The 137,677-nt window shown below is 32.5% G+C and overlaps 1 protein-coding gene and 1 long non-coding RNA gene across 2 annotated transcripts; both read right to left on the bottom strand.

The window, feature by feature from the left end:
* Window positions 1-17,019: 17,019 nt before the first annotated feature.
* LOC114340749 (probable peroxisomal acyl-coenzyme A oxidase 1) lies at window positions 17,020-108,659 on the bottom strand. The gene is made up of 11 exons (XM_050663595.1): window positions 108,546-108,659; window positions 108,132-108,295; window positions 90,766-90,925; window positions 47,166-47,334; window positions 43,808-43,931; window positions 42,987-43,231; window positions 41,739-41,899; window positions 39,252-39,414; window positions 33,711-34,045; window positions 24,653-24,911; window positions 17,020-24,175 (listed from the first exon to the last, which is right to left on the bottom strand). The coding sequence occupies exons 2-11, from the start codon at window positions 108,256-108,258 to the stop codon at window positions 23,915-23,917; spliced, it is 2,004 nt and encodes a 667-aa protein (XP_050519552.1). The 5' UTR covers window positions 108,259-108,295; window positions 108,546-108,659; the 3' UTR covers window positions 17,020-23,914.
* Window positions 108,660-114,515: 5,856 nt separating this feature from the next.
* Window positions 114,516-117,188, bottom strand: LOC126893464 (uncharacterized). The gene is made up of 3 exons (XR_007701188.1): window positions 116,707-117,188; window positions 116,454-116,648; window positions 114,516-114,672 (listed from the first exon to the last, which is right to left on the bottom strand). It is a non-coding gene; the product is annotated as an uncharacterized LOC126893464 (long non-coding RNA).
* Between the last annotated feature and the right edge of the window lie 20,489 nt (window positions 117,189-137,677).

Genomic DNA, 137,677 nt, shown 5'->3' with positions numbered 1-137,677 from the left:
TGCTGACTTTTATTCATTTATTATTTGACTACTGATTTTTAGTACATTTTTGCAATTTTTTATGATCTTAATATTTGCTATCGTAAATATACCTATCAAAATAAATATACGATATAACAAATATACGCTATATGCATAATACATTTAAATTATTATTCTAACTACTTATTTACAAGGGTTAATATAACGTTATTTATTTTTGAATTTTTATTACTACTGCAATTTTTACATATTTTTACCATATATTGACGTATTATTTTATCTCTATATTTTTTTACTATATATCTATATACTACATATCTATATACACCGTAAGACTATCGAATTTATATTTTCGCTAAGAAGTGCAGAAGCTGAAAAAAAAAATTATGTATAAATGAGTAGCAACAAAGTTACTTGGGAAGATTTTGTCAAAATAGTTGAGGAAATTGCACAAGAAATAGACAGGCAAAGCAGAAGAGTCTTAAAGAAAAAAGTTCCGAAATCTAAGGACATAAAGGAAGAAGTAACGACACAGCTAATTAAAGCTTATAACAAGTTCACACAATTGACTAGGAAAAACTGGGAAGCACTTTCGGACAAGCAAAGGGAATCGTGCAACAAATATTTTGGGAAAATCAGAGACAAAGTTATACGATCATTTCAAGCAGTAAATGTGAGAACAGTGGTTCCAAGTTCAATACATCAACCAATCGACAAGGAAGTTGAAGAGGAACAAAGCGATGAGGAAATAGAAGAAGGAAAAAGCGACGAGGAAGGAGAAGAAGAAATAATTAACGACGAAATAAAAGAGAAAAAAGGTGACATAAAACAAGATATAACAATATTAAACATGGCTTTGACAATCAATGAATTTTTGAATATCGCAAGCAAGATATTGCCCAACGAGTTCGATGGAAGCGCAGGGAAATTACAACCATTTTTAGACGCATTAGAACTACTTGGAAAATTGGCAGAAGGTCATGAAGACACAGCTGTAACGCTAATAAAAACGCGACTCACCAATAAGGCTAGGAACCTAATAACCACAGAAGATACAATTCCACGGATAGCTGAAGTACTAAAGAAAGAATTAAAAGGTGATAATCCGAAGAATTTAATAGCCAAATTAGCAAAAAAAAGGCAAGGGCATAGAGATGCAGCAGTGTACGCATCTGAAGTGGAAGAGTTAGCAGAACAATTAAAAGTAGCATACATAGCGGAAGGAATGCCACTTGACTTAGCAAAGAAATATACGACGGAAGCAGTAGTAACAACAATGAAACGAAACGCTAATTCAGAGAAAGCTAAGCTAATACTGGAAGCAGGTAACTTTACATCACCGCAGGAAGTAGTATCTAAATTTTTGTCGATCGATACGACTGAAGAAAATGCACAAGGAAGAGTCTTAAATTATAGGACAAACTACGAGAATAGGAGAGGACAGCAGCAATACAGAAGAGGATACCATAACAAATATGACAGAGGAAGAAGAAATAACTTCGGACAACGGAACGAAGGAGAAGCAACGGACAATCAACGAAATTATTCGAACAGAGGATACAGACAATTTAACAATCAAACATACAGAGGAAACCAGAGAGGCGGACGTAACAGGAACGTAAGGTTACTAGAAATAGAGGACAGTCAAGAAGAGCAAGAAAACCAGCAGTTGGGGTTTTGAATGAACAAGAAGTTGGAAGCACACAGGCAGAAATAAAATATAACATTTACAACTTCGACCTAAACCTAACGAACTTTGTACGAATGAAAACAGGAATTCTTGAAAAAACAAGCACTTTTATCATAGACACAGGAGCTGACATTTCAATACTAAAATGTTCACAAGATTTTATGAAGGAACAGGTGAAACCAAACACAAAGGCGAAAATAAAAGGAGTCACTAAAGGAGAGTTGCAAACAATGGGAGAAGTTGAGACAACACTCGAAGTAAAAGGAACTCGATTCGAACACATCTTTCAATTGGTAGAACCTAACTTTCCAATTCCAACAGACGGAATCATTGGGAGAGACTTTATTTCTAACTTTCAATGTATACTAGATTACGCAAACCTTAAAATGCACGTTAAAGAGGACAACGATTGTTACATTAGTACGAAAATTCTGGATAATATAGACAATGACACCATAATAATACCGCCTAGATGTGAAATTTACAGAATAGTAAAAATTTTTCAAACGTTAAAGAAAGACAGGATAGTGGAACAGCAAGAAATACAACCAGGAATATTCATAGCAAGAGCAATTATTTCAAGTAATAATCCATACATCAAAATTTTGAACACAACGTACGAAACAGTAAATGTAGACGCAAGCACAATCAGGACGTTGGATATTAAACTATTCAATATATATATATAGGCTAGTCAACGACAGCAAAGACAGAAAAAAAGAATTACGAGAATCACTGAAATTAGACATACCAGAATACATACGAGACAACTTAGTATCGTTATGCGAGGAATATTCGGACATATTCGCCCTAAGGCATGATATGTTAACCTGTAACAATTTCTACGAACAAAAACTAAGAGTTAAAGACCAAACTCCGGTATATATCAAGAATTATAGGACAACTCATGCGCAAACAGAGGAATTAAATCGACAAGTACAAAACCTAAGAGACCAAGGAATCATAGAACCATCTACATCCGAGTACAACAGTCCAGTAGTACTGGTACCGAAAAAAGCTATAGATGGAGGAAAAGCATGGAGATTATGCATAGATTTTAGACAACTGAACAAGAAGATAGTTACAGACAAATTTCCATTACCAAGAATAGATTCGATATTAGATCAACTAGGAAGAGCAAAATGGTTTTCAGTTATAGACTTAATGTCAGGCTTTCACCAGATACCATTAGAAAAATCATCGAGAAAATACACATCGTTCAGCACAGAAAATGGAGCATTTCAATTTACCAGATTACCTTTTGGATTAAATGTAAGCCCAAATAGCTTTTCAAGAATGATGTCAATAGCATTTTCAGGATTAACACCAGACAAAGCATTTCTTTACATGGACGATAACGTAGTAATTGGAATATCCGAAAAACATCACTTAGACAACCTGAAAAAGACATTCGAGACATGTCGAAAATTCAATTTGAAACTTAACCCAGGAAAATGTCAATTCTTTAGAAGGGAAGTAACATATTTAGGACATGATCTTTCTCAAGAGGGAGTATCACCAGACAAAGCGAAGTATGCAGTAATTGAACAATATCCGACACCTCAGACAGCGGAAGAAACAAAGAGATTTGTAGCATTTTGCAACTATTACAGACGTTTTATTAAAAATTTTGCGGAAATATGCAGACCACTCAACAAATTATCGAGGAAAGGAGTAGAATTTTCGTGGACCGAGGAGTGTGAAAAAGCATTCAAAAAGCTTAAAGCATCTCTGACGAAACCACCAATTTTAAAATATCCTGATTTCAACAAACAGTTTATCTTAACAACAGACGCATCCAATGAGAGTTGTTCAGCAATCCTAAGTCAAGATTATAACGGAATTGACCTACCTATAGCATATGCATCAAGAAGTTTTAGTAAAGGGGAATGTAATAAACCTATAATCGTTAAGGAATTACTAGCGATTCATTGGGGAATTAATTATTTTAAATGTTATCTATATGGAGCACCAACATTCAAAGTAAAAACAGACCATAAACCTTTGACACACCTATTTGCAATGAAAGAACCAACCTCAAAACTCACGAGGATCAGATTAGACCTAGAAGAATATGACTTCGAAATAGAGTATATAACAGGGAAAAGTAACTACGCAGACAGTCTTTCAAGAATAACATTGCATCAACTAAAAAACCTATACATAGACAACGCCCATATACTAGCTATAACAAGAGCTCAAGCAAAAGAAAAGGAGAAAGAAGCAAGACAAACAAAGGCTGAAAGTGAACTCGCACTACAGCCAGAAGCCACCAAACAGACAGTAAGGAAGGTACTAAATAATTTAGAGGCGCATAGACTACCAATTTTGTCCTTTGGAGCAGAACTAATCTCACCAAGACTGAGCATTAGGGCCAAAAACAAAATAAAATGCAGCAAAAGCATAGCCACAGGATTGAATCATTTCGATTTAAACCAAGCGTTGGTACAGCTTGATAAGCTGGCGGTAGAGAATGCAGTACGTAAAGTAAAAATATACGTAAATGATATTATTTTTAAAATGTGCACAATTGATGAATTTATTAAAGAAGGAAATAAAAAATTGAAGAATATAGAAATATACATATGTGAAGTACCAGAAACAATAAAAGATGACAAAGAAAAACACAGATTAATAGAAGAATACCATAATCACCCGATGTTCGGAGGACACGTAGGGAATAACAGACTAATTAAGAAGCTAAAAGCAAGATTCCGATGGAAAAATTTGGAAAAAGACGTAAGAAAATACGTAAAACAATGCCACAAATGTCAAATTAACAAACCGAAAAGAACACATGTCGAAGAGTTCGTGATATCGGACACATCTTCCAAACCATGGGACATAGTATACATAGATACAATAGGTCCATTCACGAGAAGTAATGAAGGTAATAAATACTGTATCACAATGTTGTGCGAACTGACAAAATACGCGGTCAGCATACCAGTGTGCAATAAAGAAGCAGAGACAATAGCAAGAGGAATCTTTGATCATTTCATACCAACATACGGACTCATGAAGCAAATAAGAACAGACCAAGGCACAGAGTATAAGAACGAAGTAATGCAGGAATTAACAAAGCTATTAAAAATAGAACACAACTTTTCAACGGCATACCACCCACAGTCCATTGGAAGTTGTGAAAAACTACACAGAACGTTGAACGAGTACGTAAGAGCATTCATAGACGAAGACAGAGAAAATTGGGATGTGTGTTGCAGAATGTTCACATACTGCTACAATACAACCCCTAACGCGTATCATGGATACACACCGTTCGAACTGTTATATGGCAGGAAGGTTAATCTACCGGAAGACCTTACACAGGAGATTCAACCATGTTACAATATAGATGCCTACTACAATGAGTTACGATACAAACTACAAAGCGCACACGAGAGAGCCAGAACCTTCTTATTAAAACACAAAAAAAGAGCGGCAAGAAAAGAATAAGCTCACAGCAACACCACAACACTTTAAAATAGGAGACCTAGTCCTTGTAAAAAGGGAAGAGAATGGTAAGTTTGATAGTCTTTATGTAGGTCCTTTCAAGATAACAGAAGTAAATAACGTTAATTGTAAAATTAGAATAGAAAACAATAAAATCAAGGAAATACATAAGAATAGATTATATGCTTACAATCCGAAAACACAGTGAGTGACAAGTGTTACGAAACAATGTTGTTAAACGAACATTTTATATTATTTATGTATTTGCGTAGGCTTAGGAAGTTTGTATATAAAATAAATTTTTTGTATTGATTACAACACAGTATGGGTTGGTAGCACGACTTGCAAATTTCCCTCCCCGTAGTCGGAAAATTCCTAAAAAGGGAAGGTGTACAAGAATTCATCTGTACTCAGTAGATATATCTTAAAAACACCCTGTAATTATCTACGATAATTACTTTCAGTTATTTATGTCATCATAACAATATTACAACCTTCATTCTATTATATAAATATTGTTAGCCAAGATCACGATTCACTAATAATTGCAGAGTCAATTATAAACACTTTTCATGGTCGATGCTGAATAGGCATTTCTAAATATATAAACAGCAAAACTATAACAAGGGAATTCTTTATTATTATATTAGACATTCGTCATTCTATTTTGGTGATCAGACGTAATATTTCCACATTAAAGATAGTGTCTCTTTCTACACGAGATGTTCTTTGGGTGCGGTGCTACCAGCTTATACTCATGTGAGTGTAAATAAACCAACTCAACAAGTAAAAGCGTATCACTTATTCCACCCCTCGGATAAGGGATAACCACCCTCACCGGGAGAAGATAGCCTTAGTGCCCAGGGCTGTCATACCGAGCTCTTTATTTTATTTAGACCAATCAGCATCTAACGGTCAAGATATAGCAAATTTATTTAAGAAGTTCTTTCAAACTGTTTACTTGCCTAATAATGGTCAGCTCCGGGTGCCCTGCTACCCTGAGGGTAGCAATGTAAGTACATGTATTAGACCTGCTGCGATATCCATAATTGAAATTTTTGACAGTATAAGTGATCTTCCCAATAAGCTGTCAGCTGGTCCTGATGGTGTGCCTAATTATCTTTTGAAAAAGTGTGTCTGTACTCTAGTCATACCTTTGCATTTACTGTTTAACAGGTCTTTAGCGACATCTATGTTTCCGGCTGCTTAGAAGGAGAGCTACGTTATACCTGTATATAAAAATGGGCAAAAGGATAACATTGAAAATTATCGCAGCATATGCATTCAGTCTGCAATACCCAAGCTTTTTGACAGCCTGGTGGCCAAGCAGCTTTCTTGGTTGTGTAACGGATTAATTTCCGATTCGCAGCATGGTTTTCGCATAAAAAGGTCTGCTGCGACGAACTTGGTCGAGTATCAGTCTGACTTATTGTGTCAAATGGAGGATCGTAAACAAATAGATGCCATATACACGGATTTTTCGAAAGCGTTTGATCGTGTTGATCACCAAATACTCTTGGAAAAGCTGGTGTCTGTGGGTTTTGATGTTAACTTTGTCGAGTGGATTAAGAACTCCTCATCGGGGCGTACTCAACGAGTGAAGATTGGTAGCTATTTATCTGACATTATTACAGTAAGTTCCGGAGTTGCTCAGGGTGGCCATACTTCTCCGCTTCTATTTAGCATCTTTGTTAATGATATAAATAATTGCTTTTTGAATAGTAAATGCTTAATGCTAGCTGATGATCTGAAATTCTGGAGACCAGTGGATGGTTTGTTGGACCAGGCGTTGTTGCAGGAGGATCTTGATAGACTGCAGGAGTGGTGTGTTCGAAACAAACTTTTCTTGAATGCCAGGAAATGCTGTTTTATAAGCTTCTTTCGGAAAGTCAGTAGAATTGAAACAGATTACATCATTAATAATCAGCCACTTGAATATGTATCTTCCGTTAGGGATTTGGGTGTTGTTTTGGATGAGAAGCTTTCTTTTGTGGAGCATATAAATGCTGTATCTGTGAAGGCAGCTAAACTTTTGGGATTTGTTACAAGAAATTGCAAATTCTTCTCTATTGAATCTACTAGGCTTGTTTACTGTAGCTTAGTAAGGTCCCTCTTGGAGTACAGTTCTGTGGTTTGGTCACCCTATTTCCAGACTCATATTGATACTATCGAGAGAATACAACATAGATTCTTGAGATCATGTGCTTACTATACACAAACTATCATTGTCAATCACGATTATTCTTTTCTTGAACAACAGTTGTCCCTACCTCCACTTAAGGTACGCCGTGACATAGCAGGTGCTGTTTTCATTTTTAGGATCATAAATGGACTTATAGATTCTCCCAATCTTTTAAGTCAGATTAATTTTAATGTTCCTTATCAAGCTCTCCGTTACCATAATATGTTTAAAATACCTTTCCATAGAACATTGTATGGCGTTCACAACCCACTTGATAGGTATATGGGATTGTTAAATAATTACGAACTTGATTTATTTAATATAACTCTAAATCAATTAAAAAGATCTCTTGCTCTGTGATGTTATTTTTATACTCTTAAGTGTTATGTTTGTATGTTGTATATTTTTTTGTAGTCAATATTTATGTTATATATTAATTTTCGTGACATATGAAATTTTTCAGTGTTTTTATACTTTTCTAATTCTCTTTTTTTTTAGATTAATTAAGTCATATTTAACACATTGAATTTATTATTACCTTTTGGAAATGTATTAATATTTAACTGTAATTTTTCTGTTAATGGGGTTATCCCGTATAATAAATAAATAAATAAATAAATTTGTATAGTCTTATAAATTGTACAGATTATAGTCATATAGATAATACATAAATCATTTTTTGTTCGATTATAGCGCCATCTATCAACAACTAGAATAAATGTTATAAATGACTTTAAGCACGGACGTACCTTTTTTTCTGTCACTTCCAACTTAATGCGTTAGAAAGAAATCGAAAAACTGTGACGCACTGAAAGATGCCTGTGAGAAGAAGATTAATGAGCATATTAAGAAAACTTATCCAAGTCTTTCTAAACCATACTGGGAGCATGGAGCAAGCCTACCTGGAACAATGTTTAAGCAGAGTTATATGAATAATACAACAGGAACCAGCCTTTAGTTAACCAGTTATATAACAACGAGAAGGAACCGGCCTATTACACTCTGATAATGGGAAATTTTAACGGCAAACTCGGAAGGAAAAAAGACGAACAAAAAGTGGCAATCGGAGATTTTGGAATTGGAGTAAGAAACGAAAGAGGCGAAATGCTTACTAATTTTCTGTTGCAACAAACAAATAGTTCAAGATGCAACTGTACTCAATAAACTACCAGTTGGAAGCGATTACAGGCCAGTAAGAGCCAAAGTAACGATAAACAAAAAAGACACAAAAAAGAGAGTAAAAAACATTTGCAAACGTATAGTTTGGAATCCAACAAAGCAGCCAGAAACATACATAAAAAATATAGTCAACAGATATAGACATAGAATACGAAATATAGTAATAATCCCAAACCTCTGAGTATCGACGATCACAAGAAATTAATAACAGACTAGGTTAAAAACGCGCAATTCAAATTATGCAAGAAAAATGACCAAAAAAAGCGAAAAGATTAGCGAAGATACGAAATCTAATAGAAATACGACGAAACTTAAACAAGAAAGAGAAGGGAAGTAAAGAAGAATATAGAGAACTTCTTCTTCTTCTTTCTCATAATCTTTAATGCCCTTCAGGGCGTCGGATGTCGGGTTCCGCCTTTTATCCATTTCTTCCAAATGCTTCTATTGGTGGCCAGGTTCTTCATATCCCTCATACTGATGTGTCTCCTTTCACCTATATCCTGGATCTGGTCCATCCATGTCTTCCTCGGCCTTCCCTTTTTTCTTTTGTTTCCCATTTTGGCTTCATGTACCTTCTTTGTAAGACTTTCTTGCTCCATTCGTTGTATGTTTGTTTTCCAAACAGCTTAATTGTTTGTTTTCGATCTTCTTCATTATCGGTTCTTGTTCCAGCTCTCTTCTTATATCTTCGTTTCTGAATCTATCAAACTTCGTAACTCCGGCTATTCTTCTCATGTATTTCATCTCGGTCACGTTTATCATTGATTCATGTTTCTTTTGGACAATCCATGTTTCCGCCCCATATGTCATTATCGGATTTACTATGCTGTTATATACTCTGAGTTTAGTTTTGTTGTTTATTTCTGACTTTCCAAAAACTGTATTGTTTAAAGAGTAATACACGTTAGTTGCCTTCTTCAGTTTATTTCTTATTGCCAAGTCCGTTTTCCCATCATCTGTTATTATATTTCCCAAATATTCAAAAGTAGATACGTGTTCTAATACTTGTTCCCTTACTATTATATTAGTATTCCTTTCTCTTTTCTCATCTTCATTTATTATCATAAGTTTTGTTTTGTTGAGATTCATTTCCATTTTTAATTTCTGTATCTCTTTTTGCCAAATATCTATTAGTTTCTGCATTTTCTCTACTGTGTCTGTGATTAAAACTATGTCATCAGCATATAGAAGGGAGTTGATCTTTATTACATTTAGGTTTTTATATCCTACTATATATTGAAGGTTTCTTGTTTGATCTTTGGTATTTTTGATTAAAGTTATCCATGACTATTATAAACAAGAGGGGGCTTAGTCCATCTCCTTGTTTAATTCCCTTATCCTATTTAAAAGTGCTTCCATTTATTTGTACTTGGCCTTCTACTTCCATATACAGGGTGATTGATTAGTAGAGTAAAGCTAAATAGCTCCGCTATAGTAATGATAGCAATAAAAGTTAATAACAAAAATTTTAGCCACCTTTGAGCTTCACATTACAAAATTAGTTAGAATGTTACAGGGTGTTCGATAACATAGTGGCAGACCAAACTTATGTTTTTTTAAATGGAACAACCTATATTTTATTTTAAATTCGAAATTCTGTTAACTACTCCATCACAAAAATATAAAGGTTTGTTATGTTATACAGGGTATTTACAAAGTTATAACCAATTTTATATGAAAATCGTAACAAGTTCAACTCCCTGTATAAATAAAAATAAGCAAAACAACAATGGTTTATTAATGCCATATTTTTTAACGTATTGTCAAAATTTTCAAGAGTGGTCGATATTGCTAATTTTCTTTATATCAAATACAGGGTGAGTCAAAACGCAAGTACATTATTTTCTCAGTAATTTTAAATGGAACACCCTGTATTTTATATCACTATTGAAAAGTACCATTACCGCACTTTAATTTTTAGATAACATTCCCTATGTCTAAATTTCTTAGTTTTCGAGATATTTTCATTTTTCAATGGACCAGTAGCGTGGCCACCTAAATCACCAGAATTTAATAAACTGGACTGATTATTTTTTTTGGGGTTACGTTAATAATGAAGTTTATAAAATACCTCCAACAACAAGGGATGAGATGAAAAATAGAATACAAAGTGTATTTCGATGTGTTAATTTACAAATGTTCCGTAGTGTAAGTAGCTCATTCAATGATCGTTTTTAGGCGTACATAAATGTGTAATTTTGAACACCTTATGTAATTAAATATTAAAAATATTTTATTAAAAGTAGCTTCTAATTTTTTCAAACATGTTTTTTTGCAAAATGTATTACTGATAAATTATGTTTCGTTCTTTATTTGTTACATTGTTACATTTACATACAAAAGTAGTGTTTAATTGTCTTCACAAAATATTGTATTTTGTGTTTGTGTATTTTTTTGTAAAATTTATTACTAATTTTCTTTGTTTATTTGTTGGATTTACATAAAAAGATAGTTTTTAATTGTTTCAAAAATGTTGCATGTAGTGGTTGTGGTTTTGTTTGTAAAATGTATTACAAATAAACTATTTTTATTTCTTTATTTGCTGCAGTGTTACATTGATTACCGGATTGATAATCGGTAATCTTCAATTGTCAATTCAGTCATGGCTTACTTAAAATTTAGATAAATTTAAACACCTAAAATAATTTGCTCTGAAAAATGAAAATAACTCGAAAACTAATCAATTTGGGCATAGGGAATGTTATATAAAAATTAAAGTACGTTAATGTTACTTTTCAATAATGATATAAAATACAGGGTGTTCCATTTAACATTACTGAGAAAATAATGTACTTGCGTTTTGACTCACCCTGTATTTGATATAAAGAAAATTAGCAATATCAATAATTCTTAAAAATTTTGACAATAAATAAAAAAATATGGCGTTAATAAACCATTGCTGTTGTGGTTATTTTTATTTATACAGGGAGTTGAACTTGTTACGATTTTCATACAAAATTGGTTATAACTTTGTAAATACCCTGTATAACATTACAAACCTTTATATTTTTGTGATGGAGAAGTTAACAGGATTTCGAATATAAAATAAAATTTAGGGTGTTCTATTTAAAAAAACATAAGTTAGGTCTGCCACTGTGTTATCGAACACCCTGTAACATTCTAACTAATTTTGTAATGTGAAGCTCAAAGGTGGCTAAAATTTTTGTTATTAACTTTTATTGCTATCTATTACTATAGCGGAGCTATTGAGCTTTACCCTACTAATCAATCACCCTGTATATAGATTTTATGACTTTTATCATCTTCTTTGGTATATTATAGCTTTCCAATATTTCCCACATTATTTCTCTGTTTATCGTATCAAATGCCGCCTTCAGATCAACGAACATGAGAAATAGTTCATTCCCTTTACGGCATTGTCTCTATATTATATTCCTTATAATGTAGACGTTATCGTTTGTTTGACGGTTTGATCTGAATGCAGCCTGTTCGTCTTCCAATTGTCTCTCTATCACTGATCTTAGACGCTTCTCTATAATTCTTGTGTATACTTTGAAGGCGACCGATGATAAACATCTCTCTATAATTCTCGCATTCATTATATTGTCCTTTTTTGTATATTGGTAGAACTACGTTTTTCTTCCGGTCATGTGGGATTTTCTCTGTACTCCATGCTTCCTTGCATATCTGTAATAGCCAGTCCTCTCCTTTTTCACCCATCCATTTTATCATTTCTGGATCTATTTGGTCCCCTCCTGTCGCTTTTCCAAGTTTAATATTGTTTATAGCTTCTTCCAGTCCTTCCTTCCTTATACTCTCTGGTTCCTCTTCCTCTTCCAGTTCTGTTCTACTTCTTCCTGCTTCATTTATTTCTACTTCTACTATTTCTGTAGTCTCTATTTTCAATTGGTTATTTTTATCTTTGATTCCATACTGTTTTCTACCTTTTTTCACTCTTAAACCCTTTATACGATTCCAGAATTTTCTGTTATCTGTTTTGTAATTTGCTTCCAATTCTTTTCCGAATTCTTCCCAGCTCAGCTTTTTCGCTTCCCTTACTGCTATCTTTGTTCTATTACGTTTCTCTATGTATTCTGCTTTGTTATTTTCATCTCTACATTTTTGATATTTTTTCCAGGCTTGCTTCTTTTCCTTTATTTTTTTTATTTCTTGACTCCACCATTCTGTTCTTTTATATTTATTTATTGACTTTTTTCCACAAATTTTCTCTGCTGTTTTATATAGTGTGTCTGTTGGTACTTTCCATCTTTCTTCCATATCCAATTGGTCTCTTTCCAGCTCTATTCTTTGCAATTCCTCATATATTTCTTGTTTATAATCATTTTTCTCTTTCTCTTTTTTCAGCCTCTTAATATTTATCTTAGTGTATGACTTATCGACTATATATTGCTTTTTCTTTGTAGTCATTTCGGCTACGAGTAGCTTGTGTTGAGTGTTTAGTTCTGCAAATTTTTCTGTTTTTATATTTTTGATAATATCCATTTCTGCAGGAATCACGATGTAATCTATTAGACTTTTAGCATTTCTTTCCTGTGCTTCAAAAGTGTATCTGTCCTCCATATTTTGATACCAGAATGTATTTCCAATTTTTAAGTCGTTATTTACACAAAATTGTATCATCTTCTTATCATTTCTGTTCTCAGCTTTTTCTCCATACCCCCAAGGCTTCCAAGTCCCTTGTTGATGTCATTTCTAACTCTAGCATTCCAGTCTCCCATAATAATTATATTCTCCGTCTAGTTTTATACTTACAGTAATTATTCTAGAGTTTATTTCTTGGTATTTTACGACCCTTCTACTCAGATCATCCTTGATTATAAAGCCGACTCCCTCTTTTGCTCTTTCCATTTCTTGTACACCTGAGTAGTAGAACTTGTAACCATCGCCACATCTCATATTTCCTCTTCCCTTTTTCTTCATTTCGCTCAGGCCTAGGATGTCAATGCCGTATGTTTTCATTTCCTCTGTCAATTCGAATTCTTTACCATAAAGACTTGTGATATTCCAAGTACCTATTATTATTGTTTCCTTTCCATTATTTTCGTTGTCCTTTTCCATTTGCGTTGTCTTTTTTACAAGTATCTTTGCAGTTTTTCGTGCCTGTGTTTTCAGTTTTTTGAGTTATATGCTCCTCCTTCTGCTGTTCTTATTGCTTTTGATATCTGCTGTATTTCGTTTCCTGGGGATCCTTCACTCGCTTTTCTCCCTTTTGTTTTTATAGAGAATATAATTTTATATAGAGAACTTAATAAAAGAATTTGCAGAAATTAGGAAAGATATAAGACGATAATACTACTGTAATTTCTCAAGCAGTAGAAGAAAAAAAAAAATAAGAAGGTTTGAAGATAATAAAAAGAGAACTCACTGAAAAGAATGAAATATACGAGCTGAGAAACAAAGTCGGAAAGTCAACAACAGATAAACATTTTGAAAATAACTAGACTTTTATAATTACCTCTATATCAGCTAAAGACCATAAAACAATTTCCCGACAAAAGTAAGGACTCTCATAAATCAGGGATCTGAAGTACTTAGCTTCTTCAAAAAAATTGATACTCTCATTTTTCATAGAATGCCTACTGGATTTCTACTGCATTTTGGCAAAATGTTAAAAACAATCAAAATGTTAAATTGTTGATTAAATTTTTTGAAGAACTGCAGCCTTTGTTCAACTGCTTTTCCCTCATTAAGTCGTAAAAACTCTAAAAACCTAGATTTACTCCAAAAAAATTTATAGCATAATTTTTCATGGACTATAGCCTTTGATTTTCCACTGAATTCTGGAAAAATGTTAAAATCATCAAAAATTGTAAATTCTTTATACACAATATTAAACCACTAATTTTTCTTGCCTTTGTTCAACTGCTTTTCACTTGATAAATCGTACAAACTCTAAAAAACCTAGATTTTCTTCGAACAATTTTGTACCAAATTTTTGTATGGACCTATTTGATGTCCTGCTGTATTTTGGGCAAATTTTAAGAACATTATAAATAGTAATTTCCAAACAGATATATTTACTACAAAACTTTTTTTTTAAAATGTGTCATTTTTAGTTCTTACATTTTTATTTTTTACTAATAGTCGTTGGTTGTTATTTCATGTCAATATTAATTTGTCTATTTACGATTAGATATGAGTATCTTATTTTGATATTTTTTCCATTATATCTCTCCGCCATAGCCTTGTTTCTAATTTCTTTCTGGATAATTCTTTCTTCTTTTGAAATATTATGTATACAGGGTGTCCAGAAACTCTACCGACAAACGAAGACAGGAGATTCCTCAGATAATTTTAAGATAATTTAACCCAATTCACCTAGTCCGAAAATGCTTCCTAAGGGAGCTAGAGCTCTTTGAAGATGGCGTCATGTAATTAGTTTTTCTTAAATACCTCCAGAACGCTTCTATTTAGAAAAACGAAAATTGGTATACATATTTACTTTCCAGAAATGAATCGATTCCATCCATTGCGAATTTCTAGTACAACTCATAGGCGTCCGTTTTGGGTAGGGCAACGGTTATTTTATCGCCTAACTTTTTTGTCTTTAATTTTTAAGCATTTTTGACTCCGAATTATTTAATTGTGAGTTATTCTAGTACTAAAAGGTACTCTTAGTTTAAGTCGATAGGATACACCGTTTGCTAGAAAAATCGATTTGAAAATTTTTCGTTCCTTGAATTAAAAAAAAGATACAAAAAAAACTATTTAGTAAGATGAAAACTGGTACATTTATTTATATTCCAGAGATTAATCGATTTCATTAATGGCGAATTTCTAGTACCGGTCATAGGCGTCCGTTTTGGGTAGGTCAACAGTTATTTTATAGCATACCTTTATTGTCTTTAATTTTTAAGTATTTTTGACACTAGATTATTCAATTATGAGATATTCGAGTACTAAAAGTTACTCTTGCTTTAAGTTGGTAAAATACATCGGTTTTTTTTTAACTTTTTTTTTCAAATTCCCAAAACTAAAAACTTTCAAATCGATTTTTCTAGAAAACGGTGTATCGTATCGACTTAAAGTAAGAGTACCTTTTAGTACTAGAATACCTCACAATTTAATAATCCAGTGCTAAAATGCTTAAAAGTTGAAGACAAAAACAAAAAAGTTATGCGATAAAATAACCGTTGCCCTACCCAAAACGTACGCCTATGACCGGTACTAGAAATTCGCAATGGATGGAATCGATTCATTTCAGGAAAGTAAATATGTATACCAATTTTCGTTTTGCTAAATAGAAGAGTTCTGGACGTATTTAAGAAAAACTAATTACATGGCGCCATCTTCAAAGAGCTCTAGCTCCCTTAGGAAGCATTTTCGGACTAGGTGAATTGGGTTAAATTGTCATAAAATTATCTGAGGAATCTCCTGTCTTCGTTTGTCGGTAGAGTTTCTGGACACCCTGTATATATAGGGTGAGTTTTTAGCGTGACATTGGTGATTGGTCGATAATTCCATTATGGTACAGAATATCAAAAAAAAGTTATTAAAAAATGTAGGAAATGGCTTGGTAAATATACCGAATTATACAGGGTGTTCAATTTTCACATGTCAAAAATATTATTATGTTTTTTACTCTGCTTAATCTCTTATTAAAACCCTTAACTTTAAATAAATCTCAAGCCAGCCCTGTTCAATAGTACCATTTTATCCCTCCTATTTCTTACCCTCTCTCCTCACCCTTACAGATAGGCAATATTTGGACAATTTGCGATTGAGAATTTTCTCTCCTCTCCTACACCGGCCAAAGGGCGAACCTCTCTCTCGTACCTCTCGACACGTGAAGGTGCAACCTCTCTCTCTCTTCTCTACGATTTTTCGACGAATCAAGTCGGTACCGCTCATCTCTTGACGGTTCAGCTTTTCTTTTGGGCTGAAACGAACAATAGCAATACGTGCACGAACAGTAATTCCAACCATAAATAATCAAACTACGTACAGCTGTGCCACAGCCGCCATATTGAATAATTTTTGACATGTCATTTGAACATCCAATCAGAACAAAGTTATAATGCGCATGCGCCGGGATCATAGGTTTTAACATATAAAAATTCACCCTCATATCGCCGGTAAAGAAGTATAACTTCAAAAATTGTATGCTTGTTTTACCACGTAATTATTAATCAGCCTTTAGAATTACCTAAGCTTGGAGAATATAATTGTCTAAATTTTTACTAAATAACGTTTTTGGATATTCTGTACCATAATAGAATTCTCGACAAATATCACCTAAAAACTCAACCTGTAGATTCATTCGTGCGTTTATTATTTAATTTATTCTTCATTATTTCAGTTTTGTTATTCAGAGTAAATCTATACTAAAATCACAATAAAAATGCACTAGAAATAAACAAACCAAGACTCGTTGAATGTTACGAGGAGCACTCCTGAATCATAATTTATAATACATATATAAACTTTGTAAATCATGATTCGGGATTCCACATTCAACGTGTCTTGGTTTTTTTTATTTCTAGTGCATCTTTATTGTGATTGTAGTATAATTATAATTATTGTGTTGGTATGGTATGGAAGAATAAAGAAATTTAACATCAAAATATTTATTTTGTAGCAACAACGGATATATAAAACGCATTTTCATTTTAACATAAACGCTTAAACATACATCAACTTTAAAAATATGTGCAAGCCCAGAGTACATTTCTCTTTTTAATAATATTCCATCAAAAAAAACTTTCGACATTAACTAACAAACAAAATGTTCAAGACGGCAAATTAAAGCAGGTCTTCAAGAAAGGCTTTTTGGATACCTAATAATTGTTTAAATATCTCAAAAGCCACAAAGCCACATTTGAATGACCAGCTAATATGAAATCAACATTATTTTCTTTAAAGTTAGTTACCAATGATGAAAATCAAATTCGATTAGACGTACAAAATAATAAAAACCAAATAACTACATTATTCAATAAAGAACTTTATATAATCCATGTTGCATTTAAAAAATGAATCAAAGAACGAATTTCACGTAACCGTGATCGGGACCTCCATCTTCAAAGGCTGCTAGACCGACACTGTGCAATGCAGCAAGGTGAAAGTAGAGGAATAATAGAGAGGGAGAGTTGATTGTAAGGCAGTGTTATCAGATTTCTCCCTATACGTTGCACTCTTTCTCAGCGGTATAGGGAACCTTCTTTCTTACGAATGACCTTTGTATTCTGTCTTGAAGTTCACTGTAGGTCCTAAAATTTTGATGTTCACATTTTCGTATAGAGTTGCCGTTTTGTTTTCGGACTTTTCAGTGTGCGTCGGCCACTAAGTACTACGTTAACAGATTTTCATTAAATTTTTCGGTGACCATTTCGGTCACCAAGTAATTTCTTCTAATACTTCTGGATTTTTCTCATTTTAATTAACATTTAATTTAATTATGCCACTAGCAGTAGTTGCTACAAGGTTTTCATGCATCGGTTTCTCAATTGTTATCAGTTTTTTCCTATCTGTAACTTTTATCGACGGTGTTTGAAATCCCATAAATTAATTTGGTTGTGTGAATAGTTCGAAATCATGTCCCTTTTACCCATGTCGACACCCGTGTCCCTTTCTACCACTGTATCGAAAGTTTACATATCGCGGTGGCGACGTTCGGGGTACCACTCGAAACCAGAAATTCTTTCCCCATGCGATAAGGAAGATAGACTCCTTCAGACCTCGAGTGTATACACACACGCGAAATAGTGTTGGTTTCGCCGTTGATGTTTTGATTGTAAGTTTTTACCTAAATTGAATTACCTTTTATATATTATTATCCCTTTATTGTTTTTTTGAATTGTTGAGCAACCAATTTAAATTTGTGTGTATTATATTGCGCTTGTGGAGAACTACCATTTTCTCTCAACAATAGGCCATCGAAGGTATAGTTGATTAGTAGGTATTGTAATTAGTGTCTGTTGATTTTTTTTTAAATTTATTAATAGTCTCGTTCAATACCTGCTATTAGTAAACATACAGACGGGAATGCTTTAGGTGATATTAAGTCTTATTGTTGCTAGCTTCAGAAACGGTCCTAACAATAGAAATACTTAAGTTTAACCCTTAGTCTCCCGACGGTACTTTTAAGTACCACCAAATTTGGGTACCCTTATATCCCAAGTGTTAAAGTAGATTTTGTTTAAGAATGTTCTGTTAAATATCGTTTATTAGTTATAAGCTGATATTTAATAGTTCAAATGTTATTCAAACGATTTCGTGTTAAATACACAATAAAATTTATAGGTACTCTAAACGATCGTTGGAAAAAACTATGCTTTGAGCTTATTTTAAAAAGTTATGATCGAAAAAATAAGGCGGACTTAAATTAAGATTTGAAATTAAGACTTAAATTAAGTACCGTCGGGAAGTAACTGTCAAAAAATCTAGAAGTGATGGGAGACTAAGGGTTAAGGTTGCTGTCAAACACAACGTAACAATTTCCAAAAAACTGAGTTTCTGCCAGAGACATGTTACGGATAGACTTGGCTAGGGATATGCCACTCAATGCATCGAGGTGTAATGTCGACATAGGATTGAGTGGTCTAGCCATCTTTGTCAGTCACATGCGCGGGATCGCTTGGTTAAGGTACTAGTACACTTTAGAAGACCAAAAATAAGCATTTTTTCAAGATTTTTTTTCTCAGAACTCTTATTAAAAATAAACATAAAACTTTTTACGTATTAATATCTAATTCTTAGAGAATACAAAACAAATAGCTTTTTTCATTTGTGCACGTAAACTTATATTGTAGAGGGCGCAAAAGTCGAGGCCTCGAAAAAAGTAGTTCCGATGGCGGATAGTTAATCTCAGGATTGGGATCTCTGAAACAAAAAGATTGTACTGCATTTGAAAAAGGAAGGTCTCTTACGTGACAATTTACCACCGTTAGTGCCAAATTGCGAAAAAAATGTAACGGAAATTTGAAAAAAATTTGTGAAAAAATCACCCGTTTTTTTTCAGTTTTTCGTGGTTAAAAAATATTTATTTTTTATTTTTTGGTCAAATTGTGGTAAATTGTCACGTAAGAAACCTTCCTTTTTCAAATACAGTACTATTTTTTTGTTTCAGATATCCCAATCCCGAGATTAACTGTCCGCCATCATTTTTCGAGGCCTTGACTTTTTCGCCCTCTATAATATTAATGCACGTGCGTAAGGGGACCTTTGGCGGCAATGGCCGCCGAAGGATGTTTTATGTAGAATGAAAAATTTATTTGAAGTTATCTAAATAATCCCCAAAGAAAAGTTAATTTTTAGTTATAATTCGTGAAAGTGAAGTAGTTTAGTGTTGTCTGTTATAGTTATTGTAGTAAAATTATGGCAATTTATCTTTATTAAGGAAGAATTATTTTCGAGCATGGTTGCTAATGTGTTTGTTCTTAGTTAAATGGAATAATGGATATTTGAAGAAAAGTTATATATATTATTATTTGTAAGGATAAAAACGTAGGTTGTGCATTGCTTCGAGCAAGACTCGCATAACCTACATGAAATGTGCTGGCAGATGCAGTTGCATGCAAGCCAAAAAAACGAAGAAGAAGAAGAAGAAGAAGCACGTGCATAAATGGAAAAAGATATATTTTTTATACTCTCTAAGAGTTAGATATTAATATGTAAAAAGTTTTGTGTTCATTTTTAATAAAGCTTCTGAGAAAAAAATTCTTGAAAAAAATTATTATTTTTGGTCTTCTAAAGTGTACTAGTACCTTAAAAGAGATAGATAGACCACCGATCGACTATTTCCATGTTTTTCCGCGTTACTCTTTTTTGGTGAGTATGCCGAGTCTACGCTTAATATGTCAATGGTTTCTGCAATACAAAATTTTTCTATAAATTTTATTTTATTGAAAATATGATGTACATAAGTCAAAATAATTCTAAACTTATTGTTAGGGCATTTCCAAGTTTCGTTATACTGTGATGACGTAGAAACGCCTTTGATGACATGTAATAAACTTTAAAGGAAATAACATCTTCACATGTATTATGCCAGCACCCCCTTTATAAGTTATGCTTTAGTTTACAGTGGTGCCAGCTTATATACAACAAGTTATTTGTATTTTAAGCTCCATACAATTGTAAGAAATCAAATCTAACTTTTTCTTATATGTTTACAAAAAGAAATTTACTCGGGGTAACAACGCACAAACAAAAAGTTATTTTAAATATAAAATTCATCTAAAATTTGAAATTTTTGGTTTTTATTAAAAATCTCAAAATTTATTATTATACAGGAGTACATAGGAGATGGCGATTGGCTAATGGTGAAGTTAATTATTTTTAAAATTGTTGCTTCTCTGACCCTCCAATATTTAAATTATAACGTTGTTTACAAAGTTATGTTTTAGTTATGAAACAGTTGCGAACGTACTTAATACTTAATTAGAATTCATACTTTTTAATTTCTTGAAAAATCTGTCCTAAATCATAATATGGTGGAAATTTTAAGAATAAATGAGTTAGTTTGTTTCAATAATTTGAAGAGGTTTCGAATTGAAAACCTTCAATTGTAGAGAGCAAATCTTCCTTCACCAATAACCGGCATTCTATCAATAACATAATTGAAAAATATAAATTATCACATATACCGTGTTCTCATGCTGTATTTTGTGTTAATTTTTAGAAAAATTGGCATAGACACACTAGAGAGACAAATTGTAAATACTCTATACATTTAACCCTTAACTGGTTCGGCGTCGCCTCATAAATAAATGATCTTTTTCGGAAAACAAAACTTCCCTAGATTTCTAGTTCTACCCATTCCATCTTCTTGTGAATCATGATAAGATGGCGATAGAATTTTATAATTGGCAACAATGGTTAAGACATCTGCTGAATATTGTTTTAAAAGTAGATCTCAATCGACTTGTTATTGATGTGTTGTTAGAGAAGGTAAGGGAGAGAGAGAGAGAGCTCATTGGTCAGCGCTATTTACGGATATCGTATTAGTGGAAGAGAGGAAAGAAATGTTGGAAGATTGGTTAATCACTAATACGAGAAGATGTACATAATGCTAAATTGTTTAATGGGAAAAATAATATGCAGCCACTAATACGAACATGTATAATGATGAAAGCCTATACTGCAGTAGTAATCAATTCTAGAATAAAATTTAAAATTACATTATGCAGAAATGAAAGTGGTTCATGCAACAATCTTCAATTTCAGAATTTATTCTCAGTTTTACTATTGTCTCTTCTCTGCTTTATTCCGTATTTCTTAACGTATTCATTCACTTTTCCACAATCTATTCTCGTTATAGTTTCTCTTGATCTTGTTTATTATAATAAACCAAAACTTCGTTGTTGTTACAGTTAGTTTTAATATTATAATTTCTTATTGTCCAATTATGTTCCCGATTTAGTTCTTCTTGATGTTATTAGTACTTGCCAATAGGAAATTTATTGGTAGGTACAAATAGGTCTATATAAGGCAAAAGCTATTAACTATAATCAGGAACGGATTAGGGAAAGAGTCAGGGTGACTGCAGTCTCAAAAATGGTCTAAGAACAAAGATTGCAATGGAATGGTCACGTTAGACGTAGAAAAGAAAACTATGTGGTAAGAAGGATAGAATTATCAAATGTTAGAAGTTATCAGAACAGAGGTAGAGACGTTGACAGTTGACTTTGACAGTGGCAGTCGCCGTTGGACGATTTACTTTAAGGTTGTATGACACTATGCATTTTCTTGTATTATTTCTGATATCGTTTCTGATATGTCAAAAAGATGCATAGTGTCATACACAGATAGAAGAAACGATATCAGAAACGATACAAGAATTTGTGTCAGACACAGATTCTTGTACAAGAACTGCGCCAATTTCTGCGCAAAGAGCAGAAACGTAAAAGCTGCTGGTAAAACATCTAAATGTCATAATGGCGGCTGAAAATGGGATCATATGATTTATGTCTTGATGAATTTATTTGTGTTTTTGTAGGTATTATTTATAAATCTTTTATTGATACTTAATATATGGACTACTGTTCTACTAATAACACCATATATTTAGCTCTTAGTAAAGCTCAAACTATAACTGTTGCTTTCATTGTTTTGCATTTTTTAATAGAGGAAAACACAATAGTTCCTAATTTGGATCAAACTGAAGATAATTCTAATGCAAATATTTTAGCAGAAATATCAAAACAAAATAAAAACACAAATAATCAACCTCAAACAGTCAACGTGAAAATTCTGGTCAACATTAAAATGTTAAATTTATAAGCTTTTATAAGTTTATAAATTTTATAAAATCCTTAAAATCAGCTGTAGACGCAGTACAACCATACCAATGTAACGTGACACAGGGTAGCAAACAAAATGTCGACCAATTACGTGCCGAATTACATACAATTTTCGATACAAGAACTTGCATAGTGTCATACAGGGCACAAATGTACGTACAAGAAACGATACAAGAAAATGTATATAACTTTCTAATATCAGAAACGATATTAGAAATGATACAAGAAATGAATAGTGTCATACAGCCTTTACACATTTTTGATGGACCAGTTAAAGTTAAGGGTTAAATTGGTTTATCATTCAATTTAACAATTCTAGAAAAACCAAGAAGTTAAAAGTCATAAAATAATCTAAAATACCTACTTTCACCAAAAAATAATTCTCAATCTAGGACGGTATAAAAAAATCACATTGGCATTAACTAGAACTACTAAAAGTATCAATATAGCATATTGGTCCCTGTATATATAATAAAATTGTTTAGAAACTTTTGAAAAAGCTTTGTGATCATTTACACCAATCATTAATTTGATCCTAAATAAAATTATCGACATTTTTCGATTGATTTGATAAAAAATTCAATTACATGTAAAAGTCTTGGTTTGGAAAATATTGTAACATAACGTGTGATCCAAAATTATTGTCACCATAGGTGGCTCTGAACGACAGAGATAGCTATATAGTGCATGTATATTATTAATTCAGATATACTTTCCAGTTTACATCAACTTTGACAGATACTTGTCAGTGTACGTACGTCAATTTAAAAACACTATAAATGAACATAAAAAGTAGCAGAGGAAGCAAAATTTTAACTTTATACGAATTAAAAGGTCTTGAGATTGGGTATCTTTTCAACGTGTTTTCAATCTTTATTCTTTGTTTGCAAAAGTGATCATAACAACACTGAATATAGCCGCAGTTGGCCGTGACGTCACACTCCGGAGGTCTTTCAGATTAAAACAAGACATACGTAATTTTTTGCACGGATAGCTTTGATCCCAATAATTGTGGATCGCTCGTTAGTATAATTACTAAATACCTAACCAGAAAAATGTACAAAACTTTATTCGATTGGTTGAAATCAATATATTAAAAACATTTAAGTAGTCTTAAGATATATCAATAATATGTAAATTAATGCAGGTTTGTGAAACTGATCCAAAGTCTGTCAAAATTTTCTTTACCTAGATAGACATGAATTAAAGTTGTGCTTTCATGAATGGTTTCAAGTACTCCTTGAAAGACTTGTTGACCGGTTCAGCATTGAGTGGACTCTTTTGAGCCTCCTCGAGTAACCTTTCGTAAACATTACCATCATAGGAACCTAAAGCTGATGCTAAAACTTCATCCCTAAAGTCAAAGCTGTCTACTATACCAACGGCGTTTGGTCTTATGAGGGTTAGTAATTCTTCTAGCCATGTTTGCAGAGCGTCTATGTCTCTTCCTTGTACTTCGGTGAACTGTAAAAGCAGATATGAAAATTAAGAATTTTATTGACAAATTATAGTGGCTTGGACTAAACTATAGTACCATCGACAGAGAGAGTCACAAATCAAGATGTTTTGCTGAAGATGGGGAAGAAATGAGACGTCAGAAAAAACCATACAAACGAGAAAACTGGAATATCTAGGCCACATAATGAGAGGAGAAGGGTAATCCCTGCTAAGACTCATACTCCAAGGGAAAAATCTGGGGAAAGAGAAATATGGGACGTAGGAGGATTTCCTGGTTGCGAAATTTAAGGGAGCTTTGTTGTTCAGACCTGCAGCCAACAAAGTTAAGATTGCTGTGGTGGTAGCCAACCTCCTTAGTATTATAACATTCTGCTAAAAATTAAAAAAAAAATTTAAACTTTTTTTCTGTTTCAAAAATTATGCGATACTTTTTGTGATTAGATAGATTAGATTAGATTGTGTAGATAATTTTTGACAACTTACTTTTAGAATGTCACCAGTGCACCTCAAGATAGTGTCCACCGCATACAGTTGAAGCAGCTGATCTAAAACTGTCATAAGCTCTGTTGAAACCCTTTGTTTTAACTTCTGAATTGTCGCTAAATATATTTCCACTATAAGAGTTCGTCCATGTAATTCGGCAGCTTGAACCAATTCGATGGATGTATTATTCCATGCATCTTCGTAAGCCATTCCTTTCCTCACTCTTTCGTTGATTCGTCGATTTGCTAGCTCGATTTTACTAATAAGAAAAACATAATAAATGACTTAACGTGAAGTAGAACACTCCCTGGTGTATATAGTTGGTATAATATTTTAATAAACAAATTAAAATTTTAAAAATCCAAAAGGATTACGATCAAAACGTTTTCGGACTTATCAGTCCATCATCAGTGAACTCCCTGTCCTTGCAAAATAGCAATAGATCATTGACAGACTAAACGTGGTTCAATGCAGACCTAATTACAAAAAAAATATATTAACGTAGAGCAGTACAGCGCCATGTTGTTGGAAGTATTTGATAATTTTTGCTGTGTAGTTAGAACATTTAACCTAACCAGTGTTTGACATTGTGGCTATTTTGCAAGGACAGGGAGTTCACTGATGATTGACTGATAAGTCCGAAAATGTTTTGAACGTAATCCTTTTGGATTTTTTTAAATTTTAGTTTTTTTTACAAAAATATTATACCAACTACACCAGGGAGTGTTTTACTTCACGTTAAGTTATTTAACTAGATGGTATACAGCCAACTTTCCGGAATTATCCTGTTTTATTTATTTAAAAGCATAATAAGTTTTTATTAATATACGCCTGTTCAACTGAAACTCATCTTTGGTCAGGTTAGTCTTGGAAGTAAATGTAATCACTCAACTTATATTCTGCAATGTTAGCTATATTAGACTGTGATTTAAATGATTTAAAGTGACTTAAATACCTGTATCAGAAAGACCACGAGGAAGCCCCAAAATCAGATGGGAGAACCAAATAGTCGAGGACCTTAAGAAGATAGGAGTCAGAGAATGGGTAACCAAAAGCAAAAACAGGACCTAATGGAGAAAAATTGTAGAAGATTCCAAGTCACACAACCAACAGTAAAACCAAAATGTTGTAACACGCCTATGGATAACAAAGGCAAAAAAAAAATAGGTAACACGACAAATTAAACAAACATAAAAATATCTATACTTGGTGCTACATAACTTTTCGGAGTACCTCGGTAGCTCTAAGTCTTCAGAGATCTAGGGGTGTGGATTCTTAATATATTTTAAATATAATAGAAACTCAAATGCTCGGGGGCGCCATTGGATAAAAAAAATGAAAGACGAAGCTTACATAAAACTTCAAACAAAATAATTAAAGTAATAAGTTAATAAAAATATATAGTTATCATAAGATACAAACATAATATTTACATAAATATAAATATAACATGACTTACCATAGTGCTCTCAGTTGAATATCATTTTTGACCAAGAGAAAGGGATCAGATAATAATTATTATCAATCAAAAACATTATTGCAAAATGAATAAAATTTTTATTAAAATTAAAATAAAAATAGAAAATGATTGATCTTTTGCAGATGTACAATATTAAAGATCCTGTTTACAAAAACGATTAAAAAGTTTACAAACAATACCTTGTTATAAAGTCCTGTCCTTATTCTTCACGTTGTGAATGTCCAAAGCACTACTTTTCACTGAATTTAAATAAAAAGTGAAAAAAGGTTGTTTCCATGAAAAGTTTCAGCAAAACTAAATAAATAAACTTCCAAATGATTCTGCTCCTATTGACTTTTAAATAACTTTTGAGGTATCTAGGATTATCTTTAGCACTTAATCCATAACTGCTTACAAAAAGAAACTTAGGTAGTGTAGTATACACTAAAATAAACTGGCTCTTTGCCTAACAGCGGCATTTGGCTTGTGACTAGGAAGTCAGGAAAGGAGAACACTTTCTAACACTACATAGGTACTGGTTCTAATAATCTACATTTTCAGAAACTTAAAAAAAAAATTGATTAAGAACTACGTCAGAACTTAATCTTCGAACTTAACTTTTTCAGAAAACCGCCAATGCGGCTTCTGCCGAGGCTCAGCCAACCTCTCTACTTGAATGCCCAAACTTGAATCCTTAATCTCACAACTTGAATGAATCCCCTCCAAAAACGATTCCTTCCAAAAACTCACTCCATTTCTCTCATTCTACCCTACTCATCCAATCAACCAATAAGAAAAAAGTTCAATCCTTCCTTCTTTCATCATTGACTAATAAAAAAATAACTACGCTTCCTACACTTATTATCGACCAATAGGGAAAATCAAAATATATTCTAAGCCCAACCTACTTGGAAGGGAAACATCAAAAAGCATCTCGCAAAGTCAGCAAACCTCTCTCCGTTCTAACATTCTCAAAAAAAATATTGCTGAGTCCACAATCCTACACCTGTACTTTCTGATACTGATATTAGCACGTTTTGTGTATATAATTTCCAAGATTCGTGGAGCCAGTCGATCATTAACTACAATGTAACTCCTTTTTACATCACAAACTGAATGAACGAGAAATTAAACACAGGAAATCGAATGTAGATATCACTACAAAATAATATAACGTCTTTCTTTTAACCAAACGGATAAACTACAATTCCATATTCAATTATTATCACGTTTTTTCGGTACAGAAATAATAAATTCCTTACATTCGTTCTTATGTCTACAGGGTGAGACAAAAATATGTAACAATGACATTTACGATTTTTGGTTTCTGGGTGAGCCTAAATAATTGAGTTCTTTTGAACCGTTTGAATGTTAATACGGACTGATTCCCCGCGACAAATGAATCGGAAGAACCCAAAAAGGGTGGCAAACATTCCGCTAGGAGTGTAGATGTCATGATGAAAGTGACTTAAATGACGTTTGTTTTTAACAATGCGTTCAAATATAATGAGCGTGTGGTCATTCAATTTTAGTGTGCTGAAGGTTTGAAACCATTGCATGAAAGTAGTACACGGAAAGGCATGTTTTGCTTATCAACTGTCAATTAATAGTGTCGAAAATTTAAGACTGGAAAACATAAGATGACTGATAAGTCGCATTTACGTGCATTGAGTAATGCATCAACAGATAGGAATGTGGCATGTGTGGAAGACTTGATTAGAGAAAATTATCGATTTCTATCAGAGGAAATTCAAAAAATTTTGGTGTGAGTATAGGATCTATCGATCAATAGTTGTGACGACGAATATAGGTGTCGTTATTATCTTAAAAAGGTCAAACCGGCAAACAGGTGTATGTTCTCAAAGAAATTGAAAGTGTGTAAAAAAACTTTTAATAATCAGCTAAGTACTTTCAGCACATAACGTGCCATCATCAGAGCTTCCTAAAAGGACATTTAAGATAAGAGATTTTTTATAAACAAAAGATTGAAAAAACTTACGTCCTCTTATAAATCCTTCATAGAAGAGTAATTGTTAAAACTCACATGATAAATCATGGATACTGGGCAAAAGCCACAGATATTGGGTATAAAACCCTTAAAATTAAAAGTTATCACATCTAAATTCTTTTTTTATTTTAAAATTACAACATGGCTGCGTCAAACCGTTGTGAGTTCACGTGAACAGCTGAGCGCTGTCATTCATTCAAATGATAAAGAAGGAACCACTAATTTATGCGCCCTCTATATTGGTATGTAAATAAAAATTAATTAAATTGAAAATGGCTAAAAGGCCATGTGTTGGTTAAATTAATTCTAAGTGAAGATACTAAATTTTTTTTTTTTTTTTTAAAGTTAAATTTTCAAAATTACAAATATTAATATTGAAGTGAAATGTTAATGTGTACGTAAGTTATCAAAATTTCTTTTAAAAAACAAACCGTTATGGTTTGACCAAGTGTAGAAAAGAAGTTAGATGAAAACAAACCAAGGAGAAGTCTCATTTGTCAAGTTCAGAGTTCAAAAGCTGTTATTTTATAAAATTAACAAATTTACCAAAAGATTAAGTCAAATCTCAAATATTCTACTTATGTGTAATCAATGAAAGAAAACTCAAGAATACCGAAAAAGTAATGTTCAAAATACCTACAGCAATTGTTGGGTATACTGTATACTAAACCAAAATTATTAAAGAAATTTCTTAAAGATAGGATCAAATTTACAATTTAATTGAATCTGAGTGTTAACACAGTTTTGAGGATTTCTTTTCATTTCTCTACTTATTTCTAGATCTTCTAGTAGATTCATTTTAGTATAGTTATTATTTGGTATGCTATGTAGGATCCTACTGTCTCTTTGGGGACTAAAGCTGTGTTTCGATGCATGCAAATGATGACCAAAACTAGATTTATCGATCTTTGAAAGATGTTCTTTAATACGTGTATCCAACGGTCGCATCGTTCTACCCACGTAGGTCACAGGGCAGTCACCACATGACAATTTATATATGCCACTTTTAGAAGTTTTTTTAATTCTGTCTTTAGTATGAGAAAAAATAGACCTGATGTTTTCTTTACATTTAAATGAGAGTTTTAAGTTAGGAATGTTATTTAAGATTTTGGCTATATTGTCTGAAGGATAACCTATGTATGATATAGATCTATACATAACTTCTGAATTGGAATTGTCAGGAGTAGCATTATAAGCTAGAGATCTATTCCTTTTATTCCTTAATTTGTTGAGTATGTTGTCAACCAAAGTAGGGGAGTAACCATTACTATATGCAAGTTGTTTAATAATATCTAATTCCGAAGTAAAATTTGTGTCTGATAATGGTAAGCTAAGTAAACGGTGGATATAGCAATAAAAAGATGCCATCTTCTGTTGAAAAGGATGATTAGAAGATCTAGGGATAGTGTGGTCAGTCTGAGTTGGTTTTCTAAAGACTGAAAAACTTAATTTGTTCTCTATTCTAGTCAATGTTAGGTCTAGAAAATTAATAGAATTGTTAGACTCTGTTTCTAAAGTGAATGTTATGGCTGGATGTAAATTATTGAGTGAAACTAGAATAGTTTCTGCATCAGAGGAATTTCCATCTATAATAGCTAACACATCATCCACATATCTGAACCAATACAAGATTTTTTGTAAAGGATTATGAACTGAAGAATGATTGTCAAAGATATTACACTCAAGGTTATTTAAGAACAAATCTGCTAGTACAGGTGATAAGGGATTTCCCATTGCAAGGCCTTGTGCCTGTCTATAAATAATATTGTTAATCTTTATGTGTAGATAAGGTAGCTTTTAAGTTGGTAACTAATTTATTTAAAGGACTTCTATCTAAAACGTCAAAGTTGTTATTTCTTAAAAATTCTTCCGTTTTTTGAATGTAATCACTATGATGCATGATAATAAGGCAGTTACCTTTATCAGCTTTAGTAACGATAAGGTTATTACTATTCAATTTGGTAGATATTTGTCTAATCAGATGTAGTTGTTTAAAACATTTGATTAGACAAATACATCATACGTTTAAAACTACATCTGATTAGACAAATATCTACCAAATTGAATAGTAATAACCTTATCGTTACTAAAGCTGATAAAGGTAACTGCCTTATTATCATGCATCATAGTGATTACATTCAAAAAACGGAAGAATTTTTAAGAAATAACAACTTTGACGTTTTAGATAGAAGTCCTTTAAATAAATTAGTTACCAACTTAAAAGCTACCTTATCTACACATAAAGATTTCCTTCTAGTACATAAGATGAAAGAAAAAACCTTCATTTTGTCAAATCCTCAAATACCTAGACTATATGGTTTGCCAAAGATTCATAAACCTAATGTTCCTATAAGACCAGTGGTTAGTTTTTATAACACTCCAGTTGTTGCATTGTCTAAATTCATTAATACTATTTTACAATCTTCAATATCTTTGCAACCTAATTATTCTGTTAAAAATTCTACTGATCTAGTAAATAAATTGTCAGTTTTAAATTTACCTAGAGACTTCTTTCTAGTTTCTTTCGATGTAAGTAATTTGTTTACGAACGTACCAAGAGACTAAACCATTCCTATAGTGGAGAATTTACTTATTAAAAGTAACACTAATAGAGGTACAATTTCCCACATGTTGGGTTTACTTAAATTATGTTTGTCACAAGATTTCTTTTCTTTTAACAATATTATTTATAGACAGGCACAAGGCCTTGCAATGGGAAATCCCTTATCACCTGTACTAGCAGATTTGTTCTTAAATAACCTTGAGTGTAATATCTTTGACAATCATTCTTCAGTTCATAATCCTTTACAAAAAATCTTGTATTGGTTCAGATATGTGGATGATGTGTTAGCTATTATAGATGGAAATTCCTCTGATGCAGAAAATATTCTAGTTTCACTCAATAATTTACATCCAGCCATAACATTCACTTTAGAAACAGAGTCTAACAATTCTATTAATTTTCTAGACCTAACATTGACTAGAATAGAGAACAAATTAAGTTTTTCAGTCTTTAGAAAACCAACTCAGACTGACCACACTATCCCTAGATCTTCTAATCATCCTTTTCAACAGAAGATGGCATCTTTTTATTGCTATATCCACCGTTTACTTAGCTTACCATTATCAGACACAAATTTTACTTCGGAATTAGATATTATTAAACAACTTGCATATAGTAATGGTTACTCCCCTACTTTGGTTGACAACATACTCAACAAATTAAGGAATAAAAGGAATAGATCTCTAGCTTATAATGCTACTCCTGACAATTCCAATTCAGAAGTTATGTATAGATCTATATCATACATAGGTTATCCTTCAGACAATATAGCCAAAATCTTAAATAACATTCCTAACTTAAAACTCTCATTTAAATGTAAAGAAAACATCAGGTCTATTTTTTCTCATACTAAAGACAGAATTAAAAAAACTTCTAAAAGTGGCATATATAAATTGTCATGTGGTGACTGCCCTGTGACCTACGTGGGTAGAACGATGCGACCGTTGGATACACGTATTAAAGAACATCTTTCAAAGATCGATAAATCTAGTTTTGGTCATCATTTGCATGCATCGAAACACAGCTTTAGTCCCCAAAGAGACAGTAGGATCCTACATAGCATACCAAATAATAACTATACTAAAATGAATCTACTAGAAGATCTAGAAATAAGTAGAGAAATGAAAAGAAATCCTCAAAACTGTGTTAACACTCAGATTCAATTAAATTGTAAATTTGATCCTATCTTTAAGAAATTTCTTTAATAATTTTGGTTTAGTATACAGTATACCCAACAATTGCTGTAGGTATTTTGAACATTACTTTTTCGGTATTCTTGAGTTTTCTTTCATTGATTACACATAAGTAGAATATTTGAGATTTGACTTAATCTTTTGGTAAATTTGTTAATTTTATAAAATAACAGCTTTTGAACTCTGAACTTGACAAATGAGACTTCTCCTTGGTTTGTTTTCATCTAACTTCTTTTCTACACTTGGTCAAACCATAACGGTTTGTTTTTTAAAAGAAATTTTGATAACTTACGTACACATTAACATTTCACTTCAATATTAATATTTGTAATTTTGAAAATTTAACTTTAAAAAAAAAAAAATTTAGTATCTTCACTTAGAATTAATTTAACCAACACATGGCCTTTTAGCCATTTTCAATTTAATTAATTTTTATTTACATACCAATATAGAGGGCGCATAAATTAGTGGTTCCTTCTTTATCATTTGAATGAATGACAGCGCTCAGCTGTTCACGTGAACTCACAACGGTTTGACGCAGCCATGTTGTAATTTTAAAATAAAAAAAGAATTTAGATGTGATAACTTTTAATTTTAAGGGTTTTATACCCAATATCTGTGGCTTTTGCCCAGTATCCATGATTTATCATGTGAGTTTTAACAATTACTCTTCTATGAAGGATTTATAAGAGGACGTAAGTTTTTTCAATCTTTTGTTTATAAAAAATCTCTTATCTTAAATGTCCTTTTAGGAAGCTCTGATGATGGCACGTTATGTGCTGAAAGTACTTAGCTGATTATTAAAAGTTTTTTTACACACTTTCAATTTCTTTGAGAACATACACCTGTTTGCCGGTTTGACCTTTTTTAGAAGTGTGTACAAGTCATACAGTCTGTTTCAATTAAGTTATTATCTTATATTATCTTTCCATCAAGCAATATGACGATAACGTCCAAAAAAGCTCTTACATTGTGCAATTATCGTTCACAATGATCGACCTCGTGTTGCCAAAGTAATGAAGAAAAATTTACGAAAGAGATAGAGGATATTTGAGTATCCATCCTATAGTACCGATTTATGACCATGTGATTTTCATATCTTTGGTCCACCGAAAAATGTTTTAAGTCGAACGAAGAAGTACAAAATGCCGTAAAAGCTATAGCAACAGCCATAAGAATTCTGTAAGTAGGGTATACATCGGTTGGTGAAACAATGGGACAGATACTTTCATTGTAGTGGTAATCATGGGTAGATATATTTACCAATAAATTTTTTCTGAACCAAAAATAAGTTTCAATTGAACAAGCCTCTTATAATTTAGGGGATTAAATGCTAAGGGGTAGAAGTGACAAAATATTGTAAATTGAGTTAAGTGCACAAAATAATACTAGATAGTACTAAAAATTTAGTGGCAAAGAGATACAGGTGAATTAAACTACTGGTGGCGATATATCGCAGGTTCTAGTTTGACTACTTACGAAATATTTAAAAAGAATTTTCGGTAAAGTATGATATTCGATATTAAAAAGTGACAAAGTATTAAGTGGCAAAGGGAAACAAGTGCAAAATTTGAAGCAAAGGGGTACAAGTGCGAACGCTTTTTCAAAATTTCAAATATTTTGAATGAAAATAAATACTAACTTTATAAAAGCTTTTACAATTAGATAAATAAAATGTATAAAATTAATTCAAAATAAGTCCATAAGTGATTAACTCGCTGTAGAATTTACTATGTAAATTTAACTTTGACTTCGTTTTTCTCAATTAAAGCATTTTATCACTTGTACCCCTTAGCATCTAATCCCCTCAATTCAAGTAGTCAAGTAAGACTTACCCTGCTGCAGTTTTTTGCAAAGCACTAATAATCCAATTTACTGATTTCTGGAAAGGCAATTTGTTGTTTAGAGCATGTAACAAATATTTGCAGCTAGGTAATGACTGGAGGCTTTGAGGGTTTTGCCAGCATTTTATGAGGAATCTAGCAGTTTGCAGAAGAAGTACTGTGTTTTCTCCTTCATAAGTACACATCGCCGTAACTAATCCATAGGTAGAAGGTAAATTTGAAGCTGTCATGTATCCATGCCCTCCACATGACAGTCTGAGTATTTCAATACCTCGAGCAGCATCTGCTGTAGCTACTGCCTTCAACACACAGGCAGCTGCATGTAACTGAAAATAAAAATTTACATTAACCATTTTATTTAATGGGAATAAACTACAATTTTAATTAAAAATACGTTATTTGTGATGTTTCGATATCCACCTAGATCACAATTGCTGATGACTAGTGTGACCAACTCCAATTCAGTCGAATTCGGGACAAGGCTGAAAAAATATATCTAAAATCCGGGACTTTTCAATGAAAATCGGGCCATTTTTTTAAATGTAGAATTTTAATATCATTTTATTGATTATTTAAGATTTTTATGTTGACCATGATATTTTTGATGGGGTTAAGCCACAATTATTGGTTGTAATGATAATTACATTCTTGTTAGTTTTTGACATTTCGACTTCCAATCAGGAAATCGTTCTCAAGAAAGTAAAAATTTGAAAATCAACCGATGTTGGATTTCCATGTAAATACATATCACCTTAGGTTAATATAAAAATGTAATTATCAGTAGTAATTGCACAAGAGCTCTAAAATTATCGAATTTTTGCCGAGTGACACTTTGGCAGTTTTAATTTCACGACCCGAAGGGGAGTGAAATTATGTCAAAGTGGCATGAGGAAAACAATTCGATAATAATTTTAGAGATCGAGTGCAATTTGCCGCGATTATTTCATGAATAAAACTGTTAAAAACCAAAATTTTATTGTAATTTATTTATGTAAGTACAAATTACTACAGTTAAACACATAGTTGTTATAAATAATTGACGGTTGAAAGTCATTACTTTTATAACTTTTAAAACAGTAATTGTCATTAATGTCACTGAATGTATTTTTTCGTAGCAACGAAGGGCATCTGACGTAATATACTTGACGACGGGATATTATCAGTAGTAATTGCACAAGCGCTCTAAAATTCTATATTAATTTTAGAGATCGAGTGCAATTTGTTGCGATTATTTCATGAATAAAACTGTTCAAAACCAAAATTTTATTGTAATTATTTATGTAAGTACAAATTAATACTGTTAAACACACAGTTGATATAAAATATTTTACGGTTGAAAGTCATCACTTTTATAACTTTTAAAACATTAATTGCCATTAATGTCACTGAATGTATTTTTTCGTAGCAACGAAGGGCATCTGACGTAATATACTTGACGACGGGATATTATCAAAAATTATCACCTTAACTTGCACTTCTGTAGCTTTCTATTGGTCAGAATCTCCTATGAATGAAATAATCATTACAACTAATTGTGGCTTAATCCCATCAAAAATATAATTATTGTCTTTTCAGAAGACGATAATTAAAATACAGAAACGAAAAAAGTCCACTAATACTGGTATTAGTATTACACTCTATTACACTTATTTGATGTGGATTCTTAGAAGAATAACGTATTAAAAATTTCAAAATAGAATTTTACCAAATAGTTGAAAATTCGGATGGCCCGAAAGCCTTGTCCTGGACGCCGGGACACGACTTCGTAATTCGGGCCATGTCCCGGATTTTTCGGGCTAGTTGGTCACACTACTGATGACTAATCATGGTATGGTAATTACGGTGTGGTATGGTAGAATTAAGAGTAGGAGCTTTGAGATGATACGTCTTCTCGATACTGCAATATGGACTTGAAAGCTGGACATTGAAGCAAAAACACATAAATAAACTACAGTCATGTCCTGGAATAAGATTATGAGATTAAGATTTTTATAAGTATCAGAAGATGAAATAATATTAAATAATGTCCAATATTGAACTGGGTCAAGATCGTGTAATATTAACTAACATTTGCATTCATTGTTTATTTAAATATTAAGTGTACGAATCCCTGAGTCACGGGTGCTGAAGAAGCAGCCCTTACTTTGTAACAATAACACAATAACACACTTTGATTATTGAAACGAATATAATTAAAAGATCAGAATAAACTTGGTGTTCGTCGAGGTAAGCTGTTTCATTCTCCCTTAACTACTTAACATTGAAAAGAACCTGAAGTATTACCACTCTTAGCTCCCAAGGTGACGTATACATAACAGTTATATTCTCTCTCTTCAGTCCTGACCCCCCGGAGGGAGTGTAGTGGTCGACGTGATGTCGTGTATTGTCCGTCTCCAAAAGATCTCTGTCTCTGGTCATTTCTTTTAACTCATGCATAGGTCTTTTGCATATTCCTGTAATTTGATCGATCCATCTTGTTGGGGATCTTCCTCGTGATCTTCGGCCTTCCACCTTTCCTTGTATAATGAGTCTTTCCATCTTTTCTGTGTTGGCTCTCATAACATGTCCAAAGTATTTTAATTGTTGGAGATGGACTTTACCGGAGAGTCGTGGGCTAACTTTTAGCTCTCTTAAAATCGAATTATTTGTTCTATGGTCGGTCCAAGGAATTCGTAGCATTCGTCTCCAACAGAACATTTCAGTGGCGTCTATCTTTCTTCTTTCCGAATTTCTCAGGGTCCAAGATTCACATCCGTAGGTCAGTATTGGGAATATTAAGCAGTTGATCAACCTCATCTTTAACGCTCTTGAAATTTGACAGTCCTTCCATATTGTGGTCATTTTCGCTGTGACGACTTTTGCTAGATCACATCTACGATTTATTTCTTCTTGTCGTGACCCTGTGTTTGTGATTAATGATCCCAGATATAAGTATGAGCTCACAACCTCAAATCGATCAATTGTGGTTATATGTGGATGATTGTTATGTAGTCTATCCACTATAATGATCTTTGTCTTTGATATGTTTAATTGCAGACCAAATATTTGACTTTCGTTTTCAACCAGTCGTATAAGATCAATCAGCTCTGCTTGACTATTTGCAAGAAGGGCTGGGCTGCGTCATCTAAGAAACGTAGGTTGTTTATTTTATGACCATTTATTGAGATGAGATATAAAGTGCTCTTCTCATAATATGCTCTCCATATATATTGAATAATTGTGTAGATAGTATACATCCCTGTCTTACACCCTGTTCTGGATGAAATTCGTTTGAAAGTGTGTCAAGCACTTTAACTGATCCAGTAGTGTGTTCGTATAGTTCAGTTATAAGCGAAATAAGGTGTTGAGGTACGCCTACTTCTTTTAGTATTCGCCATAAGTGTCTCCACTTGACCCTGTCGAACTCCTTAAAATAATCTATAAAGCATATGTACAGTGGAATATTGAATTCCGTAGATTTTTCGATGATCTGTCTTATATTCAACAGGTGTTCTCTAGTACCTCTACCTTTGGTAAATCCAGTTTGCTCTTGTGGAATTTCTCTTTGAAGGAATGTTTTTTGTCTCTCATTGATTTGTAGCATTATTTTACTGGCATGTGATATAAGAGAAATAGTTCTATAATTGTCGCATTTATATATACCAGTTATATTAGAGTCATTTGAAATGTGATGTTACAGAAGGATGCTTAGAATAGCATGGACACAGAAGAAAACGAACACGGAAGTATTTCGTGAAATGGGCAAAGATTGCGAAATAATAAACACAATAAAAATAAGAAAGTTGCAATATCTGGTACACGTAATGAGGGGACAGCGATATGAAATGCTAATGCTGATAATTATTCAGGGAAAGATAAAAGGCGGAAGTAGTATAGGAAGAATGAGAGTGCCATGGTTGAAGAATTTAAGGGACTGGTTTAAATGCAATTCAATAGAACTCTTCAAGAGCAGCGGTAGATAGAGTAAAGGTAGTGATGATGATATCCAACCTCCGATTAGGAGACGACACTTAAAGAAGAAGAATCATGGTATGCCTTGTTCTAAAAAATGGATCCATTTAAGATCCAAATTCAAGAATTCAGTGAAACACGTACCATAGAAATTGAAAATATGGCGGACAAATAATTGATTATGCAAAATAAACATAAACTAAAAGAATTGACGGAATGAAAGAATCTTCATCAATAGTTTAACATTTCATACTACACTCAGGAAACAGAAAACATTTAAGGGTATCAAAAGGGAAGAAAAAAATGGGGTGAAAATGGGCTCAGGAAAATTGCAATAGATGGAAAGATCTGAAAATGGAACAACAGCAAACAAGCACTAGAATCCATGAAGCCAAAAAAAATATTATAGAAAATCTATTAGTAGTAAGTACAAAGTTTCAGAACAAAAACATCCAGAAAGGCATCTAGCTAGCACCAAATGGAAAGTACTCAAACCAAATAGACCACATCCGCCTACAGAGCATGAAAAAATGAAGATTGCCGAAGCTACAGTAATGGAGAGTAAACATTTCTTAGGGATTGTAAAAACGAATGAAAAGCCTGGGACAAAAAAAGGAAAAACATGTAAGAACCAGTTGTTTAGGACCAGAAGTGTAAGAGAGAGCTATAAGAAAGGGAAAAGATATCAAAATACATAGAAGTGTAGAAATAAAAAAATTATTGAAAAGGAGCTAATTAGAAAATAACATGGAAGAGACTGGTTGTCAGTAAAACGCCAATACAACCAAGTGGTAACAGCTTATGGTGAACAACTGGAGAGAGCTAACAGTATAACTATATTAGCATCCAAAAATAAGAGTAATCCATATCGATTTAATTTTTAAAAGTCTTAAACAAATATTATTTACATGTATTGTTTACATTACGTAAGTGGGTGACATTGGTTCTGCAATGTAGGCCACTCGTTTTGAAAACACCGAAGTCAGCAATTATGTTACTATTAGTAATTCACGGTCACATTCGGGTATAGTCAATCATAACAAAACAATCACGATTTATTTATAGATACGGAGAAAGTAAAGAAGAGATTTTTATTCATTATTCAGACATCGACATGGTTAGATCAGAGACGTTGTCCACCAACTAGTTACTGTCGTATTTAGTGTTATAAATAAATATATTCTGATAAATAGTGTTTAAACAAATCAACCCCATCATCGGGGGTAACAACCCCCAGGACCAACATATGGCGTTCCTGCATAACTGGGACGTGAGCAAAGAAATTAGAATACTTATAGAGAAGGCCAGAGCTGCATTATTTAAGATGAAGAAACTATTATGTGGAAACAATATTACTTCGAGTCCGACAATTAGATTAAAGAGATGTTGTGTTATCTACTCTTTTGTATGGTGTCGAAGGTTGGACTTTAACGGATATATTTCCCAAGAAACTGGAAGCCTATGCAATCTGGGCGTATAGGAGAATCCTACGAATAAGTTGGGAAGATAGAGGTCGCAAGGAAATTGTTTTGCATCGGATGCGAAAAGTTACAGAAGTCGCCAGAACAGATGTACACTTACCTCTGGTAAATTTTCAAGTTGACCAGTCTCGAGTTCACCGGTAACATTGTTGTAGGTATCCCATAACCAGGTAGCGGCGTATTGGAAGGAAAAACAGGCAGATAACTGAGGGAACAGTTTATTCTGCTGAGTAAGGTAATCCATAATTTGCGGCTCAGGTTCACTAAAAATAAAAACCAAATATGTAAGTGCATTTCTTAACATATTTAATTTGGATATAAAGTCTGTTTTAGACTATACCTTTTTTTGTTAACAGAAAATGGTATATCAAAAATTTACATGAAATTATTGTATACAATATTAATAGAAGAAGTTTTGTGTATTACATTGTCACATTTTCATATTAGAATATGTTATGTGATTCTGCGCATTACATGCTAAAAAAGTACTTTTTTATATTTTTATGGTGGTTCATGTACTGTTAACCTTGATGTTCTTCTTCTTTCTTTTCTTTTAATAATGCCTTAACCTCATTTTTCTCAACATTTAACCTAGCTAGTTTTTTCTTTGATATTTTATATTACACAGATATATTAAATGATGGATAAGAAAACTCTATTATTATCTGCTGCATTCATTGCAAACATTTCTTAAAAGAAAAGGTAACCTTAAAAAAACCAATGTGACAGTAAACGAAACTAACCTAACTGCGCATGCCTGTGTACTAATAATTGGTATCAAATAGGACATGTTCTATTTTGTATAACATTTTCTGTTAACAGATTTTGTTTTCTGTCTTACATTGTGACAAAATTTAGTATACCATTTTCTTATATCATTTTATGTTATAGTCTAAAACAGACTTAAGATCAAAGTATCATGTTCTCTGTCGCACAACCCATATTTAGACTATGTCGACGTCAAAATATAGGCAACACGTAATACACATACAGCCCCGTCTTCAGTTAAAAAGTGGTTACAAAGATACGGGTAGCGAGTGGGAGACAGATGAGGAAAACAGCAATAAAAAAAAGGAAAATGACATACAATACGTAAAAATATGCCCTAAAAGAAGTCCAAGAAAAGATTGATACATAAGAAACTATGATGAATATCATGGGAGAATCCATGCAGAAAATTGAGGAAATAAAGGATGAAATAAAACGAATGAGAAATGAACAAAGAGCATGTCCAACCAATAGAGATAAAAGAAGAAAATGCGAATATGAAAAAGCAATAACATCTACATAGAATACAAATATGCACACAAAAAAGTTACAGCCCTTTGAAGTTACAAAATGAAAATCGATTTTTTCGAATATATCGAAAACTATTAGAGATTATTTATTGAAAATGAACATGTGGCATTCTTATGGCAGGAATATCTTAAAGAAAAATTATAGTGAAATTTGTGCACCCCCTAAAAATTTTATGGGGTTTTGTTCCCTTGAACCCCCCAAACTTTTGTGTACGTACAAATTCAATTATTATTGTGGTATCATTAGTTAAATTCAATATTTTCAAAACTTTTTTGCCTCTTAGTATTTTTTCGACAAGGCAGTTTTAATCGAGATGCGGCTTCTTTTTTAATATGTTTACATAAAAAATTTATGGGGGTTTTGTGCCTTTAAACGCCCCAAATGTTTGTGTCCGTTCCAATTAAACTATTACTACGGTACCATTAGTTAAACACAGTGTTTTAAAACTTTTTTGCCTCTTTGTATTTTTTCGATAAGGCACTTTTTATAGAGATATGGCTTCTTTTTTAATATGGTTCAAAATATACCTTCAAAATGTAAGTCATAAATAAATTTTCATATCATTACCAAGTCTCCATAATCGTACTTAACCATATACAAATATGTGGTGGATTTGACAAATATTCAAAATATCTCGATAAAAACTGACTTCTCGAAAAAGTACTAAGAGGCGAAAAAGTTTTTAAAACATTTTGTTTAACTAATGGTGCTACAATAATAATTAAATTGGAACGTACACAAAAGTTTGGGAAGGGGGGGGGGGAACAAAACCCCCATAAAATTTTTAAGAAGTGTCCAAATTTCACTATAATTTTTTCTTAAGATACTACAGCCATAAGAATGCCACATCTCCATTTTCAATAAAAAATCTCTAATAGTTTTTGATATATTGGAAAAAATCGATTTTCATTTTATAACTTCAAAGGGCTGTAACTTTTTTTATGTGCACATTTGTACTAAGGTAAGTTAGGTTCAATCGTACTATTTTTGGTCCCAGAATATGTGATTAAATTTATGACCTGTATTTTTGTTACACCCTGTATATATAAATGTAGAAACAAATAATTAGAAAAAGCTGAAGGAGTCGATAGAAAACTCTATACTAGAGGACTTAGAATTACCTATTTAATTGAGAACATTCATGTAATTGAGTATAAAATGAGTATAAAAACAGCAAGTAATTAAAAGAAAAAGAAAAGGAGAGGCCCTAGAAAAATCCACGAATGTAATGGGCCTAAAAGGAGTGCACAAATATAGTTTAACGATAAGTAATTGTTTTAGTACTTACTCAGGTTTTATTTGTGATTGATGCCTGACTGCACTATACCTAGTAGCAATGGTGCAAGCTTTTTTCAAATATGTAGCTGCGTCTTGTACTAAGACCACTCTAACAAAAATCATTGTCCCATAAGTTAGCTTATTACTAGGAGACTGAACATAGGTGCCATCCTAAAATAAAAAACACTTATAAGAAAAGTAATAGTAATATGTAATAATTAAAGGGCTACAGTAATTAAGGTTTCTTTTCCATCCTTCAGACAGTAAAACCTGATCGAGATCTAGATATCCGTCTCCTAGACGACTATCACAATTATCCTCTCATTTCTATGGACTTTGTACCAGTATTTCGCATTTGGCTCCAAAGAAAAACATGGGAGGTTGCACACTCCTCTCATTTCAAGGAGCAAAGTGGAGCTTTACTATACTTTAGACCACCACACCCCCCTTCCATCTCTTTTACTAGTCCATTACCTACAAGATTCCATGTTAGAAGACAGATCACTCTGCAATAAAGAAAATTTCTATTATAGGTTATTTTTCTTCTTCGAAGATCTATCCGATTGACCTTGGTACTTCCTTCTTATGTCTACTTCATAGACAATATCTGGGGGTGGGTGTCTAAAAGCTCCCTCTGTATCCATGAATACACCAACTGCAAAGTATACTCTTTCAAGATGCAACTAAATTCTAGAGATCTGTGCTTGTAGCACATCCCACAGAGATTCTCTCTATGTTTTCTTCTTCTTCTTCCTGCTTCCTTAATAGGCTCGCGCCTATTCCATCTTCGGACGCCTCCTCATCAGATATCCAGGTTGTCACTCCATCTCTTCATTGGCCTTCCTATACTCCTTTGGTCGTTTGGTGATGTGTCTCGTGCTATCTTTACCAGTCTTCCTTTCTCTCATTCTGCTTATATGGCTATACCGTTCTTTTTTCTTTTCAGTGTCCAGCCATTTATGTTCTCTATATTACAGTTTTGCCATAGGTCTGTGCTACGTTGTCTATCCCTCTATAAGTAAGTGAATTAAAAGTTTCAGATCTGGTATTCCTAGTGGGAATTGGTATACCAACTGCGGAGAGCACACCAGTTCATCAAACAGATGGGTAAGGAAAATCCGATAGGCAGAAGACCCATAGGCAGACCTAGACTCAGATTCTAAAAGATTTGTATGTGAAAACACACTGACAAATGTTAAATAATCAGTATTGAAGTACATAAATGACAAATTAAACAGAATAAAAAGAAAATACTTACAGGTAAAACCCTGCTGTTTTTCATCAACATGTTAGTTCTGGGTATTCTAACATTTTCAAAGCCTAAATATCCATTGTTTGTACTGTTCATTCCTAATTTACATCCAATTTCTCCTATTTTAATACCTGGTAGAGGTACGTGAGTTTCCTCATCTCTCAGTTGTACTATGAATGGGTGAATACCATGGTTCTTGCCCAGTGTGTGTAACTGTGCTACCACAACTGCATAATTGGCTGAATGTCCCACTGAAATTAAATCGTAATATGTATATATTCAAACAAATTTTAAAATTTTCACAAATATATAGTAAGCGCCACGCTAGTAGACACACGTGTACCTAATTTCTAGGCGTGGGCTAATCCGGCCCTTCTCACCTGTGACTTTTATGTCTGTCATGTCATGTGATTGTCATAAAACTATTCAAAATAATTGTTTTTAGATACAAAAAATACATTAAAATACTATTATTACTCTGCTCTAAAAAAGCTTTATTCAAATACCCAAAATATTATAATACTTTATAACTTTTACAACTTTAATACAATGACAACTATAAACTTCAAATACAGCTGATCTATAATAATCTGTCAACTTTCTATGTTTATATTGGTTTCTGTACATTTTCTGACGTTCTAGACGTCACTAGACAGAAAAGTAAACAGTGCAATAAGTGAAGGGTCCAGTGGACCCTACTGTATAGCTTTTTCTTTATAAAATTTTTTCAAACAAAAATTTTTTTGGCAAAAAAGTAATTTATAGCTGCACAAATTTATTTACAGCTGTAGTTCCCAAAATTAACTCATATTATAGGAAATACTCACATCCTCCAGGCCACCATTTGTAAGATGTAATTGTTGGCGAATTTAAGACAAATTCTTCAGTTTTTGTGTCGTAAGTAGCAATTGTTTCCAGTCCTCTAATAAATGTGCCATGTCCAAGTTCAGTCTGAAAATAAAATAGATACCATACAAATATTTAATAAAACCGTTTAGTTTTAAACTAGATTTACGGGTACACAAAATACATGGCAACACTGCTTTCCCGCTTCCCACAGGTGATTCGCGCCGATTCATTTAGTCATTCTGGTCATTCTACAGTGGCAATGCAACTAATTATCATAAGCAATGTTTCCGATTTTAGCGTTTCCTTGTAATATATAATCCAACACTAAACATTATGTCTTCTTCTTTTAATAAGACTATGTCCTGTTTCTTCTGTTACAGTCTCTGCTGCGATTCGGAGCTCCAGCTCTTGTACCATCGGTTTTGGGCATGGGTCGCTTGGTGTTGGACTCCTGTGTCTTCGCCTATTTCGCCATATTATGTTCTGGGTCCGTCCGATCTACGTGGTCTCTCCACATGCGTCGTCGTGCTCTTGTCCATCTCACTACATTTTGAACGCCTAGAATCTCTCAATGTGTCTTCATTTCGTATCCTATCTCGAGTGTAATACCTCTTATGGATCTTAAGGTTTTTATTTCTGTTGTTCTCATTACTTGTTTAGTCTTTGTTGTCTGGGTCCTTCTCTCAGCTGCGTATGTTAGTACGGGTCTAACACATGTCTTATAAAAGCGAACTTTGGTTTCAGTGCTCATATATTTATTTCACCAGATTATATCCCTCAGGAAACCAGATATTCTCGCTGCGTTCGTTGTCTGCTGTTTTGTTTCTTGTCATAGATGCCTGTCGCTAGATATTTCCACACCCAGGTATCTACAATCCATTACCTGTTCGATTATATGGTCGTCCACTGCTAATTTACATCTATGTAATTGGTTTCTTGGATATTACCATATATTGCGTTTTCTCTGTTGATAGTGTCAGATTATACTTTTCGCCGGTTATTTTAAATTTTTGTAGTAAGCGTTGTAAGTCATCTTCATTTTCAGCTATTAAGGTTCGAATTTTTTAACGGTCCCCTGAGATTCGAATTATCCAAGTTTCTCTGTAGCATTATCTGAGTAGCATTCATGGTTTGGTTACCCATTCTGTATCTCATGATTCATATTGTTGACACTAGCTATAACTTCATCCATTATCAAATTAAATGGGCATGGGCTGAGGCTGGCATCTTGTCTAATGCTGACATTAATTTTGATTTCTTCCGTGAGCCCGTGTGTGGTTCTTATTCTTGTTGTGTTGGATCTATTGAGTGAGCTCTTTCATCATGTTTCTATATTTCTTATGTGTTTCTTTTCAAGTAGAGTCCGTACGTCCTTCAATCGTACTCTGTCGAATGCCTGTTTCAGGTCTACAAAGCATGTGACAATTGGCTTGTCAAATTCTATTGATTTCTCAACTAATTGTCATAATGAAGATAGCGTCTTCTGTAGATCTATTTGAGCGGAAACCCTGTTGTTCTTCTGATAAACCGGCATTCTTGTATATTTTTTGGGATAGAATTTTTGTCAATAGTTTTGATGTAGAATTGAGTAGTGTAATTCCTCGGTAGTTTGTAGGATCTGTCTTTACGCCTTTCTTGTAGATGGGTACTGTTATACTCTCTCTCCATTCCTCTGGTACTGTCATGTTGTTTTCAATTTCGTGGAATAATTTTATCTCTTCTATTATTTTTAAACCCCCGTATTTAATTAACTCATTTGGTATATTGTCCGGACCTGGTGATTTTCTATTTTTGATTGCTTCGTGTACTTCTTGGGTGATGTTGTAACTCTCTGTCTCTTCTTGGAGAATGTTTTGTAGGTAATTTCCTTGTACTTCATTACTATCATTATCGTCTTTGTATAGATTTTAGAAGTGAGTTACCCATTCTTCTGTTTTTATTGCGTTAATTTTTAATTCTTCGGTAATCGGCTTCTTTCTGTTTCTCAACATGTTCCATACCATTTTTTGACAGTCTGTATATTACCTTGCTTATAATCTCTCAAAAGTACTCTAAAAATTTTTTTTCGGTAATTTTTAAACTTAACATACAAACCGTCGGCCTCATATGAAAAGTGCCTAAGTCCAGATTAACAAATTTTACAGGAGACGCAAAAAACTGATTTAAAGAACCATTGGAAGAATGAGTTTGTATAATTCTTTTTTGTGGTTCTAGCGACATCTATTGTCTTTTTGGAACTTTTATGTCTTGCTAAGCATGCGTACCATAAATATTAATTAGATGGCGCAAAAATCTCATTTTTACTTATTTTGGGACTTGGGCCCTTTTCATTTGAGGCCGACGAAACATTGATGGTGAAGAATTGATCCTGGTTATATTAATTCGTGGTAGAGACAAACGACTGGGGAGCAGGTGTTGGACCAATACCAATGGCAGAGCCAGAAAAAACGTCAACGAAAGCATACATCTTCATGTGCCTTGTCAGTTGCAGACGTTGGCTATCATCATAGCAATTTTAATTTTGTTTGCGGCATTTCTGAATAACTCGAACTATGTTAGTCCAAACCATTGGCGTAAGTTTTGAAGCCATGAGTGTCTTCTTCTTCCAGGTCAGCGTTTGCTCTTTATTTTACCCTGTATTATCAGTTGAAGTATATGATATTTACCATGTCTCATAATATGACCGAGGTATTCAAGTTTCCGTTTCTTAATTGTGAAAGAGTTTTCTTTTTGTTTTCCCATTCGACGCAATACGTATACGTTGGTGGTGTGAGTCGTCCAGGATATTTTGAGGATACGTCGGTACACCCGCATTTCGAATCGCTCCAGCTTCCTCATTAATGTTTCCGTTATTGTCCAGGCCTCTGCGCCATACATCAAGACTCGAAACATATCATTTTAGCAGCCATATTTTTAGTGGGAGAGATATGTCGCAATGGGTGAATATATTTCTCATGTTAAATGCTGCTCTGGCCTTTTCAATTCTAGATCGTATTTCAGTTGTTTGATCATATTTCGAGTGGACGGCTGTTACAAGGTATATACGAGTTAAGGTGTTGAATTAATTGGTTTTTTATTTTCAATTGTCTGGCAGATTTTTGAGTTTTGCTGACCAGCATCCAATTTGTTTTGTTTATGTTGAGGTTGAGTCCTCTTTCTTCACTCGTTTTTTATACTCTGTCCATAAGATGCTGAAGTTCATCGATACTACTGGCAAGCAGGACTGTATCGTCGACGCAAGAATACTAACAGCGGAAATAAGAATGGAAGAGTTTATGGACTTCTTCTTATATAATTAAAAATTATTTCTATCCTATGTAATATTATTATACTAACTTGTGCGTATGTTCCAATTATATCACAGGACCATGCTTTTTGTATCCATTCTGCTTGCTGTTCGACAGTTCCCTGTCCCATCAAAGTAGGTATGAACATTACATAATGAAGAGTCAACGGATTACCATCTTTCAAGATTGCAGATCCAAGTTGTCCCCCCAGAATTTCTCTGAAATAAAAAACAATGACTACAATACAATCTTTAGTGAACCAAGACTTTTTTGATTTGAGCTTGATATTTCTGTTTATTACTACAATGGCTTGAAAAGACATATGGCCTCAAAACTACCCAGAAAAATTAATTGACCATCTATAAAACACTGATAAGACTAGTGCTAACATATGGAGTAGGAACGTGGTCACACACAGAAGGACCAAGAATTGCTTAACCCTTAACCACTAACATGCGGTATGCAGTGGCGGCTTTTAGGGGTAGGCAAGATAGGCCGGGCCTACCCAATAATTTTAAGAGCTTCAAAATTGAAAAATATATGTATATTCAAAAATTATGTCAAAGCATGTAAATAACTTTTAAATGTACTAAATCACTCAACATATTAGCGTCCGTTAAGACAACTTTGTTATATATTATCATAGAAAGCATCGAATCGTATTCAGGCATTTTAAATATCATTAATAGGCCCGCTCGGACCTGGCCGACTTCGCTCACTAAGATCTCCGTACAAAAAGCGTTTGAAGTAAAGCAGCTTGCCGAGCAATGATTTTTATATTGCCGTGCTATGCTTGGGGTATAGGCCCGATTCAAACAGGCCTTCGCCGAGCCTCGTTGCCACTTGTAACATAATTATAGAATTGTAACCGACAATGCACAAAGCAAAGAGAGAAGAATAAATCTGCTCTATAAATAATAAAATATGTAAACTATTTGTATATTTTAGTTCATAATTTTATTTACTTTTAAAAATATAATTAAATGTAAATCTGTTACAGTTACCTTCTAAGTATTTTTATACATAAAAGTACATTTATATTTGCATATTATGTAGGTATTATACGTAGCTATATTGGGACCGTGCAAGTTCGGAAAAGCGACACCTGGTTTCATAGCTCGGCAACTTGTTTCGCACTTTTAATTATATTGACCAATCATATTGGTCCTGGTTGCTGGATAATTGTCAAGGCCATAGCCCAAAAAAAATTGTAAGAAGAAAAAGTAAGACTGAGGTTAAGTTATTAAAAGGTAAACAATTGTATGTAGCAAATAAAATTACTTATTAAAATGAAGTACTGCCAGCAAAATGCAATTAATAAATTTACTTTTATAAAATAAATGCATATCATATCAATATTGTGGAGTAACATATAATTTTTCTTCTTCAATGACAGTAGGAATGAAATATACGCCAATTTGACAATTTCAATTGACAACATGAATTATTTAAGAAAGTTGCAACATTTTTCCGCTTTTCGCGCACGATCGTTTCTCGTATCCCCTCCAAGTAGGTACTTGCACACCGCGAATAGGTATATGTAATTTGCTGGCGTGGCCTACCCAAAAATCGGGCAAAATGTATTTGCCCGATTATGGCCCGATTACTGAAATGATCATCACGAAACCGTCACTGAAAGATCACAATTCTTGTTGGAATAGTGGGAAGGACGATCCGATGACAATTGTATTTTTGTTGGAACGGATTTTGTTTACTGCGCAGGAGCGTTACCGTTTTGTGACAGTTCTCGGTCGTGTTGGAACAAACCTATCACCTTTATTTAGGAATTTGAAACGGCTTGTAACATCCTCAACTTTCTTCTGGTTCACATCTCGTCTGGGACATTTAGTTGTAGTGACCATCTGAAACTGTTTCCGGACAGACAGGCATGAAGCCGGAACTATATATTTGTTCTCGTCTTGCTAAGGAGCGTCAAATAATAATATATCACCTGTACTATTTCGGCGACTATTAAACAGTACTTCCAGTTACAAATCTAATACCGGAAGTCCGATGTCAAATTTCTCACCTTTAATACAATCATTAGGTTATAAGCTTTTATTCGACACCTCATTTGTCATTCTACCTGGTATAATGAGAAGGAATTGTGTTTACGGACGGACGGACAGACAGAGATAATTAAACGTTTTCACATTTTTTTAAAATGGGTGAAAACAATAAAACTCGCAAGACGATAACAACACCGGTACTTTAACCTCACTCAAATACAAAACACCTGCAGAAACCATCTATAAATAATCACATGAGTGAAAAAACAGGCTGCACATTAATATTCAAACAGTTCCACCAACCTTATTTTTAAAGATAAATACATGAAAGTTATAACATTGTAAAGGGGAAAACATGGTGGACCTAAATAGCCCTTCTGTCTAAAAAGGGCACATAAGCCTATGTGCCCTTTTCACGTCGACAGCCTCAATTGACAATGGTGCAGTGCTTAGGGACTGAAAAAAGCGAGCAGCCACTTTTTATCCAGTACCTTTGCGATGACTTGTTAACTTCGAGAATTCCAATTTCAAAAGTGAACAATGTCACTTTTACCTCATTTTAAAAAATATTTTAAATTTATGAAAGAAGAGGACAAAAAGGTTGCGAGAAAAGCAGACGTGAGAGAATTTGTTTACAATTGCTGTCTGCACTATTATATCAGGGCTTAAGAATTCACAAGTGTTATCTATCGATAGTATTGTCGCCTTAGATACCTAACCTAAATAACGCTCTTTTATTTTTAAAATGCTGAGAGTGTGTCTGAAAGCATACAGCCGGGAATTATCTGGCTACACTAAACAATACATTTTTTACAACTTAATGATAGCCTAATTAGAGTAATTAGTACCGGCAAATAAGCAAAAACAAAGACCCCACGGTGTTCAAAAGAAAATCTAAATAAAACTTATCGAGCACTTCATTTTTTTGGCTTTAGGCTTATAGCAACACTACTTAGTCGATCAAAAATAATTAAATCATTGTATAATAATAATAAAAAAAATAATAAAAAAATCCAGGTATCTGAATTTTTTTTAGTGATTATTAGCCTATATAAAGAAAACCTATATATTATGTTTTCTGTAGAGATTTCGGCGTATTTTTTTAATTATTAACAATTTAGTGTAAAAATACCCTTTTTTAGGTTTTTGCTAACCATTAAGAAGTATAGCGATACGCTTTAATTACTATTTTCGCTAATTTTAATTTTAATATTTTTTCTCAAAAGCGAAACAACTTAGTCATTCGAAATTCACATTAAATTAAATACAAAAATGTTAAGAGTGACATGGCTTCACTCTGTCAACATCTGTTTTCTCACCCACATAAATTAGTTATCATATCAGACCATTATGTCAACAACTCACTTAATGCATCGAAATTGTTTTCTTAAAACTACAAAAGTGTACGCCAGACCTAGTGATTTATTGACAGCTGGTTAAAGTAAAAGAAACACAAACATATTTATCGTTTGTGGTTTTTTTCTTGAGTCACAGCTCGACAGGCATACGTATCGGGTCACACCCCTTGGCCGTCGCTAACATCGACCTTTCCTTCCTTTTTATTACATTCATTTCAATTAAATTCCGGCAACTCACACATCGGAATAGAAGCTTAAAAGGTAAAATGACAAAACTTTATCTGTCAAAACATAAGAAAGGTTTAGAATGGCTAAAACCTGTACACGTTGCTTCGAAAACTACAAAATAACGCAAAATCGTTAATTGTTTATAACTATTCTAAAAATAAACTTTTTAGATATTTGTTATTGCGCACAAAGTTGAGTAATGTGGTCCTTAACAAACCCTCAAATTTCAGATAGATCCATTAATTAGTTTAAAAGTTATATTAGTCGTTTATCCCAGAGAGCTTTTTTGCAATAACGATGAACAAATCCGAATAAGTCATGCTCCAAGTGCGGGAAAGAAAAGTCCTCAGGAAAATATATGGAGGAAAGCTATGGAACGGAATGTGGATAAAAAGACCAAATGTAGAACTAGAGAAGTTGTATGGAGAACCGAATATCCTACGGATTATAAAATCGCAAATACTGAGATGGTGGAGACATATTCAAAGGATTCCAAACACGAGACTAACCAAAAGAATACCAACGGAAGGAATACGTGGAAAGAAGAAGAAATGTAGGCCGAAAACTTAAAATTAATAAATGAAAGGCAAAATTTACAAAAAAAAGTCATCAGACCAATAATGAAATATGCGACAGAAACACGACTTGATACAGAGAGGACAAAAAGGTTAAAGGTTGCTAGAAACAGCAGAGATGAAAACCTTTCGAAAAATCGATGGCAAGACACTACGGGATAAAGCTAGCTCCCGTGGGAAATTCTAGCTCGCCGTGATTTTGCCGTGATGGTGGTATTATAGGTTTTTTGGGTCGCTGAATCCAATGGAAGTGGTCTGGAAGCCCAAATATGGTGCGTTTAATTGGTATTAACAAATTATGGAAAATTAGGTATTTTTCAGGAATTATCGAAAGCTCTGTAAATAAATTGATAGTGTTAAGGTCTTCTCTGGTGTATTTTTGGTCGCTGAATATAATGCGACTAGTCGCGATTACTCAAAATATGATCTTATTTTGTTAATAACAAAATAATTGTTTATTCGCCAAAAAGCTCGAAATAATGCGCCATCTACAGCAAGTTTGTACTCTTTTTCAAAGTATTTTTATACGCTTAATCGATTACCACTAGTCGTGATAGCTTAAACTACGTTCCGACTTTGTTATTAATAAATTATTGCAAAAATAACGGTTTCTAGTACGTTTACTGACGGTTTTTGATCTAGATTTTAAAAAACCAATTGGATTGACATGAAATTTGGCATACACGTAGCTAACAAGTCAAATAAAAGAAGTGATATTGTGCCGATGTGTGCTTTTACCCTGGGGATGAGTTTCAACCCTTTTTGGAGGCTGAAAAAAGAAACCTTTAAAATAAGTCCGGAAGTGGATAAACTGATTCATTCTAAGCAACTTTTGCTCTATACAGTTTTTTCACTAAGTCAATACTTTTCGAGTTATTTGCGAGTGCATGTGTTTATTTTCAACAAAAAACACGTTTTTAGACGATTTTTCGCAAATAACTCAAAAAGTAAGTATTTTTCCAAAAAAAAATTTCTTAGCAAAAATATAGACTAAAAAAGTGAAAAAAATAACGGTGTATGTGTGAGATCCATAGACCCAGTAGAAGCGGAGTTGTAGCTAATGAACAACAGGTTCATATTCGTCAAATTCCAAATTGAATATTTCAACATAAAATAACCAAAAAATGAAGCACTTTTTGAGGAAAACTCATTACAACTTTTTTAAAGCTTAAAAAAAACTTTATTCTTGTTTTTTAAAAAGGTATCTAGTATCAAAAATAAGCAAGTTACGCTCAAAATAAAGATTGTCGCTTTTTTTTGGTAAAAAAACCGGGAAAATCACCCCCCAATTAGCACTTCAAATGAAATTAATCGTTACCTTTTCACAAGTTTCTTTACTTATGTTGTATTTATATGATCTGTAAGTTTCATCAGTTCGAAAGTGCTTATAAAACCACTAAAAACGTGTTTTTCTTTGTTGGAAAAATGAACATATTCACTCACAAATAACTCGAAAAGTATTGACTTAGTGAAAAAACTGTATAGAACAAAAGTTGCTTAGAATTAATTAGATTATCCACTTCCGGACTTATTTTAAAGGTTTCTTTTTTCACCTCCGAAAAGGAGTGAAACTCACCCCCAGGGTAAAAGCATACATCGGCACAATATCACTTGTCGACATGTTAGCTACGTGTATGTCAAATTTCATGTCAATCCAAGTGGTTTTATAAAATTTAGAGCAACAACCGTGAGTATACGTACTATAAACCGTTATTTTTGCAATAATTTATTAATAACAAAGTCGGAACGTGGTTTAAGCTATCACGACTAGTGGCAATCGATTTAGCGTATAAAAATACTATGAAAAAGACTACAAACTTGCTGTAGATAGCGCATTATTTCGAGCTTTTCGGCGAATAAACAATTATTTTGTTATTAACAAAATAAGAACATATTTTGAGGAATCGCGACTAGTCGCATTCGGTTCAGCAACCAAAAATACACCAGAGAAGGCCTTAACACTATCAATTTCTTTACAGGGCTTTTAATAATACCTGAAAAATACCTAATTTTACCATAATTTGTTAATAACAATTAAACGCACCATATTTGGGCTTCCAGACTACTTCCATTGGATTCAGCGACCCAAAAAACCTATAATACCACCATCAAATCACGACGAGCTAGAATTTCCCACGGGACCCGCTATGTTGCGACTAGACTAAAGACTACTAAACCGCATTTTTTTGTTTGCTACGTTTTATTCATGGGACCCAATTTCTTTGAATACACTGTTATCGAATATTTTAGCTTGCAGCAAGGTTAAGTATTCAAGTGTCTTACGTATTAGGTATTAATATTTTTGATCAGTACTTTGATTTCGATATGTACGTAACTGAAGTGTTCATTATCATTATTGCACGTTCTATAATAACTTAAAAATTAAAAAATGTATTTTTCGATAAAATTATGACAATTGAATACATTTTGTGTATAGAGATAAATTTGGATATATTTAGAAATACATACTCTTATCAGTAAACTTATAATATACTGTATTATTCATAAACTATCATTTCCAAGCTGAATATGTATATACGATTTTATTATTATTTGTTGATGAAACATTTAGGGTCAGTGTGCTGTGTTACAAAATCTTGTGGCGTATAAGATCAAGATTTAATTAACTTTAATTACTAAAGATCCGTATCAAATACAGCACTTTAAATAAACAAGAATAAAATATTCATCTCAAGATACAAATTCGTATTCTTCTTCTTCTTCCTTGCTAGAAGGTAGTTTACATTTTTTATTTTTTTTTTCAATTCCACTATAATAAAATTGAACCAAAATATTTAAAATATAACAAAACGTAATTAATAACCATACAGGGTGATTGATTAGTGGAGTAAAGCTCAATAGATCCGCTACAGTAATAGATAGCAATAAAAGTTAATAACAAAAATTGTTACAACTTTGAGTTTCACATTTTAAAATTATATAGAATGTTACAGGGTGTTCGATAACATCGTGGCAGACCAAACTTATGTTTTTGTAAATGGAACACCCTATATTTTATCCTATATTCGAAATCTTCTTAACTTCCCCATCACAAAAATATAAAAGTCTGTTATGTTATACAGGGTATTTACAAAGTTATAACTAGACTTAGGCAAATATGCAAATAAAAACGTATGAACTATGCGCATAAATATGCAGTATTTTATACAAAAATATGCATGTTTATCTAGAAAATATGCATATGAAAATAAAAAAAAATATAAATACATATATTTAAACAACTCAGAAAGTATTATCCGTTTTATTTACAAACATATTTAAAATATCTTCATAATTTATAGTAATTAATATTTTTTATTTATTTTGCAAACTAAGCTTAGGTATTTATGCTTCTTTTCATGAGCATTTTTCAGTGCGTCACAAATAATAGAAAAGAATGTAAGGCCGTGATAATACACATTTTAGTGACATGACATTTTAGTTAAATCTGACAGTTGTCACATTGTATTTGCAATTTGGCATAAAAACAAATAAATTGTGTTTATTGCATTTATAAAATGGTATTTTCTTTGATTTGTATAGTCTTATAAATTGTACAGATTATATTCGTAGATATATTATATAGTTCGTAAATAATTTGTTTTAACTATGTATTTAAGTATTTTGACAAATAAATGATATTACTTCGAATTGTGCTAACACTAAATGATTAAATGCTGTTTAAATTTTTTAACAAAAACTTATGGCTTCTGAATAGGTACATATTACAATATATTTTTTAAATGGAAAAACTTCTGTCTACATCAACCGATGTTATTGGGGCATTTTTCAAATTTACGGTAATCTTCGCTTTCACATTAAGAGTGTCCTAACTAAGAGTTCCCACCTAGTACCTACTTGAACTAAGTACTTCAGAAAGGACCTGGTAATTATTTTCATAACAATTAAAATCAGGAATCTTGAAAATATCAAGATAATATGACTGTTAAAGCAGGAAGGTCCCCCAAATATGTACAGGAGATTTTTGGTTTTTGTTTGTTTATCTAAGAAAAAATAATACGAGCCTAAATCTAAGCACACAACTAAAGGTTATTGTAAGAGAAAACAATGTTAAGCGACTTTTCAATACATTATTGAATGATTTGAATTTTTTAGATCCTATTTTTTCATCACAAGAAATTTAAAAAATGCCTGAGAAAATAAGAAATATATCGATTTATTCGAACTTGCCTTGTGTCAGCACATATTAGAAAATATTCTCGTATAAAATAATATAACACACAATTATATAGTACTTCCAATTTTACCACAAATTGATCAGTAAACCTTTTCCTTATCCGTAGATGTAGGTTTTATCCAAGTTTGAAGCAGTGTTTATTTTCGGTAGTTTCAGGTGTTACCGGTTCCAATTTTACAACATAATTGATTTCTAAAACTGACCGTCCCCATAAAAGTTCTAGAGGTATAAACAGATTTTGGAACCCTTATTCAAGGAGAAAACTACAATAAATATCTAGAGATATTGAAACAAAATTAAATATTCGGATTTCCAAACTCTTGATTTATTTGATGAATATCTATACATCTAAAATTTCAAGTTATGTGCACTTTATGCACACTTTTATAGAAATATGCAAAATTTGACATTTTTGCATATTTTATGCATAATATGCAAAATATGCAATTTGCATATTTGCCTAAGTCTAGTTATAACCAATTTTCTATGAAAATCGTAACAAGTTCAGCTACCTGTATAAATAAAAATAAGCACAATAGCAATGGTTTAATGGTGCCATATTTTTTTGTTGATTGTGAAATTTTTTAAGAATGGTTGATATTGCTAATTTTCTTTCTATCGACTACAGGGTGAGTCAAAACGCAATTTCTCAGTAATTTTAAATGGAAACCCTGTATTTTATGTCCCTATCGAAAAGTACCGTTATCGTACTTTAATTTTTGTATAATATTCCCTACGTCTAAATTTATGAGTTTTCGAGATATTTTCATTTTTCAGAGCAAATTATTAATTAGGGGTCTAAATCTTTTCAAATTTTAAGTAAGCCATGACTGAATTTTTTAAAACTGATAATTTAAGATTACTGATTATAAATCCGGTAATCAATGTAACAATGTAGCAAATAAAGAAAGAAAAATAATTTATTAGTAATAAATTTTACAAAAAAAAAACACAACCACAACTTACAACATTTTTGAAACAATTAAAAACTACTTTTGTATGTAAATGTAACAAATAAAGAAAGAAAAATAATTTATTAGTTATAAATTTTACAAAAAAAAAACACAAACAAAATACAGCATTTTCTGAAAACAATTAAAGACTACTTTTGTATGTAAATGTAACAATGTAACAAATAAAGGACGAAAAATAATTTATCAGTAAAAAATTTTACACAAAAAACATGAACACAAAATACATTTTCGAAAAAATTAAAATCTACTTTTAGTAAAATATTTTATATATTTAATTACATAAGGTGTTCAAAATGAATTAAGTCTAAAAACGATCATTGAATGAGTTACTTACACTACGAAGCATTTGTAAATTAACACTTCGAAATACACTTTGTATTCTATTTTTCATCTCATCCCTTGTTGTTGGAGATATTTTATAACCTTCATTCTTTACGTAACCCCAAAAAAACCAGTCCAGTTTATTAAATTTTGGTGATCTGGGTGGCCACTCGAAAACTAATAAATTTAGACATAGGAAATGTTGTATACAAGCTAAAGTACGATAATGGTACTTTTCAATAGTGATATAAAATATAGGGTGTTCCATTTAAAATTACTGAGAAAATAATGTACTTGCGTTTGAACTCACCCTGTATTCGATATAAAGAAAATTAACAATGTCAATTATTTTTAAAAATTTTGACCATAAATAAAAAAATATGGAATCAATAAATAATTGCTGTTGTGCTTATTTTTGTTTATACAGGGAGCTGAACTTGTTACGATTTTCATAGAAAATTGGCTATAACTTTGTAAATACCCTGTATAACATAGCAGACCTTTATATTTTTGTAATGGGGAAGTTAAGAAGATTTCGAATATAAGATAAAATATAGGGTGTACCATTTAAAAAAAACATAAGTTTGGTCTGCCACGATGTTATCGAACACCCTGTAACATTCTAATTAATTTTAAAATGTGAAGCTCAAAGTTCGCTACAATTTTTGTTATTAACTTTTATTGCCATCTATTACTGTAGCGGATCTATTGAGCCCTACTAATCAATCACCCTGTATAGTCATCAAACGTTTATTTTATCGGATGACGATCTTAAAATTTTCCGTGTTTTCGTATAATTTAGAAAGTAACTACCGACTAATAGACCAGGGCATTTAGCACTAAAAACACCATAATAAATCGATTTTTGTTTTCACCCAATTTTGAAAAAATGTGAAAACTTTGAATTATCCACGTCCATTTGTCCGTCTGTCTGTCTGTAATCACAACTCCTCTGTCAATATACCAGCTAGAATGACAAATGAGGTGTCAAATGAAAGCTTATAATCCAAGGATGGTACTAAAGGTGAGATGTTCGACCTAGGCTGTCTGTCCGTCGGTCCGTCCGACCGCGAATATAACTCCTCCGTCATTATACCGGGTAGAATTACAAATGAGGTGTCAAATGAAAGCTTATAATCCAAGGATGGTACTAAAGGTGAGATATTTGACCTAGGCTGTCTGTCCGTCAGTCCGTCCGACCGCGAATATAACTCCTCCGTCATTATACCAGGTAGAATGACAAATGAGGTGTCAAATGAAAGCTTATAACCCAAGGATGGTATTAAAGATGAGAAATTTGACATCGGACTTCCGGTTTTAGAGTTGCAACCGTATGAACTGTTCTAAAGGCAACGAAATAGTATAAGCGATCTATCATTCGACGTGCCTTAGCAAGATGAGAACAAATTTTGGTTTTGGTTTTTATATCATTTCCGCTTGAAAAGTTCTAACCAGAAGTGCCGTTATAGTCGCAGAAAAAGTACATGTAACACATCAATGGAAGCGTATTGAAAAGTTGAGTTTTAATCTTCAGTTCCTGTTTTGAAGTCATTTCTGTTTAAACAATGATGACCCAAAGTTTAGTCAAAATGACTCAAAATTAGTAAAATCGTATATCGATCGACGCAAAGTACACGAAGCGTGCAAATATCGACTTCCAGTTCTACTTTCGATTACTTTGGGTGAAAACCTAGGACTTACGAAGTCCAATTACTTGTTAAATACAGCACCTAGAGACTAAAAAGAAAGTAACTACCGACTAATAGACCAGGGCATTTAGCACTAAAAACACCATAATAAATCGATTTTTGTTTTCACCCAATTTTGAAAAAATGTGAAAACTTTGAATTATCCACGTCCATTTGTCCGTCTGTCTGTCTGTAATCACAGCTCCTCTGTCAATATACCAGCTAGAATGACAAATGAGGTGTCAAATGAAAGCTTATAATCCAAGGATGGTACTAAAGGTGAGATGTTCGACCTAGGCTGTCTGTCCGTCGGTCCGTCCGACCGCGAATATAACTCCTCCGTCATTATACCGGGTAGAATTACAAATGAGGTGTCAAATGAAAGCTTATAATCCAAGGATGGTACTAAAGGTGAGATATTTGACCTAGGCTGTCTGTCCGTCAGTCCGTCCGACCGCGAATATAACTCCTCCGTCATTATACCAGGTAGAATGACAAATGAGGTGTCAAATGAAAGCTTATAACCCAAGGATGGTATTAAAGATGAGAAATTTGACATCGGACTTCCGGTTTTAGAGTTGCAACCGTATGAACTGTTCTAAAGGCAACGAAATAGTATAAGCGATCTATCATTCGACGTGCCTTAGCAAGATGAGAACAAATTTTGGTTTTGGTTTTTATATCATTTCCGCTTGAAAAGTTCTAACCAGAAGTGCCGTTATAGTCGCAGAAAAAGTACATGTAACACATCAATGGAAGCGTATTGAAAAGTTGAGTTTTAATCTTTAGTTCCTGTTTTGAAGTCATTTCTGTTTAAACAATGATGACCCAAAGTTTAGTCAAAATGACTCAAAATTAGTAAAATCGTATATCGATCGACGCAAAGTACACGAAGCGTGCAAATATCGACTTCCAGTTCTACTTTCGATTACTTTGGGTGAAAACCTAGGACTTACGAAGTCCAATTACTTGTTAAATACAGCACCTAGAGACTTGCAACTTTTTGCATTTTGTTCAGGATGATGTCAGGAAAAAGTCTACTATAGAAAAATGGGTGGAAATGATGGAAATGTTTAAGGTCACGTCATCTTCTGGAGTTTCGAGGGATTTCGGCACTAAATTGATGCAGACAGATTACTCGAGGGATTTTTGGGGTTACTGAACACGCATACGCCATCAGAACCGACCCCCGGGCACCTGACGCCCACAGTCACTGCTAGTGTACGTCATCGTCTAAAGTTTAGGTTTTCGACCTTGAATGTAGACAAATAGCTTATTAGGCGGTTTTTGGGGTCGCTGAATACGAATACGCCATCAGACCACCTGGTAAACAAGGTCACTGTTAAACATGTTATCTTCTGGAGATTGTAGGATTTTTGGGCACCAGGTGCACAGGGGGTCGGTTGTGTTGGTGTATTCTTATTTAGCGACCATAAAAACCCACGAGGAGTCGTTTGCATCAGTTTAGTGCTGAAAACTCTCGAAACTTCAGATAACGTGTCTTCGCAGTGAACCTGAGCACCAGGTGCTCAGGTGATCACTCCTGATGACTTATTCATCTTTAGCGACACCAATATCTTCGAGTAATAAAATCTAGCCCTTAATACACTTATTTTGACATATTTATGCACTTTTGGATGCATTTTATGCACTTTAACATGCAACTATGCATTTGCACCTATTTTTCTATAGTAGGCTTTTTTCCTAACACCATGCTGGGCACAATGCAAAAAGTGGCAAGTCTCTGGATGCTGTATTTAAAAATCAATTTATTTTGAGCTAAATGCCTTGATCTATAACAAGAGACTGTTGCTCTAATATAATTATCGCCATAAAATATAATTGATAGAAAATAACAAGTTTAAATTTCGAACGTTTTTGTTACAATGCCATGAACATAGGTAAACATGATTTGATAGATAAGATTCTCACATAATTTGTTTATTTGTTTCAGATACGGCTTCGGAGAAAGGTCATAAAAAATTATAAGGTACCAAAGGTTCAGATATTATCAAATAAAGTTTATAGTCCAGGACGGATCTGTTTTGAGATGGACGTTGAGAGGTGACTCTAATTTTTTTACAGAAATTGTTTGGAATTAACCCATATAATAATTGAGTTATCCTCCCACTCAAAAAGGTCCGGAACATTGTTTAAATAAATGGAACATTGTTTAAAAATTCGATTTTTTCTTTGTTTTTTGATTATAACTTCAAAAGTATTCGCTTCCGAGAAAAGTTGCACTAAAATAAAAGTTGCGTAATTAAATTTCCTACAATATAAGATTGGTTAAAAATTTTTAAAATTGTTACCCCTGTTGCAAAATAGCAAGAATTGCGAAAAAAACGATAAAAAAACAAGTATTCGCATTTTACGTTTTTCAACCATTTCTGCTTCACTTAAGACCTTCATATTTCACCCAGAAAAACTTTATGATATGATAAAACAATACTGTAAATTTAATTAAGATCGGTTCAATAGATTTTACAAAATAAATTTTGCAATTCAGCTTTCGCAAAAAATATTCTATTTATATAGATATTTTTTCAAAATGTTGCAGGACCGAAAATAAAGCAGATAGCAAGTTAATTTTTTTTTACAAATAGAAGAATACTGTACCTTTCATTTGCAATTTGCAAAATTAAAATCAGTTAACTACCACGGCGTCAGGAATTTTTTTAAATAAACATTAATTTCTGGTGCTACGCGCAGGACAGCGGTGTTCGATTCACACAAGTTGATTTCCACCAAAATTTCTTGCAATCTTTATCTAATATATTATTTTCTTACTCTATATTTTGTTGTATTTAAATATTTTAATTCCACTAATCAAACTAATCAAACTATTAATCAAATTTAAATCAAACTAATTTGATTATTTTTTTTTTGAAATATTGTTTAAACAATTGCATATATGTTTAAAAATAATAAAGTTTTATTCTATAAGTTAAAATATATGAACAAAGAAAGTTTTTGCTAAAAAAAGTATTATTTCAAAGGACAGAGTATGTGTTTTTATTTTGCAATAAACAAATTTATTTATTTATTTCGAAATGTACTAAAAATTAAAATTTATCAATCATTATTAAACGTCATTGGAATGCCCAATCAGAGCGAACGTATCCGCTGTCCTACGCGTAGCACCAAAAATTAAAGTTTATTTAAAAAAATTCCTGACGCCGTTGTAGTTAACCGATTTTAATTATGCAAATTGCCAATGAAAGGTACAGTATTCTTTTATATGCATAAAAAATCAACTTGCTGTCTGCTTTATTTTCAGTGCTGCAAAATTTTGAAAAAATAATTTTTTTTCAAGAAAGCTGGATTGCAAAATTTATTTTGCAAAATCTTTTAAACCCATCTTAATGAAATTTATAGTATTGTTTTATCATACCATAAAGTTTTTTTGGGTGAAATATGAAGGTCCTAAGTGTAGCAGAAATGGTTGAAAAACGTAAAATGCAAATACTTGTTTTTTATGTTTTTTTCGCAATTATTGCTATTTTGCAACAGGGGTGCAAATTTTTAAAATTTTCAGTTAATGCTATATTGTAGGAAATTTAATTACGCAACTTTTATGTCGGTGCAACTTTTCTCGAAATTGAATACTTTTAAAGTTATAATCAAAAAATGAAGAAAAATTCGAATTTTTCCTTCATTTTTTGACATTTTGATTATTTAAAAAATGTTCCGGACCTTTTTGAGTGGGAGGATAACTCAAATATTATTATATGAATAATTTTCAAGCAATTTCTGCAAAAAAATATGAGTCACCTCTCAACATCCAAATGTGCTAATATTTTTACAGATGCGCCCTGGTCTATTATAGATTTATCCGTAAAGAGAAAAAATCGAGAATATTTTTGATAAATAACTTAGGTCTGAGTAGAAAAACAAAAATACAATTTAATGAAAAGATGATATCCAACGAGGAAAACGTTAAAATTAAAGTTTATAGAGATTATAAAGACTACTGAGATTATAAAAAGCATCAAGCAGAAAAAGCTGGAGTATTTCGGACATGTAATGAGAGGTCCCAAATATAGGTTGCCGCAAAATATTATGCAAGGAAAATTAGCAGGCAAACGGAATCCAGGACGAAGAAGAACTTCATGGTTGAAGAACTTGCGAGATTGGTATGGTGTTGATACAATCATGCTATTTAGGGTGGCAGTGAATAAAATTAAGATAGCTATGATGCTAACCAACGTTCTGAAAGGACATGGTACATGAAGAAGAAGTTAACCAAGTTAAACCTTCACAATGAAGAAGTTATTTTTAAAAAATCCACGAGGAAAAAAAATGTTGCCTGTAGTTGGCTGTATACCATTTATTACAAAAAACCATAAAATCCTTTATAAAAGGTATATTATTTTTATATTTATATTAAGGGGATTTTAACAAATATACCTTATATAAACGATTTTATGGTTTTTTGAAGTTATTTTTGTTGCCAAATGAAAAGTATGAATGAACATGTGGAATTTATTATAGATCGGGCTGTATCGTCGCCCCCGTTAGCGAAATTATTCTGATTCGATTTTTTTGCACAACTTACTCAAAAAGAGGTCCTTATAACAAATCTATAGGATGCCAGGCGGTGTCGTGGTCGAAAAATTGTTTAAACTTTTTTTTTAAACCTATTCACAAAAAAATTTTTTGTCTTTTCCAACAAATTTTTTTTTAGATAATTTAGGTCATTCCGAGCAAAAAAAGGGCTCTTGTCAGTTTTCTTTAAAATGTATTGTTTGTTGTCGAGTTATACGCAATTTAGAATTTAAAAAAAATGCAAAAATGGCCATTTTCAAGGCTTTCTTTCTCCCCTTCCTTGTACCCTATCAGGGTGTCGGATTTGGGATCGCTATTTTAATTTACATTCACCCATCTCTTCCATTCTTTTCTGTTTTCGGTCATTATTTTTAATTCCTTGAGTGATTTTCCTTTAACGTTTCCCGCCTCTACTATTTGCGGTATCCATTTTTTTCTTGGTCTGCGTCTTTTTCTTTTTGCAATGTTTCTTGCTTCGTGGATTCTTCTCGTAATTCTGTTGGGTTGCATCCTCATCAAATGCCCATACCAATTCATTTGTCTCTTTTTTAGTTTATTCATTATTGGTTCTTGGTTGGCCATTCTCCTAATAGTCTCGTTGCTTAATCTATCCCATTTTGTCTTTCCAACTATCCTTCTTAAATGTCTCATCTCCATTGCATTTATTCTACTCTTATGTTTTTCCAGAATTGTCCAGTTTTCACTTGCGTAGAGCACAGTCGGTATCACTATTGTGTTATATATGTTTATTTTGTCTCTCTTGCAAGTTCTCTTTTCCCCAGTATTGGGGCTAAGGCGCTAAGACATAGTATAACTTGTTTGATTTCTTTGCTCTATTTGTTATTTCCCAGTCTATTTTTCCGTCGTTAGTAATGATACTTCCCAGGTATTCGTAAGTTGTAACTATTTCCAGTTCTGAGTTTTTGCATTTTATCTTTATTTCATTATCTTCTTTGCCGTTGATTATCATTATCTTACTTTTTTCCTCGTTTATTTCCATTTTTAGCTCTTCTATTTCCTCTACCCATATATCCATTAGTTTCTGCATTTTGTTCTCGGAATTTTGTTCTCTATTAGTACTATGTCGTCCGCATACATTAAGGACTCTATTGTTACCGGTTGTAATCTATGGTATCCCATTATTGTCTGTAGTTGGTTGGTTCTTGCTCTAGTTTTTCTTATTAATTCATTCATTACGATTATGAATAGCAAAGGGCTGAGACTATCTCCTTGTTTAATACCTCTATTCCAATTAAATTCTTCTGATCGTTCCCCTGCTATTTGTACTCTTCCTTTTACCTCTTTGTAAGTACTTTCTATAATTTTTATCAATCTGTTTGGTACATTTGTTTTCCTCAAGCATTCCCCTATAATTTGTCTTTCTATCGTGTCAAATGCTGCTCTTAGGTCTATGAATGCTAATACCAGTTTTCCCCCCGTGTCTAAGCATCTTTCGATTAGGTTCCTGATGGTCTAAAGGCCGCTTGTTCATCTCCCAATGTCATTTCTACTTCTTGCCTTAGTCTTTTCTCTATTATTTTTGTATACACTTTAAAGCATACCGATGACAGACATATAGCTCTGTAGTGTTCGCAGTTTATATGTTCTCCTTTTTTGTATATTGGTACAATTATGTTATTCTGCCAGTCTCTAGGGATTGATTGTTTTTCCCACGCCTCTTTATATATTATCCATAACTAGTTTATTCCCTCTTCTCCCATGTATTTTACCATTTCCGGTTCAATTTTATCATCTCCTCCTGCCGTGTCTATTTTGATGTTTGGTATTCCTTCTATTACTTCTTCTCTACTTATTTGGTCTATCTCTGTGTTTTCTTGGCCTTCATTTATTACATTGTCAACCTGTGTTACTTCGGTATCAAAATTTTCCTCATAATATTCTTTCCATACCCTAGCTATTTGTTCCGCGTTTATTTGAATTTGCATTGATCTATCTCTTACTGCATTTATCTCCTTTCGTTTTCCCCCCTTCATGTGGCGTATTGTCGTCCAAAAGTTTCTATTGTTTGTTATATATCCTTCTTGTAGTTTTTCTCCAAATTCTTTCCATGATTTTGCTTTTGCTTGTGTGACTGTCTTTTTTACCAATCGTCTCTGCTTGTAATATTCTTCTTTATCTTCTTCTAATCCCGTTTCGATGTATTTTTTCCATGCCATTTTCTTCTTTTTTTATTTCTGTTTTCACTTCTTCATTCCACCATCTTGTCCTTTTCAATTGATTATTACATTTTTTGATTCCACATACTTCAAGGCTTAATAACTCAATTAAAAATTATATTATGAAAGTCAGAAAGATCAAAGTTTAAAACTCCTCCTTCAAGATCATGAAGAAATCCTCCTTCAAGATCATGAAGAAATCTTTGTCATTATTTTATAGGGCTTTTCATCTATTGTCATTTGTTTCGAGCTTGTGTCATATGTTGTATAATCTGTGTATAATATTACTATACACGGATTATACGACTTATGATAGAAGCTCGAAACAAATGAATGAAAAGCCCTATTACAAAGGTTGTTATTTTTAATTCGTAACAATTAACGCTATATTCCAGGCTGTATCATTGTCCCCGTTAGCGAAATTATTTCGATTAGATTTTTTGCACAAACTTACTCAAAAAGAGGTCCTCAGGGTGCCAGGCGGTACCTTGGTCTGAAAATTGTTTTAAACAAATAAATAATTGTTTTAAAACAAATTCACAAAAATAATTTTTTCACTTCGAACAACTTTTTTTTAGATAATTTGGGTCATTCTGAGCAAAAAAGGTCTCTTGTGATTTTTCCCTAAAATTGATTCTTGTCGAGTTATATGGCCATTTTCGCATTTTTCAACTTTTTAATCGCGTAGAACTTGACAACAATCAATTTTAGAGAAAAATCACAAGAGACCATTTTTGCTCAGAATGACCCAAATTATCTAAAAAAAGTTGTTCGAAGTGAAAAAATTATTTTTGTGAATTTGTTTAAAAAAATTATTTATTTGTTCAAAACAATTTTCAGAATTAGTTTAAAAAAAATTGTTTAAACAATTTTTCGACCAAGGTACCGCATGGCACCCTGTGACTTTGTTAAAAGGACCTCTTTTTCAGTAAGTTTGTGCAAAAAAATCTAATCGAAATAATTTTGCTAACGGGGGCGACGATACACCCTGGACTATAGCGCTAATTGTTAATAATTAAAAATAAAAGTTTTGTAATAAAATAATGACAAAAATTTCTTCAGAATCTTGAAGGAGGGGTTATAAACTTTGCTTTGATCATTTTGCGACTTTCATAATATAATTTTTAATTGAGTTATTAAGCTTTGAAAATGGTAATTTTGCTCACAATGAATTAAGTTATCTAAAAAAATTGTTCGAAATGAAAAAAATACTTTTGTGAATTTGTTTAAAAAAATTGTTTAACAATTTTTTGACCAAGGTACCGCCTGGAACACTGTGGATTTGTCATAAGGACATCTTTTTCAGCAAGTTTGTGCAAAAAAATCGAACCGGAATAATTTCGTTAACGGGGGCGACGATACAGTCCCGTCTATCATAATATATTCGAAAAACCTAATTATATTAAATGAAGCAGAAAAACAGTACAAAACATTTACACTCTAAACGACAAAAAAATGCTTATCGAGTTAATATATTTCAACTAAATTACAGGTGATAAAAAATTCAACAATTAGGTACATACAAAATATAAGCCAACTGTTTAAAATATTTAACATAGTCAATGTCACAAATAGCAAATAAAATTATTTTTATATACTCGCGACATAGTAAAAAAAATCGAGAATCATTCGTCGCAATTTACCTTGGACTATAGAACCAAATTAATACTGGTTATTTTGGCAGCTGTAATATATCTTGGTGTCTTCTGTGTAATATAACTTGATTTATTCACCGTACTGCCTAGATTGTTCTTCTTTTTGATGGGCAAATCAGTGACCATGTTAACGATCGTCATCATTATCAGGTTCTGAGGTTCCTTAACCTGGATGTTCTTCTTCTTCCTGGACCTCGCTTTACAAATATTTTCCCTTGCAAGATGTTTTGTAAGAGGGCATGTCTGTGTCCGAAGTAATGTAGCATCCGAGACTTTATGGTGATCAGTATCTTCATTCTTCTGAGGATCTTCTCATTTGTGACTAGATCAGTCCACGGGATTCTCCATCATTATAACCACATCTCAAATGCTTCCAATCTTCTGCAGTAGTCGAAGCACTAAAGCACTGAACCTCCGAAAAAAAAGGACAAAACGGATCTTAATAATTCTTTTTGCATTCGCTTCGTGAATGCGCCAGGAAACTTTGTGAACCGGAGCCATGATATAATATGGAAAAACTGCATACAAAAAATGCATTCTTAAAGTTCATCTCAAACAGACAATAAAAAAAATTCAGAACTCGTCAATTATCCGCGGAAATGAGTTCAATTTTGTTACTCGGGGATCTTTGGGGTCGCTGAAAACGAATATGACGTCAAAAGTGATCTCCGGAGTACCTGGCGCCAAGGGTACCTACTGTTTACCTCGTCATTAAAATTCATTAAAAAATTAGTTAAAAATCATTACTCGGGAGGTTTTTGGGGCCGCTAACGACGAATATGACATCGGAAGTGATTTTCGGAGTACCTGGTGCCCAGGGTACCTACTGTTTAGCTCTCTTGTGGAGTTTTAGGTAAAAAATTTATTAAAAAATTAGTCAAAAACAATTACTCGGGGGTTTTTGGGGTAGCTAACGACGAATATAACATCGGAAGCGAACTCCCGAATACCTGGCGCCCAGGGACCTACTTCTCATGGAGTTTTCGGCAAATTCATTAAAAAATTAGCCAAAAATCATTACTCGGGTGGTTTTTGGGTCGCTGACGAAGAATATGACATCGGAAGTGATCTACAGAGTACCTGATACCCAGGGTACCTACTGTTTACCTCGCTTTCTGGAGTTTTTGGCAAATTCATTAAAAAATTATTTAAAATTCTTTACTCAGGGGTTTTTGGGGTCTCTGACGACGAATATGACATCGGAAGTGATCTCCGGTGTACCTGGTGCCCAGGGTACCTACTGATTATCTCGTAACTAATGATGTTTGACTAATTTTTTAATGAATTTGCCGAAAACTCCAGAAAACGAGGTAAACAGTAGGTACCCTGGGTACCAGGTACTCCGTAGGTCACTTCCGATGTCATATTCGTCGTCAGCGACCCAAAAACCCCCCGAGTAATGATTTTTGGCTAATTTTTTAATAAATTTGCCGAAAACTCCAGAAGAAGTAGGTACCCTGGGCACCAGGTATTCCGGAGATCGCTTCCGATATCATATTCGTCGTTAGCGACCCCAAAAACCCCCGAGTAATTATTTTTGACTAATTGTTTAATACATTTTTTGCCGAAAACTCCACAAGAGAGCTAAACAGTAGGTACCCTGATGTGGGTGGGTCATCTGATTTTACACAAATCCTGACTTTTCTGAAAATAGCACATTTTGTCAATTCCCAATGTTCCAGTTTTGGTGGTGAAGACACCAAATTAGGCGATCAATCTTGTGCTGCCTGCCAGTGTGTGCCAGGCAGTGCCTGGATAATTCGGGAACCCATGACTGTCTCCTGCTGTATACTTCTTGGCACCAACTCTTCTTCTTATCGTTTCAACTGAAAGAGTTACACCTGTAGCTTCCAAAAGCCGCCTTTGGAGCTACAGGTGAGAAATGGTTGAGTGTCTTCCAGCTGATTGGACAATTAAACGATCGTGGCGAGCCATTATTACTTTTTGGTGACTTTCCCTTGCTTTATTTTTGAGCTTTCGTAGTCCTGTTACCTATAGTCCAGGGTAATAAGGTTTTTTCCATGACACTCGAGCAGCCAGGGTATTGAAGCGTTTTTTCGACAGGTAATACCTATAAGAGCAAATTGTAACTATTTCCTGCGTAGGTTCTGGCGGCCATTTTTATTTATAAACAATTAAGTGTCAAAAAATGGCATTTTCCCCTTTTTTTTCAAATCAATGGAAAACAGTGAAACTTATGGTTCTTTTAGTACAAATATCCTTGAGATCATGGAAAAAGCTTTAAAATGACGTATTACAAAGTTTGATATACTCATTTATTGTTAATATAATTGCGAAAAAAGTCGGAATTGCAAAAAAATTAATTTCGCAATATCTATTGTAAAAATTAGTGTACAGCTTTGAAATTTTTGTCATATAAGGGTTCTTTGGTGCTTAATATGTGATAAAAATTTCAAAGCGATTCATTCAATTGTTTAAATTTTATTTAAATTGTTTATCCCAGAGAGCATTTTTTTTGCAATAACATAAGTCAGAAAAAAAAGACGTTAGAACCATTCCACAGGTGTCAAATGAAAGAGCATGAGTTATATTTTCAACTTGGTTTAAAAAAAGCGAATAAAAAATTCATTTATTAGTAATAAATAATTATGCAAAAGTATCGTAAATCTTTCCTTATAAACTTTTTATTTTGTTATATAAGAAATGATATATATTTATTACAACTTTTTATCAATTATGATATAAATAACATTACTTGGTAGTTGTGCACTTAAAACAGGGTAAAAAAGTTAATTTTTTTGGAAAAATTTATTCAAAAAGTTTATAAGGAAATGTTTACGATACTTTACACCAGGGAAATAAGACAAAAATATACCATGTTCGGGACACTTGAGCAGCCAGGTTGCAAATGGATTTTTTGGGTACTATATACCTAATACATTATAAATACAAAAATGCCCGTCACAGTTTGGACGAATTTAGTTATTAACAAATAAGGGTCAAAAATGAGAGTTTTTTCGTTTAAATCGCTACAGGTAAAAATAGAGTAATTAAATGTCTTATTTACAATATTTTTCTTTTAGAAGATGAGCCATGGTTTAAAATAGCGTTTTTTGAATTTTGGTCCGATTATTTGTTGCTTCGGATATTGCAAAATAAAACTAAAATTTCGAAAATAAAAAATAACTTTTGCGAGAATGAATTTAGGACTTTCATATTGCATGAAAAGTTGAGTCAAATAGTCCATACAATGCACAAAAAATTTTAAGACGATGCGTCAATTAGTTTAATTTTTATTCAATTTGTTTATCCCAAAGAGCTTTTTTTTCGCAATGTTATTGTTCAGAAAATAATAATGATCCAGCAATTTTGTGAAAACAACATGAAAGAAGAATAGTCATGTTTTCAAAGCATTTAAAAAAATCATTAAAAAGTCATTTTTATCACTCAGAAAACATTTTACTAAAATAGAGTCATTTTTGGCTTATAAACAATTTGAATAACTTTGTTAATATTGACTGTAGGCTAAAACTACAATAGAATTTGAAAAAGTGGTATTTTTATACGAATTTTCAAAGAAAAACTTTTTGCCTAGGTTAATTACGGTCAAAGTTAGCCACTTTTTGTATTTAATTGACGGCTACTTTGTTTATAACAGTTAAGCAACCTAACTAGGGTCATTTTGAAGTTGAAGATATATAGGTTATGTGTAAAAGTTTGAGTAAATTTTGAACCTCAACAGAGCGGTTAATAAAGCTTTAAAAATGGCGTCCGAACGGAATTAATTCGTGGTCGGTGGAGGGAATTACTAAAATACGTGCACTCAAAAAATGAAACTGATTCTGCAAACATATGCTGCGATTAATATCGCTGGAACTTGTTGATGGATTTTAATCATAATTTTTTTAATTTGTATGTACTCGTAGTCTTATAGAGTACGTTATGTACACACAACCCCACCTAACATTACAAAATGTTAGGGGGAACTCCCCTTATCACTCAGGGATATGAAAAATAGATTAAGACCGATTCTAAGACCTACCGAATATACATATATAATTTCATAAAAATCAGTCAAGCGGTCTCGGAGGAGTATGGAAACTAACACTGTGACAGGAGAATTTTATAGATGTAAATATATAAATAGGGGTTGGTGATAGAAGAGTGAAAATTAAGGGTTGTATGTATTTTTTAATTCTACATCATATAAAATTAAAGTAGATAATTTTGTCCAAAAAAATTTAAAAAAATGTCAGAGGGGCAGCCCCCCTTATAACTGATGGGTATAAAAATAGATTAAAACCTCTTCAACGTCCTACAGGATAAACGTGTAAAATTTTATAAAAATCGGCCAAGCAGTTTCGGAGTAGTTTGGTAACTAACACTGTTACAGGAGAATTTGATGTATACAGAAGTAACTGCGAATTAAATAATAAAAATGGCTAACTTTGAACCTAATTAACCTAGGCAAAAAGTTTTTTTCTGAAAATTCGTATAAAAATACCAGCTTTTGAAATCCTAAAGTAAATTTACTCTATAGTCAATATTAACAAAGTTATTCAAATTGTTTAGAAGCCAAAAATGACTCTATTTTACTAAACTTTTTTCGGAGTGATAAAAACGAATTTTTAATGATTTTTTTAATACTTTAAAAATATAACTATTATTCTTGCATGTGGTTTCCACAGAATTGCTATGTCATTATTATTTTCTGAACAATAACATTGCGAAAAAAAGCTCTTTGCGATAAACAAATTGAATAAAATTTAAACTAATTGACGAATCGTCTTAAAATTTTTTGTACATTATATGAAATATTTGACTCAACTTTTCGTGCAATATGAAAGTCTTAAGGCCATTTTTCGCAAAAGTGATAGCACATTTTTTATTTTTGAAATTTTAGTCTTATTTTGCACTTTCCGAAACAAAAAAGGATCGGACCAAAATTCAAAAAGTGCCATTTTAAACCTTGGCTCATCTACAAAAAGAAGAATATTATAAATAAGATATTTAATTACCCCATTTTTACCTGTAGCGATTTAAACGAAAAAACTGCCATTTTTGACCCTTATTTGTTAATAACTAAGTTTCTCGTCCAAACTGTGACGGACATTTTTGTATTTATAATGTATTAGGTACATAGTAACCAAAAAATCCATTTGCAACCTGGCTGCTCAAGTGTCCCGACAAAACCTTATTTCTCTGGACTATTTTGCATAATTATTTATTACTAATAACTGCATTTTTATTCGCTTTTTTTAAAAAAAGTTGAAAATATAGCTCATGCTCTTCCATTTGACACCTGTGGAATGGTTCTAACGTCATTTTTTCTGACTTTGTTATTGCAAAAAAAATGCTCTCTGAGATAAACAATTCGAATAAAATTTAAACAATTGAATGAATCGCTTTGAAATTTTTATCACATATTAAGCACCAAAGAACCCTCATTTGACAAAAATTTCAAACCTGTACACTAATTTTTACAACAGTAATTGCGAAAATAATTTTTTTTGCAATTCCGACCTTTCTTCGCAATTATATTAACAATAAATGAGTATATCAAACTTTGTAGTATGTCATTTTAAAGCTTTTTCCGTAATATCAAAGATATTTGTACTAAAAAAATCATAAGTTTCACTGTTTTCCATTGATTCGAAAAAAAGGGGAAAATGCCATTTTTTGACACTTAATTGTTTATAAATAAAAATGGCCGCCAGATCCTACGCAGGAAATAGTTACAATTTGTTCCTATAGGTATTACTTGTCGAAAAAACGCTTCAGTACCCTGGCTGCTGAAGTGTCACGAACAGGGTATATTTTTGTCTTATTACCCTGGCCTACTAGCATAGGTTTTGGACAGAACGCCCGATGTTACGCCTAGCTCTACAGCTATGTCCCTCTGAGAACATTACTTGGTCCACAAGACAACTAATCTTTCTTCGTTGTAAGTTCTATAACCCCACATGACGCATATTTTCGTTTTTTGACGCAAAAGTTAGTTTATATTATATTTTCGTTCAATTTGGAACTCAAGCAAATAACCTATATACTATACCGTACCGAGCTGTACTATCTGCTTGTCTTATAGATTTGTTTATTTTCAATAAAAACCTTTATTCTTCGCAACAATGACAAGTTTTTTTTCAAAAGAAATAAATATTACTTAGAAATACATGGTGATTCCATATAAGTTTGGGTGTGTGTATAGTACTGAAAACATCGTCAGACATATAAAAGCTAACCGCCTAAGATTGTTAGGCCATGTCGTAAGACAGAATGTTAAAGACAGAAAGTGTTTTTGAAAGATCAGACGGTAGAAGATCAATAGGCCGTCCCAGAAAAAGATGGAAGGATGATGCTGAAGCCGGTTTATCTAGGATTGGGGTACAACAATGGGAAATTGAAGCGCAAGACCGTAGAAGATGATACACGACAATTAGACCGAAATCATTAGACCGAAAGCAGTAGACCGAACTCATTAGACCGAAAAGCACTTTACCGAAACCTCACTAGACCGAACAGCATTAGACCGAAATGGTAAATAAATTTAAAATGTTTGCAGTAAATTATGCTAAGATTTTGTATATCTGTCTTTTTATTGTATTTTTTTTGTATTATTTTATACAGGGTGTCCCGGAAAATAGTGCGTTCCTTTAAGGTATGGAGAGAATACACAATTTGGAACAAAAAAGTCCTATACCATTTTTTTCTAAAGTTAACCGTTTCCAAAAAAAAAAAGTTTGTTCTCCATATACCTGTACTTTAATGTTTGGAAATTTTAATAAACTGGCAACATCGTACGCACTACGGAATAATAACAGATAATAAGAACTCGTTTGTGATTGTTTAACAGTATTTAAAATAATCCAACCTAATAGTAGGTAATACTTATGTATTTACTATTTGTTTACTAAAATTATTTTCTTTTGAAATGTATTGAAATACCTATTGCATAATTTTAAACGAATTACACATCTTTTAACATAAAAACACATCTTTTAACTGAACTAGTATTATGTATTTAGTAAGGTTTAAATGGGTTGAATGCTGAGTATTGCTGAGGGCTTTAACTGAATTACATAGTTTTAATAGTTTACAGTGGAACTTAAATACACCAGATAATGTCTCAGTAATTTGTTTACTTGTGAACTGAAATAGCTAAGTTGTACTTACTTGAAACTAATTATTATACCAAATAGATGTTTCAAGTAACCTTTCACAAACACCATTCATAGGTAATAACATAATAGGTAATACACTCACTATTCGAAAACATTTTCGGCATTGACACTAAACAGGATTCTTTAAAACTATCTGTTTACTATCTATCTTCTATCTATTTACATGGGACTGTCTATGCTTAAATTTGCGTACCGCACATAGTTGTCAGATTTAAATTTGTATACCAAAATACATTTTAATTTTTTGGTCAAACGGTTGCATTTAGAAAAAAATGTTATAAGAGTTTTTTGTTCTACATGGTGCCTTCTACCTATACCTTTAAGGAACGCACTATTTTCCGGGACACCCTGTATAGACTGTGTAAATTGTTACTCTGTACAGTCTGATATGAAATAATGTTCATCCGTTAAACAAATTAGTGAAGGTAAAAATAAATTAAGGGTAGAGTGACGTTAACACCATTTTAACTGTTTATAATAACCATCCAAATAACATTTAGTTGTAATTACATTAGTCTTATCTCTTTGACTGCGATAAGTAAAAAGAACTGCTTTTCGGTCTTCTGCTGTTCGGTCTAGTGAGGTTTCGGTAAAGTGCTTTTCGGTCTACTGCTTTCGGTCTAATGATTTCGGTCTCTTTACAGTAAACCGTAGAAGATAGAGGGCTGGCTACAGTGAATGCGGTGAAGACTCCCCCTGACTTGTAAATCAGTCAAGAAGAAAAAGAACATGTGTCATATTAACAATAGTTATATTCTTTATTTTTGTTTTTTTTATAAGTTTCCTTTTATTTCATAGAATTTGTTTAGGTTGACACTCATTATTCATTACTGCTTTTATCATTCTAGGATATCTATTATTAGCTTTCTCTACTTTGAAGAAAGTATAATGGTTAAATAAAAAGTCAAAACATCATTATGTTCCATGGATTTTAAATAATTTAAAGTTGCTTCAATATAGGAGGAGCAACGATTAAAAATAATGTTATATTCTCGCATCTTACATCTAATTACGCGATCTTTGACACGTAGTCCCTATTACATTCAAAGTGCATCATATTTATAAGCGTCGCACCGTATAGTCCAGTCATTGATCTCTTTTTCTTAAAATCAATTTTAAACAAAAAAACCCACGTTTTTAAAGGAGTTTTAAGAAGAAAAAAATAAATAAAAAAAAGTAAATATTTATCAAAAACTCAATATTAAAGATCGATTAGATATCGGTCTAAAAATAAATGCAGACAAAACAAAATACATGGTCGTCTCAAAACAAGAACGACGACGAATAAGGCAAAATATTACTATAAACGATCATAATTTCGAAGTGGTTAAAAAATTTAAATATCTAGGAGCAACAATCACAAATGACAACAAATTAGAGGGAGAAGTTGAAACGCGAATAATGGCAGGAAATAGATCTTTCTTTGCAATGAAACATCTAATGAAGTCAAAACTTCTTTCACGAGGTGCAAAAATCCAGATATATAAGACCATAATACGACCAGCAGTCGCGTATGGAAGTGAAACATGGACGCTAACAAAAAGAGAAGTAAATAAATTGCTGGTGAGGGAACGTAAAATCCTTCGAATGATATATGGCCCTTGCAGAGACAGCGTGACAAACAAATGGAGGAGCAGATACAATAACGAGCTAGAGTCTCTATTCGGAAAAGAAAATCTAGTCAGATATATAAAGGCTAATAGACTCAGATGGGCAGGGCTTGTGATACGCAGTAACGACAATCGCCTTATAAACAATGTGTTCTGAGAAAGGCCCGATGGAAGAAGGTCTGTAGGGCGGCCTAGAAAAAGGTGAAAAGATGCAGTCAAAGAAGATCTAGAGAAAATGGGAGTGCGACAATGGGAGTTAGTGGCACAGGACCGACAAACATGGAAGGCAATAGTAAACGCGGCAAAGACTCACGAAGAGTTGTAGCGCCATTGATGATGAATATTAAAGAGGTTTCGAAACTGTTTTCTTGTGGCATGTCGCAGTTACATAATATATTTATATGGGGTTAAGCCACAATTATTGATTGTAATAAAAATTTTGTTTCCACCAGTTCAGACAAAATGTAAAAACCTTGAATTATCCATGTCTGTCTGTCTTAAAGACTTTATAAACACAATTCCTCCGTCATTATTCCGTCGAAATTTGAAGTAGGGCTTCCGGTTTTAGTGTTTCAACCAGAAGTACTGTTTTAAAGTCGCCGAAATGGTACAAACGATATATTATTCGACGCGCCGTAACTGCCTAACGTAACGTAATGTCATTTTTAAATTCCGTTGATATTAAAAAAATAAAACAATGTTCACATAATATATAATTAATATACAAATGTAAAAAAAGATAAATGTGAATGATGAAATTGTATGGTTTTAATTGCTTCTATTTAAATATAGAAATATTATTTTAGTTTATCTTAGTTTTAAATTTTTTATTTTTGTTTAAACCTACATTTTAGATGTAAATTATTGTATCTACATCAGAATTCCAGTAAAATGTAAATATATTGTTCATATTTATTTTATAAATTAGGTCCCTTAATGTAATTTGACGTTTACTCAACTAATTTAAAGATGATTTCAATCGATTCCACGCTTGTACCTACAGTTCTAAAATTATTTTTAAGGGAGATAGTTTTCACCCCTAAAAAATTTTAAAAAACATCTCCGGCACAGGGTTAACTTTGAAATAGAGGGTAACTAGAAGAAGCAATTTCAATTTGTATGCCAATCATTGCTGTTTGATAAAATAATAGTATCACCGTATTTTACCTTTAACGACTGGACTAGTAATGTAAAATTATTGAAGAATATTCACTTTCGCTGATTGATTCCACTCAAACAAAGGTGAGAAATATCAGTTGTCGTGATGGGAATTATAATAAACGTAAATAAAAAATACATATAAATATTATGCCTGACCTTGACACTGGATTTTTTTAGTTAACAGGCAGTTCTGGATGCAATTTCAGGAAACAAAAATCACCGATCAGATGGAAAACACTTTAAATTTTGTGCATTACTATTAGAAAAATTTAAATGCAGAAAGTTTACCACGTGAGGTCTCACACGGAAGAAGAAAAAGAATCGTATAATAGCCCCCTTAATCCAGGCTCCGTAAATAATGTAATGTAATGTAATGTAATGTAATGTAATGCCATGTTTATTTACGGACTTGCCATTTTTACAAATCGACTTAAATTATAAATCAACTTAAATTTAACTAAACTATTAAAGCACAATGTGATTACATAAAAAGGTATTTTCGATCTCATTCTTAATAGTACTTAGTGATAAATGAAAAAAATCATTGCTATTAAATTTGTTTGCATTTCTACACATTCTCTGCAAGGGTTTATTTACAGTATAAGTTCGGTTATGAAATTCTAAATAAAATAAGTATTGGGATCTGGTGTCTCTACAGGGAGTACGGAAGTAAACCTTTTCCAAAAGAGCACTAGCATCAATGCCTCCTCGTATTAGTTTATACAGAGTTGGGATAAAGTATGGAACCAAGCAAATATCTTTGAAACGAAAAGAACAATATTTATGAAACTTTGCATGCAAGTACAGTGACGCAAAAGGCTTCTGATGCATTATTTTTTGTTACTACTCCACTTCCGGTTTCACCGGAAATACCCTTAACTTATTTACTTTAAATGGGATACCCTGTATATTTCTGCAGATTTTAAAAGAACTTGTTATTTTTAATTCATACATACCAAGTTTGGAAGAAAACACTATTAAAACAAGAAATAAATCTCTTTACAGTTAAAAAATAGGTTAGTTTATTTACGTTAGACCAATGATGTTAAAAATAATAAAAAAAATAATTTCAAATGTTGAAAATGCTTGCCGTTCACCTCCTGACAACGTGCAATCCTATAAATAAATTCGTGAGTCACTCTTTGCAAGATTTCTCCACGTATTAGTTCACATTCAGCAATTATTCTTTGTCTCAAATCCTGCAAGCATGTTGGTCGCCTAACGTAAACACCTGATTTTAGATAACCCCAAAGAAAAAAAGCTAACGAGTTGAGCTCCGGAGAACGAGCGGTTCACTCTATGAATCCTCTACGTCCAATAAATCGATTTGGAAAATTCACCTCCAAAAAATGAAAATTCACCATAACCGATTTATTTTATTAATATATCAATACGATCTTTTTCACTTAAATGAACTATTTTTAATACAACTTATTTCTGTCAATTAGTTCAGTAACGGTTTTATTTACCCACTATACTAAATTCAAATAAGTCATGTAGTGCATGTAAACAACAATTTTGTCTACTACAGTATAGTATAGATAGTACTCGTTTATTTCCTACTACGTTGTATTAATACAAAAAATTATGTACAGACACTTTTTAACAATTTTTACTTTATCGTACTACATATATACGTAGTATAGTATAATAGATAAGTTATAAGATCGTGCAAAAAAAATTTTTTTAGATTTCACTTTTTTTCGATGTTTTGAGTCCCCCTGAGTCTAAAAAGCAAATAAAAAAAACATGTCGGAAGTATGTACGTACGTACGTACGTATGTACGTACGTATGTCGCCACCGCCCAGCAAAAACTACAGGACCGATTTTAATGAAATTCGGTATAAGTAATAACAGAATTTTGTCGAGAAACTAAGCTTTTAAAAAAAACCTCTCAAAGGGGGGCCGTAATAGGGGGGTTATTTAGGGCCCATTTTTGCAAATTTTGACCGAAATGAATGAAATTCAACTCAAAGTAAGCTCATCGATAGGTAAATAAAAATACGGAATTTGACATTTCCAAATTCAAAATGGCGGCCAACATGGCCGACCGCCCACCCGACATATTTCCCTACCTATCTAAAAATTTGTTTAAGATAAGTTTAATTTGAAAAAGTCGTTATACATATAGCCTAAAGATGGGGCTATAAGAAGGATGTTATCGTTTTTCAGAAAAAGTTACGGGTTGCCTATACAGGGTGATTGATTAGTGTGAGGAAGCTCAGTAGATCTGTTATAGTAAAAATTACAAAAAAAAGTTATTGACAAAAATTGTAGGCAGCTTTAAACTCCACATTTTAAAATTAGTTACAATCTTACAGGGTGTTCCATAAGATGGTGGCAGATCAAAATTTTGTTTTTTTAAATGGAACACCCAGAATTTTATTTTAAATTTGAAATCTTCTATACTTCCACATCACAACAATGTAAAGTTTTATTATGTTATACCGGGTATTTCAAAAGTTATAACCAATATTACCTGAAAATCGTATCTAGTTTAACTCCCTGTATAATTAAAAAGGAGTATAGGAACATTGATCTATTGCAACCATAGATTTTTATTAATTATTAGAAATTATAAAACATATTCGTTTTCATAATATTCGTTAAATCAAATACAGGTAAGTCAAAATGCAAGTACATTATTTTCTTGGTAATTTTAAATAGAATGCCCTGTATTTTATATCTCTATCGAAAAGTACTACTATCGTACTTTAAATTTTGTGAAGTATTCCCTATACCTAAAGTTATCAGTTTTCTAGATATTTTTATTTTTCCATCAAAGTATTAATTTGTTAGATATTTTAACGTTTACCACTAATTATTGTGAGTTGGCCATGATTGATTTGTCAGAAACTGACAGTTTGCCATTATTGTTTATTAATTCAGTATTGGGGTACACCGTAAATTAGCAACAATTATTATTGAGCAATTCAGTAATTAATTCAATTTAAATTAGCAATAATGAATTTTACTACTGACTAAATGGTAGATATGATCTGGATTTTGGGGGAATGCAATAAAAATTCATTACTATCAGCTATAATTTATCAAGAACGGTTTCCAGATAGGCTGCAACCTAGACAAGATACATTTGAAGAATTGAAAGATCGATTTAACCGCACTGGTTCAGTGAATTATGAAAAACATGAACGAACAAAAACTAGTGTGACAGAGGAAAACGAAATGAGTGTGTTGATGGAAGTTACAGAAAACCCACACACACGTATAAGCAGTATTTCTAATGAACAAGAACTTAGTTACTACTCTGTTCAAAACATTATATCTAAAAACAAGATGCACCCTTATCATATTCAAAAGCACCAAGAATTAAATAATGATGATTTTCAGAAGAATATTATTTTGTGAATGGGTCTTAGAAAAAATTAATGAGCAGAGAGATTTTAGCAGAGATTTAGCAGAGAGATTTTAACAGGTGATGAAGCTACATTCCATCGAAACGGTTCTGTTAATAGGCATAACTTTCACTTCTATTCAACAAGTAATCCGTAACACATAGTCAAACAAGATGGTCTCTAAATGTGTGGGGAGGTATCGTCAGTAACCATGTAGTAGGACCATATTTTTTTGAAGATATTTTAAATGGTAAGATTTATTTAGATTTTATCGTAAATCAGTTACCGATATTATTAGAAGAGGTTCCACTTAATATACGTGAACAAATGTGGTTTCTACATGACGGTGCTCCTGCGCACCACAACGAATTAGTACGTGGTGAACTTAATGATCAGTTTGGTGAAAGATGGATCGGAAGGGATGGACCGGTAAGGTGACCCCCAAGGTCACCATATTTCAATAAAATGGAATCATTTTTTGGGGTTACGTTAAGAAAGAAGTATATAAAATACCTCCAACAACAAGGGATGATACGAAAAATAGAATCCGAATTGCATTTCAAAATATTTCTTTACAAATACTTAGTAATGTATAAGCAACTCTTTCAATGACCACTTTCAAGTATGCATAGATGTTTTGGGAGGTCATTTTGAACACCTGACTTAAGTAAGATAAGTTAAAATTACTGTTGTTTTTTATTTTTCTATGTGTTGATGTTTTTTTCAATTTTCCGTCGGTTATTTTTTACAAATTTTATTTGAAATAAATTGTTTTCTTTTCTGTATCGTTATGTCGTTACTGAATTAATAAACAATAATGTCAAACTATCAGTTTCTGACCAATCAATCATGGCCAACTCACATTAATTATTGGTAAACGTTAAAATATCTACCAAATTAATACTTTGATGGAAAAATAAAAATATCTAGAAAACTGATAGGTTTAGGTATAGGAAGTACTTTATAAAATTTGAAGTACGATATTAGTACTTTTCTATAGTGATATAAAATACAGGGTGTTCTATTTAAAATTACCAAGAAAATAATGTACTTGCATTTTGACTTACCCTGTATTTGCTTTAACGCATATTATGAAAATGAATATGTTTTATAATTTTTAACAATTATTAAAAAACTATGGTTGCAATAGATCAATGTTCCTATACTCGTTTTTAATTATACAGGGAGTTAAACTTGATACGAATTTCAGGTAATATTGGTTATAACTTTTTAAATACACAGTATAACATAATAAAACTTTACATTGTTGTGATGTAGAAGTCAAGCAGATTTCAAATTTAAAATAAAATATAGGGTGTTCCATTTAAAAAAAACAAAAGTTTGGTCTGCCACCCTCTTATGGAACTAATTGTAAAAGATTGTAACTAATTTTAAAATGTGGAGTTTAAAGCTGCCTACCATTTTTGTCAATATTTTTTTTTTGTAATTTTTACTATAACAGATCTACTGAGCTTCCTCACACTAATCAATCACCCTGTATTTAAGGAGTCAACATTTGACATAAATTTGAACTAGATTTTCTCAAAAATGGCTCCAAGGAATATTTTTATTTTTTGACATATTTTTGATATCCTATCGGTAAATTGAATGACATTAGTCAGATTTCTTAACTCCCCATAGGAGGGGAGTTATGAGTTTTTTATAAAAAAATATTCGAGTGCCCGTAACTTCCTTCTTAATAGAAACTAAAATTTGAAATTTTGCAGACATAATGGTACTTTATTATCTATTATCAAAATAAATTTTAATAAAAATATCGCTTCCGGTTGAACCGGAAATGAATAAAAAATCTTAATTTTTTTAGATACGCCCCATATATTTTTACATATTTTAAAAGAATGCAAAATTACCTTTCCAATGACATAAAATTCATTGCTGTAGCTCAACAACTCGAAAAGTTACGGTAAATAGAAATTTTGCTATAATATTATGTGTGTCCTCTCTCACGGGATCATAGCAGAGCATTGTAGGGCAGTCAATGAGGGTATTTGGCTCCGAATTCCATCCTACTACATTGATATACTTGATATTTTCATAGTAAGTAGGGAATAGCTCAAGAAACAAAATCAACCCTATATACTATGGCGCTTTTATCTTGGGGCGGTTCCCACTTCTTTAAGGGGGTGGACAATTTGTTGGTCAAAATAAGCACGGAAGTGGCTAAAGAACCTATTTCTAAGCAAAAACTGGTTTATACTTTTTTTTGAGAACTCAATACTTTTTGAGTTATGCGTAGTTGAAAATTGGCCATTTTCATTGAAAAATGACACCTTTTCGGACGAATTTTTTGTGAACACCTTAAAAACTATGCATCGAACTAAAAACACTATATAAAACATTTTTTAAATTATAAATAATAAAGAGATTCGTTCCTTCGTAAATGTTCTATTTATACTACAAAAAGAGATATGGTAGGTGAAAATAGTTTGTTTTTTGGTGCATGCTCAAATTGGTGTATTCAACTTGAAATAACAGAGGAACGGTAGGTTTTAGGTGTATAATACTACCAACACCTTTTGTAGTGTTTGAAAAGGCCTTTAAAACGAGCACCGTTAAATGTCGGTTACATACAAATTAAGCGAGATATGGTGCAAAAAAATATATGACTAATGTACTTTAAGGAAAAATGAAAAGTATATACACTTAACTCTCCATCCACCATAATTTAAATGCATTGTTTTTCTTTTGCAATGCCTTTTAATATAGTGTTATTTCTACTTTCAAAAAGTTGAAAATGATTTTTGTAAAAAATGTGATCAAATTATAGAATGAATTTTTAAATTTTCTTAAAAATCTTTCTTTTTCTCCATGTAATTCGAAAATAAAAATATTTCACCCCTGAGAAGTGGTGGGAACCGCCCCCATGATAAAAGCGCCATAGTATATAGGATAGACTTTTTTTTATTTTATTTGGGATACAGACAGGACAAACCCATAAAAGTATCCACTACAGAATTTCAGATACATTTACAATTTTCAAACTGATATATAACTACAAACTAAAAGTAAAAATATTCATTGAAGTTAGAACATAAATACAGAAAATGATATATTATGTATGAACAAAAGAGAAGAAAAAAAAAAAAAGAAAAAAATGAGAAAATAAGCGATAACAAGACTGAATACACCAAAAGACTAAGTTTCAAGGAAGTGATTCTTCAATAGTTTTTTAATCATATCCGCTTTATGAAAGAAGATATCAATATCCACAACGCTAGACAATTTATCATAAGTATTTGTCATTCTATGAGCAGGTGAATTTAAAAAGCAATTTGTGCATGCTTGGTCCGTAACAAAAGTATAATTATTTCTAGTAGTGTGGCTTGGAGTACGAATTTTCAGGAAATTTATAAGGTCAATACAATCTACATTATTATTTAGGACCTTGTGAACAAATAAGACATCCACAATTTGTCTACTATGCTCAAGAGAAATTATTTTTAAATTAGAGCGAATGCGTTGTCTATCACTATCAGGATAAAATTTCCTTTTACAATAGGAAATAAACTTGTTTTGAATGGATTCTACTTTTGAGATGTATACCGAATAACGCGGATTCCAAATAATAGAACCAAACATTAAAATACTATTGACATATGCCATATATAACGTTCTAATGGTAAAAGGGCTTTGTAACTCAAAACAAGTTCTATATATGAAGCCCAATTGCTTACTGGCTTTTCTAGTAATATTAGAGATATGTTGATCAAAGAGTAGCTTACGGTCCAAAAGTATACCAAGATCTTTAACGCTTTCTACTGCATGCAATACACAGTTAGAAATTTCATATGTGTTATAGTTTAAGTCAGAGCTGCTGCGAGAAAAATGTATATAATTACATTTTGAAACATTTAAAAACAGGTTATTTCTTACACAATAATCAGATAAATTGTTTAAGTCTTCTTGAAATTGAATTCTATCATTAGGACATGAAATACAGTGATATATCTTTAAATCGTCGGCATACATAATAAATTTAGCAAATTTAAAACAGGCAGAAATATCATTAACATATAAATTAAAAAGTAAAGGACATAAATGGGACCCCTGAGGCACTCCTGACGTAGTGATCACAGCATTGGATTTAAAAGCTCCTAAAGTTACTTGTTGTGATCTATTTCTGACGTATGAGTCAAACCATCTTAATAAATTACCACGTATACCGATTTCAGATAGTTTCAAAACAAGAATCGAATGATCGATTTTATCGAAAGCTTTACTGAAATCAGTATAAACTGAATCAACGCTTTTTCTCTCATTTAGACTTTGAAGTATGTATTCAATGTATAAGAATAAGTTTGTATCGACTGAACGTTTTTTCATAAAGCCATGTTGTTCAATATTAAGTAGGTTTTTTACGTCATAATAAAGAAAATCAGAAATTATACTTTCAAATACCTTACTAAAAATATTTAACTTAGAAATAGGTCTGTAATTTTCAACTTTGCTTTTATTTCCGGATTTATGAATTGGAATAATAAAAGCATTTTTCCATTTATCAGGAAGTTGACCGGCATTAAGTGATTTATTAAACAACAGAAATAAAGGTTCTGTTAAAGATTGTTTACAGTTTTTAATAAAATCAGTAGGTAGCTCATCTGGTCCAGGCCCTTTATGAGGTAAATTTTCAAGTTTATTTTCAAAAACTTCGCGAGTAATAGTATATTTACAGATATTTAAAGGCGTGTTAGTGTAAATATTACCAAAATTGCTAACATTACTAGGTACAAAAACAGAAGCAAAGTAATCAGAAAATACGTTACAAATTTTCTGTACGTCAGTAGTAGAGCCCTGAGCAGTAGGCAAACTGTTTGGAAAACTATTGGAATTTCTCTTATTTTTTACAAATTGCCAGAAGTATTTAGGATTTTCAGTAATATTGGTTTCAATGTTAGTTAAATATTTTTTATAATCTTCATTTATTAAGAATTTAGATCTGCCCCGTAAAATTTTGAAGGTTAAATAATCTAAATTATTGTTGTATTTTTTCCATCGACTATGAAATTTAAGCTTTTCTTTAATAACTTTTATTGTAGAAGTAGAGAACCAAAGAGGGTATCTTTTATAGTAATTAGGATATGTAGGTACATGCAAATCAATGATTTTATCAATAATATTATAAAACAAATTTACAGCTTCATTTATATCATTTAACTTAAATTTAGTTTTCCAGTCAGCTGCATATAAAAGACGGTTAATTTCATTAAAATTCGAGAGTTTAAAATTTCTTCGAGATTGGTTTAAAACCCTAGTGCAAATATTAAAAGGAATATCTACATCAAACTCTAGAGTATTGTGATATTTATCCTCGGGAACTAGTGGATTCGTAGACAAACATACATTTTTTATCAAAAAACTATTGTTAACTTTGAATTATGAGATTGGGCTACTCCCAAAATTTCATTAAAATCCATGCCGTAGGATAGAATTCGGAGATAATATCTTGTTCTTAATCTCGCGCATTGACTGGCGTAATCGAAATAGAATGGAATGCAAATATTGTAAACTATTAATTTCTCAGAAAAATGAACTAATTTGAAATGAAAGTATGACTATAATATTCTATTAATTTATGCAATAATCTATACATCTATAGTGTGTCCCCGAAATATGGCATCGAACATTTTCTCAAATGCAGGAATTAATGATGCGTAGAACCATAAAATACTTTCAAGTACAGAAGGTGTTTCTAAAATATTAAAATAACGAGTAAGTTTGTTATTTTTATAGAATGCCAGTATCTAGTACCATAACGATAATAGATCGGTACGATAAAGTTCTCGGGCGACCCTTCCGTCCAGCGTTTTTTCTTCCAAAATATGGTATGTATGAATTAAAAATAAAAAGTTCTTTTAAAATCTGCAAAAATATACCATTTAAATACCCATTAACCCATACCAATACCAATACCATTAACCCATTTAAATTAAATAAGTTAAGGGTATTTCCGGTGAAACCGGAAGTGGAGTAGTAACAAAAAATATGGCATCAGATGCCTTTTGCGTCACTGTACTTACATGTAAAGTTTCATAAATATTGTTCTTTTAGTTTCAAAGATATTTGCTTGGTTCCATACTTTATCCCAACCCAGTATATAAATGCTGCATCTAGCAATATTCGCCTCTCTTCAAGAGTAGGCAATTTAAGTAAAGACTGTAAAACAATGTGTTCAATTTCATTTACAGGTATTCTCAATTTAAAAGCAATAAATCTTAAGAACTTCCTGTGTACTCTTTCTAATAGTTCCATGTAGCAGTTATAATGCGGAGACCAAATATTGCTACCATATTCCAAAACCGATCTAATAAGGGAACAGTAGATATTTTTAAGACAATAAATATTATCAAATTCAGAGAGACTACGTTTCATGAAACCTAAGCCCAGCCGCACACCAAAGAAACATGAAACGAAAAACATGAAACATGAAACGAAAAACATGTTTCATGAACCTAAAACACTGCTAAACAAATCTCAAAGTCCGCCTACCAATGAAACGAGTGTGATTCATGCTCATGACACATTTTTATTTTCGGAGAGTTTCATAAATGGGCGGACGTTTATTTGTTTAGCACTGTTTTATTTCCATGAAACGTAATTTACGTTTCATGTTTCTTTGGTGTGCGGCTGGGCTAAAAGTTTCATGGATCTATTAGAAACGTAAGAAAAGTGGTCTCTGAAGCTTACTGTAGGGTCAAAAATTACCCCAAGATCCTTAAATGTTGTAATTACCTCCAAAATATTCGGTCCAATATGGTATTCAAATGAAATCGGATGTTTGTTTCTAAAAAATCGCATTACCTTACATTTATTTATGTTCAAATTCAAAGCATTTAAGTTACACCAATCCAATAATCTACTTAAATCATTCTGTAATAAACTACAGTCATTGGAATTTTTTATGACTCTATAAATTTTTAGGTCATCAGCCTAGAGAAGAATATTACTATGATAAAAACAATTTTTTTACATGTATTTTTAATATAATATACAATAATACATGTATTTTTATGCGCAAAATATTGAAGATATACAGGGAGTTTAAAAAAAGGTAACACCGTCTTTGGGATAGCTAAAAAAATGAAAAATAATTGGTGTTTGCTTAGTAACAATATTTTGTAACGCCATGTGGCGTTACAAATCATCATCCGTCATAAAGATACAGGGCATTGAAGAAATTTCACATTTTTTCCGATTTTGCCGAAACTACTGGCAACATTGTAATGATATTTGGTGGATTTTAATTGGTATACATTGTGCATTTTTTGGCATACAATAAAGAATTTTATAAACATTATTGGTGCGCATACGGATAATGACGTGAATTTTTTTAAACGAAAAAATAGTACGCCACTGAGCTATTTCAAATGAAAAATCATTTTTGAATTCCTCATTCAATTTGTGACAAAAAATCTATCTTCCCTTTTTAAAAAAAGGGAAAATAGATATTTTGTCATAAATTGACTGAGGAATTCAAAAATGATTTTTTTATTTGAAATATCTTAGTGGCTTACTATTTTTTTAAGTTAAGACTATTACCCGTATGCACAAGAACTACGTCTTAAAATTCACCAAATTTTATTACAATGTTGCTAGTAGTTTCGGAAAAATCCTAAAAAATGTGTACAATTTGTTTTTCTTCAACGCCCTGTATGTTGAAAACGGATGGCGTTACAAAATGGTTTATTAAGTAAATCCCAATTATTTTTTTAGTTTTTTACCTATCCTAGAGACGGTGTTACCTTTTTTTTTAAACACACGGTATAAATCTTATAGATGAATCTAAATCTAACATGAATCTAAAAGTAATATATTAAATTAAAGAGTGGCTAAAATTAATAACCAGTGTTATTAATTTGTTTTATTTTTAATACTAAAGTTGTGTGCGTGGGCTTCTTTATCTTAATACACTTAAGATAAATGTATCATTTGCTGCAGGTTAGATCTGATTCAGGGTCGTTTAATTATCGTGAAAATAATTATAAAATATCAAAATGAATCATTTTATTCACTTAGGAGCATCCATAGAAGCAGTAGCGTAACTAGTCTGACTGCACCCCAATGCACGTATTCCCTGTGCGCCTCTATTCGTAGACAAATTTTCCATAATATCAGTTTTTTGGGCCCCCTAAGGCCTGCGCCCCAATGCACCGCATTGGTTGCATTGGCGTTAACGCCACTGCATAGAAGTGAACGCATATAGAAGTTTCAATAAAACAGAAGCAGAACAATGGACCGCCTATATAGAAGAACTATATAGGGAAGATACTATTACACCTGAAGAAGAGGAAGAAACAGGAAATGAAGATGAATCCAACATAGACACAGAACTAGAAATCACAAAAGAAGAAATGAGGAATAACATAGGTAAATTAAAACAGAGAAAAGCCCCAGGACCAGATGGTATACCAAATGAACTCCTAAAATACGGAGGAGAAACGTTAATCGAAAACATGGAAATTCTCTTTCAAGAAATAATATGTAGCCAACGTGTACCAACCAGTGGAGGATGAGTACAATAACAATACCAATACACAAGACATAAGAGAGGAAGCAGCAAAGACCCTACCAACTACCGTACCATCAGCTTGCTGAGCACAACTCTTAAATTTTTAACAAAAATACTTGCCAATAAAATAAATGAAGAATACACAATTAGTGAGGAACAACAAGGTTTTCGGAAAAATAGGTCCACAATAGACGCCGTATTCATAGCCAGACAAATTGTTGAGAAAGCATTGGAATATAATAAACCTGCATTTATGTGCTTTATACATCTATAAAGCCATATATTGTGTAAGATTAGAAGATGTGCTAAGATTGCTAAAGGAAAAAATAAGCCCAGCACGATGATAAGGATAATTAAAGACATTAATACGAAGAACAAAACCAGAATAAAAGTCGAGAATGAACTAGAAGATAAGAAGAAGAAGAAGAAGAAAAAGGTACATCTATATCTTAAACAGATCCTGGCTAGCTCATGTGAATTCAATCTGCCATTAAACATATTCTTTATTGATTTTCGACAAGCAAATGACACAATTAACAGACATAAATTGAAAAATCTACGAGAAAAAAGTTTTCCTGTAGTTGGCTGTATACACAAATTGTAGACATAAATTGATTGACACATTAAAATATTTTGAATATTCGAATAAAATAATATTTAACTAACTCCCTTCTGAATAAAACAAAAAGTAAAGTTATGACAGAAGATTTAACATCACTAAAGGCATACGACATGGTGACCCCCTGTCTACTGTATTTTTAATCTAATATTGAAAAGAATTTTGAGAGAAAGCAATATCCACACCAAAGGCTCAAGCTATCGCCACAGACATCAATGCGTAGCATACGCGGACGACCTTGCCCTAATAACAAGAAGATCAGCATAATTGAGAGACATTTTTAAAAAAACTTGAGAAAAAAACTCGCCAGTGAGTATGGGCTCACGGTTTAAAGAACAATGCGCAGAAATAGAAGAACACCAGAAAAGACAAGATAGTCTTAACATAAAAAAATTAAAGAATTAACTAAGAACAGCATAAAAAGGAAACCGGGAATACTAAAACATACACATGGGAAACTTGTGTTGAGTACTAACGAAAAATTAAAGAGATGGACAGAATACATAAATGAATTGTTCAAAGACAATAGAACAGAGCAGATGCAAATCGAAGTAGAAGATGATATGGTTTTAAAGATATTAAAAGAAGACATTAAATCAGCATTAAAAACAGCAAAAATGGTAAAGCAGTAGGTACAGACCAAATCCCAGTAGAAGCTTAAAATGCATAAATGATGAAACCTTAAACATTATCGTAGACTTGCACAGTGAACAAAACAGGAAACATACCAAAACAATGATTACTCTCCACCTTTTGTGCTATCCCTAAAAATACAAACGATAAAGATTGCAGTGAATACAGAACAATATCATTAATAAGTCACATTCTCAAATTATTCTTGAAAATAATACATGGCCGTATAAATAAAAAACTGGAAGAAGGAATAGATGATAGTCAGTTTGGGTTCAGAAACGAAACAGAGAGGCGTTATTTGCCTTTAATATGTTAGCTTTAAGATACATGGATATGAATGTGGATGTGCATGTTGGTTACGTTGATTTTGAGAAAGCATTTGACAAAGTAGGATATGAAAAATTAGTCCAAATTCTAAAGACAAAAACATAGACAAAAGGGACTGACTAATAATAACAAACCTTTACTGGAATCAAAGAGCACAAATTGTAATAGATAACGAACCCAGTTCAGAAATTGAAATCAGGAGAGCAGTTAGGCAGGAATGTAGTATGTCCCCATTACTCTTTATTGCATATAGTGAAGCCATTTTTGAAGAAACATTACTATTGCTGTGTGTTGTTTCTGCTGAACAGAATGTCTTACACTATCAGTGGAGATGAGAATACTGAGAAGAATTTGAAAATGTTGTCCATAATAATCTTATAAAATTTCCTGATCTTCCCCAATAACGATAATATCAAATTCTAGAGTACAAGTTGATTGCCCTATAGAGAACTTGCTCGGTACTAACTGTCAAAAACATAATAATGAGCTAGGAAACTCCTAGATATTTTCAGAATAACTCTCATACAAAATATTCCACTTACCTGAAATTGTCCATGCCTCCTTTTCCTTCATTTTGAAGCTCTTGAACTTTTCTAAACAGCAGACAGGATTGGCGTACAGCTTCTTCATACTTTTCTTTATGACTTAAATATTCCAAAGGCACCTTTGATCGCAGTGAGGGGTCGTCCAGAAAAAAGGATTCTGTAATAAATTATTTCTCTCAGCACTCGAAAAACCAAAAACACAACACTGTTGTGGCAATAAAAAACAGAATTTTACACATCAGCAATGACCTGTTCACACAAAAGAATTTAAAAACACTCTATAACATATTCTTGAACAACGGCTATCCAAGTAAAATTCTTAAGCAACTGATATACAGTATGTCCCTGTAAGTTGTATCCATATGGAAAACTTTTTTATTATTAATTTTACGAAAAAAAATTATTCTTGATAAAAAGCTCTGCTTGGCCTAAAACCTAAAATTTAACAATCTAATATCAAATTTTTTGAATATTATACGAGGTATGTCAAAAAGTTTGAATTTCACTCAAGAGTAAAGTAGCTTTATTTTTCACAATATTGAAAATTGCTACTATGAAAAGTTGTTTGGAATTAAAAACTATATTCTAGTATGCAATTACATCATTCTAATTGAAAAAAAAAATTTGAAAAATTTTGGATAACTAATATTATTTTCAGTTATTTCAATTTAGATAACTCTTTTATTATTAATTTTACGAAAAAGTGACTCTTAATAAAAAGTTTTGCCTAGTCTAAAACATAAAATACAACCATATGTCAAATTTTATCAATTTTATACGAGGTATGTCAAAAAATATGAATTTCGCTCAAGAGTAAAATATGTTTATTTTTCACAATATCGAAAATTGTTATTATGAAAAGTTATTTATAATTAAAAACTATGTTTCAGTGTGTAATTACATCCTTTTAATTGAAATATTCTGAACTATAAAGGTACTTTACTTTTGATCTAAATTTATCTTTTTTGACATACCTCGTATAAAATTAATAAAATTTGATATAAGATTGTTGTATTTTAGGTTTTAGACTATCCAGAACTTTTTACTAAGAATCACTTTTTTCGTAAAATTAATAATAAAACAGTTATCAGAATTGAAATAACTGAAAATAATGTTATGTTATCCATAATTTTTCAAAAAAAATTTTCAATTAGAAGGATGTAATTGCATATTAGAATATAGTTTTTAATTCCAAACAACTTTTCATAATAGCAATTTTCAATATTCTGAAAAATAAAGCTACTTTCCTCTTGAGTGAAAATCAAACTTTTTGACATACCTCGTATAATATTCAAAAAAAATTAATATTTGATGGTTAAATCTTAGGTTTTGGACCATGCAGAGCTTTTTATGAAGAATAACTTTTTTCCGTAAAATTAATAATAAAAAAGTTTTCCATATGGATACACTTACAGGGACATACTGTATAACTCAGACTTATACGACGGGCAACGTGACAACAGACCATCAGATCCCGTGATTTACAAAAAGTTGCCCTTCATAAATGGCTTAACCAACAATATAATCAAGCTGCTGAACGGAATTCCTAAAATCAAAATAGCGAAATACAATAGCATATCCAACTATAGCTTATTCTCGAAGCTTAAAGACCAGACACCGCTTCTAAATCAGAGTCATATCATCTATCAACTTTCTTGTCTCGAATGTGATGGGCAGTATATAGGACAAACATCGCAATGGTTGAAACAAAGAATAACGCAGCACAAAAGTGATTGTAAAACACACAAAAATACTTGTGCAGCAGCACACCATTCCATAACAACAGGACACCAATTTAATTTGTCAGATATCAAGATCTTAGATTCAGAAAACAATTATAAGAAAAGATTGTTTCTCGAGATGTACCATATAAACAGTAATAAACGTTCAATTAATTACAAATCAGACACAAGTAGATTAAGCGAAATTTACTGCAATGTTTTAAAATTCTAAAAATAGCAGAATATTAAACAGATGGCTCGATATTGGAACTTTTGACCCTTAACACATGTGAGAAAAGATACCTGACTCAGTGCCGCCCTCGACGTTCTCGTGAAACGACATGCATAGCTTTAAGTTAAATTGCTTTATATAACATACCTACAATTCGTAAGTTATATCATTGTAATATTATGTTTGTACCTAACTGTTAGTTAATTTTGTAGTTTGTTCCTGATGAAGATGAAAAATTAATAAATACTCATCGAAATATCGAATTCAACAGAATTAAATGCAGTTTCAATCTAAGCCACAGACCGCAATTCCCGATAACTTCAACACTGTTTTATAGTTTTATAGAATATATATATATATATATATATATATATATATATATATATATATATATTTCAAAAAACTTTTTTACTACATAGTGGTGTAAGGCGACAATACATTACATTATGTTACATTATAATACAATACAAAAACAACTTAATCTTAAATTTAACTAATAACTGCTATACATTTATATTATGTACAAATTTGACCCATTCCTTCTTATTTCTAGCCAGCGTCCTTGCTTCTATTCACGTTGTTCCCTTTTTCTCGATTATGTTGCCTAGTGTTCTATCCCAGGTTTGTCGTGGTCTACCTTTCTTCTTTCTTCTTTGCGTTTTTGCCTGCCAAATTTCTTTCACCGGTTTTGCCTGATTCATTCTCTGAAGATGACCCCACCAACTGAGTTGCCTTCTCTCTATAAATTCTAACGTTGACTCGATTTCCAAATCTTCTCTTATTTGAGTGTTTCGTAGTCTATCTCTTTTGGTAACTCCTCGAACTCGTCTAAGGTATTTCATTTCTACTGCCTGTATTTTACTCTTTTGTCGTTCTGTTAGTACCCATGAGTCGCAACCAAAGGTTAATACAGGTCTATATATTGACTTGAACACATTAATTTTTGTTTTTCGTGTTATTTCTTTTTTATTTATGAATTTATTGCTCATTGCATGGTATAGGTTCATTGTTTTTTGAATTCTATTATTAATTTCTGTTTCCTGTCTTCCGTTGTCTTCTAATTCTACTCCTAAGTACATATTGAAATGTTCGTGCTTGTTCTATATTTACTTCTTCTATTTTTATGTTTATCTTTTCTTCTTCTTCCTTTTCCCCCATGACCACAACTTTTGTTTTATTTTTATTAATTATTGTCATCCCATATTTTTTAGTGTTTCATTCCATATTTCTATATTTCTTTGTAGTTGTTTCTCATTTTCGGCCAATATGACGACGTCATCGGCGAATGCTGCTTCTGAAATGTCTACTCTTCTTAAATTTCTATAACCTACATGCATTTTTTTCACTTTTACTTTACATTCTTTAATTATCTCATCCATGTAAATTATAAACAGTGACTTAATCCTCCTCCTTGTCTCAGTCCCTCGTTCGTAGTAAATGGTTTTGATGTTCTGTTTTGGCTGATGATATAATTCACATTGTTGTTATAAATGTTCTTAATTACCCTTATCCTTGTGTTACTTATCTCATGTTACTTATCTTATGTTACTCTTCTCTAATATTTCCCATAATTTTTGCCCTGGTACCGTGTCAAAACCCTTTTCAAGATCTATGTAAGCCATATACATTTTTTTCTCCTGTTGCTGATATTTTTCTATTATTTGCTTGATTGTAAATATAAGATCCTGGGTGCTTCTGCCTTTTCTGAAGCCGCTTTGTGATTCCTCGAGTGTGCTGTCAATTTTTCCGATTATTCTTTTGTTCAGTATTTTTTCGTATATTTTCATGGCAGTGCTTAACAGTGTTATTCCTCTGTAATTGTTGCAATCTGTTCTATCGCCCTTTTTATAAATCGGCACTATCTGTGCCTTCTGCCAGTCCATCGGTATCTGTTCTTTTTTCCAAACTGCATTAAATATTTTTAATAATAGCTCTGTTGCATTTTGTCCCATTTTTTTGATCATTTCACTGGTTATTCTGTCATAGCCTGTTGATTTTCCGTTTTTCATTTCTGCAATAGCTTCTTGCAGTTCATTTATGGTTATAGGGTCTACATTGTCTACTTCTATTCTTGGGTTCGCTACATTGTTTTCTTCATGATAGCAGTGAGTTTGTAGCATCTCTTGGAAATATTCTCTCCATCTGTTCATTATTTCATTTTCTTCTGTAAGGATTTCGCCAGTTTTATTCTTTATGTTTTCTATTTCTTGAATTCTTTCTTTTTTCATTGATTTTAATACTCCATAGAACAGTTTTTGATTCTCTTTACTGTTTGTTTCCATATTTTCTCCAAATTCTGTCCATTTGTCCTTCTTTGCCTTTGTAACCAGTTCTTTTACTAGTATCCTGTTTTTTATATTCTTCACAGTTTTCTGGTGTTTTGTTTTGTAAGTATATTTTCCAAGCATGTTTCTTTCTTTTAACTTGTTGTTTTATTTCTTCATTCCACCATGCAGTTTGCTTTCTTTTATTGCTCTTTTTACTTGTTCCACATACTTCTGTCGCTGTATATAGTATTATCTCTTTGAAGTAGTTCTATAATTGTTCAACGTTTTGACCCTCTCTATTTTCTTTATTATTTTCTAGTTTTTGATTTATGATCATCTGGTACTTCTTAGTATTCTCTGTATTTCTCAACTTATATGACCTAATAGTTTCATATTCTTGCATTTTGTGATTGTTATTATTATCTGACATACAGTAGAACTCCAATTATCCGGACTCCAATTATCCGGATCGCCAATTATCCGGATCAGATTGAGAAAAAGAAAAAATCAAGTTTGTAAAAAAATAATTAATTTTACTGTGATTCAGTATTGTGTGTCAGGGAGTTTTTGTGCACACAAATACGTAAACGTAACGCATCTTTTTGACATATACGCTTGCGCATTAATGGTTGAACTCCCGTATCGCGATACGTATTACCTAAGGTTACGGGCTGGTACGTTAGGTTCATACGCATCCCTATCGAGCCGAAAGTCACCGAATGCACACGAGGATCTTGCCCGATTACCTACCAAATGAACATTTCATCAGCGTACTACCCGTTTATAAACATTTTAAGGTTATATTGGTTATTGGTTTAGTCTATTTGAGTAAAATTATTCTATGTTTGTAATTGGAAATTGGAACTTCATAATAGATTTAAAATTTTATTGTTTTTAAGTTGTCTATTAATAAAGCAAAACAAACAAATCTTGTATTAATTTAAGAAATACAGTGATCACCACAATTAATAACTAGATAAACAAATGACCTAGTTTCAGTAAAATTTTCAAATAAATATTACCACACTATTTACATTATACCTACTGGAATTCTGATGTAGGTATACAATAATTTACAACTAAAAAGTAGGTATAAACAAAAATCAGTGCCTATTTTACCACTAGGCCCATGAGGCCCCTGCCTCGGGCCCGCATTTTAATGGGGCCTGGAAAGATCACCAAAAGAATATTTTTATTGAAAAACAAACTAAATTTTCAAAATTATTTCATTTTACGAACAGGAAATGATAACAAATTTGGTTAGAGTTATATTCATAAACCATAAACCGTTCTTATCATAAAACTGCAATAACAGCATGTAGATTGCCTTGTGAGCATTTTAAAAATAAGCAAAATTTAAACACCCCTCCGAAGGATTAACAAGAGGTACGATTTACAAGAGGTATAGACACATTTTTGTCATAATATTTATTCAAAATGCACTTTTAAATTTAATATATACAGTGCGGTGGAATAAGTGTTGCCCCCCTGTTAACTTGTTTATTTTAAGAATATAAGCAAAACGCTCGGACAGGTCGATTTTTAAACTAACCACAGTATATTATAGCATCAACGTTTCGAACTTTACGCGATCCCTCTTCAGGTGACAGCCATAACTTTGATTTTTTTAAATGCTAAAGTACATCATGTGACACCTCATTTAACAGCTTTTGAAATACTGATTTCAAAAATGTATAATACTTTAATCCTTTTTGAGATCGTAGGCGCAAAATTTCGGTCGAACACTTTTTAAACGCATTTATTTTTTTCGAATGCTGAGAAAACTAATAAGTATTTTTGAAAAATTTAAACTCAGAATGAAAGATTATATTATTACCGAGGGCTGACAGTCCCTTAGAATAAACAAAAAGTTTCTTTTGAATGATATATTTGAAATTAAAAATCACACTAAATTTTCTCTTTTTTTCACCACTGTGACTTATTAAAATAAACATTATAGGAGTTCTCAGGGACTTTGGACCATCGAGAATACTGTAATATTTCATTCTGCGTTTAAATTTTTTTTAAAATATTTATTAGTTTTTTCAGGATTCGAAAAAAAATGATTGCATTTAGAAAGAATTCGACCGTAATTTTGCGCCTACGCTCTCAAACAGAATTAAAGTATTATACATTTTTCAAATCAGTATTTTAAGAGCTTTTAAATGAGGTGTCACATGATGTACTTTCCCATTTAAAAAAATCAAAGTTATGGCTGTCACCTGAAGAGGGATCGCGTAAAGTTCGAAACTTTGATGCTATAATATACTATGGTTAGTTTAAAAATCGACCTGTCCGAGCGTTTTGCTTATATTCTTAAAATAAACAAGTGAACAGGGGGGGCAACACTTATTCCACCGCACTGTAGGTAAGTATTAAAAATTTTATTAAATAAAAATTGCAATTTTAGAAATTTAAATTTTTGGTGCAACTATATTTCTATTCAATAATTAATACATTTAAAAAGTTATAATTTTATTACTATTTATATAAATTTTTGTTAGGGGCCCGAAAATTAAGTAGTGCCTCGGGCCTGATTGAAAGTAAAATAGGCTCTGACAAAAATAAAAACATTTTAATTTAAGGAAAAATAATATTTTTATATTTAAATAGAAGCAATTAAAACCATACAATTTCATCATTCATTTATCTTTTTTTACATTTTTATATTAATTGTATATTGTGTGAACATTGTTTTATTTTTTTGAATGTCAACGGAATTTAAAAATGACTACGATTTGCTTTACGTTACGTTAAGGCAGTTACAAAAACTACCTATTTTAACATTCATCCTCTACGACACGTTAGTTGCTTTACGTATACGGAGATGCGTACGTTACGTAGCAACAAAAACTCCCTAATATTATATGATGTAAACTTTGTCATTTACATATTGTTGTGTATACTATATTGTTTTTCATAATAAATACCGTATATATTCTCCATTGTGTTTTGCTGTAATGACGTTTCTTTCCCGGAAAGGCCTTTTTCGAGACAAATCCAATTATCCGGATTTTTGATTATCCGGATCGGGTCCGGTCCCAATTAATCCGGATAATTGGAGTTCTACTGTATTTTGTTTTATTTTCATTATCACTAAATAGTGGTCACTTCCTATTTCTGGACCCCTTCTAACTTTTATGTCCATTACGTTTTTCTTGTTATTTTTTTCTACTAACATGTAATCAATTATCCATTTTTCTTCTCTACTTTTAACTTCTCTTGTGTACTTGTGTATGTTTTTGTGTTCAAAAAATGTATTAGTTATTACTAAATTGTGCATCATACAGAAATCTAGCATTCTTGTACCATTGTTGTTTCGTGCTGTTTCTCCATATTTTCCTAATACAGTAGAACCCCGATAAGTCGGCCTCCGATAACCCGGAAGTCCGGCTAACCCGGACCGATTTTCATCAGACAAAACAAATATTTTTTCACTTTTACTGAGTTTTTACCAGGAAATAAACAGTACTGTATACAATTGTACATAATTTAGATGTACTGTGCATATGTATTTCATGTTTTTGCAATTATAATCGAGTTTATCTGTAAGTATACTGTTTTTTATTAATTTTTACCATATTCTTTGGCTAACCCGGATTTTCAATAACCCGGATCGGCCGCGGTCCCGACTAATCCGACTTATCGAGGTTCCACTGTACCTCTTTATATTCCTGGTTATTTGCTCCTACTCTGCTATTAAAGTCTCCTGCTAAATATATATCTCCTTTTGCTTGTTCCGTGACCAACGCTAATTCTTCCCAGAATTTATCCTTATTATAAGCCGAGTCGTCTTCGTTTGGACCATATACAATTATTATTGTTTTTAAATTCTTGCCTTTATCTTTCATTTCAACCGATAGTATTCTCTCTGACCAGGCTTTCCAATTACTTATTTGGTCTGTTAATCTGGTGTGCACTATGCATCCCACCCCTGCCGCTGCTCTCTTGTTTTCTTTTATTCCACTATATATTAAGACCAGTTATTGTTAGTATATATTTGATACGATTCATATGATTAAAATTTAAAAATTATTTGTACCCAGTACTTTAAAACTATTTGGCGTATCCTTATCATACTTGGCAGAAAGTGTAGGTACTGTACACCCTACTAAATTAAGATAAATTAACGTTTCCAGCTACTACCAGAGGCGTACGACAGGGGATAGTGGCTGGTTGACACTTCCCAAAATCTACGCCACTGACGAAATTGCTATTTTCGTGTAATTTTTTGACTTTGCAATACTTTTTATGTAAATGTTATACTATTCATTCGTAACGATAAAATGATTAGTTTTCGAGATATTTGAAATTAAAAATGAAGCGACACAATACGTTAATCAAAATAACCGTGTCGTTTCATTTTTAACTTCAAAGATCTCGAAAACTATTGACTTTATCGTTACGAATGAAGAGTATATTATTCTCATAGAAAATATTGGAGAATCTAAAAATTATGCTAAAATAGCAATATCAACAGTGGCGTAGAATGTGGGAAGGGTCAATCATTCGCTTTCCCCTGTGGTATGCCTCTGGTAGTAGACAGAAAAGTTTGTTTTACAATAATTTAATAGAGTGTACAGTACCTACACTTTCTGACAAGTACAACAAGGATATGTCAAATGGTTTTAAAGTACTGGGTACAAATTGTTTATAAATTACACACCCTGTAACTCATTAAGAAGCCACATATTATTTAAATTTTCGTTAAATTTTAATGATTCTAGAATCTACGACTCAGAGATTGGATATTCTTAATGAATCACCCTGTATACACCACCTCGAAAAATGGGTTACCTTATAATTTTTGAAAAAATTTCCTATTTTTATTGTAAATTTTGTCAAGCATAGGTAAAATTTTATTTGATGAGGAAATGTTTTAGAACAAAAAATATTTCAATAGAAAATTGATTGAAACTGATAAAACTGGAATGTACTAAGTTACAGCCTAGAACTATGTTGGCCAATGATTCATTACACTATCATAAATTATTGTGCTCCATATTATATCCATATATGGTAATGTCTATCCGACACCTGAAAGGGAAGGGGAGAAAGAAGAAAGGTAATGTTTAATGTCACAGTTAGACATAGATTGTGAGTTGTGACAGGCTCAGACCGGTATTCCAATTGTAGTGCTGAACAGGAGTACAAAATTGTGAAATTTGTTAGAATTTACACTGAAATGGATTTACAAGACTTGAAGAGGATTGTTCCCGCAATTATTGTAATTATTTTATTATTTAACAGTTTTAAAACTATTACTTTCTGTAATTTCTCCATTACTGGTGTGTGTTGTAATACTATTTTGAATTAGGCACCATCCTTTCCAGCAAGAGTTTATCTTCCTTATCCATTTGATCTACATTGAATAGTATTCATAAATTTTCCTTTTCTGGTATATTTAAGTCATTCATAAAATAGCCCGATCAAACAACACACAATTTTCCGAAAACCTCCAAAAAAATAAAGGAAGGATGAAAATTTGAGAATAGGTAGTTGAAATTGTCTATTATTTATTATATAAGAAAAAGTTTACGATTCTAGATCCCCTCCATTTTAAAAAAATTGGGAAATACGGGGTAAAAAGCATTCTAAGCTAAGTATTCTAAGCAACTTTTGTTCCACAGAGTTTTTTCACTAAGTCAATACTTTTCGTGTTATTTGAGAGTGAGTATGTTCATTTTTAACAAAAAAAAAAACATGTTTTTGGCCGGTTTTTCGCAAATAACTCAAAAAGTAAGTATCTTATCGAAAAAAATATTCTTAGCAAAAATATAGCTTATAAAAAAGTGAAAAAAATGGTGTATGCATAAAGTCTGTAGACCCAGTAGAAGCAGAGTTGTACCTAATGAAAAGTAGGTTCTTATTCGTCAAATTCCAAATCGAATATTTCAACGTGAAATAACTAAAAAACGGAGCAGTTTTCGGGGAAAACTCATTATAACTTTTTTGAAGTGTTTAAAAAAAGGTTTAATTTTGTTTTTCAAAAAAACTAAACATTAAAAGTGAGTTACGCTCAAAATATTGTTGCGCCCTTTTATTTTTCGGTAAAAGAATCGCGAAAATCACCCCCTAATTAGTATCCCAAATAAAATTAATCGTTACCGCTTCACAAATTACTTTACTTATGTATTTTTTATATGATGTATAAGTTTCATTGGTTCAATGTGCACATTTCTGAAAAAAATTGGCTTTAAAATAAACACTTCTTTTAAATTTTAAAAAAAATTCATTTTTTTTTTTCAAAATAACTTAAAAATTATTAATACCAAAAATCTCAAAGTGTAATAAAATGTACGTTTTGCTTTTCTGAATATTTTGGATTTTTTGTTTGCTTGTTAGACAAAAATTGGTTATGCTATGGCTGTTCAAAATTGGCATAAACTCGTGATTAGTTACTTGTTCAAGCCATTTTAACTACAGCCTTTTCAAAAATAAGCACTTTGAACCGATGAAACTTACCGATCATATAAAAAGAATATATAAGAAAAGTAACTTGTGAAGCTGTAACCATTAAATTTATTTGGGATGCTAATTAGGTGGTGATTTTGCGATTCTTTTTACCAAAAAATAAAATGGGCCAGCAATATTTTGAGCGTAACTCACTGACTTTTAGTGTTAGAAGTTTTTTTAAAAAACAAAAATAAACCTTTTTTTAAACACTTTAAAAAAGTTGTAACGAGTTTTCCCCGAAAAGTGCTCCGTTTTTTGGTTATTTCACGTTGAAATATTCGATTTGGAATTTGACGAAGAAGAACCTACTTTTCATTAGCTACAACTTTGCTTGTACCTGGTCTATAGATTTCATACTTATACCATTTTTTCACTTTTTTATAAGCTATATTTTTGCTAAGAATATTTTTTCGATAAAATGCTTACTTTGTGAGTTATTTGCCAAAAACCGTCCAAAATCATGTTTTTTTTTGTTAAAAATGAACATAATATTCACTCGCAAATAACTCGAAAAGTATTGACTTAGGGAAAAAACTCTATAGAACAAAAGTGGCTTAGAATTAGTCATTTTATGCATTTCCGGACTTATTTTGAATGTATACTTTTTACCCCCGAGAAGGGGATATAGAATTGTAAACATTTTCTTATATAATAATAGAAAATTTCAACTACCTATTCCCAAATTTCATCCTTCCTTTATTTTTTTTGGGGTCAGATTGTTCTTTGATCGGGCTAAAATTTAGGTATACACTCAGATTTAATGTTATTGTAAACAAATGTGTCATCATGTTTGCTTTATCTTGTAGCTACTCTCCATCTTGAAGGTGCCACTTCTAGATCGCACAAATTTACTTTTTATTCTAAATTTTGTTTGTTAGTTCATCATCATCCACCCCCAGCCCTTTGCGTCCACTGCTGGACATAGGCCTCCCTCATTTCTGTACATTGTGCTCTATTTTGAGCCCTTTGCATCTAATTTCTTGACATTTTCTTTAGATTGTCAGTCCAACGAGTAGGGGGTCTTCCTCTACTTCTTTTGTCTAATTTCGGCCTCAGAGATTACTTGACTTTAGTGGAGGCCGACATTTTGTTAGTTCACTATTTTCATTTACAGTAGAACCTCGATTATCCGTCAGGGCACCGGACCAAGGGTATGACGGATAATCGAAAAGACAGTTAACAGAACATTAAAAAAAAATTAAAAATTCATATTACAACTCTCAAATTTCATTTGAATGGTTTGTTTGACAATATAAGAGGGATTTGTATTCATACAATCGAATCAATTTAAAATATTCTGAAATCTTTGTTTGTTTCACTTCACATTTTGCGACAGCTGAATTTCTTAATCAGCATAAGATCATGCAATCCACTGTATTGGCTTCGTCTTGTTGAGAATACCACTCAATGAAATATTGCATATATCAATGATCAATTGTTAATATTCTCATTTTTTTTATTTAAGTTGGAGTTGTACGGTATTTTATGTTTTCATGACTTATAAATAAATATGTTTAGAGAGGCAGAGATAATTATTACCTTCTTACATTTTTTCGGGTTCTATATTCAAATGTACTCGAAATAAGTACCCGAGAAATTCGGGTAATTGTACACTGAGTACTTTTTTTTAGCAATGTACTCGGTACTCTGTACTCGTTCCTCAAATATGAAATGTACCCGGTACTCTGTACTTGAGTACAATTTATTAGTACCCGGCCCAGCTCTGGCCTGACATGAGTAAATGGACTACAATTATCCTATTATCTAATGATTATATCTGCCAGCATAATAGGACTTTTCAACTCTTCTTATTTGTTTCTGACTCCTGTCATATGTCATATAATCCATGTATAATATTAATACACGATATATGACAGATTACAAAACAAATGAGAAGGGCTGAATAGCCCTATGGATGAATGTACTAAGTTTAAAACTGCATCTTATTCTTATTAAGGGGTTATCCTAGTGTAAAAGTATGAAATTCATATACATTTTTTGGCAATTTCTAAAATAAAAAGTACTGTACCAAATTGTTTTGAAAATTTGCGTGAGCATTTATTATAAAAAGAAGTACATGTAAATAAATCTTCATAAAAAAAATTTTAAAAGTAAACGAATTATGCGCCATCTACTGATGCCGTGAAAATAAAAACATAGCTCTACTGCTGCAGTGATTGGGACTAATAGAGGTGCTGAAACATACAATTTCAAAGTGATTATTGAAAATTTCCTATCCTATACTATCAACTACGATTTTTGAAAAATAGTAAAATTTGGAAAAATGACGAAGTGTTGAATTTTTTTTTAAATTAGCTAAAACATTTTCAGTTTCAAAAACCGCCAAATTGACATTTTTTATCCGATCAAGAAACCTCTAGTTGATGATATAGAAAATATCTTATATTTCAATAATACCTCCGAAATTTTATGTTTCAGGATCTCTATTAGTCCCAATCACTGCAGCAGTGGAGCCATGTTTTTATTTTAATGGCGTCAGTAGATGGCATATAATGTATGATTCGTTTACTTTCCAATATTTTTTTATGAAGATTGTTTTACATGTACTTCTTTTTATAATAAATGCTCAGGCAAATTTTCAAAACAATTGGTACAGTACTTTTTATTTAAGAAATTCCCAAAAAAAGTATATGAATTTTGTACTTTTACATTAGGATAGCTCCTTAAGGTTATTGTTTGTCATAACTATAATAAACCGACAATGGCACTCTTCATCGATTTTAAGCAAGCTTTTGATAGAATAAACAGAAAAGAAATATATAAAGCATTAAAAAATCTAGAAGTTTTACCAACAATAATAAGAATGATAAAGCTTACACTTACGAAAACAGCAAATAAAGTAAAAATAAATAATAATCTAACAAAGGTAATCTAACTCATAAAATAATCTAACAAAAAAGGTAGTGGATCGACTAGAAAAGGTAGCTAGAGAAAAAGGACTCTATACGAACAAAACAAAAACTAAGTGCATAGAATGGGCAGACATGGAATTTGAAACAGGTAAACTTGAAACTTGAGGTGAAACTTGAACAGGTAGAGAGATTTGAATATTTAGGGACTTTATTTGTAGACTATGTTTAGGGGAGAAAATACAAAAAAGACTAATGTCAGGAAATCTTTGCATGTATGCACTGAACTCATAAGCAAAAATATAGCCAAAGCAGCTTAATTAAGAATATATAACACTGATAAGACCAATAGTTACGTACATCTCAGAAACCTGGACTATGACAAGAACTGAGCGATCAGTGTTACAAATATGGAAAAAAATACTTAGAATTATATTTCTGGGAAAAATGATAAACAGTCAGTGGACATGAAGAACAGACAAAGAGTTAGAAGAATTCTCGGAAGAATTATATAAGGTGACTAATAAATTGAGCCTGCTTGGCTTGAAGTGCTAATATAATGTTTGTTTTCTAGTTTTTGTAATTAAGTACAAGTGTTACAAAGGCTTAAGAAGACAGATGGCCTCAAAAATACCTAGAAAATTTAAATTGACTGTCTACAAAACACTAATAAGACCAGTGCTAGCATATGGTTCAGAAACTTGTGTCACTTACACAGAATGACCAACAACTGCTTAAACGATTGGAGCGAAAAATCCTAAGAATATATGGAGGGATAAAAGAACAAGGTTTGTGGCGCAGGCGTTACAACTTTGAGTTGTATAGAAGTTTTGGAGACCCGTGTTGAGCTGGCCCCCCCACTTGCAAAAATTAAAAAACCAATAGCCCTGATTTATGAGCTTTCATATTCCGCAAACTAAAAATTTTGAGCTCGTTCCACTTAGCAGGAATTTAATACTTTAGTGGGGGGGGGGGGGCTGAGTCAGCCTACTTAAAAATAGGAATATTGAATCGGTTTTTGCGGCAGAATTACGAGCTATTTATGAGCTCTTGAAATTATATAATTTCGATTTTTGAGCTCATCCCCTTCACCCCCAAACAACCCTTTAATTGATTTAACTTAAGAGAAAAATGCTGAGAAAACTTAAAATATATCGTATTGCGGATATAATTCCTATAGCTTATATACTCTAAGAATAAACTATTAAATCACGTGCATTTCGATTATTGAGCTACAACCCCTTCGCAAGAAAACCACCCTATCTTCCCGGCTTAAGAGAAAGTTGTACTTAAATGCATTAAATTAAATATTTGGTGACTACATATCATTTAATAATTTATAAGCTTCCAAATTACGCGCATTTAGATCAGTAAATTGCAATTTATTTTGTATAGTGCAGTCACTGAAGGTAAAAATCAACGATTACCTTCAATTTCGGTGAACCTTCATCGATTTTCACGAAAATTGGTCAGTGGTTAGAGGATACCTCAAGAAACAAAGGTGACATGGTACCACCTTGCGCCTTTACCCTGAGGGTGGATACCGCCCCTTCTCGGGGGTGAAAATTATTTTATAAAAAATAACTGCACAAATCTATAAAAGAACAAATTATAAGCAAAATTTATTACATAAAGTTATTAAAATAAGTCAATACTTTTTAAGTTATTAAAGATCAAAAATTTTAATTATTCGTGAAAAAATACATGTTTTGAAGCGGTTTTTCGTAAATCACTGAAAAACTGTAAGTTTTTACAAAAAAGTTAATAGTAGTTTAATTCATATAGCTTATATTCTAAGAATAAACTCTTAAATCACGCGCCTTTCGATTATTGAGCTACAACCCCTTCTCAAGAAAACCATCCCATATTCCCGGCTTAAGAGAGAGTTGTACTTAAAATAATTTAAATTAATTATTTGGCGACTAGATATCGTTTAATAATTTATGAGCTCGCAAAATATATGCATCTCAATTATTGAATTGCCAGTTTCTTTCTATAGTGCAGTCACTGAAGGTAAAAATCAACTATGACCTTCAATTTCGGTAAATCTCCATTCATTTTCACGAAAATTGGTGAGCGGATTTTGATGCTATCAACTTTTTCTGGAGCTCATTTTTGATAGGTATTTTTAAGTACTTTTACAAGTATTTAGTACCTAAGTGTTATAAAAATGCACCTCTTTCCCGTTATATAGGCTTGATTCCTTAGATTTGAACAGTCGCAGAAAAATATATACATTTAATTACCAATAACTTACTTTAAATTAACATTAAAGGGTTTTTCAAGTAAGCAATTTATTATATTTTTTATTAGCTTCAATTTTAGTGATGAAAACTTTTTTGTAAAAACTTACAGTTTTTGAGTTATTTATGAAAAATCGCTTTAAAGCATGCATTTTCTTTCACAAAAATTAAAATATTTGATCTTTAATAACTTAAAAAGTATTGACTTATTTTAATAACTTTATACAATAAATTTTGCTTTTAATTTGTTCTTTTATTGATTTGTGCAGTTATTTTTTATAAAATAATTTTCACCCCCGAGAAGGGGCGGTATCCACCCTTAGAGTAAAGGCGCAAGGTGGTACCATGTCACCTTTGTTTCTTGACGTATCCTCTAACCACTGACCAATTTTCGTGAAAATCGATGAAGGTTCACCGAAATTGAAGGTAATCGTTGATTTTTACCTTCAATGACTGCACTATACAAAATAAATTGCATTTACTGATCTAAATGCGCGTAATTTGGAAGCTTATAAATTATTAAATGATATGTAGTCGCCAAATAATTAATTTAATGCATTTTAAGTACAACTTTCTCTTAAGCCGGGATGATTGGGTGGTTTTCTTGCGAAGGGGTTGTAGCTCAATAATCGAAATGCACGTGATTTAATAGTTTATTCTTAGAGTATATAAGCTATAGGAATTATATCCGCAATACGATATATTTTAAGTTTTCTCAGCATTTTTCTCTTAAGTTAAATCAATTAAAGGGTTGTTTGGGGGTGAAGGGGATGAGCTCAAAAATCGAAACTATATAATTTCAAGAGCTCATAAATAGCTCGTAATTCTGCCGCAAAAACCGATTCAATATTCCTATTTTTAAGTAGGCTGACTCAGCCCCCCCCCCCCCCCCACTAAAGTATTAAATTCCTGTTCAGTGGAACGAGCTCAAAATTTTTAGTTTGCGGAATATGAAAGCTCATAAATAGCTCGTAAATCAGGGCTATTTGTTTTTTGATTTTTGCAAGTGGGGGGGCCAGCTCAACACAGGTGTTTTGGAGAACCTGACGTTGTAAAATTCATTAAGGTAACACGCCCTAGATGGATGGGGCATGTAATCAGGTGAGAGGAAGATGCCATAGTCAGAAAAGTTTTTGACCGAAGAGAACCGATGGGACAACTAACAATAGCAAGACCGAGACTTAGGTACCAAGACAACCTAGAAAATGATTTGAAATCTATTGGAATTAGAGCATGGAGAAGAGTTGCCAGAGACAGGGGCGAATGGAGGAGTGATCTGAAGAAGGCTTTGGCTCATAAAGAGCTGTAAGGCCATTGATGATGATGAATTAAGTACAAACTTTTTAAATGTGTAATTGTCTTTTTCTCTATTTCTTTTCTGGCTCCTATGGTACATTTTCACTATTGATATGATTGTTGAAAAACCAGTTTTACCTTTGAATGTACAACCAAAAGTCAAAGTACAGTTATATATGGTCAATTAAGGTCTCCAGACAACTTAAATTCAAAAAATTCAATGTAAGGCTTAATATGTAGTGACATACAGGGGAAAACTATTTAAATTTTCCACTTACCCCTACTTTTCCTTTCATTTGTTTTCTCCACTCCTCCATCAATTAAATGTGTTAGCTCCAAAGTATTAAAACTACATTTGCTCCTTTCCTTTACAAGATCAGGATTGATTTTGTTTTTGTGAGACATCTTTATAAACTTGTTTCTTACTGGACAATATCCACAACTAAAATTTACTATATTACTTATTACTAGGCGATATCACAATAATTACTGTTTCACTTTTATTCAAAATTTATAAATATAATTTAAAGTTATGTGGTTATATGCGTGTCATCTCCCACTTTCTAATATTTACTGTCTTCGTCGTACTCAGTGATATCAAAGTCAGGTATTGTTTACATATGGGCTAGCTTAATTAATCAAGAATGGAATGGAGTAAAGTCCAAAATAGTAAAAAATTACCATACTCTTACTTTTTATTTATCTTTACTCATAGGATAAAATATTGAGATAGAAGAATTTCTTAAAATGTACTTTTTAATCATCCATCATCCATAGATAGGGCTTTTCATCGATTGTCATTTGTTTCGAGCTTCTGTCATGTGTCACATGACATCACATAATATTAATATATCTACGTCATACGTCTTTGGTTTGTATGCCAATAACGTATGACGTAGTTATATTAATATTATGTGACACATGACAGAAGCTCGAAACAAATGATGAAAAGCCCTATACTTGACGCACAGGTCACAGAACATGAAAAAAATAGTTGCCTCACTTGCCTGTTTCCTCGAGCCCCGCAGTCAGCAGTGTTGCCGATGTCACAGTATAAAGAGGGACAGTAAAACCGCATGCGAAAGTGGGGCAAAAGCGACTGCCAATATTGCGCGGTCGCCATGCGCGACTAAAGATTTTACTTCCAATTTTTCGGAGAGTGGTTCTACTCATCTACTGTCCCTCTTTATACTGTGCCGATGTCACCATATGAAATAAATTATGTTAAGCCGCTGCTAAATTATCACATTTTGCAAAATTATGAAAAAATTTTTCTTCGTAGTTTCTAAAGGTAATAAAAATACATTAAGAAAAAAGTTACTTTATTCAACTTAACTTGTTAATTCAAAAAACATGTATTTAACAAAATATAATATGTAATATGTAACTACATTTGGTACGCTTTATAATAAAATCTCCTCATCCTGAGATGAAGATAAAGATATAGTTCATGGGATTAAAATAACTTAACATTTTTTTATCTGTTTGAAAGGAGTAACATTCTTTTACTATTTCACTTGTGAACATTAATCCATTTACTGTTTGGGTAGGTACATAATTTATTTCTTATTTTAGTTTTTATTAAATTGACCTTAGAAAATATTCGCTCATAGGCAGGGGTGTCATGGTGCGGGAACGCGCGGGAACGCCGTTCCGGCACTGGTTAAGAAAAGAAAAAAAATAGAGAATTTAGCTTTTGTAAACATAAATTAGCAGTGCGTTCCGGCATTGCGTTCCGGCACTGCTAATTTTGCCATGCCACCACTGCTCATAGGTTGCATTTGTAAGTGGACAAATAATCAGCATCATCATCTTTGGCTTTTACAACCCTTCGAGAGTCTTTGCTGCGTTTACTATCGCCTTCCATTGGTCCCGATCTTGTTCTACTATTAGAAATTAGAACTGTTCCATCTTAATCCAGGTCTTCTCTGACTATGCATCTTCCGTCTTCCCACCTTTTTCTAGGCCGTCCTGCCGGTCTTCTACCGTCTGGTCTTTCCCAAAACACATTGTTAATCAGTCAGTCTGTCGTCATCACTGCATACCACGTACGTGGTCTGCCCATCTTAGTCTATTATAGAACGGAATCATCCATGTTATACAACAAAATGTTAAATTTTATAGAATAGAATTTATTAACTCCAAACCATAATGAACCAACACGGATTTAGACCAAAAAAGTCGACACTCACGGCTGCATGCAGCTTGTTTGAGCGTGTTAATTTATGATGAATTAGATAGTAGAAACCACGTGGCAGGACCATTTTTTGATCTATCACGAGCTTTGGACTGCTTAGACATAACATTTATTCGCAATAAATTATAGACTACAGGCCCATGTCAAAAATGGATGGGTCATAATATGAACCACGAGGTGACGTATATAGGACGATATAAGAGCATAAGATAATAAGATTCAGCACTATGCCGTCACTTGTAAGCAGTCCAACTGAGTGCTGGTGAGAATTCAAAAGTGCAGGTAGAGTGGGTACATTTTGCTCATAATATATTTTTGTACGGCATTTTTACCATCGATAGATCCATGAAAAATATTAAGAAAGCGCCCAGTGCCGTAAAAAAATGGTGAGCCACAAAGTTGGTAATTTTTTTTATTTTCTGACAATTTCCAGGGTAAATTTGGTCATTTCATTCTGTACGGCATCAATGTCATACTGTTTCAATACAACTTCTAATCCATTATTCCGCAACGCCGTACAAAAATCATGCGACAAAGTACGGTGATTTGAAAAAGTACGGCTTCGGTTCCAAAACATTATCTAGCACTCAAAAGTACTATTAAAAATAATGCCAATGCCGTCAAAAAAGTATTGTTCATTTGAATGTATATTAATAATTATGTTAATTTCATGGTATACTTGATTTATAAAGCTAAAAAATCATTTGACTCTGTACGGCAACTTTCTTTTTAACATGATATTGTAAAATAAAATTGTTATATAGTATTGCCGTTTAAAAGAAACTGTTCTAAAAAAATTATAGAGAAATACAAAAACAGAATTTTTTTAAAATTATTGCAAAAGTTTAAATATTCATTCATAGATTAATAAAATATAGCAATTTTCTACATTTTTATCCTTTGTTTTAAATAGTATTAAGATAAATAAATTAGGAAAAAATGATGCTGTAGGGTAAAGGATCCGAATATGAGACCCTTTTTTTAAAACTCTTGGTAATCGTACAGTTTATGGATTCAAGAAGTGTTAAATTAAATACATGTCAGATAATTATGCTATTATAGTGCAACAGGTTCAAAATTAATTTTAAACTAACACTTTTTTAACAATAAATTAAGTTATTCAAAATGTCAAAATTCCCAATTTAAAAAAAGGTGTCTTAATATGAGACCATGTGGTATCCTAATATGAGACACCACGTTATACATGTTAAAAAGGTGATACAAATTATTTTAACACATTGTTCTGAATATAAACTGTATTGCATGCTGTAGACATGATTCTATTGTTCTGAAGCTGTTTGTTTCTGGTATATTATGCAATTTACTATTTTATTGGAAAATAAGCCACAATTTAAGTTAAAAATAGAAATTGGAAGTATAAACGTCAATAAATTTGCTTTTTAACTTAAATTGTGGCTTATTTCCCAATAAAAAAGTAAAAATATATGATGCTATACTCAAAACACTACAGTACCCTATCTCATATTAGGCACACTTGAGGGTCTCATATTAGGAGCAACCACGTGTGAACTTTTTAGTCCATATCTTAAGTTTAGGATTGGTTTTTACGCCACTATAATTGCGTGTTTCTGTAACCAATTTAAGTAGCTATCAACTAATTACTAAGGTGATTTTTTCTCTCTCACCTTAAAAATAAAAATTCAGTTTGAGCTACACCGATTAAAAAACTTTTGACTCGCAAAAAACTTAAAAACTTCACTGACTGGTAATACTAAATCACAGACCCTCGATTTGTTCACAGTCTACTAGAAACACTACCATAGCTAAGTTTTTACCCCAGTCACCAGGCTGCAGCACTTACAAGACTCTAGAGACAGGGGTCTCATATTAGGAACGGGTCTCATAATAGGATCCTTAACCCTACATTTTAATGCTGTACAATAATATCTTTTAGGCTGATGAAAATGACGCTGCCATTTTAAAGGTGTAGTACTTTAGGGTCATTTGATACTGTACGGTATTAACACATTTTTGAAGAGAACAATTATTGATAATATGATAAAATCATTATGACGTCTAACTGAAGTTAAAGGGTGTGTAGGTATATAATAAGAATTGAAACTGTAAATCCCAGTATCAACAGTTTTGTAAACTTTTTGGTTTAATATTTAATATATACTTCAAACATTATTGATACATGTATATAATTGATTTGTTTCATTGTAATGATGTGAATAAATAAAACAACTATTTTTTAGAAAAATTACTACTAGAAAACGACTACTTAGCACACAGTACAGTATTATAGGCACAAGAATCTACAGGTCGAGCAAGTCTCGTAAATTTCACGATTGCGAGCCACGCTTCACGCAACCGTGTTTGCGTACTTGTGTTTCGAGTTGCGTGGTCGTGCAGAGTTATATTTACCAATTCGCGCAATCGTACTTGAGACGCTGTGTCAGGTGAGGTGTTTGAAAATTTGTGTAACTTGATTGCTTGATTCTGTGGTGTGAAGGTGGTTAAACTTTTGTTTTATTTTTTTTTGTTTTGTTTGTTTTTGTTGTTGCGAATATATCGCAGAAAGTTTTTAGATGAAGTAATTGTATGATGAAGATAACACAGAAAATACAAGAGGGCAGCATACTTTGCAAAACAACTGTTACAATTTGAAATCAACAATTTGTTAAGTTGTTGTCTTGCAGAGGAATATTTATAATCAATGCTTGCAGGTAAAAAAAGTGACTTTTTAAAAAATTATATCTTGGAAACTAAAAATTATTTTTATTTATAATTGAAACATGTAAAAGTATAGTACTCTCAAAAAAATTTCAGCCAAAAATATTCATTTTTGTAGAGTTGACTGCAATTTTTCGACAACAGCCCTTTTTTGCCGTGAGCAGCATAACAAGTCCAGTCTCATCTGAAATCAAAGTTTCTTGTAGTTTATGCCTCTGGCTAGTGAATCAACAAAGGATTTTTTATTAGATGAGGTCATTTTTGTTTTATAAAAAAAACTACTTTAAAAATGAGAAAAATTGGGGTCAAAAATGTGTTTAAACTTATGTAAAATCTTCAAATTTCATTTTTTTTTTAATTCCTTCGTTCATATTCTAGCCAGAGGTATAAACTACAAGAAACTTTTTGATTTCAGATGAGACTGGACTTAGTTATGCTGCCAACGCAAAAAAACTTAAACTCTACAAAAATGAATATTTTTGGCTGAAACTTTTTTTGAGACTACCTTAAGTACTATACTTTTACATGTTCCAATTATAAATAAAAATAAATTTTAGTTTTCGAGATATAATTTTTTTAAAAAGTCACTTTTTTTACCCACAAGACCCCTTAAAAAAATGCTTGGAAGAATATGTTTGATGGCCAAGATGCATACATATATTTAGAAGGAAAGTTCCTGATTTCTGTAGTATAATACATAATACCGAAGAGGAAGTAGCCCTAAGCGCCGGACTCCACTTGCGATTTGTAGTTGTGAAGATTGAACACATTCTTTCAAATAGAAGTCAATCCATGATTATTTAGTCACAAATGGATTGACTTGTATTTGAAACAATGTGTTCAATCTTCCTGATTACAAATCGCAAGTGGAGTGCGGCGGTAATAACACCAAAATATTCCATATAGGTCCATAGAAGGTACACAGACATTGAAAAATTCCTGGAATATCCCCGAAAACATGTTCCCTGAGAACATCCCAGGAAAATCCTGTGTCAGCATTTTAAACATTACCTGAATGTCTTATTGGAACATTCCATGAATGTCCACGAATGTTCTCTGGACATTCAAAATATATTTTGTAGACATTCCCTGGATATACCAGAAATACAGTGATGAGCGCTCTAATAACCGGCAAAATAGCACAAAAGATGTATTAAGTAGTGAGATAAAAAGACATGAAACTAGTCGAGCTGGGAAATTTAGCGATATTAACTTATACATTTAGATTGTATTGATTGTGTACCACCTTCAGACGTATCAGACGAGTTTGGAAACTACCACTGTCACAGTGACAGTTTTAGTTGACATACTCCTCCGATATGTGTAAAGGTGGGATCAATATAACGTAAATTTAAAGGTTAATTTCGCTAAATTTCCCAGCTCGACTAGTTTCATTTCTTTTTATCTCACAACTAAATATTTTGCCGGTTATTAGGGCACTCATCACTGTACATCCTTGCTGATGTGACAATACCTCCTATCTGTTTTTTCATGAGTTTTGTATGAGAGATGGAAAAACATGTTTTAAGGTCACCTCCTGTGTTCATATGTAAGTTTTGACTTGTTTTGTAGTTCATAGATAGTTTAATTTACTACAAAACAAGTCAAAAAATATCATATGAAAACAGGAGGTGACCCTAAGACAAGTTTTTAGTCTCTCTTACAAAACTCATGAAAAAACAGATAGGATGTATTATTACATCACTGACGATATGTGGCCATACCAAATAATACATCCTTGATAAATATAAACATTTTTATTGAACAAAATCTTTTCATACATTTTTTTAATGCAATTTACTGATATTCCTAAATATTTCAAAAAAATGTGTCACATTTGCTTTGTAAACCTTTCTTTTGCCTTTCGTAGCCACATATTCCGTTTCCTTCCTGGTTTTTTTGTAGACCACTTCTCTCAGCTGATTCTAAAAAAAATAAAATAAATGGTAATTTTTCTATCCTTTACAATTAACAATCAGAAGAAATATTATTTACAGATAATGATATGTATAATAATAATAGGTTTGTTCTAGCATCAGTTTGAAACCATCAGCGAATAGTGGACCAGCGCGAGTAGAGGGGATCGCACTGGTGACTGTATTATGTTCTTTTACTGACCAACTGTTTGCTGATGGTTTTTGACTAGTTTGACCGTTTGCTAGAACAAACCTAATAATAATGAATATTTTGTATTTTGACAATGACATCTGATGTGGAAGTCAAAACATTAATAAAATTATTTTTTCAAGTTAACTTTCACATGCGCATCTTAAAATTTAATACTTATATCATAAATAACTATTAAAACTATCTTAAGAGGAAACAGTATAGATCAACAGGTAGCGAAAATGTGTTCCAAGATTGCGGCTGTAATTTTGAATATTTTTTCAAGATATTTGGCACACATATTCGTAATATAATAAAGAATGGCGGTACAGAGCCCAATTTGAAAAATATATTAATATGTGGAAATTACTCTGTAATTAAATACAATATAAAAAAAAACGAGCTTGTACCGCCATTAAGAAGAACAAAAAAATACACTTTTTTCAAATACAACTTTTTTATCCGATTTTGTGTTATTTTGGAACTACTAAAATTTTTTATTTCATTAGTAGTTCCAAAATTACACAAAATCTAGGCATCGGATAAAAAAGTTTATTTGAAGAAAGTGTATTTTTTTGTTCTTCTTAATGGCGGTACAGGCTCATTTTTTAAATATTGTATAATTACAGAGTAATTTCCACATATTAATATATTTTTCAAATTGGGCTCTGTACCGCCATTCTTTATTATTTTACGAATATGTGTGCCAAATGCCTCGAAAAAATATTCAAAATTACAGTGACAATCTTGGAACACGTTTTGGCTACCTGTTTATCGCTACTGTATTACCTTAAAACATTGCAATTTGCTAAACCAGTATATTTTACTCTACTACTACTCTACTAGCTACCTCATTTTCCACTGTTTCTAAAGACTTGTTTACATGGGTAGAGTTTTGAGGAGAGTAGAGTAGTGGTAGTACTCTACCAAAAATGGCTTGATACCATTCACGTGAGGAGAGTACAAGTATAGTACTGATGCTAGTATAGTGAAACCGATTTTTGTATTTTTAAACACTCTTGATTATAAGTGCACCTTAAATTCTTAATTTTTTGCTTAAGCTTGTTTACTCCAAAGCCCCCTTTGCCATTCTTTCGACGATTTCATCCTCCGCAGCTTGCTGCAAACTTTTATTTCTGTAGTATACACTACCTAAATTCCATAAACACTGGTATTCCCCGTATTATAGCTCTACAAGTTTTAAAGTTTCATCTTCGGTGAACTTCATTTTCACTATTTACACAAAACACAATTCCAGCCAGAATGACAGCGCCCCCATGTACTCTCCTACCTACTCTATTCTGCCATAATTGAGCGTGTTCCATGGGTAGAGTGTGCAGCTGAGTAGACATTTTGGCAGTAGTGGTGGTCATAGAGTAGTTACTTTGCCATAGGTTGCTAGTCACTCTACTTTAACTCCAACTATACACTCTACCAGCTATTCTACTGTGCTGAGCATTTTTACAGGTAGAGTTACTCTACTCTATCAAGTACTTGCATCATTACTCTACCCGTGTAAACAAGTCTTAAATCTACTGAATGAAAATCTACTTAATCTTAATCTACTCTTAATGAAAAATGTCTAAAATCATTTACCCACCTAGTATTATTGTAGAATTTAAGACAGTCCAGTGCCTTATAAATAATTTCAATATGAATATTTTTCCCTTTAATTCTCCTTTGATACCACTCCATTTTAGATTTTGGGGAACTTATTTCATTGTGTTTATAGACCATATTTATTGAAGGAACCCAATCTGGAGATTGTTATTATCTATTAAGTCGGCTGGTTTTCCTATAAGATTAAAATGTTAACATCTTCAAAAATCGTTACTGTTGTAATTGTAACTTACCAGATATAAAATGATTACAGCAGACAGGACAGGAAAATTTTCATTTCGCTAGTAAAACCTGTACATTGTATTGCATTTAACCATTGTTGTCTCTCAGATACCTTATTTAGTTCAGTTTAAAAGTGAACTTTATCTTGACTTTATCACATTTCACACTTCAAAACACAACACCAATGAAGCATATTATCTTTCTAAATTAATACTTCCAGAGAAAATGTTAAATTAATCTTTGTACAACACAAAATTACAAAGAAATACAACTAAAATTATCTAAAACTCATTAAGAACAGATAGAATAAGATTTATCTTTTACACCCAGTAGCCATATTGACATATTGATTTAATTTTGAAAACGATTATATTTAAATTTGGTAAATATAACTCCGTACGACCACGCAACTTGAAACACAAGTACGCAAACACGGTTGCGTGAAGCGTGGCTCGCAATCGTGAAATTTACGAGACTTGCTCGACCTGTAGATTCTTGTATTATAGGCAGGTGTAGATAATATGCCTACAAATGCTAAACGTCGTAACAGAACGTTGCTCGTTAAGCGATATATAATGTAAATTATATTTATTTAATAGAACGAGCTGCACAAAATAGTGGCCTTAAAATCAACCAGAACAAAACAAAATATATGGAGGTAAGTAAAAACACAGAAATAAGGCAGCCACAAAAAAAGGTAACAATAGGAGAATACAACATTGAGGGGGTAAAAAACTTTACATACTTGGGATCCCCAGTCACATCTGATAATAACGTAGCAGATGAAGTGAAGAGGCGAATATTTATTGCCAATAAAAGTTACCATGGCTTAATTCGGCAACTAAGATCAGACAACGTCGCAAGGAAAACAAAATGCCAAATATACAAAACCTTAATAAGACCGGTACTCACATACGGCTCAGAAACCTGGACACTCACTAAAAGAGAGGAAACATTGCTAGCCACCTTTGAAAGAAAAATCTTGTGACACATATATAAGGGCACAAAAGAAAATGGAATTTGGCGAAGAAGGTACAACTTTGAACTATACGAAATATACCAGGATCCGGATATCATAACATTCATTAAAATAGGACGGCTGCGTTGGATGGGACATGTAGAAAGAATGGAAGAAGGCGAAATACCAAACAAAATATTCAAACAGATGCCAGTAGGAAAAAGAACAAGAGGAAGACCGAAGCTGAGATATTTAGAACAAATAGAAAATGATATAAAAACCTTAAAAATGAAAAACTGGAGAAAAAAGCACGAAACAGATTAGAGTGGAGAAGAATCCTGGAACAGGCCAAGACCCAGAAAGGGCTGTCGAGCCAATGATGATGATGATGATGATGATATTTATTTAATATTTTTATTACTTTTTACCAATATGAATTTTCAGATTTGTACGGGGTTAACTTTTTATAAATTATTGCATTAAGTACAAATGAACTATCTAAATGCCGTATAAAAAAATAGCGTCATAATTTCACCTTATATTTCGTTATATGGATTTTTCTTACATTTCATTCTGTGGATTTTTCCTTCACCTTTTTTATCCTTACAAACCTTTGGACCAACGAAAATGTACGGCATGTAAAATAATGTTATCTATGCATAAAATACTTTCAAAATCAATTAATTTTATGTTGTTTCAAATCACCCCCCGGACCACGGAAAGAGAGGGGATTGCAACCCTCGATTTTTCCCCTTGTCGCATGATTTTTGTACGGCGTTGCGGAATAATGGATTAGAAGTTGTATTGAAACAGTATAAAACTGATGCCGTACAGAATGAAATGACCAAATTTACCCTAGAAATTGTCAGAAAATCAAAAAAATTTTGTGGCTCACCATTTTTTTACGGCACTGCGCGCTTTCTTATTATTTTTCATGGATCTATCGATGGTAAAAATGCCGTACAAAAATATATGACCAAAATATACCCACTCTACCTGCACTTTTGAATTCTCACCAGCACTCAGGTGGACTGCTTACAAGTGACGGCATAGTGCTGAATCTTATTATTTTATGCTCTTATATCGTCCTATATACGTCACTTGGTGGTTCATATGACCCATCCATTTTTGACATGGGCCTGTAGTCTATTATACAACGTTCGTTTTAGAGGGACATTTCTAGAATGAGTAATAAATTTCTTAAGTGGCAGGAAGAGTGTTGTTAAAATTAAAGAATCAAGCTCAGAACCATACACGACAAATAAAGGAGTACCACAGGGATCCGTGCTGGGACCATTATTATTCCTAATTTTTATTAACGACCTACCAGATCACATATTGTAAGGGCACTTATAATATCAATATTTGCTGATGATACCTCGTTAATAGTCTCTGCACGTACACTCGAGGAATTAAAAATGTCAATGAAGACTGTTGACGGATGATTTCCGTCTTGTCAATCATTCATCATTCTCTTTGCCTTATCCCTATGCGGGGTCGGCTTCCCTAATTGCATTTCTCCACACAATTCTGTCTTGGGTCATATCAATGTTAATCCCCTTTACCAACATGTCCTGCCTTATCGCCTCCCCCCAGGTCTTCTTTGGTCTTCCTCTCCTACTCCTTCCAGGAATCTGCACTTCAGCTATTCTTCGTATTGGGTGATTAACGTCTCGACGTTGAACATGACCGAACCATCTTAACCTATGCTCTCTCATTTTGGCATCAATTGGTGCCACACCTAGACTTCCCCTAGTATACTCATTTCTAATTTTATCCTTCTTTGTCACTCCACTCATCCATCTAAGCATTCTCATTTCCGCCACATGCATTCGTTGTTCCTCTTTCTTTTTCACTGCCCAACATTCAGTTCCGTACATCATAGCCGGTCTAATGGCTGTTTTATAGAATTTTCCCTTCAGCTTCATTGGAATTTTTCTGTCACACAACACACCACTCGCTTCTTTCCACTTCATCCATCCAGCCCTAATTCTACTGCATGCATCTCCATCTATTTCTCCATTACTCTGTAATACCGATCCTAGGTACTTAAAACTATTGCTTTTCACAATCATTTCACCATCCAAAGATACCATTTTATTTGTAGTAGCTCCATCTTTAAATGAACATTCCAAATACTCTGTTTTTGTCCTACTAAGTTTTAAACCTTTTTCCTCCAGAGCTTGTCTCCACTGTTCCAGTTTTTGTTCTAAGTCTCTTTCACTATTTCCTACTAACACGACATCATCAGCATACATTAAGCACCATGGAATGTTACCCTGTAGTTTCGCTGTTATCTGGTCCAAAACTAATGAGAATAAATACGGACTAAGCACAGAGCCTTGGTGCAATCCTACTTTCACATGAAATTTATCAGTCTCTCCCACACCTGTCCTAACACTAGTCGTTACTCCCTCATACATATCCCTCACAATCTTTACATATTCACCAGGGACTCCTTTCTTATTGAGTGCCCACCACAGAATCTCTCGAGGAACTCTATCATATGCTTTCTCAAGATCAATGAATACCATATGAGCGTTTGTTTCTTTACTCCTGTATTTTTCCATCAACTGCCTTATAATGAAAATTGCATCTGTTGTTGATCTACCCTGCATAAAGCCACATTGATTCTCGGATATTTCGGTCTCTTCACGTATCCGTCTGTCAATTACTCTTTCCCATATTTTCATGGTGTGGCTAAGCAGTTTTATAGCCCTGTAGTTTGTACATTGTTGTATATCTCCCTTGTTTTTGTAAACAGGTACCAGTATACTGCTTCTCCATTCGTCTGGCATTTGTCCGACTTCCATAATTCTATTAAATAGACCTGCTAGCCACCTTGTTCCTGTCTCTCCCAATGCTCTCCATACTTCCCCAGGAATATCATCTGGTCCTACCGCTTTTCCTTTCTTTATTTTTTGAAGCGCTTGAGCCACTTCCTCGTTGGTTATTTTGGTGACCATTGCTGCTACTGTCTCCGTTGACTCTACAGGCTGTCTGTCAAATTCTTCATTTAATAAGCTGTCAAAGTACTTTCTCCATCTCTTTTTGACATCCCTTTCGTGAACTAGTATTTTATTATTTTCATCACGGATACATCTAATCTGGTTAAAATCTTTTGCTTTCCTTGCTCTCTGTTTGGCTATTTTATATATCTTCGTTTCGCCTTCCCTGGTATCAAGTTGATCATATAGGTTTGAATACGCTTCTGCTTTGGCTTTTGCTACTGCTACTTTCGCTTCCTTTTTCGCCACCATATAGTTTTGAAGATCTGTGTCGGATCTGGTTTCTTGCCATTTTTTATATAATTTTCTCTTCTCTTTTATTTTTCCTTGTACTTCGTTTGACCACCACCAAGTCTCTTTATCCTCAAACTTTTTTCCTGACGTTTTCCCAAGTATTTCAATAGCAGTCTCTCTAATACTACTGGCCATTTTTCTCCAAATTGTATTAGGGCTTCCTTTCATGTTCCAACATATTTTTTCTACTATTCTTCTCCTGAATAGACCTTCTTTCTCATCTTTCAGCAGCCACCATTTGATTTTTTGTGGTCCTCTCCGATATTTTTGTTTAGTTTCGCTTTTTACTTCGATGTCCAGAACAAGCAGCTTATGTTGTTGGCTTACTGTCTCACTCACTATTACCTTGCAGTCCTTGCATTCACGTATGTGTTCTTTCCGTATCATGAAGTAGTCTATTTGGGATTGATGTTGTCCACTTTTGTAGGTAATAAGTTGAGTTTCTCTCTTTTTAAAGAGTGTGTTAACAATCGCCATATCCAATGCTGTTGCTAATTCAAGCATGTCATCTCCAGCTTCATTTCTAGTTCCAAAGCCTAATCCCCCATGAATTGTTTCATATCCTGTCTTGGTTTGGCCCACATGTGCATTGAAATCACCTCCTATTATAACTTTCTCCTCTGCTGGAATATCACTCAGTACGTCTCCTAATTGATCATAGAAAGCTCTTCTTTCATTCTCACCCAGACCTGTTTGGGGAGCATACACACAAACAACATTCAATACCTCTTTATCAATTACAAATTTCACTGACATCATTCTATCACTCGTTCTTACAACTTCTACTACGTTATCTTTCATTTCACTATCAGCAATTATACCAACTCCATTTCTAGTGTTACTACTCCCTACATACCACAATTTGTATCCTTCACCTAGTTCTTTCGCCCTTTGTCCTTTCCACCTAGTTTCTTGAATACAAGCAATTTGAACTCTTCTTCGTTTGAGCGCATCCACTAACTCCAGACTCTTACCTGTAAGACTACCAAGATTCCAAGACCCTATCCTGATTTTTCTAACCTGCAATGGTGTTCCCCCTGAGATAGTCCTCACCCGGAGATCCGAACGGAGGCTCATTTTACTTCCGGAACATTTTACCTCAGGAGATGCCATCATTTCAGTATAAGTTTTTACTGCGTTTGGAGAAGGTCTTTTCATTATTATGGCCTGAAAAGATTTTTGGATATTTGATGCCTGAATGCCTTTTCTATCAGCACCATACCCTGCCCTGCACGTTTAGCCAATACACCACCAATGCAACCAAAGTGCAGTATTACCCCACACCCGCCTGCATTTTTCTGTATAGGCCAGGATCCCTACTGTAAGGACTGCCCTATAAGCCAATGTATTGTTGCCCGTATCCCGCCGCTAGGAGGCACGTACTTTGGTAATTTCGGGATACGATTTCCGTCTTGTCAATGTTTAATATTAATCAGCTGTTGGTATTACACCAGCGTATAAAGCAGTAAAGCTTTATACGCTGCTGTAATACCTCTCAAGAAGATGAAAGTAACCCTAATGTAGCATGTATCTCTAAGCGTCACAAATAAACCCTTTATACCCTCTTCGACTCTTTTACCCACCGCTCAAGTAATTTTAATTGACAAATCTGGAAATGCCATATTTGCTAAGGCAATACTTGACTCTGGACACTCTGGTAGTCAAAATTCTTTTATAACAGAAAATCTCGCTAATAAAATTAATCCCGAAATTTCTCGCAATGAACTACAAGTTTGTGGCATTTCCCAAAGTTCTCTCACTTCGAAATCAATGGCAAAGATCATGCTTTACACACCTGGTTTCGAACGTAATTTGAATTTAAACTGCGCAATAATTCCTAAGATTTCTTGCCAGCTACCACAATTTAATGTCAATCCTGACCTTCTTAAAATTCCAAAAGATCTTACTCTGGCTGACAAATATTTTTACATGGAATCAAATATTGAAATTTTGATAGGAGCAGATGCTTACTACGAAATTTTACAGGGACTCGTACGGTTAGGGCAAAACCTCCCCACTCTATTCAATACAATTTTTGGATGGGTAATCGCTGGTAATGTTTCAAACGCGGCCCATTCTAAAGAACAAAATATTTCTTTATTTTCTCGCTCTACAAATTTGTATTTTAACGAAATCAATTTAACCCATAAAACCTCATACGAGCATTTCAATCCTGACGAATCATTTACTATCCCAAGAAAACGTCGAAAATCTCATTTTAAAAGACATTAAAAAAAATGAAAATAATTCTTCCCTAACACAGTTCAATGACCGATGTTCCTCTCACTTTCAAAAAATACCTAACAAGTCATTATTTGAATTCTACCACTTGTCACCCCTTATAATCCGTTTTAATGACAATAGATTTGAAAAATCAACACAACAAAGCCTGACCGTCAATGCTCATCGCATCATCTCAGGCAAAGACGCCACTTAATTTATGACACATTATTTACAGCTACCCTCGACAACTGATTTGTAAATTTAGGTCAAAACCCTTTTGTACAAAATAGTATATACACTAAGAAAAATGAAAAAAATTTTTTTTTGTTTATTATTGTAAAGAATTATCTCTTGATTTTTCGCAATTTATTTGTAAATATAATTTTTAAATAACTCACAACTGAAGATAAAGTTTCCAATAATCTCTTCTTCTCTCAAGCAAATTGACTAAAAACCGCACTCACTCTCTCTCTCTCTCTCTCTCTCTCCTCTCTCTCTCTCTCTCTCTCTCTCTCTCTCTCTCTCTCTCTCTCTCTCTCTCTCTCTCTCTCTCTCTATCGCTCTTTCGTCCTCTCTCTGCCAGCTCTTAACATTTATTTTCCTCCTCTGGCGCGGGGGGCAATTATGTTAGAAGAATTTTCTAACATAAGGATAATTATAATTTCTACTTGTATGTTCTTAATAAAAATTCGTCGCATCCTTCCGACTATTTCAAAAGAACACCCTTTGTAGCTTCCAAACTGACTAATTCCCCGAAAACATTTGCTTGTCCCCTGGCCTCCCATTTTAGTTGGCGATACAAGGAGCCATGCACTATGAAAACATTCGAGTTTAAGATACATCCGGTTTCCAAGGGTTTCGGTCGAAATTAAGAACAATTCTTATACCTTCAACTTGACAATGTGTGATATATGACCCTATAATATGACCCGACCTTAAGCTGTCTTGCTGTCGGATTTATGTATCCTTAAACCAATAAGGGCCTTTGTCGTTATTGGACAAAATTAAATATCTTCTGTTCATTTCTGAACGTAAATTAGACACGCATAGGACATTGATAAATGATTTCCACTTCTTTTTGGGGACCCGAAGGAAAAAGGAATCCTTATGTTTAGTCGATGTTCAGTCTCAGTCTCAGTCTAGACGCTTGCGAATTTAACTCTACTAAGAATTCTCTCGAATGATTACAATCTCACTTCACGGCTCGCATTTTCTCATTATCATTACTCGGTTTTTCACGCGAATTATTTCTTTCACTCTTTTAATCAAATACTTTACTTGACTCTTAAATCTCGATTCAATTTACTATCAGTTGTAGTAAACCCAATAATAATTATATTGTATAGCACTTGTAACTAATAGTGATTGTGTTAAATAAAATAATTATCCCATATGTATTTGAATCATTTCAACACCGATTTACACCTTACTTCGACTCGACAAAGAATATCAGAGTCTAATTATATCAACCACTAGAGAAGCTGGTTCCCCTCTTGTGTGAAGGACAAGAGATATTCACCAGGTCCTTTTACCAATGGTGAAGCGTCCTGCACAATATGCGTGTTAAAAAGTACATTTTTAAGGCACTCATGTGAATTGCAAAATTTCACATGCATGCCTTAAACGTGTACTTTTAACACTCATATCATAAATAAATATTAAAGTGTTAAAAAAAATCTTTAATTTTGTTTTATATAAAAGTCTCTAGCATTAAAACTAAGCGAGTTACGCTCAAAATAAAGTTGGTCCCTTTTTTTGGTAAAAAAAATCGTGAAAATCTCCCCCTATATAATAGCATCCTAAATAAAATTAATCGTTACCGCTTTACCATTTACTTAAGTGTATTGTTTATACGATCCGTAAGGTTTACCGGTTGGGAGTGCTTAACTTGGAAAAAATGTGGTTTTATATTAAAAAAAAATTCCTAAAATATTGGAAAATGCCCTTTTTTCAAAATAACTTCACAAAAATAACTTAACTTAACAAAATAAGGTATTAGGGATACTAAAAATGTCAAGGAGTAAAAAGTAGGTAGATTCTGCTTTTATAAAAATATTGTAGATTCATTTGGGAGTAAAAAAAGGAGTCAACTTTATTTTGAGCATAACTCGCTTAGTTTTGATGCTAGAAACTTTTTTAAACATAAAAATAAAGCTTTATTAAAAAAGTTTTAATTGGTTTTTCCAGAAAAATGCTTCATTTCTTGGTAATTTCACGTTGAAATATTTTATTTGGAATTTGACGAATATGAACGTATTAATCATGAGCTACAAATTTGCTTTTGCTGGGTCTATAGACTTTACGAGTTCACAATTTTTTTCATTTGTGCTACGAATATTTTTTTCGATTTTTTTTTTTCACAATATTATGCTACATTTTTGCTAAGAATATTTTTTTCGATCAAATACTTACTTTTTGAGTTATTTGTGAAAATCGCCTGAAAACGTGATTTTTTTGTCGAAAAATAAACATTTTCAATCGTAAATTACTCGAAAAGTATTAACTAAGTTAAAATCCTATAGAACTAAAATTGCTTAGAATTAGCCAATTTATCCATCTCCGGACTTATTTTAAACGCGCGGTTTTTCTCCCCCAACTAGGGGTGACTATCGCCCCCCGATTAAAAGCAACCAACGGCACAAGCCGTCCAAATTTTCATGCAATTCTGAGTTGATCTTGAAAATTACACGGTATCGCCGTATTTCCCGTTCATTTACTGGACTACAAGGTGTTTCTATAATCTCTATTTAATCCTACATAATAATAATAATCAGACGAAATTACAAAAAAAAAATCGTAGAATAAGTAAATTATTTATTTTTTATTAAAATGATATTGTTTCATTCGATTTTGCCGCTATTAGGAGTGCCTTGATTTTACAACATAGTTATAAAATTCACTGCAAGTCCTCCTGAAATTGGTTTTCGTGGGTGAAAATCGGGACATTTAGTGTCCCGATCAGGTACAAATCGGTACGCGTCCCCAGACCCCTGAAAATCGGGACGTCCCGCGCAAATCGGGACACCTGGTAACGTTACTTAGAGCTAAACTGTATTAACTCACAAAATTGAAATTTTACAGGAGATCAATTTAAAAGAAATATAAAGAGTAAATTTTAAATACAATTTTTATTTCTTTTTCTTCAAATACGTGATAAACACTATTTGATAAGAATAAATGATACCATATATTACTGTATTTGTTATTTTTATACCTTTTTAATTTTTTGAAAAAACATGGAGTTAATACTGTTTGGCATGAAAACAATTACCATGTTCCGGAGATAATATAATGGTAAGTTGACACACGTAAATAAATAATCTGGAGATAATACCATACATGAAACAAAACTTAGTCAAGAACACTTCTTTTTTAAAATTAAATGAAATAAACAATAAACAATATGTATAAAACAAAATCAGTAAATAAAACTAACAAAAAACGAAACTCAAAGGATCATGAGTGTTGTTCACTATTATTTTGGAAAACTTTTATAAATCCTCATCTAAATACTTTATCGGAGTGGGATAAGTTTTTATAAAAATTATGAAATTCCTTTGGCTTATCGTGAATCACAGGCAGAGCCGCAGGAAATTAAACACGCCTAGGATTTCTGTTGAGATCAACAGATTGGAATGTTTCCGATCTAAAATTAGTTTTGAAAAAAGTAATCCCAAATTATCGCTACATACATACTTCCAAGTGGACAACATCTGACATACGAAAGTCTGTATTCTGCGTTTTTTTCCATATAATAAAAGGTGAACAGTTAAAACAGTTGTTGTTTCAGGGGCGTCATTTGCCCCTCCCCCCCTGACCCTGAAAATGACAATTTACAAAAAAATACATCAATTTTCATCATTACATCATATATAATGTATTATAAAATGCTTGCCCCCCCCCCAATCAAAATTTCAAATGACGCTCCTGTGTTGTTTCAAAGAGTCTTAAAATCCTTGAAGTCATTTAGTTTTACTTTCATTTATTTTCCACAGAATACCAGTAGCACGCCGCGGTTTTACATCCTTCCATGGAGTTAATCCTTTTATTTCGCTGGGTATTAAGTGTAAACGACTGTTAGCTCGGAGCTACGGAGGGACTTAATACACTTTAACGTTGCCTATCTTCAGAACCACATACCACATTAAGTAGGATTTTATATCGTATCGCATATGAAAAATGTGAAGTGTGTTACGTAGATTGTGAAATAATATAATTTTTCAAAAAAATGGAGTTAATACAGTTTAGCTCTGAGGTACAGATATGCTGCAGCAACTTTATACCAGTATTTCTCTACAAGATTATTTTTGAATATTTTCTGGAATTTCTGCAAAAGATTGACAATACAATCGCCATTCATTGTCAATATTTTATATTATGTCCTAATTATCGACATAATTCCCACAAACATATTATGTATAAAATTATATTAAAATTATCATTAAAATATTTATTATCAGAATGCCATAAAAATTATGTTAAACTCTGATAATTATGTACAAATTGGCAACACTATCGCAAGATCCTGAGCGTCTCTGTCAGAGGCTGTAGGCTATTCTTGATATCTGTCAATAATCTTAAAAATGAAATATGTGCTTGATTTCCCCAAAGAAATCTAATTATCATCTCTGGAAACTTGCTATCTCTGCATATTCGTAAAAATAATATTTCTGTGTTTTGCAGATTTGTTTTTTGTATAATATAAGATCGAATATAAGTTTGCTTATAATAAGCTCTTTCCAGATTTATATATTATATATAAGCAGTGTTTGAGTGAGATGTTAGGGATCGAAGATGAGAGTGACCTTTAACTTGGAGTATTAATTTCATTTTAATATAATTTTCAAGAAAATTTAATTTATTTTAATTAATCATTTGTTTAACAATATTTAATAATTACTTAATCATTCTTTAATAGTTACTTGTAGTATTTGTGTTATGGTTAGGCTTGGTTAGGCTATTTTATTTTTGTTAAATTTTCATAAAAATAGGGATATCCTGTAAATAAGTATAAATATTTCGTGTTGGTACCATGTGACGTCATTTGCTATGACGTATTTCGGAATTTATACTGTACCAACCATATCAAGTTTAATTTTTTTGACACAAAACGAGTCTCAAATTAACGTCAAACTCTTAGTTCTATGGCGAACGCATGCGGAGGGAAAAAGAGCGTCTGCGTGAAGAGAAGTAGTGTAAATATGGCGTCACAAGAGGACGATAACATAATAGAATGTACCAGTAATACAGATATAAACATAGAGCATGATAAAAACTTCTTAAACGTTTACAAGGTGAAGAACACAGTTATAGTGCTTCTAGTACATTAGATTATATAATTTTCGCATGTTTATTGTGACATACAAGTGTGTAGTTTGATTCGCATGTCCGCCATGTTCCATCAGTTGTAGAGAAAATTTCAGAATCTGGGCATCTTTGTACCGCAAACCACTAAAATTTCGTTAAGTGAACTTTCGGTTGCTTTATGTAGACTGAGTTTGGATACAGTGCTTCAATTGATCTGTCATCTTGATAGCCTCCGATTCGAATTAGAAACAATTATATAGTTGTTTGTTTTAATTGCTTACTCCTATACTACATCAAGATGAACGAAATCAAAATAGAAGGAAACGATTATATGGCACCCTTTAAAGCACGTATATGTCTTTATTATTTTAGTTTTTATATATTTTATCTATAGCAAAAGTGATTTCATATATTAAAGCCGGAAAAGCTAGTCTTCAAGGGCAAAATGCATTAAGTAATCTTCTCCCTTTGTCCTTTTAAGTGACCTATTTACAATTTCGATAAATAGTTCTAAGTAAGATCATATAAACTTGGGTACTCAACATGCCCAGAGACAAAAACTAACCTCAAGTTCCTTATCCACAGTTGTTCTGCCATCATGAAAGGTCCTATCTGTAAAATTTAGATTTTGAGAAAATCCAGTTTTTCTTTCTTTTCATTGTATAAAACATGGTAATGTAATAAACTCTGTTTTATTTCATATATTATGTAAAATATAATCTAATTTCTATAATATATTTCTCATAATTTGGATTTTTTCTTTCCCCATTAGTTTATTTTTGAATAGACAGTCACTTAGGACAATATAGCTTAGTATATGAAAAAGCTTTGTTTATATTACTTACTAAAATCATCCTAAATGAAACTCAAATTCTAATTAACTGAACACTTTTAATTTTATAAGTTTTAAAAACTTACTACACAATTTACATTGTATTATATCTATAAAAGTACAATATCGATGGCTTAGTGTGAAAACCTCGTATCTCATTAAATTACAATTTTACAGGAGAGGCAAAAACTGATTTTCTGCATAATATAACCTAAAAACAAAAATTACGTTACCTATTTTTAATTCAAGCACATTGAGACAAATATCTGATATTGGCCCAGAGGTAAAAGCGTTAAATGTCGCTATTAAATTGGAAATACAAATACAGTGGAACCTCGATAAGTCAGATTAATCGGGACCACAGCCGATCCAGGTTATCGAAAATCCGGGTTAGCCGGAGAATATGGTAAAAATTAATAAAATACTGTACTCTTACAGATAAACTTAATTATAATTGCAAAAAAATGAAATACTTATGTCCAGTACATCTAAATTACGTACAGTTGTATACATTATTGTTTATTTCTTGGTAAAAAAACTCAGTCAAAGTGAAAACATTTTTATTTTATCTGATGAAAATCGATCCGGGTTAGCCGGACTTCCGGGTTATCGGAGGCCGACTTATCGGGGTTCCACTGTATTAACTATGAAAAACACGTAAATATCCTTGCAGTATATAGAGCCTTTGCCCAAGTAACTATGATAACCTCGTATATCTTGATATACATGTTTTTCATCTCAAATGAGGTTGTGTTTATTATTATTTACGAGGTTTTCATTTTTCATAGCTTATTGCACACCTCCAAATACTAGGTCGATACAATACAAATCTTTTGATTTAAGGTTCATAAAATGTTTCTATATGCCGGACTACATTTTGTTGTTCACAAAAAACACTTCTCCAAGTAGAATCTCTCAAACAAACACTTCAAATTAAGTACCAAATTCTTGGTTATATACAGGGTGTCCCAGACTAACTTACCCACGCTATATCTCTTAACCTTTAACTACCCGCGCATCAAGTTATAACATAACTACACGCGTGGCGTACTTTGTACGCCACAAGAAAATACACTTAAAAACAGCGGATTTGTTTAATTTTTTTTGAAAAAATACACTTAGTTGTTTGTTATAAACCTTATTCGGCGTCAGTGAATACTTGGAGTTCCTTTTCAGTAAGCCAATTGGGATTTATAAGTTACTAATAAAAAATTTTTTTAAATGTGATTTTTTACAGGAGAAAAAGTATTGTTTACAAAGAAAAATATATTTTTTGCCATAATGACTAAAAAACAATTAAAATATGTACTTATATTACGACTTATAGTAATATAATCCTGGGGTATATTGTCCACCACCGGAAACAACAAATAATAAAATGTAAATTACGATCTTTCCAGAACGCCGATTATAACGAAACTAAAACCAAATTGTAAAGCACATTCCAGTGATAGGTTAGAAAAATATGCAAGGTCAAAAATTAAATTTTTAAATATATTTCCAGTAGAATTCTTATATCTGGTGTACAAAGTATGCCAGCGCATGTAATTAAAGGTTAAACGAATAGAGATTTTCGAATGGGACAAAAGGTGATATATTCTACTTGTAATACACTTTAATATGGCGTACAAAAAAATCATCCCCTAAATAATCATCCCTTAGTTACAACCCCTAACTTTAATTTTTTTAATAGCACCCTGTATATTTTTTTATAGTTTTGGATGTGGTCTTTTATCGTCTATTCAACACATTTTTTGAAAATAAAATGGGTTCGTAAATAACCTAGAAACTAGAAACTATCAGTTTATTTTTGTTAAATTGTGTGTCCCAGACTAATTTATCAAGGCTATATTTCATAAACTAATAGAGATTTTCGAATGGGACAAAAACTGATCTATTACATTTGTAATACACTTTAATATGGCGTAGAAAAAAATATCCAGTAAATATTCATCCCTTAGTTACAACCCCTAACATTTTTTTTAAATAGCACCCTGTAAGTTAGGGATGAATTTTTTCTACGCCATATGAAAGTGTATTACAAATGGAATAGATCAGTTTTTGTGCCATTCGAAAATTTCTATTCGTTTAAGAAATATAGCCTGGATAAATTAGTCTGGGACACACAATTTAACAAAAATAAACTGATAGTTTCTAGGTTATTTACGAACCGATTTTATTTTCAAAAAATGTGTTGAATAGACGATAAAAGACCACATCCAAAACTATTAAAAAATATACAGGGTGCTATTAAAAAAATTAAAGTTAGGGGTTGTAACTAAGGGATAATTATTTAGGAGATAATTTTTTTGTACGCCATATTAAAGTGTATTACAAGTAGAATATATCACCTTTTGTCCCATTCGAAAATCTCTATTCATTTAAGAGATATAGCGTGGGTAAATTAGTCTGGGACACCCTGTATATGGTTTGTTCAACAGTAAATGGTTTGAATTCAATTAGTGCGGTCATAAATATTATTAAATTTATCTGACCTGGCCCATTGTTAAGACCCACCCGGAGCGATAAGCCACCGAGGTAGACAGAGTTGGTCTTTTGCAATTAACACTGACTAGACGGTACTCCCATAATAAAGCCTAAAATAAATTTTACCTGAAACCGGGCCTTTTATACTTTTATCGGTTAATCCGGGCTGTTTATAGTGGTAACTAATTGAACTTAACCATTTACTGTTTAATATACCATACCTGGTATTCACACTAAATCAAGAGAGCAATTGATATATGTGGTTTCTTTTTTCGGCTGTAGAAAATAGTCTAGTGTATTTGGATTTTTTGTAACAGTTGTAAATGGTGAGATACAAGGTTTTCAAACTAAAACCACCAAAATGTCATTTTCGAAAAAAATTGAGATACGAGGTTTTCACACTAAGCCATCGATATGCATTATGCATATAACGATAAAAACATTAAAATAATAGGAATATGAATCATGTTCTTCCACAAAAGCATCTTTGTTTCTTCCCAAAATTTCATACGATTTTGAGGAATGTGGCTTTTAATTTTTTAAGCTTTTGTGTATTTTAAATGCTTTTTAGTCCCGGCATTCTTCAGTTCCTAGATTAGCAAATGATATATTTAGGTCATTAGACAAAATATTTCTGTATTTGGATATTTTAGTATGAAATCTTTGTACATGAGTGTAATGCTTATATAACTATGAAGGTATTTTCTTTACGGAGCTTGCTTTCTTCTGTAATGCAATATCGTTGGCTTGAATGAATTAACATCCTCAATAATTGTGTTTCCATTCACTTAGCGTGAGTGAGCGATTTCTCCCATCTGTTTTAGGTACTATCAATTTCAAATCTGTTTTTCGTATATTTTTCAACATTCTGCAGTTGTCTTTTTCATAGCCCAATGTTGCTAAAAGAAATATCTTAAACACACACACCTCTTCTCTGATGTTAAATAGTATTTGTAGGAATACACTCTTGATGATGTTTGATTTTGAGATGTACATACTTTTTAACTTCATAATATAAAATAAAATTTTCTCATGGCAACATGACTTTTTAACTGCATCAGCTTGTATGTAATTATCTGTTTTTTTGTTTCTTCCTTTCAACAAGTGGCTCATCAATTTTTTTCCTATTTCTTATTTCCCCAGTTGTTACAATAGTTTACTCTCAGCTTTATGAACTGCTTTGTTGATAATTAGGAATTGTAAAATATGATCTCCTGGGGGTTTCCCCTACTGTTAACTTAGGTTTACTGTTAATGGGGGTTTCCCCTATATAAATAAATTGGATAGGGAATAACAATACATTAGACAACATGTGCCTGTTTTTACTAGGAGGAATATTTTGGCTATTTTTGTAACTAGAATCCAACTCACTTCCATTTATATTATTGTTGAATTCGTTGGACAACCCAGCTGCATAATCTGGATCATTCTCACTTTTGGCTATATTACTTTGCTTAGTACTTCTAATATTTATTTTTTCCTTCAGGTGGTTTTCTAAAGCAAGAAATACCATATATGTTTACATCTACATTCTACATCAACTATTCCTTAAACTTCCCTTCATCCATTTCTCACAATCTTTATTTACAGTATGCGGAAAAATAAACAGTACTGAAATTAATATTGAGATGTTTATGATTATTTATTTATTTAGTATACATGATGCCCTTTGGCACAAAAAAATCTTTAATGTAGTCCTCAATCCCGGAATGTCAGACAGTGGATCAGTCTGCCTCCTTCAACATTCCCCATATGTACTCATCAGATGTCATTCAGTCTGGTGAGTGGCGATCTCCCAAATGATCAAGCAGTATTCGATGAGGCTCCCTTGCCATGACAGGTTGCCATGTCCTGCTGAAACCATTGATTAATTGATTTTAAACTTGACTGTTTTCCGAACTTAGTACTCAATGATAAAAAATTTTTCTGCAAAACTGAGGACTACCCTGATGCACCTAACCTTATTACAACATTCACATAAGTTATAACGACATTTGGAAACCACTCAGTACATTTCGATGCATGACATATACGAATTTGAGGCATACGCATTTCAGTATTGTTAATTTTGCTGCATACTGTACATGTATGTTAGTGAACATGGCTTTTTAGTCAGTTAGGACAAACCATTAGGTATACAGTGTGATGCAAATGTTTGGAATAAATTCGTTATTTCGTAAGTTAGCGACTTTAAGGAAAAAGCCTGAAACATGTAGATTTTTAAATTTATGAATTATGACTTTTTTGACATATTTATATATCATACTAGTGACGTCATCCATCTGGGAGTGATGATGTAATCGATGATTTTTTTTAATGAGAATAGGGGTCGTGTGCCAGCTCATTTGAAAGGTTATTCAATCCTCTATTCAGTAATATAAACATTGACATAATTATTTATACAGAGTACCCAAGAAAAATTATTTTGAATTCAATTAATTGACACAAAAAGAATATATGTATATATATTCAGTACCCTTATACCGTACGGTGTCGAGTTTACAATTTCTACATTATAATTACTAGTATCTATACTAATCATTTAAAAACTTTTTCCATTCTTTTCGATTCTTCCCCACATTGATTGCCTCTCTCCATGTTATTCTTTTCTTTTCTAGTATTCGTCTTACTACCCCATCCCATGTTGTTCTTGGTCGTCCGCTTTTTTCCTTTTCTGTATTTTTGCTTCCCAAACCTTCCTCAATGGTCTCATTTTGTCCATTCTTTGCAAGTGTGACCACCAACTAAGTTGTCTTTTTTTAATGTATTCCAGAGTAGCTTCTATATTTAGATCTTCTCGTATATCAGTATTTCTTAATCTATCATATCTGGTCACACCCTTAACTCTTCTTAGATATTTCATCTCGACTGCTTGGATTCTGTTTTTTCTGTCTTTCATCCAACACCCATGTTTCACACCCATAGGTTAGTATAGGTCTGAATATCGACTTGAACACGTTAATTTTTGTTTTTTGTTATTTCGCTATTGCTGATGAATTTCTGGTTCATTGTATAATAAAGTTTCATTGTTTTGTCTATTCTATCATTGATTTCTAACTCAGTTCTTCCTGTTGCATGCATCTATTTCCACCCCTAGATATTGAAACGATTTTACTTGCTCTATGCTTACATCTTGAATCACTATATTCAATATCTCTGGGTTTTCATCATTAACCATTACTTTTGTTTTTTGTTTGTTGCTTTTCGTGTCATATTCTTCTATAACTTTATTCCAGAGATTTAGATTGTACTGTAAGTTGTTTCTACTGTCCGCTATTATTACTACATCATCAGCAAAAGCTCCTTCAGATATTTCTACTTTTTGTAAATTTCTATGTCCTACATATAATTTTTTAGCCTTTACTCTATATTTCTTTATGATCTCGTCTAAGTATATGTTAAATAATAATGGACTCAGTCCCCCTCCTTGCCTTAGTCCCTTACTCGTCATAAATGGTTCTGATTTTTTGATATCATGTTATTTCTTATTATGTAGTTCTTGTTTTTATTGTATACATATTGAATTATTCTTATTAATTTGTTACTGACGTCTCTATCTTCTAGAATGTTCCACAGTTTATTCCTTTTAACAGGGCCCCGCTCCCATATGTGCAAAGTGTGCAATGCACACGGGCGCCAAAAACCCGGAGTAAAAAATTTAAAAAAACAGACAAAACATAAAAATTAATTTTAAAATAAAAATTGAGAAATTAAATAGGATTATAAGTATAAACACACATGAAATTTTATTAAAATACACATACAGTAGAACCCCGCAAATCCGAACTAATTGGGGGGACAGCCTGTTCGGATTCTGAAAAGTTCGGATTATCCGAAAGTTAGCCTAAGAAGCTAACGAAGATGATTTTTAAAAGATTTGGACTGCCACCGATCCCTTTATGAAACTTTATCCGCATTTATGCCTCCAATGTTCTATGCTGAAAAATATTTAGATCACCGAAATATTAAATCGCTAACGCCAGTAGTTTTGTTTCGTCAGGGGGCATGGGAATTCGGCCATGTAAATGATTCATTTAATTTGTAATCTGGATATTGATTACACTATGTTTCTCATGTTTCGTATCTTTTTCAATGTTTTCGTTCATAGTATACCATGGGAAATGTGTATTATGCACATTCCTTTATTGATTGTGTAAGTTTTTATTTATAAGTATGTACTACGTATAAAGTATATAAAGTACGTATTTATTTTTAATAAATTTCACATGTCCAAATTCCTATTAATTTTACATTGTTAAATTTTCTGGTTCTCTGTACATATCATAAACATGTTTTTAAATTTTTATTTTGAATTTTTAAAATTTTTTTCACTTTCTGTTGGTTCTGATTTGCCGAAAGTTCGGATTTGCGGGGTTCGGATTTTCGGGGTTCTACTGTAGTTTCAAAAGTTATGCATCACCCCTCGTATTCACGATGTTAACGCTTTTATAAATCCGTATCCTTATCACATATTTAAAATGGGCCTTTTTTATAAAAAATATACCATTTTTGGTTTTTTATTTTATTTGATTACCCATTTAATTGACCTGGTTTTGCCAAGGTGTAAACATTTGAAAAATTTATTCTGGTGAAATTTTTGAAAACGCAATTAAAAATGAATTGTACTTTAATTTTTGAGTTGGACCGTATAAGAATTACCGATTTAGTTGAAGAAGGCCATTCACAGCGGTTCATGGAGGAAAGAGTGGGTGTTTCTCAGAGTGATGTCTCACGGATATGAAATAGGTTCCTGGAGACAAACTCGATACAGAATAGAGCTCGGTCTGGTAGATCTCAAGTTACCAATGATCGACAGAATAGATATATCAGAATTTCCATGCGTATAAATTCTTCTATGTCTGCACCAGCCCTCCAAAGAGAATTCAGGCATGCTACAGGAGTCAGAGTATCGTTGGCTACAATAAGAAGAAGAATTTTAGACTCAGGTTTGAGGAGTCGTCGACCAATAAGAGTTCCTCAGCTACAACGTAGACATCTTTTGGACCGCCTCCAGTGGGCTCAAGAACACACACTGCTCCCACAACAGTTTTGGAATTTTGTGCTTTTTTCAGACGAGACCAGAATCTGTTTAAATAGTGATAACCAGCTAATTTGTGTTTGGCGAGAGCCAACAAGAGCTGCACAACTAGCCACACACGAATTCGCCGGTTATCACTATTTAAACAGATTTTGGTCTCATCTGAAAAAGCCCAAAACTCCAAAATTGTTGGGGGAGTTGTATGTGTTCTTGAGCCCACTGGAGGCGGTCCAAAACATGTCTACGTTGTAGCTGAGGAACTCTTGTTGGTTGACGACTCCTCAAACCTGAGTCTAAAATTCTTCTTCTTATTGTAACCAACGATACTCTGACTCCTGTAGTATGCCTGAATTCTCCTTGGAGGGCTGGTACAGACATAGAAGAATTTCTACAGATGGAAATTCTGATATATCTATTCTGTCGATCCTTGGTAACTCGGGGTCTACCAGACCGAGCTCTACTCCTTATCGAGTTTGTCTCCAGGAACCTATTCCATATCGGTGAGACATCACTCTGAGAAACACCCACTCTTTCCGCCACGAACCACTGTGAATGGCCTTCTTCAACTAAAAGGATAATTCTTATACGGTCCAACTCAGAAATTAACCTTTAACTACACCCGCTGGCGTACTTTGTACGCCAGATATAAGAATTCTACTGGAAATATATTTAAAAATTTAATTTTTGACCTTGCTTATTTTTCTAACCTATCACTGGAATGTGCTTTACAATTTGGTTTTAGTTTCGTTATAATCGGCGTTCTGGAAAGATCGTAATTTACATTTTATTATTTGTTGTTTCCGGTGGTGGACAATATACCCCAGGATTATATTAC

The sequence above is a fragment of the Diabrotica virgifera genome, chromosome 10 (assembly GCF_917563875.1).
Source record: "Diabrotica virgifera virgifera chromosome 10, PGI_DIABVI_V3a".
NCBI classification, from domain to species: Eukaryota; Metazoa; Arthropoda; class Insecta; order Coleoptera; family Chrysomelidae; genus Diabrotica; species Diabrotica virgifera.
This window is presented reverse-complemented; position numbering and strand designations above follow the sequence as displayed.

What these genes read in the sequence shown, in the direction of transcription:
- LOC114340749 (XM_050663595.1), bottom strand. Translation starts at nt 108,258, where the DNA reads ATGTCTCACAAAAACAAAATCAATCCTGATCTTGTAAAGGAAAGGAGC. An exon ending in CAAATGGTGGCCTGGAGGAT is followed by an intron (nt 43,232 to 43,807) that starts GTGAGTATTTCC and finishes ATTTAATTTCAG; the next exon opens with TGGGACATTCAGCCAATTAT. An exon ending in GCACTGGTGACATTCTAAAA is followed by an intron (nt 24,176 to 24,652) that starts GTAAGTTGTCAA and finishes CTGCTTTTACAG; the next exon opens with TTCACCGAAGTACAAGGAAG.